Source organism: Nothobranchius furzeri, chromosome 7, assembly GCF_043380555.1.
Source record: "Nothobranchius furzeri strain GRZ-AD chromosome 7, NfurGRZ-RIMD1, whole genome shotgun sequence".
In the NCBI taxonomy this organism is placed as follows: domain Eukaryota; kingdom Metazoa; phylum Chordata; class Actinopteri; order Cyprinodontiformes; family Nothobranchiidae; genus Nothobranchius; species Nothobranchius furzeri.
Window position 1 is genome coordinate 7,856,598 of NC_091747.1, and position 144,179 is coordinate 8,000,776.

Genomic DNA, 144,179 nt, shown 5'->3' on the forward strand with positions numbered 1-144,179 from the left:
ACCTGATCTCTCTAGGACATTCAGAAGCCAAGTTATAAGCCCACAAAGGTGTAACTGGACTACTTCTTTAAAGTGACACCAGGCCCGGTGACCTTTGGGACATGGTTTGACCCCCTATATGAATGTGCGATCATCATGAAACATTCAGATCACTTACAACTCAATAGATTCTACCTTCTTGTAACGTTTCAGCCTGATTGGACCTTGTTTTCACACAAATGGACCCAGAATGATGTGAAATTGTGCTTCGTGCAACATAATTCTGGGTGCCATTTACAAACCATAAGTGCTAATGACTCCATTCCTTTTTGTGGTTGTAGGGGCTGTTGATTGGAGTACACTAAAACAAACCTGATCTCTCTAGGACATTCAGAAGCCAAGTTATAAGCCCACAAATGTGTAACTGGACTACTTCTTTAAAGTGACACCAGATCTGGTGACCTTTGGGACATGGTTTGACCCACTTAGGAATGTGCGATCATCATGAAACGTTCAGATCACTTACAACTCAATAGATTCTACCTTCTTGTAACGTTTCAGCCTGATTGGACCTTGTTTTCACACAAATGGACCCAGAATGATGTGAAATTGTGCTTCGTGCAACTTAATTCTGGGTGCCATTTACAAACCATAAGTGCTAATGACTCCATTCCTTTTTGTGGTTGTAGGGGCTGTTGATTGGAATACACTAAAACAAACCTGATCTCTCTAGGACATTCAGAAGCCAAGTTATAAGCCCACAAAGGTGTAACTGGACTACTTCTTTAAAGTGACACCAGGCCCGGTGACCTTTGGGACATGGTTTGACCCCCTATAGGAATGTGCGATCATCATGAAATGTTCAGATCACTTACAACTCAATAGATTCTACCTTCTTGTAACGTTTCAGCCTGAATGGACCTTGTTTTCAAACAAATGGACCCAGAATGATGTGAAATTGTGCTTCATGCAACATAATTCTGGGTGCCATTTACAAACCATAAGTGCTAATGACTCCATTCCTTTTTGTGGTTGTATGGGCTGTTGATTGGAGTACACTAAAACAAACCTGATCTCTCTAGGACATTCAGAAGCCAAGTTATAAGCCCACAAATGTGTAACTGGACTACTTCTTTAAAGTGACACCAGGCCCGGTGACCTTTGGGACATGGTTTGACTCCCTATAGGAATGTGCGATCATCATGAAACGTTCAGATCACTTACAACTCAATAGATTCTACTTTCTTGTAACGTTTCAGCCTGAATGGACCTTGTTTTCACACAAATGGACCCAGAATGATGTGAAATTGTGCTTCGTGCAACATAATTCTGGGTGCCATTTACAAACCATAAGTGCTAATGACTCCATTCCTTTTTGTGGTTGTAGGGGCTGTTGATTGGAGTACTCTGAAACAAACCTGATCACTCTAGGACATTCAGAAGCCAAGTTATAAGCCCACAAATGTGTAACTGGACTACTTCTTTAAATTGACACCGATCCGGTGACCTTTGGGACATGGTTTGACCCCCTTAGGAAAGTGCTATCATCATGATACGTTCAGATCACTTACAACTCAATAGATTCTACCTTCCTGTAACGTTTCAGCCTGATTGGACCTTGTTTTCACACAAAAGAACCCAGAATGATGTGAAATTGTGCTTCGTGCAACATAATTCTGGGTGCCATTTACAAACCATAAGTGCTAATGACTCCAGTCCTTTTTGTGTTTGTAGGGGCTGTTGATTGGAGTACACTAAAACAAACCTGACCTCTCTAGGACATTCAGAAGCCAAGTTATAAGCCCACAAATGTGTAACTGGACTACTTCTTTAAATTGACACCGATCCGATGACCTTTGGGACATGGTTTGACCCCCTTAGGAAAGTGCTATCATCATGAAACGTTCAGATCACTTACAACTCAATAGATTCTACCTTCTTGTAACGTTTCAGCCTGATTGGACCTTGTTTTTACACAAATGAACCCAGAATGATGTGAAATTGTGCTTCGTGCAACATAATTCTGGGTGCCATTTACAAACCATAAGTGCTAATGACTCCAGTCCTTTTTGTGTTTGTAGGTGCTGTTGATTGGAGTACACTAAAACAAACCTGATCTCTCTAGGACATTCAGAAGCCAAGTTATAAGCCCACAAAGGTGTAACTGGACTACTTCTTTAAAATGACACCAGGCCCGGTGACCTTTGGGACATGGTTTGACCCCCTATAGGAATGTGCGATCATCATGAAACATTCAGATCACTTACAACTCAATAGATTCTACCTTCTTGTAACGTTTCAGCCTGATTGGACCTTGTTTTCACACAAATGGACCCAGAATGATGTATAATTGTGCTTCGTGCAACATAATTCTGGGTGCCATTTACAAACCATAAGTGCTAATGACTCCATTCCTTTTTGTGGTTGTAGGGGCTGTTGATTGGAGTACACTAAAACAAACCTGATCTCTCTAGGACATTCAGAAGCCAAGTTATAAGCCCACAAATGTGTAACTGGACTACTTCTTTAAAGTGACACCAGATCTGGTGACCTTTGGGACATGGTTTGACCCACTTAGGAATGTGCGATCATCATGAAACGTTCAGATCACTTACAACTCAATAGATTCTACCTTCTTGTAACGTTTCAGCCTGATTGGACCTTGTTTTCACACAAATGGACCCAGAATGATGTGAAATTGTGCTTCGTGCAACATAATTCTGGGTGCCATTTACAAACCATAAGTGCTAATGACTCCATTCCTTTTTGTGGTTGTAGGGGCTGTTGATTGGAATACACTAAAACAAACCTGATCTCTCTAGGACATTCAGAAGCCAAGTTATAAGCCCACAAAGGTGTAACTGGACTACTTCTTTAAAGTGACACCAGGCCCGGTGACTTTTGGGACATGGTTTGACCCCCTATAGGAATGTGCGATCATCATGAAATGTTCAGATCACTTACAACTCAATAGATTCTACCTTCTTGTAACGTTTCAGCCTGAATGGACCTTGTTTTCAAACAAATGGACCCAGAATGATGTGAAATTGTGCTTCGTGCAACATAATTCTGGGTGCCATTTACAAACCATAAGTGCTAATGACTCCATTCCTTTTTGTGGTTGTATGGGCTGTTGATTGGAGTACACTAAAACAAACCTAATCTCTCTAGGACATTCAGAAGCCAAGTTATAAGCCCACAAATGTGTAACTGGACTACTTCTTTAAAGTGACACCAGATCCGGTGACCTTTGGGACATGGTTTGACCCACTTAGGAATGTGCGATCATCATGAAACTTTCAGATCACTTACAACTCAATAGATTCTACCTTCTTGTAACGTTTCAGCCTGATTGGACCTTGTTTTCACACAAATGGACCCAGAATGATGTGAAATTGTGCTTCGTTTAACATAATTCTGGGTGCCATTTACAAACCATAAGTGCTAATGACTCCATTCCTTTTTGTAGTTGTAGGGGCTGTTGATTGGAGTACACTAAAACAAACCTGATCTCTCTAGGACATTCAGAAGCCAGGTTATAAAGCCACAAATGTGTAACTGGACTACTTCTTTAAAGTGACACCAGGCCCGGTGACCTTTGGGACATGGTTTGACCACCTATAGGAATGTGCGATCATCATGAAACGTTCATATCACTTACAACTCAATAGATTCTACCTTCTTGTAACGTTTCAGCCTGATTGGACCTTGTTTTCACACAAATGGACCCAGAATGATGTGAAATTGTGCTTCGTGCAACATAATTCTGGGTGCCATTTACAAACCATAAGTGCTAATGACTGAATTCTTTTTTGTGGTTGTAGGGGCTGTTGATTGGAGTGCACTAAAACAAACCTGATCTCTATAGGACATTCAGAAGCCAAGTTATAAGCCCACAAATGTGTAACTGGACTACTTCTTTAAAGTGACACCAGATCCGGTGACTTTTGGGACATGGTTTGACCCACTTAGGAATGTGCGATCATCATGAAACGTTCAGATCACTTACAACTCAATAGATTCTACCTTCTTGTAACGTTTCAGCCTGATTGGACATTGTTTTCACACAAATGGACCCAGAATGATGTGAAATTGTGCTTCGTGCAACATAATTCTGGGTGCCATTTAAAAACCATAAGTGCTAATGACTCCATTCCTTTTTGAGGTAATAGGGGCTGTTAATTGGAGTACTCTAAAACAAACCTGACCTCTTTAGGATATTCAGAAGCCAAGTTATAAGCCCACAAAGGTGTAACTGGACTACTTCTTTAAAGTGACACCAGGCCCGGTGACCTTTGGGACATGGTTTGACCCCCTATAGGAATGTGCGATCATCATGAAACTTTCAGATCACTTACAACTCAACAGATTCTACCTTCATGTAACGTTTCAGCCTGACTGGACCTTGTTTTCACACAAATGGACCCAGAATGATGTGAAATTGTGCTTCGTGCAACATAATTCTGGGTGCCATTTAAAAACCATAAGTGCTAATGACTCCATTCCTTTTTGTGGTTGTAGGGGCTGTTGATTGGAGTACACTAAAACAAACCTGATCTCTCTAGGAAATTCAGAAGCCAAGTTATAAGCCCACAAATGTGTAACTGGACTACTTCTTTAAAGTGACACCAGATCCGGTGACTTTTGGGACATGGTTTGACCCACTTAAGAATGTGCGATCATCATGAAACGTTCAGATCACTTACAACTCAATAGATTCTACCTTCTTGTAACGTTTCAGCCTGATTGGACCTTGTTTTCACACAAATGGACCCAGAATGATGTGAAATTGTGCTTCGTGCAACATAATTCTGGGTGCCATTTAAAAAACATAAGTGCTAATGACTCCATTCCTTTTTGAGGTAATATGGGCTGTTAATTGGAGTACTCTAAAACAAACCTGACCTCTCTAGGATATTCAGAAGCCAAGTTATAAGCCCACAAATGTGTAACTGGACTACTTCTTTAAAGTGACACCAGATCCGGTGACCTTTAGGACATGGTTTGACCCACTTAGGAAAGTGCTATCATCATGAAACGTTCAGATTACTTACAACTCAATAGATTCTACCTTCCTGTAACGTTTCAGCCTGATTGGACCTTGTTTTCACACAAATGAACCCAGAATGATGTGAAATTGTGCTTTGTGCAACATAATTCTGGGTGCCATTTAAAAACCATAAGTGCTAATGACTCCATTCCTTTTTGGGGTAATGGGGGCTGTTAATTGGAGTACTCTAAAACAAACCTGACCTCTGTAGGATATTCAGAAGCCAAGTTATAAGCCCACAAAGGTGTAACTGGACTACTTCTTTAAAGTGACACCAGGCCCGGTGACCTTTGGGACATGGTTTGACCCCCTATAGGAATGTAATATCATCATGAAACTTTCAGATCACTTACAACTCAACAGATTCTACCTTCTTGTAACGTTTCAGCCTGATTGGACCTTGTTTTCACACAAATGGACCCAGAATGATGTGAAATTGTGCTTCGTGCAACATAATTCTGGGTGCCATTTAAAAGCCATAAGTGCTAATGACTCCATTCCTTTTTGTGGTTGTAGGGGCTGTTGATTGGAGTACACTAAAACAAACCTGATCTCTCTAAGACATTCAGAAGCCAAGTTATAAGCCCACAAATGTGTAACTGGACTACTTCTTTAAATTGACAACAGATCCGGTGACCTCTGGGACATGGTTTGACCCCCTTAGGAAAGTGCTATCATCATGAAACGTTCAGATCACTTACAACTCAATAGATTCTACCTTCCTGTAACGTTTCAGCCTGATTGGACCTTGTTTTCACACAAATGAACCCAGAATGATGTGAAATTGTGCTTTGTGCAACATAATTCTGGGTGCCATTTAAAAACCATAAGTGCTAATGACTCCATTCCTTTTTGTGGTTGTAGGGGCTGTTTATTGAAGTACACTAAAACAAGCCTGACCTCTTTAGGATATTCAGAAGCCAGGTTATAAGCCCACAAATGTGTAACTGGACTACTTCTTTAAATTGACAACAGATCCGGTGACCTCTGGGACATGGTTTGACACCCTTAGGAAAGTGCTATCATCATGAAACGTTCAGATCACTTACAACTCAATAGATTCTACCGTCCTGTAACGTTTCAGCCTGACTGGACCTTGTTTTCACACAAATGGACCCAGAATGATGTGAAATTGTGCTTCGTGCAACATAATTCTGGGTGCCATTTAAAAACCATAAGTGCTAATGACTCCATTCCTTTTTGTGGTTGTAGGGGCTGTTGATTGGAGTACACTAAAACAAACCTGATCTCTCTAGGACATTCAGAAGCCAAGTTATAAGCCCACAAATGTGTAACTGGACTACTTCTTTAAATTGACAACAGATCCGGTGACCTCTGGGACATGGTTTGACCCCCTTAGGAAAGTGCTATCATCATGAAACGTTCAGATCACTTACAACTCAAAGATTCTACCTTCCTGTAACGTTTCAGCCTGATTGGACCTTGTTTTCACACAAATGGACCCAGAATGATGTGAAATTGTGCTTCGTGCAACATAATTCTGGGTGCCATTTAAAAACCATAAGTGCTAATGACTCCATTCCTTTTTGTGGCTGTAGGGGCTGTTGATTGGAGTACACTAAAACAAGCCTGACCTCTCTAGGACATTCAGAAGCCAAGTTATAAGCCCACAAATGTGTAACTGGACTACTTCTTTAAAGTGACACCAGGCCCGGTGACCTTTGGGACATGGTTTGACCCCCTATAGGAATGTGCGATCATCATGAAACGTTCAGATCACTTACAACTCAATAGATTCTACTTTCTTGTAACGTTTCAGCCTGAATGGACCTTGTTTTCACACAAATGGACCCAGAATGATGTGAAATTGTGCTTCGTGCAACATAATTCTGGGTGCCATTTACAAACCATAAGTGCTAATGACTCCATTCCTTTTTGTGGTTGTAGGGGCTGTTGATTGGAGTACTCTGAAACAAACCTGATCACTCTAGGACATTCAGAAGCCAAGTTATAAGCCCACAAATGTGTAACTGGACTACTTCTTTAAATTGACACCGATCCGGTGACCTTTTGGACATGGTTTGACCCCCTTAGGAAAGTGCTATCATCATGAAACGTTCAGATCACTTACAACTCAATAGATTCTACCTTCCTGTAACGTTTCAGCCTGATTGGACCTTGTTTTCACACAAATGAACCCAGAATGATGTGAAATTGTGCTTCGTGCAACATAAATCTGGGTGCCATTTACAAACCATAAGTGCTAATGACTCCAGTCCTTTTTGTGTTTGTAGGGGCTGTTGATTGGAGTACACTAAAACAAACCTGATCTCTCTAGGACATTCAGAAGCCAAGTTATAAGCCCACAAAGGTGTAACTGGACTACTTCTTTAAAGTGACACCAGGCCCGGTGACCTTTGGGACATGGTTTGACCCCCTATAGGAATGTGCGATCATCATGAAATGTTCAGATCACTTACAACTCAATACATTCTACCTTCTTGTAACGTTTCAGCCTGAATGGACCTTGTTTTCAAACAAATGGACCCAGAATGATGTGAAATTGTGCTTCGTGCAACATAATTCTGGGTGCCATTTACAAACCATAAGTGCTAATGACTGAATTCTTTTTTGTGGTTGTAGGGGCTGTTGATTGGAGTGCACTAAAACAAACCTGATCTCTATAGGACATTCAGAAGCCAAGTTATAAGCCCACAAATGTGTAACTGGACTACTTCTTTAAAGTGACACCAGATCCGGTGACAATTGGGACATGGTTTGACCCACTTAGGAATGTGCGATCATCATGAAACGTTCAGATCACTTACAACTCAATAGATTCTACCTTCTTGTAACGTTTCAGCCTGATTGGACATTGTTTTCACACAAATGGACCCAGAATGATGTGAAATTGTGCTTCGTGCAACATAATTCTGGGTGCCATTTAAAAACCATAAGTGCTAATGACTCCATTCCTTTTTGAGGTAATAGAGGCTGTTAATTGGAGTACTCTAAAACAAACCTGACCTCTTTAGGATATTCAGAAGCCAAGTTATAAGCCCACAAAGGTGTAACTGGACTACTTCTTTAAAGTGACACCAGGCCCGGTGACCTTTGGGACATGGTTTGACCCCCTATAGGAATGTGCGATCATCATGAAACTTTCAGATCACTTACAACTCAACAGATTCTACCTTCATGTAACGTTTCAGCCTGACTGGACCTTGTTTTCACACAAATGGACCCAGAATGATGTGAAATTGTGCTTCGTTTAACATAATTCTGGGTGCCATTTACAAACCATAAGTGCTAATGACTCCATTCCTTTTTGTAGTTGTAGGGGCTGTTGATTGGAGTACACTAAAACAAACCTGATCTCTCTAGGACATTCAGAAGCCAGGTTATAAAGCCACAAATGTGTAACTGGACTACTTCTTTAAAGTGACACCAGGCCCGGTGACCTTTCGGACATGGTTTGACCACCTATAGGAATGTGCGATCATCATGAAACGTTCATATCACTTACAACTCAATAGATTCTACCTTCTTGTAACGTTTCAGCCTGATTGGACCTTGTTTTCACACAAATGGACCCAGAATGATGTGAAATTGTGCTTCGTGCAACATAATTCTGGGTGCCATTTACAAACCATAAGTGCTAATGACTGAATTCTTTTTTGTGGTTGTAGGGGCTGTTGATTGGAGTGCACTAAAACAAACCTGATCTCTATAGGACATTCAGAAGCCAAGTTATAAGCCCACAAATGTGTAACTGGACTACTTCTTTAAAGTGACACCAGATCCGGTGACTTTTGGGACATGGTTTGACCCACTTAGGAATGTGCGATCATCATGAAACGTTCAGATCACTTACAACTCAATAGATTCTACCTTCTTGTAACGTTTCAGCCTGATTGGACATTGTTTTCACACAAATGGACCCAGAATGATGTGAAATTGTGCTTCGTGCAACATAATTCTGGGTGCCATTTAAAAACCATAAGTGCTAATGACTCCATTCCTTTTTCAGGTAATAGGGGCTGTTAATTGGAGTACTCTAAAACAAACCTGACCTCTTTAGGATATTCAGAAGCCAAGTTATAAGCCCACAAAGGTGTAACTGGACTACTTCTTTAAAGTGACACCAGGCCCGGTGACCTTTGGGACATGGTTTGACCCCCTATAGGAATGTGCGATCATCATGAAACTTTCAGATCACTTACAACTCAACAGATTCTACCTTCATGTAACGTTTCAGCCTGACTGGACCTTGTTTTCACACAAATGGACCCAGAATGATGTGAAATTGTGCTTCGTGCAACATAATTCTGGGTGCCATTTAAAAACCATAAGTGCTAATGACTCCATTCCTTTTTGTGGTTGTAGGGGCTGTTGATTGGAGTACACTAAAACAAACCTGATCTCTCTAGGAAATTCAGAAGCCAAGTTATAAGCCCACAAATGTGTAACTGGACTACTTTAAAGTGACACCAGATCCGGTGACTTTTGGGACATGGTTTGACCCACTTAAGAATGTGCGATCATCATGAAACGTTCAGATCACTTACAACTCAATAGATTCTACCTTCTTGTAACGTTTCAGCCTGATTGGACCTTGTTTTCACACAAATGGACCCAGAATGATGTGAAATTGTGCTTCGTGCAACATAATTCTGGGTGCCATTTAAAAACCATAAGTGCTAATGACTCCATTCCTTTTTGAGGTAATATGGGCTGTTACTTGGAGTACTCTAAAACAAACCTGACCTCTCTAGGATATTCAGAAGCCAAGTTATAAGCCCACAAATGTGTAACTGGACTACTTCTTTAAAGTGACACCAGGCCCGGTGACCTTTGGGACATGGTTTTACCCCCTTAGGAAAGTGCTATCATCATGAAACGTTCAGATCACTTACAACACAATAGATTCTACCTTCCTGTAACGTTTCAGCCTGATTGGACCTTGTTTTCACACAAATGAACCCAGAATGATGTGAAATTGTGCTTTGTGCAACATAATTCTGGGTGCCATTTAAAAACCATAAGTGCTAATGACTCCATTCCTTTTTGGGGTAATGGGGGCTGTTAATTGGAGTACTCTAAAACAAACCTGACCTCTGTAGGATATTCAGAAGCCAAGTTATAAGCCCACAAAGGTGTAACTGGACTACTTCTTTAAAGTGACACCAGGCCCGGTGACCTTTGGGACATGGTTTGACCCCCTATAGGAATGTGATATCATCATGAAACTTTCAGATCACTTACAACTCAACAGATTCTACCTTCTTGTAACGTTTCAGCCTGACTGGACCTTGTTTTCACACAAATGGACCCAGAATGATGTGAAATTGTGCTTCGTGCAACATAATTCTGGGTGCCATTTAAAAGCCATAAGTGCTAATGACTCCATTCCTTTTTGTGGTTGTAGGGGCTGTTGAATGGAGTACACTAAAACAAACCTGATCTCTCTAAGACATTCAGAAGCCAAGTTATAAGCCCACAAATGTGTAACTGGACTACTTCTTTAAAGTGACACCAGGCCCGGTGACCTTTGGGACATGGTTTTACCCCCTTAGGAAAGTGCTATCATCATGAAACGTTCAGATCACTTACAACTCAATAGATTCTACCTTCCTGTAACGTTTCAGCCTGATTGGACCTTGTTTTCACACAAATGAACCCAGAATGATGTGAAATTGTGCTTTGTGCAACATAATTCTGGGTGCCATTTAAAAACCATAAGTGCTAATGACTCCATTCCTTTTTGGGGTAATGGGGGCTGTTAATTGGAGTACTCTAAAACAAACCTGACCTCTGTAGGATATTCAGAAGCCAAGTTATAAGCCCACAAAGGTGTAACTGGACTACTTCTTTAAAGTGACACCAGGCCCGGTGACCTTTGGGACATGGTTTGACCCCCTATAGGAATGTGATATCATCATGAAACTTTCAGATCACTTACAACTCAACAGATTCTACCTTCTTGTAACGTTTCAGCCTGACTGGACCTTGTTTTCACACAAATGGACCCAGAATGATGTGAAATTGTGCTTCGTGCAACATAATTCTGGGTGCCATTTAAAAGCCATAAGTGCTAATGACTCCATTCCTTTTTGTGGTTGTAGGGGCTGTTGATTGGAGTACACTAAAACAAACCTGATCTCTCTAAGACATTCAGAAGCCAAGTTATAAGCCCACAAATGTGTAACTGGACTACTTCTTTAAATTGACAACAGATCCGGTGACCTCTGGGACATGGTTTGACCCCCTTAGGAAAGTGCTATCATCATGAAACGTTCAGATCACTTACAACTCAATAGATTCTACCTTCCTGTAACGTTTCAGCCTGATTGGACCTTGTTTTCACACAAATGAACCCAGAATGATGTGAAATTGTGCTTTGTGCAACATAATTCTGGGTGCCATTTAAAAACCATAAGTGCTAATGACTCCATTCCTTTTTGTGGTTGTAGGGGCTGTTTATTGAAGTACACTAAAACAAGCCTGACCTCTCTAGGACATTCAGAAGCCAAGTTATAAGCCCACAAAGGTGTAACTGGACTACTTCTTTAAAGTGGCACCAGGCCCGGTGACCTTTGGGACACGGTTGGACCCCCTTTGGAATGTGCTATCATCATGAAACGTTCAGATCACTTACAACTCAATAGATTCTACCTTCCTGTAACGTTTCAGCCTGATTGGACCTTGTTTTCACACAAATGAACCCAGAATGATGTGAAATTGTGCTTCGTGCAACATAATTCTGGGTGCCATTTAAAAACCATAAGTGCTAATGACTCCATTCCTTTTTGTGGTTGTAGGGGCTGTTGATTGGAGTACACTAAAACAAACCTGATCTCTCTAGGGCATTCAGAAGCCAAGTTATAAGCCCACAAATGTGTAACTGGACTACTTTTTTAAATTGACACCGATCCGGTGACCTTTGGGACATGGTTTTACCTCCTTAGGAAAGTGCTATCATCATGAAACGTTCAGATCACTTACAACTCAATAGATTCTACCTTCTTGTAACGTTTCAGCCTGATTGGACCTTGTTTTCACACAAATGGACCCAGAATGATGTGAAATTGTGCTTCCTGCAACATAATTCTGGGTGCCATTTACAAACCATAAGTTCTAATGACTCCATTCTTTTTTGTGGTTGTAGGGGCTGTTGATTGGAGTACACTAAAACAAACCTGATCTCTCTAGGACATTCAGAAGCCAAGTTATAAGCCCACAAATGTGTAACTGGACTACTTCTTTAAAGTGACACCAGATCCGGTGACCTTTGGTACATGGTTTGACCCACTTAGGAATGTGCGATCATCATGAAACGTTCAGATCACTTACAACTCAATAGATTCTACCTTCTTGTAACGTTTCAGCCTGATTGGACCTTGTTTTCACCCAAATGGACCCAGAATGATGTGAAATTGTGCTTCGTGCAACATAATTCTGGGTGCCATTTAAAAACCATAAGCACAAATGTGTAACTGGACTACTTCTTTAAAGTGACACCAGATCCGGTGACCTTTAGGACATGGATTGACACCCTTAGGAAACTGCTATCATCATGAAACGTTCAGATCACTTACAACTCAATAGATTCTACCTTCCTGTAACGTTTCAGCCTGATTGGACCTTGTTTTCAAACGAATGGACCCAGAATTATGTGAAATTGTGCTTCGTGCCACATAATTCTGGGTGCCATTTACAAACCATAAGTGCTAATGACTCTATTCCTTTTTGTGGTTGTAGGGGCTGTTGATTGGAGTACACTAAAACAAACCTGATCTCTCTAGGACATTCAGAAGCCAAGTTATAAGCCCACAAATGTGTAACTGGACTACTTCTTTAAATTTACACCGATCCAGTATCCTTTGGGACATGGTTTGACCCCCTATAGGAAAGTGCTATCATCATGAAACGTTCAGATCACTTACAACTCAATAGATTCTACCTTCCTGTAACGTTTCAGCCTGATTGGACCTTGTTTTCACACAAATGAACCCAGAATGATGTGAAATTGTGCTTCGTGCAACATAATTCTGGGTGCCATTTAAAAACCATAAGTTCTAATGACTCCATTCCTTTTTGGGGTAATGGGGGCTGTTAATTGGAGTACTCTAAATTAAACCTGACCTCTCTAGGATATTCAGAAGCCAAGTTATAAGCCCACAAAGGTGTAACTGGACTACTTCTTTAAAGTGACACCAGGCCCGGTGACCTTTGGGACATGGTTTGACCCCCTTAGGAATGTGCGATCATCATGAAACGTTCAGATCAATTACAACTCAATAGATTCTACATTCTTCTAACGTTTCAGCCTGATTGGACCTTGTTTTCACACAAATGGACCCAGAAGATGTGAAATTGTGCTTCATGCAACATAATTCTGGGTGCCATTTACAAACCATAATGACTCCATTCCTTTTTGTGGTTGTAGGGGCTGTTGATTGGAGTACACTAAAACAAACCTGATCTCTCTAGGACATTCAGAAGCCAAGTTATAAGCCCACAAAGGTGTAACTGGACTACTTCTTTAAAGTGATACCAGGCCCGGTGACCTTTGGGACATGGTTTGACCCCCTATAGGAATGTGCGATCATCATGAAACGTTCATATCACTTAAAACTCAATTGATTCTACCTTCTTGTAACGTTTCAGCCTGATTGGACATTGTTTTCACACAAATTAACCCAGAATGATGTGAAATTGTGCTTTGTGCAACATAATTCTGTTTGCCATTTAAAAACCATAAGTGCTAATGACTCCATTCCTTTTTGGGGTAATGGGGGCTGTTAATTGGAGTACTCTAAAACAAACCTGACCTCTGTAGGATATTCAGAAGCCAAGTTATAAGCCCACAAAGGTGTAACTGGACTACTTCTTTAAAGTGACACCAGGCCCGGTGACCTTTGGGACATGGTTTGACCCCCTGTAGGAATGTGCGATCATCATGAAACTTTCAGATCACTTACAACTCAACAGATTCTACCTTCTTGTAACGTTTCAGCCTGACTGGACCTTGTTTTCACACAAATGGACCCAGAATGATGTGAAATTGTGCTTCGTGCAACATAATTCTGGGTGCCATTTAAAAGCCATAAGTGCTAATGACTCCATTCCTTTTTGTGGTTGTAGGGGCTGTTGATTGGAGTACACTAAAACAAACCTGATCTCTCTAGGACATTCAGAAGCCAAGTTATAAGCCCACAAATGTGTAACTGGACTACTTCTTTAAATTGACACCAGATCCGGTGACCTCTGGGACATGGTTTGACCCCCTTAGGAAAGTGCTATCATCATGAAATGTTCAGATCACTTACAACTCAATAGATTCTACCTTCCTGTAACGTTTCAGCCTGATTGGACCTTGTTTTCACACAAATGAACCCAGAATGATGTGAAATTGTGCTTTGTGCAACATAATTCTGGGTGCCATTTAAAAACCATAAGTGCTAATGACTCCATTCCTTTTTGTGGTTGTAGGGGCTGTTTATTGAAGTACACTAAAACAAGCCTGACCTCTCTAGGACATTCAGAAGCCAAGTTATAAGCCCACAAATGTGTAACTGGACTACTTCTTTAAATTGACACCAGATCCGGTGACCTCTGGGACATGGTTTGACCCCCTTAGGAAAGTGCTATCATCATGAAACGTTCAGATCACTTACAACTCAATAGATTCTACCTTCCTGTAACGTTTCAGCCTGATTGGACCTTGTTTTCACACAAATGAACCCAGAATGATGTGAAATTGTGCTTTGTGCAACATAATTCTGGGTGCCATTTAAAAACCATAAGTGCTAATGACTCCATTCCTTTTTGTGGTTGTAGGGGATGTTTATTGAAGTACACTAAAACAAGCCTGACCTCCCTAGGACATTCAGAAGCCAAGTTATAAGCCCACAAAGGTGTAACTGGACTACTTCTTTAAAGTCGCACCAGGCCCGGTGACATTTGGGACATGGTTTGACCCCCTTAGGAATGTCCTATCATCATGAAACGTTCAGATCACTTACAACTCAATAGATTCTACCTTCCTGTAACGTTTCAGCCTGATTGGACCTTGTTTTCACACAAATGAACCCAAAATGATGTGAAATTGTGCTTCGTGCAACATAATTCTGGGTGCCATTTAAAAACCATGAGTGCTAATGACTCCATTCCTTTTTGTGGTTGTAGGGGCTGTTGATTGGAGTACACTAAAACAAACCTGATCTCTCTAGGACATTCAGAAGCCAGAATGATGTGAAATTTTGCTTCGTGCCACTCTCCTGGAGGTGCTCAGTAAGACCCAGTGTTGACATGTGGCAAGACGCTCCTCGGGGCACGTCTTGCTTGGGCCTCTCTCCTGGAGGCGCTCAGTCAGACCCAGTGTTGACATGTGGCAAGACGCTCCTCGGGGCGCGTCTTGCTTGGGCCTCTCTCCTGGAGGTGCTCAGTCAGACGCAGTATTGACATGTGGCAAGACGCTTCTCGGGGCGCGTCTTGCTGGGAATTCTCTCATGGAGGCACTCAGTCAGACCCAGTGTTGACATGTGGCAAGATGCTCCTCGGGGCACGTCTTGCTTGGGCCTCTCTCCTGGAGGCGCTCAGTCAGACCCAGAGGAGACATGTGTCAAGACGCTCCTCGGGGCGCGTCTTGCTTGGGCCTCTCTCCTGGAGGCGCTCAGTCAGACCGAGTGCTGACATGTGGCAAGACGCTCCTCCGGGCGCGTCTTGCTTGGGCCTCTCTCCTGGAGGCGCTCAGTCAGACCCAGTGTTCACATGTGGCAAGACGCTCCTCGGGGCGTGTCTTGCTTGGGCCTCTCTCCTGGAGGCGCTCAGTCAGACCGAGTGCTGACATGTGGCAAGACGCTCCTCGGGGCGCGTCTTGCTTGGGCTTCTCTCCTGGAGGCCCTCAGTCAGACCCATTGTTGACATGTGGCAAGACGCTCCTCGGGGTGCGTCTTATTTGGGCCTCTCTCCTGGAGGCCCTCAGTCAGACCCAGTGTTGACATGTGGCAAGACGCTCCTCGGGGCGCGTCTTGCTTGGGCTTCTCTCCTGGAGGCCCTCAGTCAGACCCATTGTTGACATGTGGCAAGACGCTCCTCGGGGCACATCTTGCTTGGGCCTCTCTCCTGGAGGCGCTCAGTCAGACAGAGTAGTGACATGTGGCAAGACGCTCCTCGGGGCGCGTCTTGCTTGGACCTCTCTCCTGGAGGCGCTAAGTTAAACCGAGTAGTGACATGTGGCAAGACGCTCCTTGGGGCGCGTCTTGCTGGGGCCTCTCTCCTGGAGGAACTCAGTCAGACCCAGTGTTGACATGTGGCAAGACGCTCCTCGGGGCGCGTCTTGTTTGGGCCTCTCTCCTGGAGGTGCTCAGTCAGACTCAGTGTTGACATGTGGCAAGACGCTTCTCGGGGCGCGTCTTGCTGGGGCTTCTCTCATGGAGGCACTCAGTCAGACCCAGTGTTGACATGTGGCAAGATGCTCCTCGGGGCACGTCTTGCTTGGGCCTCTCTCCTGGAGGCGCTCAGTCAGACCCAGAGGAGACATGTGTCAAGACGCTCCTCGGGGCGCGTCTTGCTTGGGCCTCTCTCCTGGAGGCGCTCAGTCAGACCGAATGCTGGCATGTGGCAAGACGCTCCTCTGGGCGCGTCTTGCTTGGGCCTCTCTCCTGGAGGCGCTCAGTCAGACCCAGTGTTGACATGTGTCAAGACGCTCCTCGGGGCGCATCTTGCTTTGGCCTCTCTCCTGGAGGCGCTCAGTCAGACCGAGTGCTGACATGTGGCAAGAAGCTCCTCGGGGCACGTCTTCCTTGGGCTTCTCTCCTGGAGGCACTCAGTCAGACCCAGTGTTGACATGTGGCAAGACGCTCCTCGGGGCGCGTGTTGCTTGGACCTCTCTCCTGGAAGCGCTCAGTCATACCCAGTGTTGACATGTGTCAAGACGCTCCTCGGGCGTTTCTTGCTTGGGCCTCTCTCCTGGAGCCGCTCAGTCAGACCCAGAGGTGACATGTGGCAAGACGCTCCTCGGGCCTCTCTCCTGGAGGCGCTCAGTCAGACCGAGTGCTGACATGTGGCAAGACGCTCCTCCGGGCGCGTCTTGCTTGGGCCTCTCTCCTGGAGGTGCTCAGTCAGACCAAGTGCTGACATAAGGCAAGACGCTCCGCGGGGTGCGTCTTGCTGGGGCCTCTCTCCTGGAGGTGCTCAATCAGACCCAGTGGTGACACGTGGCAAGACGCTCCTCGGGGCGCGTCTTGCTTGGGCCTGTCTCCTGGAGGAGCTCAGTCAGACCCAGTGGTGACACGTGGCAAGACGCTCCTCGGGGCGCATCTTGCTTGGGCCTCTCTCATGGAGGCCCTCAGTCAGACCCATTGTTGACATGTGGCAAGACGCTCCTCGGGGCACGTCTTGCTTGGGCCTCTCTCCTGGAGGCGCTCAGTCAGACCGAGTAGTGACATGTGACAAGACGCTCCTCGGGGCGCGTCTTGCTGGGGCTTCTCTCATGGAGGCACTCAGTCAGACCCAGTGTTGACATGTGGCAAGACGCTCCTCGGGGCGCATGTTGCTTGGACCTCTCTCCTGGAAGCGCTCAGTCAGACCCAGTGTTGACATGTGTCAAGACGCTCCTCGGGCGTTTCTTGCTTGGGCTTCTCTCCTGGAGCCGCTCAGTCAGACCCAGAGGTGACATGTGGCAAGACGCTCCTCGGGCCTCTCTCCTGGAGGCGCTCAGTCAGACCGAGTGCTTACATGTGGCAAGACGCTCCTCCGGGCGCGTCTTGCTTGGGCCTCTCTCCTGGAGGTGCTCAATCAGACCCAGTGGTGACTCATGGCAAGACGCTCCTCGGGGCGCGTCTTGCTTGGGCCTGTCTCCTGGAGGAGCTCAGTCAGACCCAGTGGTGACACGTGGCAAGACGCTCCTCGGGGCGCATCTTGCTTGGGCCTCTCTCCTGGAGGCGCTAAGTCAGACCCAGTGTTGACATGTGGCAAAACGCTCCTCGGAGCGCGTCTTGCTTGGGCCTCTCTCCTGGTGGCGCTCATTCAGACCCAGTGTTGACATGTGGCAAGACACTCCTCGGGGCGCGTCTTGCTTGGGCCTCTCTCATGGAGGCCCTCTGTCAGACCCAGTGTTGACATGTGTCAAGACGCTCCTCGGGGCGCGTCTTGCTTTGGCCTCTCCTGGAGGCGCTCAGTCAGACCGAGTGCTGACATGTGGCAAGAAGCTCCACGGGGCGCGTCTTGCTTGGGCTTCTCTCCTGGAGCCCCTCAGTCAGACCCATTTTTGACATGTGGCAAGACGCTCCTTGGGGCGCATCTTGCTTGGGCCTCTCTCCAGAAGGCCCTCAATCAGACCCAGTGTTGACACGTGGCAAGACGCTCCTCGGGGCGCTTCTTGCTTGGGCCTCTCTCCTGGAGGCGCTCAGTCAGACCCAGTGGTGACATGTGGCAAGACGCTCCTCGGGGCGCGTATTGCTTGGGGCTCTCTCCTGGATGCCCTCTGTCAGACCCAGTGTTGACATGTGGCAAGACTCTCCTCGGGGCGCGTCTTGCTTGGGCTTCTCTCATGGAGGCCCTCAGTCAGACCCAGTGTTGACATGTGTCAAGACGCTCCTCGGGGCGTGTCTTGCTTGGGCCTCTCTCCTGGAGGCGCTCAGTCAGACCCAGTGTTGACATGTGGCAAGACGCTCCTCGGGGCGCTTCTTGCTTGGGCTTCTCTCCTGAAGGCCCTCAGTCAGACCCATTGTTGACATGTGGCAAGACGCTCCTCGGGGCACGTCTTTCTTGGGCCTCTCTCCTGGAGGCACTCAGTCAGACCGAGTAGTGACATGTGACAAGACGCTCCTCGGGGCGCGTCTTGCTTGGGCCTCTCTCCTGGAGGCGCTCAGTCAGACCCAGTGTTGACATGTGGCAAGACGCTCCTCGGGGCGCGTCTTGCTTGGGCCTCTCTCCTGGAGGTTCTCAGTCAGACCCAGTGTTGACATGTGGCAAGATGCTCCTCGGGGCGCGTCTTGCTTGGGCCTCTCTCCTGGAGGCGCTCAGTCAGACCCAGTGTTCACATGTGGCAAGACGCTCCTCGGTGCGCGTCTTGCTTGGACCTCCCTCCTGGAGGCGCTCAGTCAGACCGAGTAGTGACATGTGGCAAGACGCTCCTCGGGGCGCGTCTTGCTTGGACCTCTCTCCTGGAGGCGCTCAGTTTAACCGAGTATTGACATGTGGCAAGATGCTCCTCGGGGCGCGTCTTGCTTGGGCCTCTCTCCTGGAGGCGCTCAGTCAGACCCAGTGTTGACACCTGGCAAGAAACTCCTCGGGCGTGTCTTGCTTTGGCCTCTCCTGGAGGCGCTCAGTCAGACCGAGTGCTGACATGTGGCAAGAAGCTCCTCGGGGCGCGTCTTGCTTGGGCCTGTCTCCTGGAGAAGCTCAGTCAGACCCAGTGTTGACATGTGGCAAGACACTCCTCGGGGCGTGTCTTGCTTTGGCCTCTCCTGGAGGCGCTCAGTCAGACCGAGTGCTGACATGTGGCAAGAAGCTCCTCGGTGCGCGTCTTGCTTGGGCCTGTCTCCTGGAGAAGCTCAGTAAGACCCAGTGGTGACACGTGACAAGATGCTCCTCGGGGCGCATCTTGCTTGGGCCTCTCTCCTGGAGGCGCTAAGTCAGACCCAGTGTTGACACGTGGCAAGACGCTCCTCGGGGCGCGTCTTGCTTGGGCCTCTCTCCTGGAGGCGCTCAGTCAGACCCAGTGTTGACATGTGGCAAGACACTCCTCGGGGCGCGTCTTGCTTGGGCCTCTCTCATGGAGGCCCTCTGTCAGACCCAGTGTTGACATGTGTCAAGACGCTCCTCTGGGCGCGTCTTGCTTTGGCCTCTCCTGGAGGCGCTCAGTCAGACCGAGTGCTGACATGTGGCAAGAAGCTCCTCGGGGCGCGTCTTGCTTGGGCTTCTCTCCTGGAGCCCCTCAGTCAGACCCATTGTTGACATGTGGCAAGACGCTCCTCGGGGCGCGTCCTGCTTGGGCCTCTCTCCAGAAGGCCCTCAATCAGACCCAGTGTTGACATGTGGCATGACTCTCCTCGGGGCGCTTCTTGCTTGGGCCTCTCTCCTGGAGGCGCTCAGTCAGACCCAGTGGTGACATGTGGCAAGACGCTCCTCGGGGCGCGTCTTGCTTGGGCCTCTCTCCTGGAGGCGCTCTGTCAGACCCAGTGTTGACATGTGGCAAGACTCTGCTCGGGGCGCGTCTTGCTTGGGCTTCTCTCATGGAGGCCCTCAGTCAGACCCAGTGTTGACATGTGTCAAGACGCTCCTCGGGGCGTGTCTTGCTTGGGCCTCTCTCCTGGAGGCGCTCAGTCAGACCCAGTGTTGACATGTGGCAAGACGCTCCTCGGGGCACGTCTTGCTTGGGCCTCTCTCCTGGAGGCACTCAGTCAGACCGAGTAGTGACATGTGACAAGACGCTCCTCGGGGCGCGTCTTGCTTGGGCCTCTCTCCTGGAGGCGCTCAGTTAAACCGAGTAGTGACATGTGGCAAGATGCTCCTCGGGGCGCGTCTTGCTTGGACCTTTCTCCTGGAGGCGCTCAGTTAAACCGAGTAGTGACAGTGGCAAGATGCTCCTCGGGGCGCGTCCTGCTGGGGCCTCTCTCCTGGAGGAGCTCAGTCAGACCCAGTGGTGAAACGTGGCAAGACGCTCCTCGGGGCGCATCTTGCTTGGGCCTCTCTCCTGGAGGCGCTAAGTCAGACCCAGTGTTTACACGTGGCAAGACGCTCCTCGGGGCGCGTCTTGCTTGGGCCTCTCTCCTGGAGGCGCTCAGTCAGACCCAGTGTTGACATGTGGCAAGACACTCCTCAGGGCGTGTCTTGCTTTGGCCTCTCCTGGAGGCGCTCCGTCAGACCGAGTGCTGACATGTGGCAAGAAGCTCCTCGGGGCGCGTCTTGCTTGGGCTTCTCTCCTGGAGGCGCTCAGTCAGACCCAGTGTTGACATGTGGCAAGACACTCCTCGGGGCGTGTCTTGCTTTGGCCTCTCCTGGAGGCGCTCAGTCAGACCGAGTGCTGACATGTTGCAAGAATCTCCTCGGGGCGCGTCTTGCTTGGGCTTCTCTCCTGGAGGCCCTCAGTCAGACCCATTGTTGACATGTGGCAAGACGCTCCTCGGGGCGCGTCTTGCTTGGGCCTCTCTCCAGAAGGCCCTCAATCAGACCCAGTGTTGACACGTGGCAAGACGCTCCTCGGGGCGCTTCTTGCTCGGGCCTCTCTCCTGGAGGCGCTCAGTCAGACCCAGTGGTGACATGTGGCAAGACGCTCCTTGGGGCGCATACTGCTTGGGGCTCTCTCCTGGATGCCTTCTGTCAGACCCAGTGTTGACATGTGGCAAGACTCTCCTCGGGGCGCGTCTTGCTTGGGCTTCTCTCATGGAGGCCCTCAGTCAGACCCAGTGTTGACATGTGGCAAGACACTCCTCGGGGCGTGTCTTGCTTTGGCCTCTCCTGGAGGCGCTCAGTCAGACCGAGTGCTGACATGTGGCAAGAAGCTCCTCGGGGTGCGTCTTGCTTGGGCTTCTCTCCTGGAGGCCCTCAGTCAGACCCATTGTTGACATGTGGCAAGACGCTCCTCGGGGGGCTTCTTGCTTGGGCCTCTCTCCTGGAGGCGCTCAGTCAGACCCAGTGGTGACATGTGGCAAGACGCTCCTTGGGGCGCGTACTGCTTGGGGCTCTCTCCTGGATGCCCTCTGTCAGACCCAGTGTTGACATGTGGCAAGACTCTCCTCGGGGCGCGTCTTGCTTGGGCTTCTCTCATGGAGGCCCTCAGTCAGACCCAGTGTTGACATGTGTCAAGACGCTCCTCGGGGCGTGTCTTGCTTGGGCCTCTCTCCTGGAGGCGCTCAGTCAGACCCAGTGTTGACATGTGGCAAGACGCTCCTCGGGGCGCGTCTTGCTTGGGCTTCTCTCATGGAGGCCCTCAGTCAGACCCAGTGTTGACATGTGGCAAGACACTCCTCGGGGCGCGTCTTGCTTGGGCCTCTCTCATGGAGGCCCTCTGTCAGACCCAGTGTAATGTCGTGTGCCCGTCCCATTTACCGGTTCCTTTAAAACCCAGTTCCGTTAGAACTTATGAGACGGTGCATCCATCAGGGTTCGGGGGTGTATCGACGAGTATAATTGTACTAGATCCGGGTTTGGACTACCTAATTAGAATCTTGTCTTTTATTTTAAAGGTGAAATGACTTGCACGAATAGCCAGCCCCAGAGTACTACACTTCTTTTAAACTCGTTACCTTTTGGTTAAGATACTAGAGAGAAGTCTGGAGGCAAGCCAAGCCTCTCAGCAATTGTTTGGATTACCCGGAATTAATTGCGCCTCTAACAGCTTATGTGGGAGGTTGGTAACTATAAAATGATTTATGCTAGTTGATCAGGCTATCATAAGTTTATCAATTTATTTATTAATCCAACCTTCCAGCTGATTAGAGACTTTTTCAACCTGCAATCAGAGCCAAAATAACCTCGAATATTTTGCTTTTATCGCCCTTAAGACAACTCGTTACTCGCAAGGAGGGGGAAGTTAAAACTTCCCTTATCTTAAGGTTTCTTTATATTATTCTGTTATAAACTGTAAAGTAAGTCCTGATAATTCAGAGACCGATCTTCGACATGCTTACCTCTGTGCAATTATGGTCAGGGCCCCAAACGTGAAGCTTTAGAGAAAACCTGAAAGAATCAGGATTATGTTTCTTTTTCAAAAAAGGTTTATTACAAAATCAAAATACAAAAATGGGTAAAGTGAAAAGCAACTACTATCCCCCACGGAGGAATTGGTTCAAAATGATTAAATAAGAGTTAGTTTACACTAGCTCTCGTCTTCTCAGAATCTCCCCAAGAACCCAGCTCGCTCGATCTGAGCTGCATCCTTTTATATCACTTCTGAGACTGCTCTAAACAATGTAAGAGTCACAAGTCATTCTCTCCTGACAGTTTAGGTCAAGGGGTCATTTACCAGATACACTTTTTTAGCTCTACATAAGACATTTGGTATCATTTTCAATACATGCAGTGTTCACATGAGGGCACAAAAGTTACATTCTGCACTCCTGGAATGAGAGCACAGGTCATAAATCTTCATGTTGGTAGCAAATTGTAGATCTTCCTCCAGCATTCCTGAGAGCTTCTGGGTCCAGTTAGACCTTCCTCACTCCATGCCAGTCCTTCTTTTCCCGCCAGAGGTGGAGTTAGGGGCGGGCCCAGGGGTGTGTCCATGGGTGGATCCAGAGAGGACAGGCTGTCTTTTGACCCTTTGCCTAGTTCTGTCCTCACCAGCAAGTCCTGAACTATTGTCCTCTTGACCCTTGTGTGACCCTTGTCTCTGACCACTGTTTCTAAGCCTTGACCGATTGCTCGGACTTGCAACATCCCCCATGAGGACGAACTGAGGCAAAGGACCATAAAAAGATAGAGCAGCAATGCAAGCCTTCATAAATCTAGCATCCATCTCACTCAGGAACGGCTGAACACTCAGACACCTAACTGTGGCCTCCACATCAACCCTCATTCTCATCATAATGCCATCATCAGCTACGGGTAAGCACAAGGTCCCTTTGCGGGTTGTTACATAACCTTTAAACTGCTTTCTCCCATCTGTGGGATCTTCGCCCAGAAAGAATAAAGATAAATCCATCACCGGAGCTTCTCCACGTGGAAGCGATCCCATCATTTGAGGTGGGAAGCTGGCGCTGAAAACCAAAACATGATTTTTCGTATCCAACAAAGGTGCGGTCCCAAAAGAGTCACAGACTTCTGGGCCGAACCATCCAGTCTTTACAGACAAAATATTCATAAACTGAAAGCAATCTATAATCTTGCCTTGACAAACAAAGTAACACCCCTTCTGGGATTTAATTCTCCATCTCATTTCTCTCCCAGGTGCAATTCGGACAGGGGAAGGAATGCCTGCTGGCTCACTACTTAGACAGACCATAGGGATTTCACGTATCACATCAGGACACGGGACGCATGTCAAAGCTGCCGTCATTACTGATACAACCTCTTCAGCCACGTCAGATGAGGGCGCCGTTGTCAGCTCCTCGTCGTGGGCCTGCTCAAGCAGGGCATCTACTCCCGGGGAGGACAACATTAGTATGTCGTCTTCCTGATCAGTCTCCCGCTTGAATCCCTTTTCCATTTGGTCTGGATGTACTGAATAAACCTGCAAGACACGCAGCGTTTATTCATCGTAGCATGTTCACACTGGAGCCCGATTGTCTTAGTCTGAGGCAATCCATCCCTCCCGCGATTCACGGTGCACAAATAGTATGCGCCATTCAGAGAGAAAACAGTTGATGGACCTGCAGAGGGGATTAATCCCTCTATGATATTCTGCCGAATCGAGTCCATCTGGAAGGAACATAAAATTTGTTCCACATGAGATATATAACTCATTCCATGAAGCAATAAGTAACTGCATTACTGCATAAACACTTCTTAATTATAGGAGAAAATAAATCATCAGAAGCTGCAGGAAGAACCACACTACAATTCCTATCTGCAGGCATAGTTTTACAACAATAATCCTCACAACAAGTGTACACCAGTTATGAAATGTCTACAACATCCTAAAGACAAACTGGATAAAATAGTTACAAAATCCTGACATACCTCCAGATTCAGAGCGTCAATCAGCTCAGATTCAGGGTGAGTTTGATGAGCCATTGGTTCACTTCAAGTTACAGACTGACAGTTAAGGAGCAAGTGACACGCGGTGCAGAGAGGCCTGCACTTAAACAGGAGCAACAAGAAGGGGGGCTAATACTCCCTCTACCTTGACACCTCTCTTCCCATCTTATCTGGATCTACCAGGTCCTTTTTCCTTTCTCCTAACAGCTTTCTTCCTGTCAACTGCCACTTGTTGTTTTTACAGGCCAAAATCATACCGATTATTAAAATAATCACCCCACACATCAATCCTAGAGCGCACAGAGGCCAGAACAGAGCATCCCAGACGGGCCTAATGATGTGCTCTCTAACTCCTTTTACCAACATTCCCATTGAATCAGAAGTTCCTTGAATTACATTATTAGAAACCTGCACTACACTGTCACTCATAATTTCATTTACACCACGTACTATCAGACTCACATGACGTAATGTGCCATTTATGCCATATGCAAAATAATCAAACCAGTCAGCTTTTTGCTGATCTAACGATCTTCGAAATGGTGAGCAAAAACCACTTCTCAGATCCCAATTTGGGAAATTTCTGAAGTTAGGAAACTCTTTGGGTGCATCAGGGTCAATTGTGAATCTTTCAGGTTGAGGATTTTTCCCTATTCTCGGATCATTAAAACACACATGATGGTCTATGCCTAACCCGTTAAGGTAATTGAAATTGACCAGACTAAACGCTCCCCATTTCGTCGTTCCTGGCGCTGTAAATCCAGGTGGCACTAAGTCTCCAACTTTATCATTCATAATCATTATACGATCTAAAAGACCATTTCCTGTTTTTGTATCATTTACTTCCCAAGTATTTGTTTTATCAATAGAAAACCAATTTGTTTTAACTCGAAGTTGACCATGTTCCATCACAAGAGTTTTAGTTCCCACTAATTTTCTTTCAAATGTTTCTGCTTCAATCCTTGTGTCCTGGGGGTAATAATCATATTTTTGCTTATTATATCCCTCTCCATACCAGTATGTCATAGGATATGTCTCGTACATTCCTTTTCTATAATATCTATAATCTTCTGGAATATCTCTTTGCATATAACCACGTAAGACTTTATAGCATAATTCTCCAGTTCCTAAAGTAGCTATGTTTAGATAAGGAGGCCTAGGTTTAAAAAACTCTCGATCTCCTAATGTGTCTGGACGCAGACCTCCAACTGTTAATCCATATAGTTGTGAATACCAAAAAATACACATCCTTCTAGTTAACCCTTTAGTATTATTACAGACTTCCACCTGACATCCTTCAAGCATTAAGGTGTAATTTCTAGCCCATGTGGGACTGTGATAAAAATCTTTCTTATGGGTTGGTCTAATCATTTCATTTACTGCTTCGAAGATGGAGTCTGCCTCAATTATACTATCAGGAGTAGCTGTACCTTTTTGATAATATGCTCCTGCGATCCTTATTCTAAGTGGCTCGCCTCCCTGCCATACAGCGCTATTATTCGCTTTCCTGGTTAAACAGAGTCTAGTTTCCTCATTCCATGCATGCAATCCTGTATCTAAGTTAGTGGGATCAGATTGATCCTTTTTCATCCATTGCACTACTTTTGGGTGTTTAAAATTAGGAACCTCATAAACCCATTCTGTATAAAGAGTGTGTCTTATTGGATGCAGTTCCCATCCTTGTGGCTGAAGGCCTACCTCATTATGGAGGCAGAAAAATGTCCAGTTAAAATATGTACTATTAGTGGGAAGTATATAATTCTGATATCCTGTGTAATTTGCATATTCACTATGACCTTTACGTAAGAGTCGAGCTAAGTCTGAAGTAGATCTCTTACCCCGCACACCGGGCTCTAGAAAGAGAGGAACGGTCTCTTCACCTTCCTCTGCCTCAGCCAGGGGATCAGACATTGCAGGGGGTACTTTTGATAACCATTTAATCACATTATCTTTTACTTTCTGCCACATGTGACTCTCTCCTATCATGGACAAGGAATCATATTTTAGTGTTGTGTTAGGAGGGGGGGTCGGGCAAACATCTCTTCGTTCCCTCCCTCTTGATAATCTTTGATACCAATGCGTAATATTTCCTGTTTGCCAGGAACTTAAACTACTGTCTTTGGTCTGAAAACACCCAAATTCGATTCTACGAGGCCACCATCTTTCTATCTTTATCACTTTGAAAGTGGTGAAGTTGTGTCCCCATTCTAAATCATTTCTAAGGCAATATTTGTAAACCCACAACTCTACTTCACCTGAAGTTTGATTTAAGATTTTCTTTTTCCTCAATATTATCTGACAAGATCGATCAAGCTCTGTGGATCCTGTGTGATCCATCAAGACTGCCTTATACTCCGCCCATGGGCCGGTCTCACCACACTCCGTGTCATTCTTCTCCTCCTGCTCTGCTGCAGAAAATGATGTCACGGAGGGTGTAGCCATGATCCGGTCAAATCCATTTTCTCCACAGGGCAAGCGCAGGCAGCCAGTTTTGTTCCCTGTTACACTACAAATCTTGAATCCAATCTGTGTTGCTATCATGCAGGTGGTTATATTCTCATTAAAATCTTCTTTGGGCCATAACAGCTTAATTTTGGATACATTCCAATTCCCTACTAATTGTTGTGGTCCTCCGTGAGTTATGTTATATGTCACTGAGGACACATGATACGTTCGGAGATATACATGTACCCCATATGCAATCGCTATACTTAATCCTATGAGGCTAAATTCGAAAAGGATAAAAAAGGCCCATTTAATCCATTTTATTATCCAATTCTGTCCTTTCGGAATATTTACATTTTTCTTTTTAACTTTGGGGTCAACTCCCGCCGGAGTTGCATACCTGACCACTTTTCGTTTTCTGCTGGTTTCCCTCTTATGCTTCTGAGTAGACAACATCTGTAAAACAGAAGCATAAAAATCAGCAGAAATGAAAGCGCCCTGCTCTAGTTAGGTAGAGTCAGATTGGGGACCAGCCTTCTACGAGACATTCTAGTGTGAGCAGTCCCATAAATCTTAGGCCAATGTGCCTCTCCTCTCCGGGTGGTCACTATGTTAACAGCCGAGCTGCAAACGCGACCCGACAGGTCTATTACCTCTATCAAAGTTAACTGATAAGGCATGAACTTACGCTCCGCCCCTGGTCCCAGACTCTTCAGCTCAACCAGGTATGATGTAACACGCTTACGCATCCCTGGGGGCTCCTGAACAGACAATCCTGTATGCCAGTCCAGAGTCCCTGACAGATAAGTTCCCCATCTGTCGTCTTTATACTCTTGAGTTACCCCAATCTGTGTACCTGTTTCCCATGCATCAGCCAGCGTACCAAATTGCTGTCCTAATATTAAGCTCTTAATGGACTCAAATTTGGACCGAGCCTGAAGCTCTTCCAGTCCTTTTTCTCTGGTCTTGAGCTTGAACACAAATGGATAAGCTTCCACCCATAAATCTCTAACCGGCTTCACCAGGCTAGGATTCCTGAGCAGCTCTCCTACAAAAAACATACTTGGCTGGCTTGTCGGTAAGCAGGTAGTCAAAACACCATTCTTCGTGAAACAGCACCCATCTTTGATTTCACCTCTGTGGGTGCATTCACAGACCTGCCAGGAGATGATGCCTGGATTATTCCTCAAGCAGGTTCCGCAAAAACATATTTTAATGGGAGCAGACAGCTCCACTGCACCTGTATGTAAGTCTGTTCCTCTCTCCAGGTGAGGGGGCTTCTGCTCCCGGAGCCCCGACCATTTAATTAGGGTGCACAGATATCCGCATATCACGCATGTTCCCGGCCTCAAGCCTCCCCATTGCGCGTAACGATACGCATTTGAAGATTCTATGAAGCCCGGAAACATAGCCACTTTACAATCTTTAACACAATCCCCCTTCGTTAGCAAAATTAGGCCCGTAGTACCTGGGATCTTACAAGTCATTTCTTCACTAGATTTTGGCCCAGCCATGACCTTTAATCAAGTAATTAATTAAAAAATTATTTATTTATTTATTTATTTATTTATTTATTTATTTTTTCAATTAATTACTTTTATTTTTCAGAGTTATTTTATAACTTGATGAGGGTGAACGCGCAAACCAGTGTCAGTTAAAACCACGTTCCCAGTTACGTCTTTTATTATAAAGGGACCACTTACGTTATGCTTAATGCAATCTCCTTTTCGAACCGGTCCTCTTTTGACCCAAATTCTTTCACCTTTCTGTAACACAGAGACGTGTTCCGGGTTAGTTTTTTTCTCAGTTCTTTTCAGTTTCGTCATATTAAGGATCACATTTAGTTCTGAAACTCCCTCCGGTGTATCCCATCGGGAGCTCAGGTTAGTCAGGATGTGATTTTTTATCGTCCTAACTGCTCTTTCTGCTATTCCGTTAGTGTGGGACTCGTATGGGATAGAAAAAATGTGTCTTATCCCCCTTGATTCAAGCAGACAAGAAACGTTGTCATTCTTAAATTCAGGTCCTCCATCCGAACGGAGTGACTCACACGTGAGGGGCAGGTGTAGAGATAAGGCCATGCTGACCATATTTCCTGTGACACGTTTCAGCGGTATTATCTTGCTCTGATCACCTGGTCCATTATCTTTGATTACCAAAAAGAACTTATGTCCGTTCACTCCTCTAGAGGCACATTCACCAACATCCGTGCTGAAATGCACCCCCGGCACATCACACATGATGGGCAGATGGTCATAAATCACGGGTTGAGCCCCTCCTTTTACTTTACATGACTCACACGTCGCTTTTACTCGTGCTGTTAGTTCTTTCAGCTTTGGTACAGAAATATTTTCTTTTTTGAAAATCTCACGCAACCGTAATACTCCTACGTGTCCGTAATTTTTATGCGCAAATGTCACCAGCTCTTCATCAGCTGCAGCGCTCCTGTTCTGTAAAAACGCTGTGGGTAGAAACAAAGCGCGAGCTTGTACTAATTCATCCACTTCTGCGTTTCCGATCTCATCTTCGCTTTTTCCATTTGTATGGCTATTTACATGTGTCACCTGAATCTGTAATTTTTTCTTATAACACGATACTAAAGTCCACAAGTCAGCGTGTTCCAATCTTTCTCCATCAGTTTTCTGGAAATCTTTAGCTTCCCAAAATGCTAAATGATCATCCAGCCCGTCTTTAACGTATTTAGAGTCTGTGACCAATCTTACTGATTTGAGCTTCAGCTTACACGCGTCAGCGAGCGCCATGACAACGGCCGTCAATTCTGCAGTTTGAGCGGATCCGACAGTCTGTCCAGCTTGTTGATATTTCCTGTCCTTTAGCAGTCTCACAAACCCCCACTTACAGAAGTCTGCATCTGCTGTTTTCTTAGATCCATCAGTGTAGTAAACTGCCTCTGGTTTTATGGGTTTAACAACCTCTTTCCTGTCAGGCTTAAGTTTTGTTTCTCCTTCTACGTGAATCTGCGGGTTTGCCAATAACATCTCCCACTTTGCCCATCTGGGTAAAACGCACCATTCATAATGTTTCCCTTCAGATGTAAATCCAGTTTTAGCTCGACTTTCTTGCGCTAAAGGTACAGACCAAAAACCGTTAGCCAAATCGATGCATGTTTTATATTTTTTAATAGGCATGGTTCGGAGCTGCATGTATGGGTCAAAAGTTTTACGCACGTCGTGCGGAGTCACTCTATTTAAACCTTTTAAATTGTGTACCAGTCTGTAGGTGCCATCAGGTTTAGGAACAGCTTGAATGGGAAGACAGGTGGATAATGTATCTTTCTCTTCGATTATCCCTTTTTCTTTAAGCTCAGCGAGAGTACATCTGATCTCATCTCTTCCTTCTCTGATCGGATACTGCTTTTCCCTGGCAGGCATCGCTCCTTTAATAATGCATTGTTCTTTTACTCTGCCACAGTCATTTTTGTGTGTAGCCCAATTACCTTTTTGGATTATTTCTCTGAGTTTGTGCGGGTCCAAACTAGTCTTCTCCAGTTGTTCTTTAATGAGACTATCCATATCTAATTCACCTAAAAAACTCACATGCAGTGCTGGGTCTTTTGTTATTTTAACTAAATCCTTTAAACTAATTAAGTTTTCTGCACCTTTTATGTAAAGAATTCCCTGTTCGTCTTTATGAACTGCCATGTTACGTACAGAGCCGTCTGCGAGTATCACATTCTTGTATCCTATTTGTTCCATCGGATTATTTTCACGCTTTACTGATATTAATGCCCCGGTATCTAAAATGTATTTTGTATTTTCGTATTTTACTTTAAGCCACTCCCCATCCCAATGCGTATGAGATGAGAGCGACTCAATTATTTCTACTTTTGTGGTGGCGGTCTTCTCTGATTGTGGTATTTCGCGTCCCAATCTTTGATTGATTGGATCAATTTCTCCTTCTGTTCTCTGGTCATCCGGGCCCACTCCTCCGGATTCGCTCTCCTGGGTCGAGCCACAGGGCAGCCGGGGGGTCCCATGAAAAACGGCCTTGCATTTGGGTCCATTTGGCCCCTGGTTCTCTGGTTCTGATTCGGTTCTGTTCTGGGTGGGAGTTGCCTCGGTTGAGAGCTCACTGATTGGCTCCCTTGCTCCCCTTGGTGTGGAGGGGGCAGAGGGGATGGTATCTGACCTTTCAATCTGTTTCCGGCCTGCCGTCCTAATTCGTTTTTTGACTGCTTAAATTCCCTTGTGCGATCCCACGCCTGCGCTTGTCTGATTTCTTCTGCAGGGGAGAGATTAGGCCACATCGCAGCCATCATTAATCCCCCGGGCAGATCAGCTAAAAGTTTTTCCTGCTGTACTTGGGAAAGCCCTGCGATTGTTCCCAAACACCCAGCTAATGTAACTTTTCCTGTACTGATTTCAGAGCTTAAAGCTTTCCTCCGTCGTTCCCCAGAATCCTCACCAATCCCTCTGGGAGAACTCTCCGCCAGGGACATCAACGAGGCTCCTGGGGTTAAACGCAGATCGTTTTTTAATGCTATAACCTGAGAAATTTATGGACTTGAAAGTTTTTCAATCGTCATACCTCGATCCTGAAGCCGCTGTACATACCCAGCGTCTGTCTCACCCGATGCTCTTTGTGGCAGAATGGTATGATCAAAATGTCCTAAGCTTACTCTTGACTGTTCCTGAGCAGTTTGCCAATATGGGGAATATTCCTGTTCTAGGATTCTCTCTTTAGGCATTGGATTAAGCTGTCCTCCCTGCGGAGTGCTTCGGTTTACATCCAAAGGTTGGGAGGGGCTGCACGGCGAGTAGCAGTGAGTTTTCACTGCCGAATCTCTAGCCATACATCCACCGCGATAAAAATCATATCCTTGGCCTAAATAAGCATGCTTAAAAGGTTGCCCCCATCCTGGTTGCAACATGACTTCTTCCCTACTTTTTGCTGCTTGAATTGCTGAAGCCGTGAAGCCATCTACAGGGTACCAGTCTGGAAAAGGATTTTCTGCTACTTCTCCTGCATAATTCTGGTCTCCCTCTGTATTAATTGCAAACTGGCCTCGTCCTGGTTCTGGAACCGGTCTAACTGGGCCTATGTTAGGAGGTGCCTGAGGGTCATAATATTTCATCTGTACTGGACGGCTTTTCTTATTTAGTCCTCTAATGCCATAAACCATAGGATTTGTCTCATCTCCTTTTTCTGCTCTCTGGGGTTGTTGCTCTACATTTTCTCTGTTCTCACCTTGCTCATGGGCTGTAACTGGGGATAACCAACTCACTTTTTCAGGTGTTTTGCCACCAGGGATCCGAGTGCTGCATTTTTGTTGGGATCCGCATTCTGACCTGAGCGTCCCTTTGGGTGTGCCACGCACCACCAGTTGGGAACCCTGTTCTTCCTCCGATTCAGCCTCACTCTCGCTGCCTCTGTCTCTGGCCTCAAACCAATGTTTGACTTTCTTCTCTACTCGCGGCAAGGCTGACTTATCCACTAAAATTACGACCGGGATGTCTCCTAACCTGCTAGAGGCTTCGGAATAAATCACTAAACCTGCGCCATATGCTTCAGTTATCCGACACACCTGGGGTTTGTTATTAAGCTTAAACACTAGCCGTCGCGCTCCTAAATCCAAGGCTTCTGACACCACCCGCTCCCAAGCTTGGTGAAAAGAGATGTCGGGATTATGAGGGTCTACGTTAATTATGGAAATAGCGCTGACACGACCTTCCAGATTCCCTAATTGCTTGTCTAAGAGAGTAGTAATTTCTCCAGCTTCGTAATTACGATCTACCAGCGGAATCATAGAACTTCTGCTTTCTGCCCCTAAAAGTCTCCTCAGAGAACTTAAGGAGGACGTAGTACTGGCAGAACTTTGTGGATCTTTCAGAAAGATCAACACATCTTCTTCTCGGATCTCCCCATCTATTTTCTCGCCTGACAAAATTATTACCGGTTCTTGACCTATCGTAACATGATTTGGAGGAGCCGCGGGACTATGCGGTTCTAACGGGGGAAAAGGAATTGGGTTTGGAGTCCTTTCAGCCCCTGACCGTCTCTGAGTCTCGTCTTTGTCCCACGCAGCAACATGCTGTTCAGTGGGCGGTCTCTCCGCTCCTCTCATGGGCACCTGAGAAGGGGTTTGTACATGTAGAAACGGGTTCCACTGCGCCGGCCGAACCGCGTCAGGCGGGTTCGGTGGGGGTGGAGGAAATCCGCTCTCGGAACCGGGGCTCACAGGGAATTCCCCGCGGAGCGCTGGATACAAAGGGGGCGCGGTCGGAACCGATTGGACTTCATCCCAGGAGGCCGACATTTCAACTGCAGCTCGTCTCCGGTACATGTCCGCTTGGAGCTCCGTGATCCCCAGTCGGTTACATAACGCCTGTCTCATTTGAATTGCCTCATTTTTGCTTCTAGATAAGAAGTAAATTGTTCTACTATTAGCCCGTTGAACCACGAACTCCGCCATAGCAGAGTACATCGCTCCCTGATCACATCGGTACTGCCCGACTCCAAATGGAGTGAGAACTAAAGGTTCCGGTCCAGTTGGTATTTGCTCAAGCAATCCCAGAAGGATCTCATACTGCTCGCCCGTGGGGAGTTTCGCTGGATTTTCCCAACAACACCACGCTATCTGATTAAAAACAGGATCGTTTTGTTGTTCTGCTAGAATCACCAAATCACCCACTAACGGAAATACATGATTATTCTTTACTTGAGTTTCAGCATTCGGACAGCGCTCCGCTGCGGCTTGAGCTGTGCCTGTCTCGTTCTGAAAGCTCCGGTTACAGGATACTGCTAAAACGCTTTGTGGTTCACCTTGAAATGTCGCTATTTCTCCGGTGACAAATCTCACATTAAGGAGAACATTTTCCGGTTTCACCGTTAAAGATCTATCTGCCATGGCTGGTTGAAAGTTTCTCTTTTTTATTATTTGTTTTATTTTTATTCGTTTTCACGTCTTATTCTTTATTCTTACTCTTTATTCCTTTTTATTTTTTGCCTAGCTTTTATCCTTGGCTTTTCTTACGTCGGAAAGCCGTGATTTCTTTATACCTCTTTGAGTTAATCGTCCGTTCTCCCAAATTTCTTTCCTTTTCGAGAAATTGGTGCGGTTTTCACTCCAAGGTTATAAGCGTATCAGGTCCATAGTGCGTAAGCTTTTATCAGCCTAAAAGACATAGTTCTACGTCGAATAGTCCGGTATCTAATATTTGAACCTTCGCCGATTACTCTACCCTACTCTACTACCCTACCCTACTCTAAAACAAACCTGACCTCTTTAGGATATTCAGAAGCTAAGTTATAAGCCCACAAAGGTGTAACTGGACTACTTCTTTAAAGTGACACCAGGCCCGGTGACCTTTGGGACATGGTTTGACCCCCTATAGGATTGTGCGATCATCATGAAACTTTCAGATCACTTACAACTCAACAGATTCTACCTTCTTGTAACGTTTCAGCCTGACTGGACCTTGTTTTCACACAAATGGACCCAGAATGATGTGAAATTGTGCTTCGTGCAACATAATTCTGGGTGCCATTTAAAAACCATAAGTGCTAATGACTCCATTCCTTTTTGTGGTTGTAGGGGCTGTTGATTGGAGTACACTAAAACAAACCTGATCTCTCTAGGACATTCAGAAGCCAAGTTATAAGCCCACAAATGTGTAACTGGACTACTTCTTTAAATTGACACCAGATCCGGTGACCTCTGGGACATGGTTTGACCCCCTTAGGAAAGTGCTATCATCATGAAACGTTCAGATCACTTACAACTCAACAGATTCTACCTTCCTGTAACGTTTCAGTCTGATTGGACCTTTTTTTCACACAAATGAACCCAGAATGATGTGAAATTGTGCTTCGTGCAACATAATTCTGGGTGCCATTTAAAAACCATAAGTGCTAATGACTCCATTCCTTTTTGTGGTTGTAGGGGCTGTTTATTGAAGTACACTAAAACAAGCCTGACCTCTCTAGGACATTCAGAAGCCAAGTTACAAGCCCACAAATGTGTAACTGGACTACTTCTTTAAAGTGACACCAGATCCGGTGACCTTTGGGACATGGTTTGACCCACTTAGGAATGTGCGATCATCATGAAACTTTCAGATCACTTACAACTCAATAGATTCTACCTTTTTGTAATGTTTCAGCCTGATTGGACCTTGTTTTCACACAAATGGACCCAGAATGATGTGAAATTGTGCTTCGTTTAACATAATTCTGGGTGCCATTTACAAACCATAAGTGCTAATGACTCCATTCCTTGTTGTAGTTGTAGGGGCTGTTGATTGGAGTACACTAAAACAAACCTGATCTCTCTAGACATTCAGAAGCCAAGTTATAAGGCCACAAAGGTGTAACTGGACTACTTCTGTAAAGTGACACCAGGCCCGGTGACCTTTGGGACATGGTTTGACCCCCTATAGGAATGTGCGATCATCATGAAATGTTCATATCACTTACAACTTAATAGATTCTACCTTCTTGTAACGTTTCAGCCTGATTGGACATTGTTTTCACACAAATGGACCCAGAATGATGTGAAATTGTGCTTCGTGCAACATAATTCTGGGTGCCATTTAAAAACCATAAGTGCTAATGACTCCATTCCTTTTTGAGGTAATAGGGGCTGTTAATTGGAGTACTCTAAAACAAACCTGACCTCTTTAGGATATTCAGAAGCCAAGTTATAAGCCCACAAAGGTGTAACTGGACTACTTCTTTAAAGTGACACCAGGCCCGGTGACCTTTGGGACATGGTTTGACCCCCTATAGGATTGTGCGATCATCATGAAACTTTCAGATCACTTACAACTCAACAGATTCTACCTTCTTGTAACGTTTCAGCCTGACTGGACCTTGTTTTCACACAAATGGACCCAGAATGATGTGAAATTGTGCTTCGTGCAACATAATTCTGGGTGCCATTTAAAAACCATAAGTGCTAATGACTCCATTCCTTTTTGTGGTTGTAGGGGCTGTTGATTGGAGTACACTAAAACAAACCTGATCTCTCTAGGACATTCAGAAGCCAAGTTATAAGCCCACAAATGTGTACCTGGACTACTTCTTTAAATTGACACCAGATCCGGTGACCTCTGGGACATGGTTTGACCCCCTTAGGAAAGTGCTATCATCATGAAACGTTCAGATCACTTACAACTCAATAGATTCTACCTTCCTGTAACGTTTCAGTCTGATTGGACCTTGTTTTCACACAAATGAACCCAGAATGATGTGAAATTGTGCTTCGTGCAACATAATTCTGGGTGCCATTTAAAAACCATAAGTGCTAATGACTCCATTCCTTTTTGTGGTTGTAGGGGCTGTTTATTGAAGTACACTAAAACAAGCCTAACCTCTCTAGGACATTCAGAAGCCAAGTTATAAGCCCACAAATGTGTAACTGGACTACTTCTTTAAAGTGACACCAGATCCGGTGACCTTTGGGACATGGTTTGACCCACTTAGGAATGTGCGATCATCATGAAACTTTCAGATCACTTACAACTCAATAGATTCTACCTTTTTGTAACGTTTCAGCCTGATTGGACCTTGTTTTCACACAAATGGACCCAGAATTATGTGAAATTGTGCTTCGTTTAACATAATTCTGGGTGCCATTTACAAACCATAAGTGCTAATGACTCCATTCCTTTTTGTAGTTGTAGGGACTGTTGATTGGAGTACACTAAAACAAACCTGATCTCTCTAGACATTCAGAAGCCAAGTTATAAGGCCACAAAGGTGTAACTGGACTACTTCTTTAAAGTGACACCAGGCCCGGTGACCTTTGGGACATGGTTTGACCCCCTATAGGAATGTGCGATCATCATGAAATGTTCATATCACTTACAACTCAATAGATTCTACCTTCTTGTAACGTTTCAGCCTGATTGGACCTTGTTTTCACACAAATGGACCCAGAATGATGTGAAATTGTGCTTCGTGCAACATAATTCTGGGTGCCATTTACAAACCATAAGTGCTAATGACTGAATTCTTTTTTGTGGTTGTAGGGGCTGTTGATTGGAGTGCACTAAAACAAACCTGATCTCTCTAGGACATTCAGAAGCCAAGTTATAAGCCCACAAATGTGTAACTGGACTACTTCTTTAAAGTGACACCAGATCCGGTGACTTTTGGGACATGGTTTGACCCACTTAGGAATGTGCGATCATCATGAAACGTTCAGATCACTTACAACTCAATAGATTCTACCTTCTTGTAACGTTTCAGCCTGATTGGACATTGTTTTCACACAAATGGACCCAGAATGATGTGAAATTGTGCTTCGTGCAATATAATTCTGGGTGCCATTTAAAAACCATAAGTGCTAATGACTCCATTCCTTTTTGAGGTAATAGGGGCTGTTAATTGGAGTACTCTAAAACAAACCTGACCTCTTTAGGATATTCAGAAGCCAAGTTATATGCCCACAAAGGTGTAACTGGACTACTTCTTTAAAGTGACACCAGGCCCGGTGACCTTTGGGACATGGTTTGACCCCCTATAGGAATGTGCGATCATCATGAAACGTTCAGATCACTTACAACTCAATAGATTCTACCTTCTTGTAACGTTTCAGCCTGACTGGACCTTGTTTTCACACAAATGGACCCAGAATGATGTGAAATTGTGCTTCGTACAACATAATTCTGGGTGCCATTTAAAAACCATAAGTGCTAATGACTCCATTCCTTTTTGGGGTAATGGGGGCTGTTAATTGGAATACTCTAAAACAAACCTGACGTCTGTAGGATATTCAGAAGCCAAGTTATAAGCCCACAAAGGTGTAACTGGACTACTTCTTTAAAGTGACACCAGGCCCGGTGACCTTTGGGACATGGTTTGACCCCCTATAGGAATGAGCGATCATCACGAAACTTTCAGATCACTTACAACTCAACAGATTCTACCTTCTTGTAACGTTTCAGCCTGACTGGACCTTGTTTTCACACAAATGGACCCAGAATGATGTGAAATTGTGCTTTGTGCAACATAATTCTGGGTGCCATTTAAAAACCATAAGTGCTAATGACTCCATTCCTTTTTGTGGTTGTAGGGGCTGTTTATTGAAGTACACTAAAACAAGCCTGACCTCTCTAGGACATTCAGAAGCCAAGTTATAAGCCCACAAAGGTGTAACTGGACTACTTCTTTAAAGTGGCACCAGGCCCGGTGACCTTTGGGACATGGTTTGACCCCCTTTGGAATGTGCTATCATCATGAAACGTTCAGATCACTTACAACTCAATAGATTCTACCTTCCTGTAACGTTTCAGCCTGATTGGACCTTGTTTTCACACAAATGAACCCAGAATGATGTGAAATTGTGCTTCGTGCAACATAATTCTGGGTGCCATTTAAAAACCATAAGTGCTAATGACTCCATTCCTTTTTGTGGTTGTAGGGGCTGTTGATTGGAGTACACTAAAACAAACCTGATCTCTCTAGGACATTCAGAAGCCAAGTTATAAGCCCACAAATGTGTAACTGGACTACTTTTTTAAATTGACACCGATCCGGTGACCTTTGGGACATGGTTTTACCTCCTTAGGAAAGTGCTATCATCATGAAACGTTCAGATCACTTACAACTCAATAGATTCTACCTTCTTGTAACATTTCAGCCTGATTGGACCTTGTTTTCACACAAATGGACCCAGAATGATGTGAAATTGTGCTTCGTGCAACATAATTCTGGGTGCCATTTACAAACCATAAGGTCTAATGACTCCATTCTTTTTTGTGGTTTTAGGGGCTGTTGATTGGAGTACACTAAAACAAACCTGATCTCTCTAGGACATTCAGAAGCCAAGTTATAAGCCCACAAATGTGTAACTGGACTACTTCTTTAAAGTGACACCAGATCCGGTGACCTTTGGTACATGGTTTGACCAACTTAGGAATGTGCGATCATCATGAAACGTTCAGATCACTTACAACTCAATAGATTCTACCTTCTTGTAACGTTTCAGCCTGATTGGACCTTGTTTTCACCCAAATGGACCCAGAATGATGTGAAATTGTGCTTCGTGCAACATAATTCTGGGTGCCAGTTAAAAACCATAAGTGCTAATGACTCCATTCCTTTTTGAGGTAATATGGGCTGTTAATTGGAGTACTATGAAACAAACCTGACCTCTCTAGGATATTCAGAAGCCAAGTTATAAGCCCACAAATGTGTAACTGGACTACTTCTTTAAAGTGACACCAGATCCGGTGACCTTTAGGACATGGATTGACACCCTTAGGAAACTGCTATCATCATGAAACGTTCAGATCACTTACAACTCAATAGATTCTACCTTCCTGTAACGTTTCAGCCTGATTGGACCTTGTTTTCACACAAATGAACCCAGAATGATGTGAAATTGTGCTTTGTGCAACATAATTCTGGGTGCCATTTAAAAACCATAAGTGCTAATGACTCCATTCCTTTTTGGGGTAATGGGGGCTGTTAATTGGAGTACTCTAAAACAAACCTGACCTCTTTAGGATATTCAGAAGCCAAGTTATAAGCCCACAAAGGTGTAACTGGACTACTTCTTTAAAGTGACACCAGGCCCGGTGACCTTTGGGACATGGTTTGACCCCCTGTAGGAATGTGCGATCATCATGAAACGTTCAGATCACTTACAACTCAAAAGATTCTACCTTCTTTTAACGTTTCAGCCTGATTGGACCTTGTTTTCACACGTATGGACCCAGAATGATGTGAAATTGTGCTTCGTGCCACATAATTCTGGGTGCCATTTACAAACCATAAGTGCTAATGACTCTATTCCTTTTTGTGGTTGTAGGGGCTGTTGATTTGAGTACACTAAAACAAACCTGATCTCTCTAGGACATTCAGAAGCCAAGTTATAAGCCCACAAATGTGTAACTGGACTACTTCTTTAAATTTACACCGATCCAGTGACCTTTGGGACATGGTTTGACCCCCTATAGGAAAGTGCTATCATCATGAAACGTTCAGATCACTTACAACTCAATAGATTCTACCTTCCTGTAACGTTTCAGCCTGATTGGACCTTGTTTTCACACAAATGAACCCAGAATGATGTGAAATTGTGCTTCGTGCAACATAATTCTGGGTGCCATTTAAAAACCATAAGTTCTAATGACTCCATTCCTTTTTGGGGTAATGGGGGCTGTTAATTGGAGTACACTAAATTAAACCTGACCTCTCTAGGATATTCAGAAGCCAAGTTATAAGCCCACAAAGGTGTAACTGGACTACTTCTTTAAAGTGACACCAGGCCCGGTGACCTTTGGGACATGGTTTGACCCCCTTAGGAATGTGCGATCATCATGAAACGTTCAGATCACTTACAACTCAATAGATTCTACCTTCTTGTAACGTTTCAGCCTGATTGGACCTTGTTTTCACACAAATGGACCCAGAATGATGTGAAATTGTGCTTCATGCAACATAATTCTGGGTGCCATTTACAAACCATAATGACTCCATTCCTTTTTGTGGTTGTAGGGGCTGTTGATTGGAGTACACTAAAACAAACCTGATCTCTCTAGGACATTCAGAAGCCAAGTTATAAGCCCACAAAGGTGTAACTGGACTACTTCTTTAAAGTGACACCAGGCCCGGTGACCTTTGGGACATGGTTTGACCCCCTATAGGAATGTGCGATCATCATGAAACGTTCATAACACTTAAAACTCAATTGATTCTACCTTCTTGTAACGTTTCAGCCTGATTGGACCTTGTTTTCACACAAATGAACCCAGAATGATGTGAAATTGTGCTTTGTGCAACATAATTCTGGGTGCCATTTAAAAACCATAAGTGCTAATGACTCCATTCCTTTTTGGGGTAATGGGGGCTGTTAATTGGAGTACTCTAAAACAAACCTGACCTCTGTAGGATATTCAGAAGCCAAGTTATAAGCCCACAAAGGTGTAACTGGACTACTTCTTTAAAGTGACACCAGGCCCGGTGACCTTTGGGACATGGTTTGACCCCCTATAGGAATGTGCGATCATCATGAAACTTTCAGATCACTTACAACTCATCAGATTCTACCTTCTTGTAACGTTTCAGCCTGACTGGACCTTGTTTTCACACAAATGGACCCAGAATGATGTGAAATTGTGCTTCGTGCAACATAATTCTGGGTGCCATTTAAAAGCCATAAGTGCTAATGACTCCATTCCTTTTTGTGGTTGTAGGGGCTGTTGATTGGAGTACACTAAAACAAACCTGATCTCTCTAGGACATTCAGAAGCCAAGTTATAAGCCAACAAATGTGTAACTGGACTACTTCTTTAAATTGACACCAGATCCGGTGACCTCTGGGACATGGTTTGACCCCCTTAGGAAAGGGCTATCATCATGATACGTTCAGATCACTTACAACTCAATAGATTCTACCTTCCTGTAATGTTTCAGCCTAATTGGACCTTGTTTTCACACAAATGAACCCAGAATGATGTGAAATTGTGCTTTGTGCAACATAATTCTGGGTGCCGTTTAAAAACCATAAGTGCTAATGACTCCATTCCTTATTGTGGTTGTAGGGGCTGTTTATTCAAGTACAGTAAAACAAGCCTGACCTCTCTAGGACATTCAGAAGCCAAGTTATAAGCCCACAAAGGTGTAACTGGACTACTTCTTTAAAGTGGCACCAGGCCCGGTGACCTTTGGGACATGGTTTTACCCCCTTAGGAATATCCTATCATCATGAAACGTTCAGATCACTTACAACTCATGATTCTACCTTCCTGTAACGTTTCAGCCTGATTGGACCTTGTTTTCACACAAATGAACCCAGAATGATGTGAAATTTTGCTTCGTGCCACATAATTCTGGGTGCCATTTACAACCCATAAGTGCTAATGACTCCATTCCTTTTTGGGGTAATGGGGGCTGTTAATTGGAGTACTCTAAATTAAACCTGACCTCTCTAGGATATTCAGAAGCCAAGTTATAAGCCCACAAAGGTGTAACTGGACTACTTCTTTAAAGTGACACCAGGCCCGGTGACCTTTGGGACATGGTTTGACCCCCTATAGGAATGTGCGATCATCATGAAATGTTCAGATCACTTACAACTCAATAGATTCTACCTTCTTGTAACGTTTCAGCCTGATTGGACCTTGTTTTCACACAAATGGACCCAGAATGATGTGAAATTGTGCTTCGTGCAACATAATTCTGGGTGCCATTTACAAACCATAAGTGCTAATGACTGAATTCTTTTTTGTGGTTGTAGGGGCTGTTGATTGGAGTGCACTAAAACAAACCTGATCTCTCTAGGACATTCAGAAGCCAAGTTATAAGCCCACAAATGTGTAACTGGACTACTTCTTTAAAGTGACACCAGATCCGGTGACTTTTGGGACATGGTTTGACCCACTTAGGAATGTGCGATCATCATGAAACGTTCAGATCACTTACAACTCAATAGATTCTACCTTCTTGTAACGTTTCAGCCTGATTGGACATTGTTTTCACACAAATGGACCCAGAATGATGTGAAATTGTGCTTCGTGCAATATAATTCTGGGTGCCATTTAAAAACCATAAGTGCTAATGACTCCATTCCTTTTTGAGGTAATAGGGGCTGTTAATTGGAGTACTCTAAAACAAACCTGACCTCTTTAGGATATTCAGAAGCCAAGTTATATGCCCACAAAGGTGTAACTGGACTACTTCTTTAAAGTGACACCAGGCCCGGTGACCTTTGGGACATGGTTTGACCCCCTATAGGAATGTGCGATCATCATGAAACGTTCAGATCACTTACAACTCAATAGATTCTACCTTCTTGTAACGTTTCAGCCTGACTGGACCTTGTTTTCACACAAATGGACCCAGAATGATGTGAAATTGTGCTTCGTACAACATAATTCTGGGTGCCATTTAAAAACCATAAGTGCTAATGACTCCATTCCTTTTTGGGGTAATGGGGGCTGTTAATTGGAGTACTCTAAAACAAACCTGACGTCTGTAGGATATTCAGAAGCCAAGTTATAAGCCCACAAAGGTGTAACTGGACTACTTCTTTAAAGTGACACCAGGCCCGGTGACCTTTGGGACATGGTTTGACCCCCTATAGGAATGAGCGATCATCACGAAACTTTCAGATCACTTACAACTCAACAGATTCTACCTTCTTGTAACGTTTCAGCCTGACTGGACCTTGTTTTCACACAAATGGACCCAGAATGATGTGAAATTGTGCTTTGTGCAACATAATTCTGGGTGCCATTTAAAAACCATAAGTGCTAATGACTCCATTCCTTTTTGTGGTTGTAGGGGCTGTTTATTGAAGTACACTAAAACAAGCCTGACCTCTCTAGGACATTCAGAAGCCAAGTTATAAGCCCACAAAGGTGTAACTGGACTACTTCTTTAAAGTGGCACCAGGCCCGGTGACCTTTGGGACATGGTTTGACCCCCTTTGGAATGTGCTATCATCATGAAACGTTCAGATAACTTACAACTCAATAGATTCTACCTTCCTGTAACGTTTCAGCCTGATTGGACCTTGTTTTCACACAAATGAACCCAGAATGATGTGAAATTGTGCTTCGTGCAACATAATTCTGGGTGCCATTTAAAAACCATAAGTGCTAATGACTCCATTCCTTTTTGTGGTTGTAGGGGCTGTTGATTGGAGTACACTAAAACAAACCTGATCTCTCTAGGACATTCAGAAGCCAAGTTATAAGCCCACAAATGTGTAACTGGACTACTTTTTTAAATTGACACCGATCCGGTGACCTTTGGGACATGGTTTTACCTCCTTAGGAAAGTGCTATCATCATGAAACGTTCAGATCACTTACAACTCAATAGATTCTACCTTCTTGTAACATTTCAGCCTGATTGGACCTTGTTTTCACACAAATGGACCCAGAATGATGTGAAATTGTGCTTCGTGCAACATAATTCTGGGTGCCATTTACAAACCATAAGGTCTAATGACTCCATTCTTTTTTGTGGTTTTAGGGGCTGTTGATTGGAGTACACTAAAACAAACCTGATCTCTCTAGGACATTCAGAAGCCAAGTTATAAGCCCACAAATGTGTAACTGGACTACTTCTTTAAAGTGACACCAGATCCGGTGACCTTTGGTACATGGTTTGACCAACTTAGGAATGTGCGATCATCATGAAACGTTCAGATCACTTACAACTCAATAGATTCTACCTTCTTGTAACGTTTCAGCCTGATTGGACCTTGTTTTCACCCAAATGGACCCAGAATGATGTGAAATTGTGCTTCGTGCAACATAATTCTGGGTGCCAGTTAAAAACCATAAGTGCTAATGACTCCATTCCTTTTTGAGGTAATATGGGCTGTTAATTGGAGTACTATGAAACAAACCTGACCTCTCTAGGATATTCAGAAGCCAAGTTATAAGCCCACAAATGTGTAACTGGACTACTTCTTTAAAGTGACACCAGATCCGGTGACCTTTAGGACATGGATTGACACCCTTAGGAAACTGCTATCATCATGAAACGTTCAGATCACTTACAACTCAATAGATTCTACCTTCCTGTAACGTTTCAGCCTGATTGGACCTTGTTTTCACACAAATGAACCCAGAATGATGTGAAATTGTGCTTTGTGCAACATAATTCTGGGTGCCATTTAAAAACCATAAGTGCTAATGACTCCATTCCTTTTTGGGGTAATGGGGGCTGTTAATTGGAGTACTCTAAAACAAACCTGACCTCTTTAGGATATTCAGAAGCCAAGTTATAAGCCCACAAAGGTGTAACTGGACTACTTCTTTAAAGTGACACCAGGCCCGGTGACCTTTGGGACATGGTTTGACCCCCTGTAGGAATGTGCGATCATCATGAAACGTTCAGATCACTTACAACTCAAAAGATTCTACCTTCTTTTAACGTTTCAGCCTGATTGGACCTTGTTTTCACACGTATGGACCCAGAATGATGTGAAATTGTGCTTCGTGCCACATAATTCTGGGTGCCATTTACAAACCATAAGTGCTAATGACTCTATTCCTTTTTGTGGTTGTAGGGGCTGTTGATTTGAGTACACTAAAACAAACCTGATCTCTCTAGGACATTCAGAAGCCAAGTTATAAGCCCACAAATGTGTAACTGGACTACTTCTTTAAATTTACACCGATCCAGTGACCTTTGGGACATGGTTTGACCCCCTATAGGAAAGTGCTATCATCATGAAACGTTCAGATCACTTACAACTCAATAGATTCTACCTTCCTGTAACGTTTCAGCCTGATTGGACCTTGTTTTCACACAAATGAACCCAGAATGATGTGAAATTGTGCTTCGTGCAACATAATTCTGGGTGCCATTTAAAAACCATAAGTTCTAATGACTCCATTCCTTTTTGGGGTAATGGGGGCTGTTAATTGGAGTACACTAAATTAAACCTGACCTCTCTAGGATATTCAGAAGCCAAGTTATAAGCCCACAAAGGTGTAACTGGACTACTTCTTTAAAGTGACACCAGGCCCGGTGACCTTTGGGACATGGTTTGACCCCCTTAGGAATGTGCGATCATCATGAAACGTTCAGATCACTTACAACTCAATAGATTCTACCTTCTTGTAACGTTTCAGCCTGATTGGACCTTGTTTTCACACAAATGGACCCAGAATGATGTGAAATTGTGCTTCATGCAACATAATTCTGGGTGCCATTTACAAACCATAATGACTCCATTCCTTTTTGTGGTTGTAGGGGCTGTTGATTGGAGTACACTAAAACAAACCTGATCTCTCTAGGACATTCAGAAGCCAAGTTATAAGCCCACAAAGGTGTAACTGGACTACTTCTTTAAAGTGACACCAGGCCCGGTGACCTTTGGGACATGGTTTGACCCCCTATAGGAATGTGCGATCATCATGAAACGTTCATAACACTTAAAACTCAATTGATTCTACCTTCTTGTAACGTTTCAGCCTGATTGGACCTTGTTTTCACACAAATGAACCCAGAATGATGTGAAATTGTGCTTTGTGCAACATAATTCTGGGTGCCATTTAAAAACCATAAGTGCTAATGACTCCATTCCTTTTTGGGGTAATGGGGGCTGTTAATTGGAGTACTCTAAAACAAACCTGACCTCTGTAGGATATTCAGAAGCCAAGTTATAAGCCCACAAAGGTGTAACTGGACTACTTCTTTAAAGTGACACCAGGCCCGGTGACCTTTGGGACATGGTTTGACCCCCTATAGGAATGTGCGATCATCATGAAACTTTCAGATCACTTACAACTCAACAGATTCTACCTTCTTGTAACGTTTCAGCCTGACTGGACCTTGTTTTCACACAAATGGACCCAGAATGATGTGAAATTGTGCTTCGTGCAACATAATTCTGGGTGCCATTTAAAAGCCATAAGTGCTAATGACTCCATTCCTTTTTGTGGTTGTAGGGGCTGTTGATTGGAGTACACTAAAACAAACCTGATCTCTCTAGGACATTCAGAAGCCAAGTTATAAGCCAACAAATGTGTAACTGGACTACTTCTTTAAATTGACACCAGATCCGGTGACCTCTGGGACATGGTTTGACCCCCTTAGGAAAGGGCTATCATCATGATACGTTCAGATCACTTACAACTCAATAGATTCTACCTTCCTGTAATGTTTCAGCCTGATTGGACCTTGTTTTCACACAAATGAACCCAGAATGATGTGAAATTGTGCTTTGTGCAACATAATTCTGGGTGCCGTTTAAAAACCATAAGTGCTAATGACTCCATTCCTTATTGTGGTTGTAGGGGCTGTTTATTCAAGTACAGTAAAACAAGCCTGACCTCTCTAGGACATTCAGAAGCCAAGTTATAAGCCCACAAAGGTGTAACTGGACTACTTCTTTAAAGTGGCACCAGGCCCGGTGAACTTTGGGACATGGTTTTACCCCCTTAGGAATATCCTATCATCATGAAACGTTCAGATCACTTACAACTCATGATTCTACCTTCATGTAACGTTTCAGCCTGATTGGACCTTGTTTTCACACAAATGAACCCAGAATGATGTGAAATTTTGCTTCGTGCCACATAATTCTGGGTGCCATTTACAACCCATAAGTGCTAATGACTCCATTCCTTTTTGGGGTAATGGGGGCTGTTAATTGGAGTACTCTAAATTAAACCTGACCTCTCTAGGATATTCAGAAGCCAAGTTATAAGCCCACAAAGGTATAACTGGACTACATCTTTAAAGTGACACCAGGCCCGGTGACCTTTGGGACATGGTTTGACCCCCTTAGGAATGTGCGATCATCATGAAACGTTCAGATCCCTTACAACTCAATATATTCTACCTTCTTGTAACGTTTCAGCCTGATTGGACCTTGTTTTCACACAAATGGACCCAGAATGATGTGAAATTGTGCTTCGTGCAACCTAATTCTGGGCGCCATTTACAAACCATAAGTGCTAATGACTCCATTCCTTTTTGTGGCTGTAGGGGCTGTTTATTGGAGTACACTAAAACAAGCCTGACCTCTCTAGGACATTCAGAAGCCAAGTTATAAGCCCACAAAGGTGTAACTGGACTACTTATTTAAAGTGACACCAGGCCCGGTGACCTTTGGGACATGGTTTTACCTCCTTAGGAAAGTGCTATCATCATGAAACGTTCAGATCACTTACAACTCAATAGATTCTACCTTCTTGTAACGTTTCAGCCTGAATGGACCTTGTTTTCACACAAATGGACCCAGAATGATGTGAAATTGTGCTTCGTGCAACATAATTCTGGGTGCCATTTACAAACCATAAGTTCTAATGACTCCAGTCTTTTTTGTGGTTGTAGGGGCTGTTGAATGGAGTACACTAAAACAAACCTGATCTCTCTAGGACATTCAGAAGCCAAGTTATAAGCCCACAAATGTGTAACTGGACTACTTCTTTAAAGTGACACCAGATCCGGTGACCTTTGGTACATGGTTTGACCCACTTAGGAATGTGCGATCATCATGAAACGTTCAGATCACTTACAACTCAATAGATTCTACCTTCTTGTAACGTTTCAGCCTGATTGGACCTTGTTTTCACCCAAATGGACCCAGAATGATGTGAAATTGTGCTTCGTGCAACATAATTCTGGGTGCCATTTAAAAACCATAAGTGCTAATGACTCCATTCCTTTTTGAGGTAATAGGGGCTGTTAATTGGAGTACTATAAAACAAACCTGACCTCTCTAGGATATTCAGAAGCCAAGTTATAAGCCCAGAAATGTGTAACTGGACTACTTCTTTAAAGTGACACCAGATCCGGTGACCTTTAGGACATGGATTGACACCCTTAGGAAACCGCTATCATCATGAAACGTTCAGATCACTTACAACTCAATAGATTCTACCTTCCTGTAACGTTTCAGCCTGATTGGACCTTGTTTTCACACAAATGAACCCAGAATGATGTGAAATTGTGCTTTGTGCAACATAATTCTGGGTGCCATTTAAAAACCATAAGTGCTAATGACTCCATTCCTTTTTGGGGTAATGGGGGCTGTTAATTGGAGTACTCTAAAACAAACCTGACCTCTTTAGGATATTCAGAAGCCAAAGGTGTAACTGGACTACTTCTTTAAAGTGACACCAGGCCCGGTGACCTTTGGGACATGGTTTGACCCCCTGTAGGAATGTGCGATCATCATGAAACGTTCAGATCACTTACAACTCAATAGATTCTACCTTCTTGTAACGTTTCAGCCTGATTGGACCTTGTTTTCACACGAATGGACCCAGAATGATGTGAAATTGTGCTTCGTGCCACATAATTCTGGGTGCCATTTACAAACCATAAGTGCTAATGACTCTATTCCTTTTTGTGGTTGTAGGGGCTGTTGATTTGAGTACACTAAAACAAACCTGATCTCTCTAGGACATTCAGAAGCCAAGTTATAAGCCCACAAATGTGTAACTGGACTACTTCTTTAAATTTACACCGATCCAGTGACCTTTGGGACATGGTTTGACCCCCTATAGGAAAGAGCTATCATCATGAAACGTTCAGATCACTTACAACTCAATAGATTCTACCTTCCTGTAACGTTTCAGCCTGATTGGACCTTGTTTTCACACAAATGAACCCAGAATGATGTGAAATTGTGCTTCGTGCAACATAATTCTGGGTGCCATTTAAAAACCATAAGTTCTAATGACTCCATTCCTTTTTGGGGTAATGGGGGCTGTTAATTGGAGTACTCTAAATTAAACCTGACCTCTCTAGGATATTCAGAAGCCAAGTTATAAGCCCACAAATGTGTAACTGGACTACTTCTTTAAAGTGACACCAGTCCTGGTGACCTTTAGGACATGGATTGACACCCTTAGGAAAGTGCTATCATCATGAAACGTTCAGATCACTTACAACTCAATAGATTCTACCTTCCTGTAACGTTTCAGCCTGATTGGACCTTGTTTTCACACAAATGGACCCAGAATGATGTGAAATTGTGCTTCGTGCAACATAATTCTGGGTGCCATTTAAAAACCATAATTGCTAATGACTCCATTCCTTTTTGTGGTTGTAGGGGCTGTTGATTGGAGTACACTAAAACAAACCTGATCTCTCTAGGACATTCAGAAGCCAAGTTATAAGCCCACAAATGTGTAACTAGACTACTTCTTTAAATTGACAAAAGATCCGGTGACCTCTGGGACATGGTTTGACCCCCTTAGGAAAGTGCTATCATCATGAAACGTTCAGATCACTTACAACTCAATAGATTCTACCTTCCTGTAACGTTTCAGCCTGATTGGACCTTGTTTTCACACAAATGAACCCAGAATGATGTGAAATTGTGCTTCGTGCAACATAATTCTGGGTGCCATTTACAAACCATAAGTGCTAATGACTCCATTCCTTTTTGTGGTTGTAGGGGATGTTGATTGGAGTACACTAAAACAAACCTGATCTCTCTAGGAAATTCAGAAGCCAAGTTATAAGCCCACAAAGGTGTAACTGGACTACTTCTTTAAAGTGACACCAGGCCCGGTGACCTTTGGGACATGGTTTGACCCCCTATAGGAATGTGCGATCATCATGAAACATTCAGATCACTTACAACTCAATAGATTCTACCTTCTTGTAACGTTTCAGCTTGATTGGACCTTGTTTTCACACAAATGGACCCAGAATGATGTGAAATTGTGCTTCGTGCAACATAATTCTGGGTGCCATTTACAAACCATAAGTGCTAATGACTCCATTCCTTTTTGTGGTTGTAGGGGCTGTTGATTGGAGTACATAAAACAAACCTGATCTCTCTAGGACATTCAGAAGCCAAGTTATAAGCCCACAAATGTGTAACTGGACTACTTCTTTAAAGTGACACCAGATCTGGTGACCTTTGGGACATGGTTTGACCCACTTAGGAATGTGCGATCATCATGAAACGTTCAGATCACTTACAACTCAATAGATTCTACCTTCTTGTAACGTTTCAGCCTGATTGGACCTTGTTTTCACACAAATGGACCCAGAATGATGTGAAATTGTGCTTCGTACAACATAATTCTGGGTGCCATTTACAAACCATAAGTGCTAATGACTCCATTCCTTTTTCTGGTTGTAGGGGCTGTTGATTGGAATACACTAAAACAAACCTGATCTCTCTAGGACATTCAGAAGCCAAGTTATAAGCCCACAAAGGTGTAACTGGACTACTTCTTTAAAGTGACACCAGGCCCGGTGACCTTTGGGACATGGTTTGACCCCCTATAGGAATGTGCGATCATCATGAAATGTTCAGATCACTTACAACTCAATAGATTCTACCTTCTTGTAACGTTTCAGCCTGAATGGACCTTGTTTTCAAACAAATGGACCCAGAATGATGTGAAATTGTGCTTCGTGCAACATAATTCTGGGTGCCATTTACAAACCATAAGTGCTAATGACTCCATTCCTTTTTGTGGTTGTATGGGCTGTTGATTGGAGTACACTAAAACAAACCTGATCTCTCTAGGACATTCAGAAGCCAAGTTATAAGCCCACAAATGTGTAACTGGACTACTTCTTTAAAGTGACACCAGATCCGGTGACCTTTGGGACATGGTTTGACCCACTTAGGAATGTGCGATCATCATGAAACTTTCAGATCACTTACAACTCAATAGATTCTACCTTCTTGTAACGTTTCAGCCTGATTGGACCTTGTTTTCACACAAATGGACCCAGAATGATGTGAAATTGTGCTTCGTTTAACATAATTCTGGGTGCCATTTACAAACCATAAGTGCTAATGACTCCATTCCTTTTTGTAGTTGTAGGGGCTGTTGATTGGAGTACACTAAAACAAACCTGATCTCTCTAGGACATTCAGAAGCCAGGTTATAAAGCCACAAATGTGTAACTGGACTACTTCTTTAAAGTGACACCAGGCCCGGTGACCTTTGGGACATGGTTTGACCCACTTAGGAATGTGCGATCATCATGAAACGTTCATATCACTTACAACTCAATAGATTCTACCTTCTTGTAACGTTTCAGCCTGATTGGACCTTGTTTTCACACAAATGGACCCAGAATGATGTGAAATTGTGCTTCGTGCAACATAATTCTGGGTGCCATTTACAAACCATAAGTGCTAATGACTGAATTCTTTTTTGTGGTTGTAGGGGCTGTTGATTGGAGTGCACTAAAACAAACCTGATCTCTCTAGGACATTCAGAAGCCAAGTTATAAGCCCACAAATGTGTAACTGGACTACTTCTTTAAAGTGACACCAGATCCGGTGACTTTTGGGACATGGTTTGACCCACTTAGGAATGTGCGATCATCATGAAACGTTCAGATCACTTACAACTCAATAGATTCTACCTTCTTGTAACGTTTCAGCCTGATTGGACATTGTTTTCACACAAATGGACCCAGAATGATGTGAAATTGTGCTTCGTGCAACATAATTCTGGGTGCCATTTAAAAACCATAAGTGCTAATGACTCCATTCCTTTTTGAGGTAATAGGGGCTGTTAATTGGAGTACTCTAAAACAAACCTGACCTCTTTAGGATATTTAGAAGCCAAGTTATAAGCCCACAAAGGTGTAACTGGACTACTTCTTTAAAGTGACACCAGGCCCGGTGACCTTTGGGACATGGTTTGACCCCCTATAGGAATGTGCGATCATCATGAAACTTTCAGATCACTTACAACTCAACAGATTCTACCTTCTTGTAACGTTTCAGCCTGACTGGACCTTGTTTTCACACAAATGGACCCAGAATGATGTGAAATTGTGCTTCGTGCAACATAATTCTGGGTGCCATTTAAAAACCATAAGTGCTAATGACTCCATTCCTTTTTGTGGTTGTAGGGGCTGTTGATTGGAGTACACTAAAACAAACCTGATCTCTCTAGGAAATTCACAAGCCAAGTTATAAGCCCACAAATGTGTAAACTGGAATACTTCTTTAAATTGACACCAGTTCCGGTGACCTCTGGGACATGGTTTGACCCCCTTAGGAATGTGCGATCATCATGAAACGTTCAGATCACTTACAACTCAATAGATTCTACCTTCTTGTAACGTTTCAGCCTGATTGGACCTTGTTTTCACACAAATGGACCCAGAATGATGTGAAATTGTGCTTCGTGCAACATAATTCTGGGTGCCATTTAAAAACCATAAGTGCTAATGACTCCATTCCTTTTTGAGGTAATATGGGCTGTTAATTGGAGTACTCTAAAACAAACCTGACCTCTCTAGGATATTCAGAAGCCAAGTTATAAGCCCACAAATGTGTAACTGGACTACTTCTTTAAAGTGACACCAGATCCGGTGACCTTTAGGACATGGTTTGACCCCCTTAGGAAAGTGCTATCATCATGAAACGTTCAGATCACTTACAACTCAATAGATTCTACCTTCCTGTAACGTTTTAGCCTGATTGGACCTTGTTTTCACACAAATGAACCCAGAATGATGTGAAATTGTGCTTTGTGCAACATAATTCTGGGTGCCATTTAAAAACCATAAGTGCTAATGACTCCATTCCTTTTTGGGGTAATGGGGGCTGTTAATTGGAGTACTCTAAAACAAACCTGACCTCTGTAGGATATTCAGAAGCCAAGTTATAAGCCCACAAAGGTGTAACTGGACTACTTCTTTAAAGTGACACCAGGCCCGGTGACCTTTGGGACATGGTTTGACCCCCTATAGGAATGTGATATCATCATGAAACTTTCAGATCACTTACAACTCAACAGATTCTACCTTCTTGTAACGTTTCAGCCTGACTGGACCTTGTTTTCACACAAATGGACCCAGAATGATGTGAAATTGTGCTTCGTGCAACATAATTCTGGGTGCCATTTAAAAGCCATAAGTGCTAATGACTCCATTCCTTTTTGAGGTTGTAGGGGCTGTTGATTGGAGTACACTAAAACAAACCTGATCTCTCTAGGACATTCAGAAGCCAAGTTATAAGCCCACAAATGTGTAACTGGACTGCTTCTTTAAATTGACACCAGATCCGGTGACCTCTGGGACATGGTTTGACCCCCTTAGGAAAGTGCTATCATCATGAAACGTTCAGATCACTTACAACTCAATAGATTCTACCTTCCTGTAACGTTTCAGCCTGATGGGACCTTGTTTTCACACAAATGAACCCAGAATGATGTTAAATTGTGCTTTGTGCAACATAATTCTGGGTGCCATTTAAAAACCATAAGTGCTAATGACTCCATTCCTTTTTGTGGTTGTAGGGGCTGTTTATTGAAGTACACTAAAACAAGCCTGACCTCTCTAGGACATTCAGAAGCCAAGTTATAAGCCCACAAAGGTGTAACTGGACTACTTCTTTAAAGTGGCACCAGGCCCGGTGACCTTTGGGACATGGTTTGACCCCCTTTGGAATGTGCTATCATCATGAAACGTTCAGATCACTTACAACTCAATAGATTCTACCTTCCTGTAACGTTTCAGCCTGATTGGACCTTGTTTTCACACAAATGGACCCAGAATGATGTGAAATTGTGCTTCGTGCAACATAATTCTGGGTGCCATTTACAAACCATAAGTGCTAATGACTGAATTCTTTTTTGTGGTTGTAGGGGCTGTTGATTGGAGTGCACTAAAACAAACCTGATCTCTCTAGGACATTCAGAAGCCAAGTTATAAGCCCACAAATGTGTAACTGGACTACTTCTTTAAAGTGACACCAGATCCGGTGACTTTTGGGACATGGTTTGACCCACTTAGGAATGTGCGATCATCATGAAACGTTCAGATCACTTACAACTCAATAGATTCTACCTTCTTGTAACGTTTCAGCCTGATTGGACATTGTTTTCACACAAATGGACCCAGAATGATGTGAAATTGTGCTTCGTGCAACATAATTCTGGGTGCCATTTAAAAACCATAAGTGCTAATGACTCCATTCCTTTTTGAGGTAATAGGGGCTGTTAATTGGAGTACTCTAAAACAAACCTGACCTCTTTAGGATATTCAGAAGCCAAGTTATAAGCCCACAAAGGTGTAACTGGACTACTTCTTTAAAGTGACACCAGGCCCGGTGACCTTTGGGACATGGTTTGACCCCCTATAGGAATGTGCGATCATCATGAAACTTTCAGATCACTTACAACTCAACAGATTCTACCTTCTTGTAACGTTTCAGCCTGACTGGACCTTGTTTTCACACAAATGGACCCAGAATGATGTGAAATTTTGCTTCGTGCAACATAATTCTGGGTGCCATTTAAAAACCATAAGTGCTAATGACTCCATTCCTTTTTGTGGTTGTAGGGGCTGTTGATTGGAGTACACTAAAACAAACCTGATCTCTCTAGGAAATTCACAAGCCAAGTTATAAGCCCACAAATGTGTAAACTGGAATACTTCTTTAAATTGACACCAGATCCGGTGGCCTCTGGGACATGGTTTGACCCCCTTAGGAATGTGCGATCATCATGAAACGTTCAGATCACTTACAACTCAATAGATTCTACCTTCTTGTAACGTTTCAGCCTGATTGGACCTTGTTTTCACACAAATGGACCCAGAATGATGTGAAATTGTGCTTCGTGCAACATAATTCTGGGTGCCATTTAAAAACCATAAGTGCTAATGACTCCATTCCTTTTTGAGGTAATATGGGCTGTTAATTGGAGTACTCTAAAACAAACCTGACCTCTCTAGGATATTCAGAAGCCAAGTTATAAGCCCACAAATGTGTAACTGGACTACTTCTTTAAAGTGACACCAGATCCGGTGACCTTTAGGACATGGTTTGACCCCCTTAGGAAAGTGCTATCATCATGAAACGTTCAGATCACTTACAACTCAATAGATTCTACCTTCCTGTAACGTTTCAGCCTGATTGGACCTTGTTTTCACACAAATGAACCCAGAATGATGTGAAATTGTGCTTTGTGCAACATAATTCTGGGTGCCATTTAAAAACCATAAGTGCTAATGACTCCATTCCTTTTTGGGGTAATGGGGGCTGTTAATTGGAGTACTCTAAAACAAACCTGACCTCTGTAGGATATTCAGAAGCCAAGTTATAAGCCCACAAAGGTGTAACTGGACTACTTCTTTAAAGTGACACCAGGCCCGGTGACCTTTGGGACATGGTTTGACCCCCTATAGGAATGTGATATCATCATGAAACTTTCAGATCACTTACAACTCAACAGATTCTACCTTCTTGTAACGTTTCAGCCTGACTGGACCTTGTTTTCACACAAATGGACCCAGAATGATGTGAAATTGTGCTTCGTGCAACATAATTCTGGGTGCCATTTAAAAGCCATAAGTGCTAATGACTCCATTCCTTTTTGAGGTTGTAGGGGCTGTTGATTGGAGTACACTAAAACAAACCTGATCTCTCTAGGACATTCAGAAGCCAAGTTATAAGCCCACAAATGTGTAACTGGACTGCTTCTTTAAATTGACACCAGATCCGGTGACCTCTGGGACATGGTTTGACCCCCTTAGGAAAGTGCTATCATCATGAAACGTTCAGATCACTTACAACTCAATAGATTCTACCTTCCTGTAACGTTTCAGCCTGATTGGACCTTGTTTTCACACAAATGAACCCAGAAAGATGTGAAATTGTGCTTTGTGCAACATAATTCTGGGTGCCATTTAAAAACCATAAGTGCTAATGACTCCATTCCTTTTTGTGGTTGTAGGGGCTGTTGATTGGAGTACACTAAAACAAACCTGATCTCTCTCGGACATTCAGAAGCCAAGTTATAAGCCCACAAATGTGTAACTGGACTACTTTTTTAAATTGACACCGATCCGGTGACCTTTGGGACATGGTTTTACCTCCTTAGGAAAGTGCTATCATCATGAAACGTTCACATCACTTACAACTCAATAGATTCTACCTTCTTGTAACGTTTCAGCCTGATTGGACCTTGTTTTCATACAAATGGACCCAGAATGATGTGAAATTGTGCTTCGTGCAACATAATTCTGGGTGCCATTTACAAACCATAAGTTCTAATGACTCCATTCTTTTTTGTGGTTGTAGGGGCTGTTGATTGGAGTACACTAAAACAAACCTGATCTCTCTAGGACATTCAGAAGCTAAGTTATAAGCCCACAAATGTGTAACTGGACTACTTCTTTAAAGTGACACCAGATCCGGTGACCTTTGGTACATGGTTTGACCCACTTAGGAATGTGCGATCATCATGAAACAGTCAGATCACTTACAACTCGATAGATTCTACCTTCTTGTAACGTTTCAGCCTGATTGGACCTTGTTTTCACCCAAATGGACCCAGAAGGATGTGAAATTGTGCTTCGTGCAACATAATTCTGGGTGCCATTTAAAAACCATAAGTGCTAATGACTCCATTCCTTTTTGAGGTAATAGGGGCTGTTAATTGGAGTACTATAAAACAAACCTGACCTCTCTAGGATATTCAGAAGCCAAGTTATAAGCCCACAAATGTGTAACTGGACTACTTCTTTAAAGTGACACCAGGTCCGGTGACCTTTAGGACATGGATTGACACCCTTAGGAAACTGCTATCATCATGAAACGTTCAGATCACTTACAACTCAATAGATTCTACCTTCCTGTAACGTTTCAGCCTGATTGGACCTTGTTTTCACACAAATGAACCCAGAATGATGTGAAATTGTGCTTCGTGCAACATAATTCTGGGTGCCATTTAAAAACCATAAGTGCTAATGACTCCATTCCTTTTTGGGGTAATGGGGGCTGTTAATTGGAGTACTCTAAAACAAACCTGACCTCTTTAGGATATTCAGAAGCCAAGTTATAAGCCCACAAAGGTGTAACTGGACTACTTCTTTAAAGTGACACCAGGCCCGGTGACCTTTGGGACATGGTTTGACCCCCTGTAGGAATGTGCGATCATCATGAAACGTTCAGATCACTTACAACTCAATAGATTCTACCTTCTTGTAACGTTTCAGCCTGATTGGACCTTGTTTTCACACGAATGGACCCAGAATGATGTGAAATTGTGCTTCGTGCCACATAATTCTGGGTGCCATTTACAAACCATAAGTGCTAATGACTCTATTCCTTTTTGTGGTTGTAGGGGCTGTTGATTGGAGTACACTAAAACAAACCTGATCTCTCTAGGACATTCAGAAACCAAGTTATAAGCCCACAAATGTGTAACTGGACTACTTCTTTAAAGTGACACCAGATCCGGTGACCTTTGGTACATGGTTTGACCCACTTAGGAATGTGCGATCATCATGAAACGTTCAGATCACTTACAACTCGATAGATTCTACCTTCTTGTAACGTTTCAGCCTGATTGGACCTTGTTTTCACCCAAATGGACCCAGAATGATGTGAAATTGTGCTTCGTGCAACATAATTCTGGGTGCCATTTAAAAACCATAAGTGCTAATGACTCCATTCCTTTTTGAGGTAATAGGGGCTGTTAATTGGAGTACTATAAAACAAACCTGACCTCTCTAGGATATTCAGAAGCCAAGTTATAAGCCCACAAATGTGTAACTGGACTACTTCTTTAAAGTGACACCAGATCCGGTGACCTTTAGGACATGGATTGACACCCTTAGGAAACTGCTATCATCATGAAACGTTCAGATCACTTACAACTCAATAGATTCTACCTTCCTGTAACGTTTCAGCCTAATTGGACATTGTTTTCACACAAATGAACCCAGAATGATGTGAAATTGTGCTTTGTGCAACATAATTCTGGGTGCCATTTAAAAACCATAAGTGCTAATGACTCCATTCCTTTTTGGGGTAATGGGGGCTGTTAATTGGAGTACTCTAAAACAAACCTGACCTCTTTAGGATATTCAGAAGCCAAGTTATAAGCCCACAAAGGTGTAACTGGACTACTTCTTTAAAGTGACACCAGGCCCGGTGACCTTTGGGACATGGTTTGACCCCCTGTAGGAATGTGCGATCATCATGAAACGTTCAGATCACTTACAACTCAATAGATTCTACCTTCTTGTAACGTTTCAGCCTGATTGGACCTTGTTTTCACACGAATGGACCCAGAATGATGTGAAATTGTACTTCGTGCCACATAATTCTGGGTGCCATTTACAAACCATAAGTGCTAATGACTCTATTCCTTTTTGTGGTTGTAGGGGCTGTTGATTGGAGTACACTAAAACAAACCTGATCTCTCTAGGACATTCAGAAGCCAAGTTATAAGCCCACAAATGTGTAACTGGACTACTTCTTTAAATATACACCGATCCAGTGACCTTTGGGACATGGTTTGACCCCCTATAGGAAAGTGCTATCATCATGAAACGTTCAGATCACTTACAACTCAATAGATTCTACCTTCCTGTAATGTTTCAGCCTGATTGGACCTTGTTTTCACACAAATGAACCCAGAATGATGTGAAATTGTGCTTCGTGCAACATAATTCTGGGTGCCATTTAAAAACCATAAGTTCTAATGACTCCATTCCTTTTTGGGGTAATGGGGGCTGTTAATTGGAGTACTCTAAATTAAACCTGACCTCTCTAGGATATTCAGAAGCCAAGTTATAAGCCCACAAAGGTGTAACTGGACTACTTCTTTAAAGTGACACCAGGCCCGGTGACCTTTGGGACATGGTTTGACCCCCTTAGGAATGTGCGATCATCATGAAACGTTCAGATCACTTACAACTCAATAGATTCTACCTTCTTGTAACGTTTCAGCCTGATTGGACCTTGTTTTCACACAAATGGACCCAGAATGATGTGAAATTGTGCTTCATGCAACATAATTCTGGGTGCCATTTACAAACCATAATGACTCCATTCCTTTTTGTGGTTGTAGGGGCTGTTGATTGGAGTACACTAAAACAAACCTGATCTCTCTAGGACATTCAGAAGCCAAGTTATAAGCCCACAAAGGTGTAACTGGACTACTTCTTTAAAGTGACACCAGGCCCGGTGACCTTTGGGACATGGTTTGACCCCCTATAGGAATGTGCGATCATCATGAAACGTTCATATCACTTAAAACTCAATTGATTCTACCTTCTTGTAACGATTCAGCCTGATTGGACCTTGTTTTCACACAAATGAACCCAGAATGATGTGAAATTGTGCTTTGTGCAACATAATTCTGGGTGCCATTTAAAAACCATAAGTGCTAATGACTCCATTCCTTTTTGGGGTAATGGGGGCTGTTAATTGGAGTACTCTAAAACAAACCTGACCTCTGTAGGATATTCAGAAGCCAAGTTATAAGCCCACAAAGGTGTAACTGGACTACTTCTTTAAAGTGACACCAGGCCCGGTGACCTTTGGGACATGGTTTGACCCCCTATAGGAATGTGCGATCATCATGAAACTTTCAGATCACTTACAACTCAACAGATTCTACCTTCTTGTAACGTTTCAGCCTGACTGGACCTTGTTTTCACACAAATGGACCCAGAATTATGTGAAATTGTGCTTCGTGCAACATAAATCTGGGTGCCATTTAAAAGCCATAAGTGCTAATGACTCCATTCCTTTTTGTGGTTGTAGGGGCTGTTGATTGGAGTACACTAAAACAAACCTGATCTCTCTAGGACATTCAGAAGCCAAGTTATAAGCCCACAAATGTGTAACTGGACTACTTCTTTAAATTGACACCAGATCCGGTGACCTCTGGGACATGGTTTGACCCCCTTAGGAAAGTGCTATCATCATGAAACGTTCAGATCACTTACAACTCAATAGATTCTACCTTCCTGTAACGTTTCAGCCTGATTGGACCTTGTTTTCACACAAATGAACCCAGAATGATGTGAAATTGTGCTTTGTGCAACATAATTCTGGGTGCCATTTAAAAACCATAAGTGCTAATGACTCCATTCCTTTTTGTGGTTGTAGGGGCTGTTTATTGAAGTACACTAAAACAAGCCTGACCTCTCTAGGACATTCAGAAGCCAAGTTATAAGCCCACAAAGGTGTAACTGGACTACTTCTTTAAAGTGGCACCAGGCCCGGTGACCTTTGGGACATGGTTTGACCCCCTTAGGAATGTCCTATCATCATGAAACGTTCAGATCACTTACAACTCAATAGATTCTACCTTCCTGTAACGTTTCACCCTGATTGGACCTTGTTTTCACACAAATGAACCCAGAATGATGTGAAATTTTGCTTCGTGCCACATAATTCTGGGTGCCATTTACAACCCATAAGTGCTAATGACTCCATTCCTTTTTGGGGTAATGGGGGCTGTTAATTGGAGTACTCTAAATTAAACCTGACCTCTCTAGGATATTCAGAAGCCAAGTTATAAGCCCACAAATGTGTAACTGGACTACTTCTTTAAATTTACACCGATCCAGTGACCTTTGGGACATGGTTTGACCCCCTATAGGAAAGTGCTATCATCATGAAATGTTCAGATCACTTACAACTCAATAGATTCTACCTTCCTGTAACGTTTCAGCCTGATTGGACCTTGTTTTCACACAAATGAACCCAGAATGATGTGAAATTGTGCTTCGTGCAACATAATTCTGGGTGCCATTTAAAAACCATAAGTTCTAATGACTCCATTCCTTTTTGGGGTAATGGGGGCTGTTAATTGGAGTACTCTAAATTAAACCTGACCTCTCTGGGATATTCAGAAGCCAAGTTATAAGCCCACAAAGGTGTAACTGGACTACTTCTTTAAAGTGACACCAGGCCCGGTGACCTTTGGGACATGGTTTGACCCCCTTAGGAATGTGCGATCATCATGAAACGTTCAGATCACTTACAACTCAATAGATTCTACCTTCTTGTAACGTTTCAGCCTGATTGGACCTTGTTTTCACACAAATGGACCCAGAATGATGTGAAATTTTGCTTCATGCAACATAATTCTGGGTGCCATTTACAAACCATAATGACTCCATTCCTTTTTGTGGTTGTAGGGGCTGTTGATTGGAGTACACTAAACAAACCTGATCTCTCTAGGACATTCAGAAGCCAAGTTATAAGCCCACAAAGGTGTAACTGGACTACTTCTTTAAAGTGACACCAGGCCCGGTGACCTTTGGGACATGGTTTGACCCCCTATAGGAATGTGCGATCATCATGAAACGTTCATAACACTTAAAACTCAATTGATTCTACCTTCTTGTAACGTTTCAGCCTGATTGGACCTTGTTTTCACACAAATGAACCCAGAATGATGTGAAATTGTGCTTTGTGCAACATAATTCTGGGTGCCATTTAAAAACCATAAGTGCTAATGACTCCATTCCTTTTTGGGGTAATGGGGGCTGTTAATTGGAGTACTCTAAAACAAACCTGACCTCTGTAGGATATTCAGAAGCCAAGTTATAAGCCCACAAAGGTGTAACTGGACTACTTCTTTAAAGTGACACCAGGCCCGGTGACCTTTGGGACATGGTTTGACCCCCTATAGGAATGTGCGATCATCATGAAACTTTCAGATCACTTACAACTCAACAGATTCTACCTTCTTGTAACGTTTCAGCCTGACTGGACCTTGTTTTCACACAAATGGACCCAGAATGATGTGAAATTGTGCTTCGTGCAACATAATTCTGGGTGCCATTTAAAAGCCATAAGTGCTAATGACTCCATTCCTTTTTGTGGTTGTAGGGGCTGTTGATTGGAGTACACTAAAACAAACCTGATCTCTCTAGGACATTCAGAAGCCAAGTTATAAGCCAACAAATGTGTAACTGGACTACTTCTTTAAATTGACACCAGATCCGGTGACCTCTGGGACATGGTTTGACCCCCTTAGGAAAGGGCTATCATCATGAAACGTTCAGATCACTTACAACTCAATAGATTCTACCTTCCTGTAACGTTTCAGCCTGATTGGACCTTGTTTTCACACAAATGAACCCAGAATGATGTGAAATTGTGCTTTGTGCAACATAATTCTGGGTGCCATTTAAAAACCATAAGTGCTAATGACTCCATTCCTTTTTGTGGTTGTAGGGGCTGTTTATTCAAGTACACTAAAACAAGCCTGACCTCTCTAGGACATTCAGAAGCCAAGTTATAAGCCCACAAAGGTGTAACTGGACTACTTCTTTAAAGTGGCACCAGGCCCGGTGACCTTTGGGACATGGTTTGACCCCCTTAGGAATATCCTATCATCATGAAACGTTCAGATCACTTACAACTCAATAGATTCTACCTTCCTGTAACGTTTCAGCCTGATTGGACCTTGTTTTCACACAAATGAACCCAGAATGATGTGAAATTTTGCTTCGTGCCACATAATTCTGGGTGCCATTTACAACCCATAAGTGCTAATGACTCCATTCCTTTTTGGGGTAATGGGGGCTGTTAATTGGAGTACTCTAAATTAAACCTGACCTCTCTAGGATATTCAGAAGCCAAGTTATAAGCCCACAAAGGTGTAACTGGACTACATCTTTAAAGTGACACCAGGCCCGGTGACCTTTGGGACATGGTTTGACCCCCTTAGGAATGTGCGATCATCATGAAACGTTCAGATCCCTTACAACTCAATAGATTCTACCTTCTTGTAACGTTTCAGCCTGATTGGACCTTGTTTTCACACAAATGGACCCAGAATGATGTGAAATTGTGCTTCGTGCAACATAATTCTGGGCGCCATTTACAAACCATAAGTGCTAATGACTCCATTCCTTTTTGTGGCTGTAGGGGCTGTTTATTGGAGTACACTAAAACAAGCCTGACCTCTCTAGGACATTCAGAAGCCAAGTTATAAGCCCACAAAGGTGTAACTGGACTACTTATTTAAAGTGACACCAGGCCCGGTGACCTTTGGGACATGGTTTTACCTCCTTAGGAAAGTGCTATCATCATGAAACGTTCAGATCACTTACAACTCAATAGATTCTACCTTCTTGTAACGTTTCAGCCTGAATGGACCTTGTTTTCACACAAATGGACCCAGAATGATGTGAAATTGTGCTTCGTGCAACATAATTCTGGGTGCCATTTACAAACCATAAGTTCTAATGACTCCAGTCTTTTTTGTGGTTGTAGGGGCTGTTGAATGGAGTACACTAAAACAAACCTGATCTCTCTAGGACATTCAGAAGCCAAGTTATAAGCCCACAAATGTGTAACTGGACTACTTCTTTAAAGTGACACCAGATCCGGTGACCTTTGGTACATGGTTTGACCCACTTAGGAAATTGCGATCATCATGAAACGTTCAGATCACTTACAACTCAATAGATTCTACCTTCTTGCAACGTTTCAGCCTGATTGGACCTTGTTTTCACCCAAATGGACCCAGAATGATGTGAAATTGTGCTTCGTGCAACATAATTCTGGGTGCCATTTAAAAACCATAAGTGCTAATGACTCCATTCCTTTTTGAGGTATTAGGGGCTGTTAATTGGAGTACTATAAAACAAACCTGACCTCTCTAGGATATTCAGAAGCCAAGTTATAAGCCCAGAAATGTGTAACTGGACTACTTCTTTAAAGTGACACCAGATCCGGTGACCTTTAGGACATGGATTGACACCCTTAGGAAACTGCTATCATCATGAAACGTTCAGATCACTTACAACTCAATAGATTCTACCTTCCTGTAACGTTTCAGCCTGATTGGACCTTGTTTTCACACAAATGAACCCAGAATGATGTGAAATTGTGCTTTGTGCAACATAATTCTGGGTGCCATTTAAAAACCATAAGTGCTAATGACTCCATTCCTTTTTGGGGTAATGGGGGCTGTTAATTGGAGTACTCTAAAACAAACCTGACCTCTTTAGGATATTCAGAAGCCAAGTTATAAGCCCACAAAGGTGTAACTGGACTACTTCTTTAAAGTGACACCAGGCCCGGTGACCTTTGGGACATGGTTTGACACCCTGTAGGAATGTGCGATCATCATGAAACGTTCAGATCACTTACAACTCAATAGATTCTACCTTCTTGTAACGTTTCAGCCTGATTGGACCTTGTTTTCACACGAATGGACCCAGAATGATGTGAAATTGTGCTTCGTGCCACATAATTCTGGGTGCCATTTACAAACCATAAGTGCTAATGACTCTATTCCTTTTTGTGGTTGTAGGGGCTGTTGATTTGAGTACACTAAAACAAACCTGATCTCTCTAGGACATTCAGAAGCCAAGTTATAAGCCCACAAATGTGTAACTGGACTACTTCTTTAAATTTACACCGATCCAGTGACCTTTGGGACATGGTTTGACCCCCTATAGGAAAGTGCTATCATCATGAAACGTTCAGTTCACTTACAACTCAATAGATTCTACCTTCCTGTAACGTTTCAGCCTGATTGGACCTTGTTTTCACACAAATGAACCCAGAATGATGTGAAATTGTGCTTCGTGCAACATAATTCTGGGTGCCATTTAAAAACCATAAGTTCTAATGACTCCATTCCTTTTTGGGGTAATGGGGGCTGTTAATTGGAGTACTCTAAATTAAACCTGACCTCTCTAGGATATTCAGAAGCCAAGTTATAAGCCCACAAAGGTGTAACTGGACTACTTCTTTAAAGTGACACCAGGCCCGGTGACCTTTGGGACATGGTTTGACCCCCTTAGGAATGTGCGATCATCATGAAACGTTCAGATCACTTACAACTCAATAGATTCTTCCTTCTTGTAACGTTTCAGCCTGATTGGACCTTGTTTTCACACAAATGGACCCAGAATGATGTGAAATTGTGCTTCATGCAACATAATTCTGGGTGCCATTTACAAACCATAATGACTCCATTCCTTTTTGTGGTTGTAGGGGCTGTTGATTGGAGTACACTAAAACAAACCTGATCCCTCTAGGACATTCAGAAGCCAAGTTATAAGCCCACAAAGGTGTAACTGGACTACTTCTTTAAAGTGACACCAGGCCCGGTGACCTTTGGGACATGGTTTGACCCCCTATAGGAATGTGCGATCATCATGAAACGTTTATAACACTTAAAACTCAATTGATTCTACCTTCTTGTAACGTTTCAGCCTGATTGGACCTTGTTTTCACACAAATGAACCCAGAATGATGTGAAATTGTGCTTTGTGCAACATAATTCTGGGTGCCATTTAAAAACCATAAGTGCTAATGACTCCATTCCTTTTTGGGGTAATGGGGGCTGTTAATAGGAGTACTCTAAAACAAACCTGACCTCTGTAATATATTCAGAAGCCAAGTTATAAGCCCACAAAGGTGTAACTGGACTACTTCTTTAAAGTGACACCAGGCCCGGTGACCTTTGGGACATGGTTTGACCCCCTATAGGAATGTGCGATCATCATGAAACTTTCAGATCACTTACAACTCAACAGATTCTACCTTCTTGTAACGTTTCAGCCTGACTGGACCTTGTTTTCACACAAATGGACCCAGAATGATGTGAAATTGTGCTTCGTGCAACATAATTCTGGGTGCCATTTAAAAGCCATAAGTGCTAATGACTCCATTCCTTTTTGTGGTTGTAGGGGCTGTTGATTGGAGTACACTAAAACAAACCTGATCTCTCTAGGACATTCAGAAGCCAAGTTATAAGCCAACAAAGGTGTAACTGGACTACTTCTTTAAAGTGGCACCAGGCCCGGTGACCTTTGGGACATGGTTTGACCCCCTTAGGAATATCCTATCATCATGAAACGTTCAGATCACTTACAACTCAATAGATTCTACCTTCCTGTAACGTTTCAGCCTGATTGGACCTTGTTTTCACACAAATGAACCCAGAATGATGTGAAATTGTGCTTCGTGCAACATAATTCTGGGTGCCATTTAAAAACCATGAGTGCTAATCACTCCATTCCTTTTTGTGGTTGTAGGGGCTGTTGATTGGAGTACACTAAAACAAACCTGATCTCTCTAGGACATTCAGAAGCCAAGTTATAAGCCCACAAATGTGTAACTGGACTACTTTTTTAAATTGACACCGATCCGGTGACCTTTGGGACATGGTTTTACCTCCTTAGGAAAGTGCTATCATCATGAAACGTTCAGATCACTTACAACTCAATAGATTCTACCTTCCTGTAACGTTTCAGCCTGATTGGACCTTGTTTTCACACAAATGAACCCAGAATGATGTGAAATTTTGCTTCGTGCCACATAATTCTGGGTGCCATTTACAACCCATAAGTGCTAATGACTCCATTCCTTTTTGGGGTAATGGGGGCTGTTAATTGGAGTACTCTAAATTAAACCTGACCTCTCTAGGATATTCAGAAGCCAAGTTATAAGCCCACAAAGGTGTAACTGGACTACTTATTTACATTGACACCAGGCCCGTTGACCTTTGGGACATGATTTGACCCCCTATAGGAATGTGCGATCATCATGAAACGTTCATATCACTTACAACTCAATAGATTCTACCTTCTTGTAACGTTTCAGCCTGATTGGACCTTGTTTTCACATAAATGGACCCAGAATGATGTGAAATTTTGCTTCGTGCAACATAATTCTGGGTGCCATTTACAAACCATAAGTTCTAATGACTCCATTCTTTTTTGTGGTTGTAGGGGCTGTTGATTGGAGTACACTAAAACAATCCTGATCTCTCTAGGACATTCAGAAGCCAAGTTATAAGCCCACAAATGTGTAACTGGACTACTTATTTAAAGTGACACCAGATCCGGTGACCTTTGGGACATGGTTTGACCCACTTAGGAATGTGCGATCATCATGAAACGTTCAGATCACTTACAACTCAATTGATTCTACCTTCTTGTAACGTTTCAGCCTGATTGGACCTTGTTTTCACCCAAATGGACCCAGAATGATGTGAAATTGTGCTTCGTGCAACATCATTCTGGGTGCCATTTAAAAAACATAAGTGCTAATGACTCCATTCCTTTTTGAGGTAATAGGGGCTGTTAATTTGAGTACTCTAAAACAAACCTGACCTCTCTAGGATATTCAGAAGCCAAGTTATAAGCCCACAAATGTGTAACTGGACTACTTCTTTAAAGTGACACCAGATCCGGTGACCTTTAGGACATGGATTGACACCCTTAGGAAAGTGCTATCATCATGAAACGTTCAGATCACTTACAACTCAATAGATTCTACCTTCCTGTAACGTTTCAGCCTGATTGGACCTTGTTTTCACACAAATGAACCCAGAATGATGTGAATTTGTGCTTTGTGCAACATAATTCTGGGTGCCATTTAAAAACCATAAGTGCTAATGACTCCATTCCTTTTTGGGGTAATGGGGGCTGTTAATTGGAGTACTCTAAAACAAACCTGACCTCTTTAGGATATTCAGAAGCCAGGTTATAAGCCCACAAATGTGTAACTGGACTACTTCTTTAAATTGACAACAGATCCGGTGACCTCTGGGACATGGTTTGACCCCCTTAGGAAAGTGCTATCATCATGAAATGTTCAGATCACTTACAACTCAATAGATTCTACCGTCCTGTAACGTTTCAGCCTGACTGGACCTTGTTTTCACACAAATGGACCCAGAATGATGTGAAATTGTGCTTCGTGCAACATAATTCTGGGTGCCATTTAAAAACCATAGTTGCTAATGACTCCTTTCCTTTTTGTGGTTGTAGGGGCTGTTGATTGGAGTACACTAAAACAAACCTGATCTCTCTAGGACATTCAGAAGCCAAGTTATAAGCCCACAAATGTGTAACTGGACTACTTCTTTAAATTGACAACAGATCCGGTGACCTCTGGGACATGGTTTGACCCCCTTAGGAAAGTGCTATCATCATCAAACGTTCAGATCACTTACAACTCAAAGATTCTACCTTCCTGTAACGTTTCAGCCTGATTGGACCTTGTTTTCACACAAATGGACCCAGAATGATGTGAAATTGTGCTTCGTGCAACATCATTCTGGGTGCCATTTAAAAACCATAAGTGCTAATGACTCCATTCCTTTTTGAGGTAATAGGGGCTGTTAATTTGAGTACTCTAAAACAAACCTGACCTCTCTAGGATATTCAGAAGCCAAGTTATAAGCCCACAAATGTGTAACTGGACTACTTCTTTAAAGTGACACCAGATCCGGTGACCTTTAGGACATGGATTGACACCCTTAGGAAAGTGCTATCATCATGAAACGTTCAGATCACTTACAACTCAATAGATTCTACCTTCCTGTAACGTTTCAGCCTGATTGGACCTTGTTTTCACACAAATGAACCCAGAATGATGTGAAATTGTGCTTTGTGCAACATAATTCTGGGTGCCATTTAAAAACCATAAGTGCTAATGACTCCATTCCTTTTTGGGGTAATGGGGGCTGTTAATTGGAGTACTCTAAAACAGACCTGACCTCTTTAGGATATTCAGAAGCCAGGTTATAAGCCCACAAATGTGTAACTGGACTACTTCTTTAAATTGACAACAGATCCGGTGACCTCTGGGACATGGTTTGACCCCCTTAGGAAAGTGCTATCATCATGAAATGTTCAGATCACTTACAACTCAATAGATTCTACCGTCCTGTAACGTTTCAGCCTGACTGGACCTTGTTTTCACACAAATGGACCCAGAATGATGTGAAATTGTGCTTCGTGCAACATAATTCTGGGTGCCATTTAAAAACCATAATTGCTAATGACTCCATTCCTTTTTGTGGTTGTAGGGGCTGTTGATTGGAGTACACTAAAACAAACCTGATCTCTCTAGGACATTCAGAAGCCAAGTTATAAGCCCACAAATGTGTAACTGGACTACTTCTTTAAATTGACAACAGATCCGGTGACCTCTGGGACATGGTTTGACCCCCTTAGGAAAGTGCTATCATCATGAAACGTTCAGATCACTTACAACTCAATAGATTCTACCTTCCTGTAACGTTTCAGCCTGATTGGACCTTGTTTTCACACAAATGAACCCAGAATGATGTGAAATTGTGCTTCGTGCAACATAATTCTGGGTGCCATTTACAAACCATAAGTGCTAATGACTCCATTCCTTTTTGTGGTTGTAGGGGATGTTGATTGGAGTACACTAAAACAAACCTGATCTCTCTAGGAAATTCAGAAGCCAAGTTATAAGCCCACAAAGGTGTAACTGGACTACTTCTTTAAAGTGACACCAGGCCCGGTGACCTTTGGGACATGGTTTGACCCCCTATAGGAATGTGCGATCATCATGAAACATTCAGATCACTTACAACTCAATAGATTCTACCTTCTTGTAACGTTTCAGCTTGATTGGACCTTGTTTTCACACAAATGGACCCAGAATGATGTGAAATTGTGCTTCGTGCAACATAATTCTGGGTGCCATTTACAAACCATAAGTGCTAATGACTCCATTCCTTTTTGTGGTTGTAGGGGCTGTTGATTGGAGTACATAAAACAAACCTGATCTGTCTAGGACATTCAGAAGCCAAGTTATAAGCCCACAAATGTGTAACTGGACTACTTCTTTAAAGTGACACCAGATCTGGTGACCTTTGGGACATGGTTTGACCCACTTAGGAATGTGCGATCATCATGAAACGTTCAGATCACTTACAACTCAATAGATTCTACCTTCTTGTAACTTTTCAGCCTGATTGGACCTTGTTTTCACACAAATGGACCCAGAATGATGTGAAATTGTGCTTCGTACAACATAATTCTGGGTGCCATTTACAAACCATAAGTGCTAATGACTCCATTCCTTTTTCTGGTTGTAGGGGCTGTTGATTGGAATACACTAAAACAAACCTGATCTCTCTAGGACATTCAGAAGCCAAGTTATAAGCCCACAAAGGTGTAACTGGACTACTTCTTTAAAGTGACACCAGGCCCGGTGACCTTTGGGACATGGTTTGACCCCCTATAGGAATGTCCGATCATCATGAAATGTTCAGATCACTTACAACTCAATAGATTCTACCTTCTTGTAACGTTTCAGCCTGAATGGACCTTGTTTTCAAACAAATGGACCCAGAATGATGTGAAATTGTGCTTCGTGCAACATAATTCTGGGTGCCATTTACAAACCATAAGTGCTAATGACTCCATTCCTTTTTGTGGTTGTATGGGCTGTTGATTGGAGTACACTAAAACAAACCTGATCTCTCTAGGACATTCAGAAGCCAAGTTATAAGCCCACAAATGTGTAACTGGACTACTTCTTTAAAGTGACACCAGATCCGGTGACCTTTGGGACATGGTTTGACCCACTTAGGAATGTGCGATCATCATGAAACTTTCAGATCACTTACAACTCAATAGATTCTACCTTCTTGTAACGTTTCAGCCTGATTGGACCTTGTTTTCACACAAATGGACCCAGAATGATGTGAAATTGTGCTTCGTTTAACATAATTCTGGGTGCCATTTACAAACCATAAGTGCTAATGACTCCATTCCTTTTTGTAGTTGTAGGGGCTGTTGATTGGAGTACACTAAAACAAACCTGATCTCTCTAGGACATTCAGAAGCCAGGTTATAAAGCCACAAATGTGTAACTGGACTACTTCTTTAAAGTGACACCAGGCCCGGTGACCTTTGGGACATGGTTTGACCCACTTAGGAATGTGCGATCATCATGAAACGTTCATATCACTTACAACTCAATAGATTCTACCTTCTTGTAACGTTTCAGCCTGATTGGACCTTGTTTTCACACAAATGGACCCAGAATGATGTGAAATTGTGCTTCGTGCAACATAATTCTGGGTGCCATTTACAAACCATAAGTGCTAATGACTGAATTCTTTTTTGTGGTTGTAGGGGCTGTTGATTGGAGTGCACTAAAACAAATATGATCTCTCTAGGACATTCAGAAGCCAAGTTATAAGCCCACAAATGTGTAACTGGACTACTTCTTTAAAGTGACACCAGATCCGGTGACTTTTGGGACATGGTTTGACCCACTTAGGAATGTGCGATCATCATGAAACGTTCAGATCACTTACAACTCAATAGATTCTACCTTCTTGTAACGTTTCAGCCTGATTGGACATTGTTTTCACACAAATGGACCCAGAATTATGTGAAATTGTGCTTCGTGCAACATAATTCTGGGTGCCATTTAAAAACCATAAGTGCTAATGACTCCATTCCTTTTTGAGGTAATAGGGGCTGTTAATTGTAGTACTCTAAAACAAACCTGACCTCTTTAGGATATTCAGAAGCCAAGTTATAAGCCCACAAAGGTGTAACTGGACTACTTCTTTAAAGTGACACCAGGCCCGGTGACCTTTGGGACATGGTTTGACCCCCTATAGGAATGTGCGATCATCATGAAACTTTCAGATCACTTACAACTCAACAGATTCTACCTTCTTGTAACGTTTCAGCCTGACTGGACCTTGTTTTCACACAAATGGACCCAGAATGATGTGAAATTGTGCTTCGTGCAACATAATTCTGGGTGCCATTTAAAAACCATAAGTGCTAATGACTCCATTCCTTTTTGAGGTAATATGGGCTGTTAATTGGAGTACTCTAAAACAAACCTGAACTCTCTAGGATATTCAGAAGCCAAGTTATAAGCCCACAAATGTGTAACTGGACTACTTCTTTAAAGTGACACCAGATCCGGTGACCTTTAGGACATGGTTTGACCCCCTATAGGAATGTGCGATCATCATGAAACTTTCAGATCACTTACAACTCAACAGATTCTACCTTCTTGTAACGTTTCAGCCTGACTGGACCTTGTTTTCACACAAATGGACCCAGAATGATGTGAAATTGTGCTTCGTGCAACATAATTCTGGGTGCCATTTAAAAACCATAAGTGCTAATGACTCCATTCCTTTTTGTGGTTGTAGGGGCTGTTTATTGAAGTACACTAAAACAAGCCTGACCTCTCTAGGACATTCAGAAGCCAAGTTATAAGCCCACAAAGGTGTAACTGGACTACTTCTTTAAAGTGGCACCAGGCCCGGTGACCTTTGGGACATGGTTTGACCCCCTTTGGAATGTGCTATCATCATGAAACGTTCAGATCACTTACAACTCAATAGATTCTACCTTCCTGTAACGTTTCAGCCTGATTGGACCTTGTTTTCACACAAATGAACCCAGAATGATGTGAAATTGTGCTTCGTGCAACATAATTCTGGGTGCCATTTAAAAACCATAAGTGCTAATGACTCCATTCCTTTTTGTGGTTGTAGGGGCTGTTGATTGGAGTACACTAAAACAAACCTGATCTCTCTCGAACATTCAGAAGCCAAGTTATAAGCCCACAAATGTGTAACTGGACTACTTTTTTAAATTGACACCGATCCGGTGACCTTTGGGACATGGTTTTACCTCCTTAGGAAAGTGCTATCATCATGAAACGTTCACATCACTTACAACTCAATAGATTCTACCTTCTTGTAACGTTTCAGCCTGATTGGACCTTGTTTTCACACGAATGGACCCAGAATGATGTGAAATTGTGCTTCGTGCCACATAATTCTGGGTGTCATTTACAAACCATAAGTGCTAATGACTCTATTCCTTTTTGTGGTTGTAGGGGCTGTTGATTGGAGTACACTAAAACAAACCTGATCTCTCTAGGACATTCAGAAGCCAAGTTATAAGCCCACAAATGTGTAACTGGACTACTACTTTAAAGTGACACCAGATCCGGTGACATTTGGTACATGGTTTGACCCACTTAGGAATGTGCGATCATCATGAAACGTTCAGATCACTTACAACTCGATAGATTCTACCTTCTTGTAACGTTTCAGCCTGATTGGACCTTGTTTTCACCCAAATGGACCCAGAATGATGTGAAATTGTGCTTCGTGCAACATAATTCTGGGTGCCATTTAAAAACCATAAGTGCTAATGACTCCATTCCTTTTTGAGGTAATAGGGGCTGTTAATTGGAGTACTATAAAACAAACCTGACCTCTCTAGGATATTCAGAAGCCAAGTTATAAGCCCACAAAGGTGTAACTGGACTACTTCTTTAAAGTGACACCAGGCCCGGTGACCTTTGGGACATGGTTTGACACCCTTAGGAAACTGCTATCATCATGAACATGTGTGGCAGTGCAGCAGCTCACTAGTTAACTAGTGCCTGAAACACAAATTATGCATATTCTAATGAGAAGGCGGGCAGAAGACTCCTGTTGGGTATAAGAATCCCACCCAGTCTAAAACGTATGTGCTGTGGCCTCACAATCTGATGGGTGTCCCTGAGCGCCAAGGCTTGCACTCATTAGTCATGGTTTGACACCTACTGGTTGGTCGTTGCGGCGGGTTCGAATCCCGCAGATGGCATTCCGCAATTGCTGTAACATTATTTATTTTCTCTTTGTGTTGTAATGTTCAAAGTTTTATTGTTTTACTGCTTTTATTCCCCCCTCCCAAATCAAGTAAAGCACCTCGTTTGGTGTCGTGTAAGGGAGATCAGTTGGCGAGTTCAAGTCCCATTGAGGAGAATTGGAATTTAGTGTGCCAGTAATTTTATTGTAGTTCATTTTTGTTTGGTATTGAAAGTTTGGTATTGAAAAAGGCTATATTAAAAATAATTATTGATATATATATATATATATATATATATATATATATATATATATATATATATATATATATATATATATATATATATATATATATATATATATATATATATATATATATATATATATATATATATATATATATATATATATATATATATATCTCCATCCATCCATCCATCCATCTTCCCAAGAAATAGATCAAATGACACTGAGGGAAAAAACTGTGGTTATTTTGGAGAGGGTGCTGGCTGCAAAACCACAAAGGCGGAGCTGCACCCCGCCCATTCACGCAAACTCAGCCTAGCCCACTGACTTCCGTTTTTGTTTTCAACTTTATCGCAAACTGACCTGACCCACATGAATTACGGCTGTTACTAGTTTACAGTCGTTAATGCTATGTTCTATACTCCAATTAAACAAGATAAATATAACTTGCTACATGACAAAGACTGAATATATCTCGAAATGAAAAGGTTTCTTTTAGCGAATATCTGCCTACAGCTGGTCTAATAAGAGTGGTGTACAACAGTACTTCAGTCTATTGAACGGCCTCTGGTAGTCTAGTGGTAAAATCGTCTGAGTTGGTTTTTGCTTTCCCCTCAGCTGATGCTGGTTCGATTCTCGGTGGGGTCATCAGCAGTCTATTTAGCCACATTCAGTTTGTTTATATTTTAGTTGTAATGTTTCTTTTCAGCAAAATATTTATGTCGCTAAAAGTTCTTTGAATTTGGTCGTTCCTAAACAGCATTTTAGTTGAAACTCTGCTCACAAATGGACTCACACTGGCTAAATAAACGAATAAATAAATAAATAAACACATTATATGTTAAACGGTATACCAGTAAATTGTTGTAAACATAGTACTGGCAAGTGTAGCTAGAAATGAAGAAAAGAGGTTGTAAACTACCTAAAACTTACACTACTGGGAGGCGAAACAGCATGTCAACCTGACTCCATAACCACTACACCACCACATCTGTTATAAATCAAGTGGCGTTACATGTAATTGTGCTGCCCAGTGTGTCTCTGAGATGGGATGTATTGTTTATTGGCGGTGTCTCAGTAGAAGTCATTTCAGAAATAATTTGTCAGAAAATTCACAGAATATCCAGATTTGAGAACCAAGACCAGACCCGCTTCGGGGGAGGAGACCAAATTGAAGCTGAGATGGGAGGAAAATGCATGAATGAGGCTAAAAATGGCTTTGGCGTGTTTCTTATGAGGAAATGACAATATAACATGATTAAAAGTTCCAAAAGTTAGATTTTTAATTATATGGAACCTTTACCATAACTGTTCAATTAACTTCTCAACTCCGTCCTCAATCTTGCATTTTTTAGCTATAACACCCTCTTTGGTTCCAGAATGCTATCAAGTCTGACAACTGGAAGGAATTAGACTGACTCTAATGGAATGGGCGGGGCTGATTCTGGAATGGGCGGGGCTGACTCTGGTGCAGCTCCGCCTTTGTGGTTCTGCAGCAAGCACCACTTGTTATTTTGAGCTAGTACCAGAAGACAGTGTAACCTTTTTTAGTTCTCTCCAGTCAAAACAAAACTTTAGACTTTTTTCTTTTTTAAATTTAACAGGGAACAGCAATCAATTGAACAGGGAACTGCAACCAGTAGTCACACAACAAAATAAAATCACACAAACAAAATAAAGTTACTCTCCTTTTTTCTTGGTGTCTGAAAAGGGCAGGGAAAACCATCAGACTCCAGTCACCCATCGAATGGACTCTTCACCCTCCTGCCCTCTGGGAAGCGCTACAGGAGCCTATGGACTAAGATTACCAGGTCCCGAAACAGTTTCTTCCCCACAGCTGTCAGACTCCTAAACTCTGCCTGCTGACATAACACCCCAAACCAGCAGCACCCTACATAAACTCTGTAGAAACAAGAAAGCCCTGGAAATCGATGCAGAGCGTCGCGGGATATGCCTGACTGGTCATATATATTACCTCTCATGACACTGACCTCTGACCCTATGAACTTGTGTATGTGATGAGTTTATTTACCTTTGATAGGGAGTTATGACCTCTGATTTTGTCAAAATCCTTCAATCCGTTCAGGAGATATTGCACACAAAAGCCAAATTTTCATATATACGGCCTCACACAACCTTGACCTTTGACCCTATGAGGTTTTGTACCTCATGAGTTTATTTACCTTAGATAGGGAGTTCTCACCTGCGATTTGGTCAAAGTATTTCAACCTGTTCAGAAGATATTGCACACAAAAACCAATTTTTCATATATACGGCCTCACACGACCTTTACCTTTGACCCTATGAGGTTGTGACCTGATCAGTTTATCTACCTTTGATAGGGAGCTATCACCTCTGATTTGGTCAAAATCATTCAACCCGTTCAGGCAATTTTTGATATATATATGACCTCACACAACCTTGACCTTTGACCCTATGACATTGTGTTCCTAATCAGTTCATGTACCCTTCATAGTAATAAAATACACAGGCGAGGGTCCGACTCTCTGGAGGACGCCATGTTGGATTTTATGTTTATTTAGCTGTATTTATGGTTTTGCTGGTGGTTTTTGACTCCTTTGAAAACTGTGCAACAACACTCTTCTTCTTCCTTTTCTCGTGTGTTATTTGGCGGATGGCACTCAACATAAAAAGATGCATTTCTCAAACAATTAATGTATTGGAGCGTGAACCTGAGTCATTAATTTCATATCCTAATTTGAGAGTTACAGCTAGAGTCCAGAGAGTTTTGTTGGCTTTATGAGCATTAGTTAGTAAGGTCCTCACTTGAACAAAAAATACAGCTTGTTTGCAGTGACTTTGGTGTTTACTACCCCCTATTGCCAGAAATCTACACACTTTCCCTTTAAGCGCGTTGTCTCTTTAAGACTGGTCCTGGGTGACATTGGAGTTTACAGCGAGGCCGTAGAAATTCTCTGTCTGGATATTTATTGTGGAGATTAATGGACTAAAATGGGTTGCTGCACCGTGACTGTCTTCTCCTTTTTTTGGAGAGTAAAAACTATATTTTGGTTTTTAAATGCTGCCGCTGCACCGTATTAAGAAATCATATTACTGGTTGGTTCGAAATGGGTTGAAATGTTCACATTTCTTCTTTGCTTTACATGCTGATCACTAAAGCGTGCTTTAATTAATATTGCGTTTTCGTAAAACGTAAGAGCAAACAAGGGGGATTTTAATTGACAAAAATAATAAAATCAGCACATTTCCAAGCCAACTGCGGTTAACATTGGCACGTCGGCTTGAAAAATATCTCCTTTTTGCCGTAAATAACACACATTTCATAGCTGTTGTGGGTTATGTATGTGTTCATCAGTGCTTGAGAACTGTAACTTTGGGGAGCGGGTCGTAATTGTGGGCTTTTAATGCGGTGCTGTCTGTGGCGAGGTGTTGGTAGGGTCTGATCGGAGCTGCAGCCAGAGCGTTTCTCCCGACCAGCGGCTGCTGGGAGCTGGTCCACGGTGAAGCAGCCCACGCAGCCGAACGAGGGCTTCCCGGCTAAGAGCTGACCGCAGCGGCCCCGACGACCGCGGGCCAGCGACCCGAGAAATAACATGGGGAGTCCTGCTGCTGCCTGCTGTTGTTTGTTTTCCGTAGTAAATACCTGAATATGCAGAGACTCAACAGGTCATTCAGTTGTGTGGTATCATTCAGATGATCAAATGAAATGTTGCAACATTAATATCAGTTTACCTGATCTTGATCAATAATCACATTGATGAATTGGTGCATGAATAACTACAGACCCTGCTTCCTGCAGCAGCTTTTTCTGCTCTAGATTTATGATCTGCTATTTGTATATTTCAACGAAAAAGACGGAAATGGCATTAATTATTTAGATTTATTTGTGGATTTTTTTGTCGATGTTAACCCTGTTGTGTCTCAGTTCATGAAGCTGTTTTCAATGTTTCCCGCGATGCGAGCAGCTGATTGTGCAGCAGATGGCCGCGGACATGATCAATTTCGAAGTGCTAGTTCTGGATCAAGAGAAAGCCTGCTGTGCTGTGCCGATGATTTTATTTTGCGAGGATGGATTGAGGAAGGGGGACACACATGCTTAAATATCGACTGTCGGCAATAATCAGATTCATACTCATAAAATACTTGTTTACATGTTTTGTGTGTGTGTGTGTGTGTGTGTGTAACTCTGCCCACTAATCCGTTACGTATTTTGTTTCTTGTTGACATAAATACAAAAATTATGCAAAAGAAAAGAAGTGAAATAATGTACAAAACTAAAGTTTATGATCCAGTATCGAACCCGCAACCTTCACCATTGCAGGCGAACGCGTTAGTCACTAGACCACCAGCACTAGGTGCTACATTTCTTCTCAAATTCATACCTTTAAAACACTATGAGTGCTGGCAGGCTTTACAGCAACGTATGTAAAATAGAGCCTTTTTTATTATTATAAACTTGTCGCTTCCGTACAAATGTGAAACAATATATCTGACGGAGATTTTTGCGGAGTTTCTGCACTTTCCTGTCAACAGAAACAGACATGCTGTCTGCCGCTGCCTTCCGCCTCCAGGCTTTTTCAGACTAATAACTGAAAACTAAAGACTGCACACGTTAACTGAACAAAGATTACAGCAATACACCACAACTTTCTCGCTACAAATATCGTCAAAACATATTTATGTGCTCAAACGATCTTAGTTTATCAAATTTTCTCTTAGAACAGCCTGAACAGAGTCCGCCATACTTTCTCTGTTTCTCAGTCCTACATGGACCAATCACATTGCTGTTCTGCATTTCTTCATTTGCATGTAAAGGCCGGATTTGCTCACTAGCTAACTAGTGAGCAGTACAGCGGTCGAACTAGTTAACATGTTACACAGAATGCCAGCCAAGTGTGTATTTATTCAAATTCCACAAATTTACTAGTTTGAGGGGCATTTTTCTGCAGCTAGTTAACTAGTGACAGTGTTTTGTGTTCACTACTTAACATGTAAGGCTCAGTTTGCCCTCTATAAGCTAGTGAGAAAAAATTATAATGCAGATATGCTCACTAGTTAACTAGTGAGTGCTTCCTGTCCCATTACAAGTGAACTAGAAAGGCCAAATATGTCAACTAGTTAACTAGTGAAGGTAAATTTGTCACTAGTTAACTAGTAAGAACACATTTTTACATAACAAGTAAACTAGATTGCTCCAAAAACAGCAACTAGTGTGCGTCTTGTGCGCACTAGTTAACTAGTGAGCATATCTGCACCTCACTAGTTAACTAGTGAGCATATCTGCACCTCACTAGTTAACTAGTGAGCAAATCCGCACCTCACTAGTTAACTAGTGAGCAAATCCGCACCTCACTAGTTAACTAGTGAGCAAATCCGCACCTCACTAGTTAACTAGTGAGCAAATCCGCACTTCACTAGTTAACTAGTGAGCAAATCCGCGCCTCACTAGTTAGCTAGTAAGCAAATCCGCACTTCACTAGTTAACTAGTGAGCATATCTGTGCCTCACTAGTTAACTAGTGAGCAAATCCGCACCCTACTAGTTAACTAGTTGGCGTTTTGGGGCCCACTAGTTAACTAGTGAGCATATCTGCACTTTACAAGTTAACTAGTGATGCTTTTTTGCACCTTACTAGTTAACTAGTGGGTGCTTTAGGGCACACTAGTTAACTAGTGAGCAAATCTGCACCTCACTAGTTAACTAGTGAGCAAATCCGCACATCACTAGTTAACTAGTGAGCATATCTGTGCCTCACTAGTTAACTAGTGAGCAAATCCGCACCCTACTAGTTAACTTGTTGACATTTTGGGGCCCACTAGTTAACTAGTGAGCATATCTGCACTTTACAAGTTAACTAGTGATGCTTTTTTGCACCTTACTAGTTAACTAGTGGGCGCTTTAGGGCGCACTAGTTAACTAGTGAGCAAATCTGCACCTCACTAGTTAACTAGTGAGCATATCCGCACCTTACTAGTTAACTTGTGGGCGATTTGGGGCCCACTAGTGAACTAGTGACACTTATTTTGCACCTCACTAGTTAACTAGTGGACATTTGTACCCTCTCTAGTTAACTAGTGAGCAGTTCTGCCTTCACAAGTTTACATGTAAGTGTCACACTGAAGCCACTACTAGTTCACTAGCTGAGGTTCCTCTGGCCAGCATGTTAACTTGTGTGCCGCATGCAAATGTTTGGGGTGGGATTTTACGAAATTCCGCACTGTGATTGGTTGTCATATTTTATTTTGACACAGGGAGCCAATAGAGAGTCTTAATTTGAGAAATTCTCCGCCTCCTAATTAGAATTCTGCGCAACTAGCTAGCTAGTGTGAATGTAGACTTGAACTAGTTTACTAGTATACATTTATGTCCTCACTAGTTAACTAGTTTGGACAATGGATGCATCAACTAGGTAACTAGTGAGCCTGCTGCCATCAACTAGCTAGCTAGTGAGCCATTAATGGTTCACTAGTTAACTAGTGGCACTGACCTACTCCAACTAGTTAACTAGTTAGGAGTTAAGCCTTCACTAGTTAAGTAGTGTGCACATTTTGGCCATCACTAGTTAACTAGTGAGACACAAAAAACCTTCAACTAGCTGACTGGTATGCACTTTGGCCTTTACTAGTTAACTAGTGAGCCATTTATGTGACAACTAGTTAACTAGTGAAGCCAAAATGTGTTCACTAGTTAACTAGTGCACATTTATGTCTACCACAAGTTAACTAGTGTGCACATTTTGGCCATCACTAGTTAACTAGTGAGACACAAAAACCTTCAACTAGCTGACTGGTATGCATTTTGGTCTTTACTAGTTAACTAGTGAGCCATTTATGTGTCAACTAGTTAACTAGTGAAGCCAAAATATGTTCACTAGTTAACTAGTGCGCATTTATGTCTACCACAAGTTAACTAGTGTGCACATTTTGACCCTCACTAGTGAGACAAATACCTTCAAGTAGCTGACTGCTATGCATTTCTGCTTTTACTAGTTAACTAGTGAGCAGTTTTTGTGTCAACTAGTTAACTACTGAAGCCTAAATGTGTTCACTAGTTAACTAGTGCGCATTTCTGCTGTCACTAGTTAACTAGTGGGCACATTTTCACCCTCGATATTTAACTAGTTGACACAAACATGTCTAACTAGTTAACTAGTGGACAGAAATGGCTTACATGTTCATGACAATTCTGGCTGATATCCTGATATCAGAATAAATGCTCATTTGGCTTGCCATACACAAATGTGTAACTGGACTACTTCTTTAAATTGACAACAGATCCGGTGACCTCTGGGACATGGTTTGACCCCCTTAGGAAAGTGCTATCATCATGAAACGTTCAGATCACTTACAACTAAATAGATCCTACCTTCCTGTAACGTTTCAGCCTGATTGGACCTTGTTTTCACACAAATAGACCCAGAATGATGTGAAATTGTGCTTCGTGCAACATAATTCTGGGTGCCATTAAAAAACGATAAGTGCTAATGACTCCATTCCTTTTTGTGGCTGTAGGGGCTGTTGATTGGAGTACACTAAAACAAACCTGATCTCTCTAGGACGTTCAGAAGCCAGGTTATAAGCGCACAAATGTGTAACTGGACTACTTTTTTAAATTGACACCGATCCGGTGACCTTTGGGACATGGTTTTACCTCCTTAGGAAAGTGCTATCATCATGAAACGTTCAGATCACTTACAACTCAATAGATTCTACCTTCCTGTAACGTTTCAGCCTGATTGGACCTTGTTTTCACACAAATGAACCCAGAATGATGTGAAATTGTGCTTCGTGCCACATAATTCTGGGTGCCACTTACAAACCATGAGTGCTAATGACTCCATTCCTTTTTGTGGTTGTAGGGGCTGTTGATTGGAGTACACTAAAACAAACCTGATCTCTCTAGGACATTCAGAAGCCAAGTTATAAGCCCACGAATGTGTAACTGGACTACTTCTTTAAATTGACACCGATCCGGTGATCTTTGGGACATGGTTTGACCCCCTTAGGAAAGTGCTATCACCATGAAACGTTCAGATCACTTACAACTCAATAGATTCTACCTTCCTGTAACGTTTCAGCCTGATTGGACCTTGTTTTCACACAAATGAACCCAGAATGATGTGAAATTGTGCTTCGTGTAACATAATTCTGGGTGCCATTTAAAAACCATAAGTGCTAATGACTCCATTCTTTTTTGTGGTTGTAGGGGCTGTTGATTGGAGTACACTAAAACAAACCTGACCTCTTTAGGATATTCAGAAGCCAAGTTATAAGCCCACAAAGGTGTAACTGGACTACTTCTTTAAAGTGACACCAGGCCCGGTGACCTTTGGGACATGGTTTGACCCCCTTCGGAATGTGCGATCATCATGAAACGTTCAGATCACTTACAACTCAATAGATTCTACCTTCTTGTAACGTTTCAACCTGATTGGACCTTGTTTTCACACAAATGGACCCAGAATGATGTGAAATTGTGCTTCGTGCAACATAATTCTGGGTGCCATTTACAAACCATAAGTGCTTTTGACTCCATTCCTTTTTGTGGCTGTAGGGGCTGTTGATTGGAGTACACTAAAACAAGCCTGACCTCTCTAGGACATTCAGAAGCCAAGTTATAAGCCCACAAAGGTGTAACTGGACTACTTCTTTAAAGTGACACCAGGCCCGGTGACCTTTGGGACATGGTTTGACCCCCTATAGGAATGTGCGATCATCATGAAACGTTCAGATCACTTACAACTCAATAGATTCTACCTTCTTGTAACGTTTCAGCCTGAATGGACCTTGTTTTCACACAAATGGACCCAGAATGATGTGAAATTGTGCTTCGTGCAACATAATTCTGGGTGCCATTTAAAAACCATAAGTGTTAATGACTAAATTCCTTTTTGGGGTAATGGGGGCTGTTAATTGGAGTACTCTAAATTAAACCTGACCTCTCTAGGATATTCAGAAGCCAAGTTATAAGCCCACAAATGTGTAACTGGACTACTTCTTTAAAGTGACACCAGGCCCGGTGACCTTTGGGACATGGTTTGACCCCCTTAGGAAAGTGCTATCATCATGAAACGTTCAGATCACTTGCAACTCAATAGATTGTACCTTCCTGTAACGTTTCAGCCCGATTGGACCTTGTTTTCACACAAATGGACCCAGAATGACGTGAAATTGTGCTTCGTGCAACATAATTCTGGGTGCCATTTACAAACCATAAGTGCCAATGACTCAATTTCTTTTTGTGGCTGTAGGGGCTGTTGATTGGAGTACACCAAAACAAGCCTGACCTCTCTAGGACATTCAGAAGCCAAGTTATAAGCCCACAAAGGTGTAACTGGACTACTTCTTTAAAGTGACACCAGGCCCGGATACCTTTGGGACATGGTTTGACCCCCTATAGGAATGTGCGATCATCATGAAACGTTCAGATCACTTACAACTCAATAGATTCTACCTTCTTGTAACGTTTCAGCCTTAATGGACCTTGTTTTCACACAAATGGACCCAGAATGATGTGAAATTGTGCTTCGTGCAACATAATTCTGGGTGCCATTTACAAACCATAAGTGCTAATGACTCCATTCCTTTTTGTGGTTGTAGGGGCTGTTGATTGGAGTACACCAAAACAAACCTGATCTCTCTAGGACATTCAGAAGCCAAGTTATAAGCCCACAATGGTGTAACTGGACTACTTCTTTAAAGTGACACCAGATCCGGTGACCTTTGGGACATAATTTGACCCCCTTAGGAATGTGCGATCATCATGAAACTTTCAGATCACTTACAACTCAATAGATTCTACCTTCTTGAAACGTTTCAGCCTGATTGGACCTTGTTTTCACACAAATGGACCCAGAATGATGTGAAATTGTGCTTTGTGCAACATAATTCTGGGTGCCATTTAAAAACCGTGAGTGCTAATGACTCCACTTCTTTTTGAGGTAATAGGGGCTGTTAATTGGAGTACTTTAAAACAAACCTGACCTCTCTAGGATATTCAGAAGCCAAGTTATAAGCCCACAAATATGTAACTGGACTACTTCTTTAAAGTGACACCAGATCCGGTGACCTTTAGGACATGGTTTGAACCCCTTAGGAAAGTGCGATCATCATGAAACGTTCAGATCACTTACAACTCAATAGATTCTACCATCCTGTAACGTTTCAGCCTGATTGGACCTTGTTTTCACACAAATGAACCCAGAATGATGTGAAATTGTGCTTTGTGCAACATAATTCTGGGTGCCATTTAAAAACCATAAGTGCTAATGACTCCATTCCTTTTTGGGGTGATGGGGGCTGTTGATTGGAGTACTCTAAAACAAACCTGACCTCTTTAGGATATTCAGAAGCCAAGTTATAAGCCCACAAAGGTTTAACTGGACTACTTCTTTAAAGTGACACCAGGCCCGGTGACCTTTGGGACATGGTTTGACCCCCTATAGGAATGTGCGATCATCATGAAACGTTCAGATCACTTACAACTCAACAGATTCTACCTTCTTGTAATGTTTCAGCCTGACTGGACCTTGTTTTCACACAAATGGACCCAGAATGATGTGAAATTGTGCTTCGTGCAACATAGATCTGGGTGCCATTTAAAAACCATAAGTGCTAATGACTCCATTCCTTTTTGTGGTTGTAGGGGCTGTTGATTGGAGTACACTAAAACAAACCTGATCTCTCTAGGACATTGAGAAGCCAAGTTATAAGCCCACAAATGTGTAACTGGACTACTTCTTTAAATTGACAACAGATCCGGTGACCTCTGGGACATGGTTTGACCCCCTTAGGAAAGTGCTATCATCATGAAACGTTCAGATCACTTACAACTAAATAGATCCTACCTTCCTGTAACGTTTCAGCCCTATTGGACCTTGTTTTCACACAAATGGACCCAGAATGATGTGAAATTGTGCTTCGTGCAACATAATTCTGGGTGCCATTTAAAAACCATAAGTGTTAATGACTAAATTCCTTTTTGGGGTAATGGGGGCTGTTAATTGGAGTACTCTAAATTAAACCTGACCTCTCTAGGATATTCAGAAGCCAAGTTATAAGCCCACAAATGTGTAACTGGACTACTTCTTTAAAGTGACACCAGGCCCGGTGACCTTTGGGACATGGTTTGACCCCCTTAGGAAAGTGCTATCATCATGAAACGTTCAGATCACTTGCAACTCAATAGATTGTACCTTCCTGTAACGTTTCAGCCCGATTGGACCTTGTTTTCACACAAATGGACCCAGAATGATGTGAAATTGTGCTTCGTGCAACATAATTCTGGGTGCCATTTACAAACCATAAGTGCCAATGACTCAATTTCTTTTTGTGGCTGTAGGGGCTGTTGATTGGAGTACACCAAAACAAGCCTGACCTCTCTAGGACATTCAGAAGCCAAGTTATAAGCCCACAAAGGTGTAACTGGACTACTTCTTTAAAGTGACACCAGGCCCGGATACCTTTGGGACATGGTTTGACCCCCTATAGGAATGTGCGATCATCATGAAACGTTCAGATCACTTACAACTCAATAGATTCTACCTTCTTGTAACGTTTCAGCCTTAATGGACCTTGTTTTCACACAAATGGACCCAGAATGATGTGAAATTGTGCTTCGTGCAACATAATTCTGGGTGCCATTTACAAACCATAAGTGCTAATGACTCCATTCCTTTTTGTGGTTGTAGGGGCTGTTGATTGGAGTACACCAAAACAAACCTGATCTCTCTAGGACATTCAGAAGCCAAGTTATAAGCCCACAATGGTGTAACTGGACTACTTCTTTAAAGTGACACCAGATCCGGTGACCTTTGGGACATAATTTGACCCCCTTAGGAATGTGCGATCATCATGAAACTTTCAGATCACTTACAACTCAATAGATTCTACCTTCTTGAAACGTTTCAGCCTGATTGGACCTTGTTTTCACACAAATGGACCCAGAATGATGTGAAATTGTGCTTTGTGCAACATAATTCTGGGTGCCATTTAAAAACCGTGAGTGCTAATGACTCCACTTCTTTTTGAGGTAATAGGGGCTGTTAATTGGAGTACTTTAAAACAAACCTGACCTCTCTAGGATATTCAGAAGCCAAGTTATAAGCCCACAAATATGTAACTGGACTACTTCTTTAAAGTGACACCAGATCCGGTGACCTTTAGGACATGGTTTGAACCCCTTAGGAAAGTGCGATCATCATGAAACGTTCAGATCACTTACAACTCAATAGATTCTACCATCCTGTAACGTTTCAGCCTGATTGGACCTTGTTTTCACACAAATGAACCCAGAATGATGTGAAATTGTGCTTTGTGCAACATAATTCTGGGTGCCATTTAAAAACCATAAGTGCTAATGACTCCATTCCTTTTTGGGGTGATGGGGGCTGTTGATTGGAGTACTCTAAAACAAACCTGACCTCTTTAGGATATTCAGAAGCCAAGTTATAAGCCCACAAAGGTTTAACTGGACTACTTCTTTAAAGTGACACCAGGCCCGGTGACCTTTGGGACATGGTTTGACCCCCTATAGGAATGTGCGATCATCATGAAACGTTCAGATCACTTACAACTCAACAGATTCTACCTTCTTGTAATGTTTCAGCCTGACTGGACCTTGTTTTCACACAAATGGACCCAGAATGATGTGAAATTGTGCTTCGTGCAACATAGATCTGGGTGCCATTTAAAAACCATAAGTGCTAATGACTCCATTCCTTTTTGTGGTTGTAGGGGCTGTTGATTGGAGTACACTAAAACAAACCTGATCTCTCTAGGACATTGAGAAGCCAAGTTATAAGCCCACAAATGTGTAACTGGACTACTTCTTTAAATTGACAACAGATCCGGTGACCTCTGGGACATGGTTTGACCCCCTTAGGAAAGTGCTATCATCATGAAACGTTCAGATCACTTACAACTAAATAGATCCTACCTTCCTGTAACGTTTCAGCCCTATTGGACCTTGTTTTCACACAAATGGACCCAGAATGATGTGAAATTGTGCTTCGTGCAACATAATTCTGGGTGCCATTTAAAAACCATAAGTGTTAATGACTAAATTCCTTTTTGGGGTAATGGGGGCTGTTAATTGGAGTACTCTAAATTAAACCTGACCTCTCTAGGATATTCAGAAGCCAAGTTATAAGCCCACAAATGTGTAACTGGACTACTTCTATAAAGTGACACCAGGCCCGGTGACCTTTGGGACATGGTTTGACCCCCTTAGGAAAGTGCTATCATCATGAAACGTTCAGATCACTTGCAACTCAATAGATTGTACCTTCCTGTAACGTTTCAGCCCGATTGGACCTTGTTTTCACACAAATGGACCCAGAATGATGTGAAATTGTGCTTCGTGCAACATAATTCTGGGTGCCATTTACAAACCATAAGTGCCAATGACTCAATTTCTTTTTGTGGCTGTAGGGGCTGTTGATTGGAGTACACCAAAACAAGCCTGACCTCTCTAGGACATTCAGAAGCCAAGTTATAAGCCCACAAAGGTGTAACTGGACTACTTCTTTAAAGTGACACCAGGCCCGGATACCTTTGGGACATGGTTTGACCCCCTATAGGAATGTGCGATCATCATGAAACGTTCAGATCACTTACAACTCAATAGATTCTACCTTCTTGTAACGTTTCAGCCTTAATGGACCTTGTTTTCACACAAATGGACCCAGAATGATGTGAAATTGTGCTTCGTGCAACATAATTCTGGGTGCCATTTACAAACCATAAGTGCTAATGACTCCATTCCTTTTTGTGGTTGTAGGGGCTGTTGATTGGAGTACACCAAAACAAACCTGATCTCTCTAGGACATTCAGAAGCCAAGTTATAAGCCCACAATGGTGTAACTGGACTACTTCTTTAAAGTGACACCAGATCCGGTGACCTTTGGGACATAATTTGACCCCCTTAGGAATGTGCGATCATCATGAAACTTTCAGATCACTTACAACTCAATAGATTCTACCTTCTTGAAACGTTTCAGCCTGATTGGACCTTGTTTTCACACAAATGGACCCAGAATGATGTGAAATTGTGCTTTGTGCAACATAATTCTGGGTGCCATTTAAAAACCGTGAGTGCTAATGACTCCACTTCTTTTTGAGGTAATAGGGGCTGTTAATTGGAGTACTTTAAAACAAACCTGACCTCTCTAGGATATTCAGAAGCCAAGTTATAAGCCCACAAATATGTAACTGGACTACTTCTTTAAAGTGACACCAGATCCGGTGACCTTTAGGACATGGTTTGAACCCCTTAGGAAAGTGCGATCATCATGAAACGTTCAGATCACTTACAACTCAATAGATTCTACCATCCTGTAACGTTTCAGCCTGATTGGACCTTGTTTTCACACAAATGAACCCAGAATGATGTGAAATTGTGCTTTGTGCAACATAATTCTGGGTGCCATTTAAAAACCATAAGTGCTAATGACTCCATTCCTTTTTGGGGTGATGGGGGCTGTTGATTGGAGTACTCTAAAACAAACCTGACCTCTTTAGGATATTCAGAAGCCAAGTTATAAGCCCACAAAGGTTTAACTGGACTACTTCTTTAAAGTGACACCAGGCCCGGTGACCTTTGGGACATGGTTTGACCCCCTATAGGAATGTGCGATCATCATGAAACGTTCAGATCACTTACAACTCAACAGATTCTACCTTCTTGTAATGTTTCAGCCTGACTGGACCTTGTTTTCACACAAATGGACCCAGAATGATGTGAAATTGTGCTTCGTGCAACATAGATCTGGGTGCCATTTAAAAACCATAAGTGCTAATGACTCCATTCCTTTTTGTGGTTGTAGGGGCTGTTGATTGGAGTACACTAAAACAAACCTGATCTCTCTAGGACATTGAGAAGCCAAGTTATAAGCCCACAAATGTGTAACTGGACTACTTCTTTAAATTGACAACAGATCCGGTGACCTCTGGGACATGGTTTGACCCCCTTAGGAAAGTGCTATCATCATGAAACGTTCAGATCACTTACAACTAAATAGATCCTACCTTCCTGTAACGTTTCAGCCCTATTGGACCTTGTTTTCACACAAATGGACCCAGAATGATGTGAAATTGTGCTTCGTGCAACATAATTCTGGGTGCCATTTAAAAACCATAAGTGTTAATGACTAAATTCCTTTTTGGGGTAATGGGGGCTGTTAATTGGAGTACTCTAAATTAAACCTGACCTCTCTGTGATATTCAGAAGCCAAGTTATAAGCCCACAAATGTGTAACTGGACTACTTCTTTAAAGTGACACCAGGCCCGGTGACCTTTGGGACATGGTTTGACCCCCTTAGGAAAGTGCTATCATCATGAAACGTTCAGATCACTTGCAACTCAATAGATTGTACCTTCCTGTAACGTTTCAGCCTGATTGGACCTTGTTTTCACACAAATGGACCCAGAATGATGTGAAATTGTGCTTCGTGCAACATAATTCTGGGTGCCATTTACAAACCATAAGTGCCAATGACTCCATTCCTTTTTGTGGCTGTAGGGGCTGTTGATTGGAGTACACCAAAACAAGCCTGACCTCTCTAGGACATTCAGAAGCCAAGTTATAAGCCCACAAAGGTGTAACTGGACTACTTCTTTAAAGTGACACCAGGCCCGGATACCTTTGGGACATGGTTTGACCCCCTATAGGAATGTGCGATCATCATGAAACGTTCAGATCACTTACAACTCAATAGATTCTACCTTCTTGTAACGTTTCAGCCTTACTGGACCTTGTTTTCACACAAATGGACCCAGAATGATGTGAAATTGTGCTTCGTGCAACATAATTCTGGGTGCCATTTACAAACCATAAGTGCTAATGACTCCATTCCTTTTTGTGGTTGTAGGGGCTGTTGATTGGAGTACACCAAAACAAACCTGATCTCTCTAGGACATTCAGAAGCCAAGTTATAAGCCCACAAAGGTGTAACTGGACTACTTCTTTAAAGTGACACCAGATCCGGTGACCTTTGGGACATAATTTGACCCCCTTAGGAATGTGCGATCATCATGAAACTTTCAGATCACTTACAACTCAATAGATTCTACCTTCTTGAAACGTTTCAGCCTGATTGGACCTTGTTTTCACACAAATGGACCCAGAATGATGTGAAATTGTGCTTTGTGCAACATAATTCTGGGTGCCATTTAAAAACCATGAGTGCTAATGACTCCATTTCTTTTTGAGGTAATAGGGGCTGTTAATTGGAGTACTCTAAAACAAACCTGACCTCTCTAGGATATTCAGAAGCCAAGTTATAAGCCCACAAATATGTAACTGGACTACTTCTTTAAAGTGACACCAGATCCGGTGACCTTTAGGACATGGTTTGAACCCCTTAGGAAAGTGTGATCATCATGAAACGTTCAGATCACTTACAACTCAATAGATTCTACCATCCTGTAACGTTTCAGCCTGATTGGACCTTGTTTTCACACAAATGAACCCAGAATGATGTGAAATTGTGCTTTGTGCAACATAATTCTGGGTGCCATTTAAAAACCATAAGTGCTCATGACTCCATTCCTTTTTGGGGTGATGGGGGCTGTTGATTGGAGTACTCTAAAACAAACCTGACCTCTTTAGGATTTTCAGAAGCCAAGTTATAGGCCCACAAAGGTTTAACTGGACTACTTCTTTAAAGTGACACCAGGCCCGGTGACCTTTGGGACATGGTTTGACCCCCTATAGGAATGTGCGATCATCATGAAACGTTCAGATCACTTACAACTCAATAGATTCTACCTTCTTGTAACGTTTCAGCCTTAATGGACCTTGTTTTCACACAAATGGACCCAGAATGATGTGAAATTGTGCTTCGTGCAACATAATTCTGGGTGCCATTTACAAACCATAAGTGCTAATGACTCCATTCCTTTTTGTGGTTGTAGGGGCTGTTGATTGGAGTACACCAAAACAAACCTGATCTCTCTAGGACATTCAGAAGCCAAGTTATAAGCCCACAAAGGTGTAACTGGACTACTTCTTTAAAGTGACACCAGATCCGGTGACCTTTGGGACATAATTTGACCCCCTTAGGAATGTGCGATCATCATGAAACTTTCAGATCACTTACAACTCAGTAGATTCTACCTTCTTGAAACGTTTCAGCCTGATTGGACGTTGTTTTCACACAAATGGACCCAGAATGATGTGAAATTGTGCTTTGTGCAACATAATTCTGGGTGCCATTTAAAAACCATGAGTGCTAATGGCTCCATTTCTTTTTGAGGTAATAGGGGCTGTTAATTGGAGTACTCTAAAACAAACCTGACCTCTCTAGGATATTCAGAAGCCAAGTTATAAGCCCACAAATATGTAACTGGACTACTTCTTTAAAGTGACACCAGATCCGGTGACCTTTAGGACATGGTTTGAACCCCTTAGGAAAGTGCGATCATCATGAAACGTTCAGATCACTTACAACTCAATAGGTTCTACCATCCTGTAACGTTTCAGCCTGATTGGACCTTGTTTTCACACAAATGAACCCAGAATGATGTGAAATTGTGCTTTGTGCAACATAATTCTGGGTGCATTTAAAAACCATAAGTGCTAATGACTCCATTCCTTTTTGGGGTGATGGGGGCTGTTGATTGGAGTACTCTAAAACAAACCTGACCTCTTTAGGATATTCAGAAGCCAAGTTATAAGCCCACAAAGGTTTAACTGGACTACTTCTTTAAAGTGACACCAGGCCCGGTGACCTTTGGGACATGGTTTGACCCCCTATAGGAATGTGCGATCATCATGAAACGTTCAGATCACTTACAACTCAACAGATTCTACCTTCTTGTAACGTTTCAGCCTGACTGGACCTTGTTTTCACACAAATGGACCCAGAATGATGTGAAATTGTGCTTCGTGCAACATAGATCTGGGTGCCATTTAAAAACCATAAGTGCTACTGACTCCATTCCTTTTTGTGGTTGTAGGGGCTGTTGATTGGAGTACACTAAAACAAACCTGATCTCTCTAGGACATTGAGAAGCCAAGTTATAAGCCCACAAATGTGTAACTGGACTACTTCTTTAAATTGACAACAGATCCGGTGACCTCTGGGACATGGTTTGACCCCCTTAGGAAAGTGCTATCATCATGAAACGTTCAGATCACTTACAACTAAATAGATCCTACCTTCCTGTAACGTTTCAGCCCTATTGGACCTTGTTTTCACACAAATGGACCCAGAATGATGTGAAATTGTGCTTCGTGCAACATAATTCTGGGTGCCATTTAAAAACCATAAGTGCTAATGATTCCATTCCTTTTTGGGGTAATGGGGGCTGTTAATTGGAGTACTCTAAATTAAAACTGACCTCTCTAGGATATTCAGAAGCCAAGTTATAAGCCCACAAAGGTGTAACTGGACTACTTCTTTAAAGTGACACCAGGCCCGGTGACCTTTGGGACATGGTTTGACCCCCTTAGGAATGTGCGATCATCATGAAACGTTCAGATCACTTACAACTCAATAGATTCTACCTTCTTCTAACGTTTCAGCCTGATTGGACCTTGTTTTCACACAAATGGACCCAGAATGATGTGAAATTGTTCTTCGTGCAACATAATTCTGGGTGCCATTTACAAACCATAAGTGCTTTTGACTCCATTCCTTTTTGTGGTTGTAGGGGCTGTTGATTGGAGTACACTAAAACAAACCTGATCTCTCTAGGACATTCAGAAGCCAAGTTATAAGCCCACAAATGTGTAACTGGACTACTTTTTTAAATTGACACCGATCCGGTGACCTTTGGGACATGGTTTTACCTCCTTAGGAAAGTGCTATCATCATGAAACGTTCAGATCACTTACAACTCAATAGATTCTACCTTCCTGTAACGTTTCAGCCTGATTGGACCTTGTTTTCACACAAATGAACCCAGAATGATGTGAAATTGTGCTTCGTGCCACATAATTCTGGGTGCCATTTAAAAACCATAAGTGCTAATGACTCCATTCCTTTTTGGGGTAATGGGGGCTGTTGATTGGAGTACTCTAAAACAAACCTGACCTCTTTAGGATATTCAGAAGCCAAGTTATAAGCCCACAAAGGTTTAACTGGACTACTTCTTTAAAGTGACACCAGGCCCGGTGACCTTTGGGACATGGTTTGACCCCCTATAGGAATGTGCGATCATCATGAAACGTTCAGATCACTTACAACTCAACAGATTCTACCTTCCAGTAACGTTTCAGCCTGACTGGACCTTTTTTTCACACAAATGGACCCAGAATGATGTGAAATTGTGCTTCGTGCAACATAGATCTGGGTGCCATTTAAAAACCATAAGTGCTAATGACTCCATTCCTTTTTGTGGTTGTAGGGGCTGTTGATTGGAGTACACTAAAACAAACCTGATCTCTCTAGGACATTGAGAAGCCACGTTATAAGCCCACAAATGTGTAACTGGACTACTTCTTTAAATTGACAACAGATCCGGTGACCTCTGGGACATGGTTTGACCCCCTTAGGAAAGTGCTATCATCATGAAACGTTCAGATCACTTACAACTAAATAGATCCTACCTTCCTGTAATGTTTCAGCCCTATTGGACCTTGTTTTCACACAAATGGACCCAGAATGATGTGAAATTGTGCTTCGTGCAACATAATTCTGGGTGCCATTTAAAAACCATAAGTGCTAATGACTCCATTCCTTTTTGTGGTTGTAGGGGCTGTTGATTGGAGTACACTAAAACAAACCTGATCTCTCTAGGACATTCAGAAGCCAAGTTATAAGCCCACAAATGTGTAACTGGACTACTTTTTTAAATTGACACCGATCCGGTGACCTTTGGGACATGGTTTTACCTCCTTAGGAAAGTGCTATCATCATGAAACGTTCAGATCAATTACAACTCAATAGATTCTACCTTCCTGTAACGTTTCAGCCTGATTGGACCTTGTTTTCACACAAATGAACCCAGAATGATGTGAAATTGTGCTTCGTGCCACATAATTCTGGGTGCCATTTACAAACCATGAGTGCTAATGACTCCATTCCTTCTTGTGGTTGTAGGGGCTGTTGATTGGAGTACACTAAAACAAACCTGATCTCTCTAGGACATTCAGAAGCCAAGTTATAAGCCCACGAATGTGTAACTGGACTACTTCTTTAAATTGACACAGATCCGGTGACCTTTGTGACATGGTTTTACCCCCTTAGGAAAGTGCTATCATCATGAAACGTTCAGATCACTTACAACTCAATAGATTCTACCTTCCTGTAACGTTTCAGCCTGATTGGACCTTGTTTTCACACAAATGAACCCAGAATGATGTGAAATTGTGCTTCGTGCAACATAATTCTGGGTGCCATTTAAAAACCATAAGTGCTAATGACTCCATTCCTTTTTGGGGTAATGGGGGCTGTTACTTGGAGTACTCTAAATTAAAACTGACCTCTCTAGGATATTCAGAAGCCAAGTTATAAGCCCACAAAGGTGTAACTGGACTACTTCTTTAAAGTGACACCAGGCCCGGTGACCTTTGGGACATGGTTTGACCCCCTATAGGAATGTGCGATCATCATGAAACGTTCAGATCACTTACAACTCAATAGATTCTACCTTCTTGTAACGTTTCAGCCTGAATGGACCTTGTTTTCACACAAATGGACCCAGAATGATGTGAAATTGTGCTTCGTGCAACATAATTCTGGGTGCCATTTACAAACCATAAGTGCTAATGACTCCATTCCTTTTTGTGGTTGTAGGGGCTGTTGATTGGAGTACTCTGAAACAAACCTGATCACTCTAGGACATTCAGAAGCCAAGTTATAAGCCCACAAATGTGTAACTGGACTACTTCTTTAAATTGACACCGATCCGGTGACCTTTGGGACATGGTTTGACCCCCTTAGGAAAGTGCTATCATCATGAAACGTTCAGATCACTTACAACTCAATAGATTCTACCTTCTTGTAACGTTTCAGCCTGATTGGACCTTGTTTTCACACAAATGGACCCAGAATGATGTGAAATTGTGCTTCGTGCAACATAATTCTGGGTGCCATTTAAAAACCATAAGTGTTAATGACTTAATTCCTTTTTGGGGTAATGGGGGCTGTTAATTGGAGTACTCTAAATTAAACCTGACCTCTCTAGGATATTCAGAAGCCAAGTTATAAGCCCACAAATGTGTAACTGGACTACTTCTTTAAAGTGACACCAGGCCCGGTGACCTTTGGGACATGGTATGACCCCCTTAGGAAAGTGCTATCATCATGAAACGTTCAGATCACTTACAACTCAATAGATTCTACCTTCCTGTAACGTTTCAGCCTGATTGGACCTTGTTTTCACACAAATGGACCCAGAATGATGTGAAATTGTGCTTCGTGCAACATAATTCTGGGTGCCATTTACAAACCATAAGTGCCAATGACTCCATTCCTTTATGTGGCTGTAGGGGCTGTTGATTGGAGTACACTAAAACAAGCCTGACCTCTCTAGGACATTCAGAAGCCAAGTTATAAGCCCACAAAGGTGTAACTGGACTACTTCTTTAAAGTGACACCAGGCCCGGATACCTTTGGGACATGGTTTGACCCCCTATAGGAATGTGCGATCATCATGAAACGTTCAGATCACTTACAACTCAATAGATTCTACCTTCTTGTAACGTTTCAGCCTTAATGGACCTTGTTTTCACACAAATGGACCCAGAATGATGTGAAATTGTGCTTCGTGCAACATAATTCTGGGTGCCATTTACAAACCATAAGTGCTAATGACTCCATTCCTTTTTGTGGTTGTAGGGGCTGTTGATTGGAGTACACCAAAACAAACCTGATCTCTCTAGGACATTCAGAAGCCAAGTTATAAGCCCACAAAGGTGTAACTGGACTACTTCTTTAAAGTGACACCAGATCCGGTGACCTTTGGGACATAATTTGACCCCCTTAGGAATGTGCGATCATCATGAAACTTTCAGATCACTTACAACTCAATAGATTCTACCTTCTTGTAACGTTTCAGCCTGATTGGACCTTGTTTTCACACAAATGGACCCAGAATGATGTGAAATTGTGCTTCGTGCAACATAATTCTGGGTGCCATTTACAAACCATAAGTGCTAATGACTCCATTCCTTTTTGTGGTTGTAGAGGCTGTTGATTGGAGTACACTAAAACAAACCTGATCTCTCTAGGACATTCAGAAGCCAAGTTATAAGCCCACAAAGGTGTAACTGGACTACTTCTTTAAAGTGACACCAGGCTCAGTGACCTTTGGGACATGGTTTGACCCCCTATAGGAATGTGCGATCATCATGAAACGTTCATATCACTTACAACTCAATAGATTCTACCTTCTTGTAACGTTTCAGCCTGATTGGACCTTGTTTTCACACAAATCGACCCAGAATGATGTGAAATTGTGCTTCGTGCAACATAATTCTGGGTGCCATTTACAAACCATAAGTGCTAATGACTCCATTCTTTTTTGTGGTTGTAGGGACTGTTGATTGGAGTACACTAAAACAAACCTGATCTCTCTAGGACATTCAGAAGCCAAGTTATAAGCCCACAAATGTGTAACTGGACTACTTCTTTAAAGTGACACCAGATCCGGTGACTTTTGGGACATGGTTTGACCCACTTAGGAATGTGAGATCATCATGAAACGTTCAGATCACTTACAACTCAATAGATTCTACCTTCTTGAAACGTTTCAGCCTGATTGGACCTTGTTTTCACACAAATGGACCCAGAATGATGTGAAATTCTGCTTTGTGCAACATAATTCTGGGTGCCATTTAAAAACCATAAGTGCTAATGACTCCATTTCTTTTTGAGGTTGTAGGGGCTGTTAATTGGAGTACTCTAAAACAAACCTGACCTCTCTAGGATATTCAGAAGCCAAGTTATAAGCCCACAAATATGTAACTGGACTACTTCTTTAAAGTGAAACCAGATCCGGTGACCTTTAGGACATGGTTTGAACCCCTTAGAAAAGTGCGATCATCATGAAACGTTCAGATCACTTACAACTCAATAGATTCTACCATCCTGTAACGTTTCAGCCTGATTGGACCTTGTTTTCACACAAATGAACCCAGAATGATGTGAAATTGTGCTTTGTGCAACATAATTCTGGGTGCCATTTAAAAACCATAAGTGCTAATGACTCCATTCCATTTTGGGGTAATGGGGGCTGTTGATTGGAGTACTCTAAAACAAACCTGACCTCTCTAGGATATTCAGAAGCCAAGTTATAAGCCCACAAAGGTTTAACTGGACTACTTCTTTAAAGTGACACCAGGCCCGGTGACCTTTGGGACATGGTTTGACCCCCTATAGGAATGTGCGATCATCATGAAACGTTCAGATCACTTACAACTCAACAGATTCTACCTTCTTGTAACGTTTCAGCCTGACTGGACCTTGTTTTCACACAAATGGACCCAGAATGATGTGAAATTGTGCTTCGTGCAACATAGATCTGGGTGCCATTTAAAAACCATAAGTGCTAATGACTCCATTCCTTTTTGTGGTTGTAGGGGCTGTTGATTGGAGTACACTAAATCAAACCTGATCTCTCTAGGACATTCAGAAGCCAAGTTATAAGCCCACAAATGTGTAACTGGACTACTTTTTTAAATTGACACCGATCCGGTGACCTTTGGGACATGGTTTTACCTCCTTAGGAAAGTGCTATCATCATGAAACGTTCAGATCACTTACAACTCAATAGATTCTACCTTCCTGTAACGTTTCAGCCTGATTGGACCTTGTTTTCACACAAATGAACCCAGAATGATGTGAAATTGTGCTTCGTGCCACATAATTCTGGGTGCCATTTAAAAACCATAAGTGCTAATGACTCCATTCCTTTTTGGGGTAATGGGGGCTGTTGATTGGAGTACTCTAAAACAAACCTGACCTCTTTAGGATATTCAGAAGCCAAGTTATAAGCCCACAAAGGTTTAACTGGACTACTTCTTTAAAGTGACACCAGGCCCGGTGACCTTTGGGACATGGTTTGACCCCCTATAGGAATGTGCGATCATCATGAAACGTTCAGATCACTTACAACTCAACAGATTCTACCTTCTTGTAACGTTTCAGCCTGACTGGACCTTTTTTTCACACAAATGGACCCAGAATGATGTGAAATTGTGCTTCGTGCAACATAGATCTGGGTGCCATTTAAAAACCATAAGTGCTAATGACTCCATTCCTTTTTGTGGTTGTAGGGGCTGTTGATTGGAGTACACTAAAACAAACCTGATCTCTCTAGGACATTGAGAAGCCACGTTATAAGCCCACAAATGTGTAACTGGACTACTTCTTTAAATTGACAACAGATCCGGTGACCTCTGGGACATGGTTTGACCCCCTTAGGAAAGTGCTATCATCATGAAACGTTCAGATCACTTACAACTAAATAGATCCTACCTTCCTGTAACGTTTCAGCCCTATTGGACCTTGTTTTCACACAAATGGACCCAGAATGATGTGAAATTGTGCTTCGTGCAACATAATTCTGGGTGCCATTTAAAAACCATAAGTGCTAATGACTCCATTCCTTTTTGTGGTTGTAGGGGCTGTTGATTGGAGTACACTAAAACAAACCTGATCTCTCTAGGACATTCAGAAGCCAAGTTATAAGCCCACAAATGTGTAACTGGACTACTTTTTTAAATTGACACCGATCCGGTGACCTTTGGGACATGGTTTTACCTCCTTAGGAAAGTGCTATCATCATGAAACGTTCAGATCAATTACAACTCAATAGATTCTACCTTCCTGTAACGTTTCAGCCTGATTGGACCTTGTTTTCACACAAATGAACCCAGAATGATGTGAAATTGTGCTTCGTGCCACATAATTCTGGGTGCCATTTACAAACCATGAGTGCTAATGACTCCATTCCTTTTTGTGGTTGTAGGGGCTGTTGATTGGAGTACACTAAAACAAACCTGATCTATCTAGGACATTCAGAAGCCAAGTTATAAGCCCACGAATGTGTAACTGGACTACTTCTTTAAATTGACACCGATCCGGTGACCTTTGGGACATGGTTTTACCCCCTTAGGAAAGTGCTATCATCATGAAACGTTCAGATCACTTACAACTCAATAGATTCTACCTTCCTGTAACGTTTCAGCCTGATTGGACCTTGTTTTCACACAAATGAACCCAGAATGATGTGAAATTGTGCTTCGTGCAACATAATTCTGGGTGCCATTTAAAAACCATAAGTGCTAATGACTCCATTCCTTTTTGGGGTAATGGGGGCTGTTATTTGGAGTACTCTAAATTAAAACTGACCTCTCTAGGATATTCAGAAGCCAAGTTATAAGCCCACAAAGGTGTAACTGGACTACTTCTTTAAAGTGACACCAGGCCCGGTGACCTTTGGGACATGGTTTGACCCCCTTAGGAATGTGCGATCATCATGAAACGTTCAGATCACTTACAACTCAATAGATTCTACCTTCTTGTAACGTTTCAACCTGATTGGACCTTGTTTTCACACAAATGGACCCAGAATGATGTGAAATTGTGCTTCGTGCAACATAATTCTGGGTGCCATTTACAAACCATAAGTGCTTTTGACTCCATTCCTTTTTGTGGCTCTAGGGGCTGTTGATTGGAGTACACTAAAACAAGCCTGACCTCTCTAGGACATTCAGAAGCCAAGTTATAAGCCCACAAAGGTGTAACTGGACTACTTCTTTAAAGTGACACCAGGCCCGGTGACCTTTGGGACATGGTTTGACCCCCTATAGGAATGTGCGATCATCATGAAACGTTCAGATAACTTACAACTCAATAGATTCTACCTTCTTGTAACGTTTCAGCCTGAATGGACCTTGTTTTCACACAAATGGACCCAGAATGATGTGAAATTGTGCTTCGTGCAACATAATTCTGGGTGCCATTTACAAACCATAAGTGCTAATGACTCCATTCCTTTTTGTGGTTGTAGGGACTGTTGATTGGAGTACTCTGAAACAAACCTGATCACTCTAGGACATTCAGAAGCCAAGTTATAAGCCCACAAATGTGTAACTGGACTACTTCTTTAAATTGACACCGATCCGGTGACCTTTGGGACATGGTTTGACCCCCTTAGGAAAGTGCTATCATCATGAAACGTTCAGATCACTTACAACTCAATAAATTCTACCTTCTTGTAATGTTTCAGCCTGATTGGACCTTGTTTTCACACAAATGGACCCAGAATGATGTGAAATTGTGCTTCGTGCAACATAATTCTGGGTGCCATTTAAAAACCATAAGTGTTAATGACTAAATTCCTTTTTGGGGTAATGGGGGCTGTTAATTGGAGTACTCTAAATTAAACCTGACCTCTCTAGGATATTCAGAAGCCAAGTTATAAGCCCACAAATGTGTAACTGGACTACTTCTTTAAAGTGACACCAGGCCCGGTGACCTTTGGGACATGGTATGACCCCCTTAGGAAAGTGCTATCATCATGAAACGTTCAGATCACTTACAACTCAATAGATTCTACCTTCCTGTAACGTTTCAGCCTGATTGGACCTTGTTTTCACACAAATGGACCCAGAATGATGTGAAATTGTGCTTCGTGCAACATAATTCTGGGTGCCATTTACAAACCATAAGTGCCAATGACTCCATTCCTTTTTGTGGCTGTAGGGGCTGTTGATTGGAGTACACTAAAACAAGCCTGACCTCTCTAGGACATTCAGAAGCCAAGTTATAAGCCCACAAAGGTGTAACTGGACTACTTCTTTAAAGTGACACCAGGCCCGGATACCTTTGGGACATGGTTTGACCCCCTATAGGAATGTGCGATCATCATGAAACGTTCAGATCACTTACAACTCAATAGATTCTACCTTCTTGTAACGTTTCAGCCTTAATGGACCTTGTTTTCACACAAATGGACCCAGAATGATGTGAAATTGTGCTTCGTGCAACATAATTCTGGGTGCCATTTACAAACCATAAGTGCTAATGACTCCATTCCTTTTTGTGGTTGTAGGGGCTGTTGATTGGAGTACACCAAAACAAACCTGATCTCTCTAGGACATTCAGAAGCCAAGTTATAAGCCCACAAAGGTGTAACTGGACTACTTCTTTAAAGTGACACCAGATCCGGTGACCTTTGGGACATAACTTGACCCCCTTAGGAATGTGCGATCATCATCAAACTTTCAGATCACTTACAACTCAATTGATTCTACCTTCTTGTAACGTTTCAGCCTTAATGGACCTTGTTTTCACACAAATGGACCCAGAATGATGTGAAATTGTGCTTCGTGCAACATAATTCTGGGTGCCATTTACAAACCATAAGTGCTAATGACTCCATTCCTTTTTGTGGTTGTAGGGGCTGTTGATTGGAGTACACTAAAAAAAACCTGATCTCTCTAGGACATTCAGAAGCCAAGTTATAAGCCCACAAAGGTGTAACTGGACTACTTCTTTAAAGTGACACCAGGCCCGGTGACCTTTGGGACATGGTTTGACCCCCTATAGGAATGTGCGATCATCATGAAACGTTCAGATCACTTACAACTCAATAGATTCTACCTTCTTGTAACGTTTCAGCCTGATTGGACCTTGTTTTCACACAAATCGACCCAGAATGATGTGAAATTGTGCTTCGTGCAACATAATTCTGGGTGCCATTTACAAACCATAAGTGCTAATGACTCCATTCTTTTTTGTGGTTGTAGGGGCTGTTGATTGGAGTACACTAAAACAAACCTGATCTCTCTAGGACATTCAGAAGCCAAGTTATAAGCCCACAAATGTGTAACTGGACTACTTCTTTGAAGTGACACCAGGCCCGGTGACCTTTGGGACATGGTTTGACCCCCTTAGGAAAGTGCTATCATCATGAAACGTTCAGATCACTTACAACTCAATAGATTCTACCTTCCTGTAACGTTTCAGCCTGACTGGACCTTGTTTTCACACAAATGGACCCAGAATGATGTGAAATTGTGCTTCGTTTAACATAATTCTGGGTGCCATTTACAAACCATAAGTGCCAATGACTCCATTCTTTTTTGTGGCTGTAGGGGCTGTTGATTGGAGTACACTAAAACAAGCCTGATCTCTCTAGGACATTCAGAAGCCAAGTTATAAGCCCACAAAGGTGTAACTGGACTACTTCTTTAAAGTGACACCAGGCCCGGATACCTTTGGGACATGGTTTGACCCCCTTAGGAAAGTGCTATCATCATGAAACGTTCAGATCACTTACAACTCAATAGATTCTACCTTCCTGTAACGTTTCAGCCTGATTGGACCTTGTTTTCACACAAATGGACCCAGAATGATGTGAAATTGTGCTTTGTGCAACATAATTCTGGGTGCCATTTAAAAACCATAAGTGTTAATGACTAAATTCTTTTTTGGGGTAATGGGGGCTGTTAATTGGAGTACTCTAAATTAAACCTGACCTCTCTAGGATATTCAGAAGCCAAGTTATAAGCCCACAAATGTGTAACTGGACTACTTCTTTAAAGTGACACCAGGCCCGGTGACCTTTGGGACATGGTTTGACCCCCTTAGCAAAGTGCTATCATCATGAAACGTTCAGATCACTTACAACTCAATAGATTCTACCTTCCTGTAACGTTTCAGCCTGATTGGACCTTGTTTTCACACAAATGGACCCAGAATGATGTGAAATTGTGCTTCGTGCAACATAATTCTGGGTGCCATTTACAAACCATAAGTGCCAATGACTCCATTCCTTTTTGTGGCTGTAGGGGCTGTTGATTGGAGTACACTAAAACAAGCCTGACCTCTCTAGGACATTCAGAAGCCAAGTTATAAGCCCACAAAGGTGTAACTGGACTACTTCTTTAAAGTGACACCAGGCCCGGATACCTTTGGGACATGGTTTGACCCCCTATAGGAATGTGCGATCATCATGAAACGTTCAGATCACTTACAACTCAATAGATTCTACCTTCTTGTAACGTTTCAGCCTTAATGGACCTTGTTTTCACACAAATGGACCCAGAATGATGTGAAATTGTGCTTCGTGCAACATAATTCTGGGTGCCATTTACAAACCATAAGTGCTAATGACTCCATTCCTTTTTGTGGTTGTAGGGGCTGTTGATTGGAGTACACCAAAACAAACCTGATCTCTCTAGGACATTCAGAAGCCAAGTTATAAGCCCACAAAGGTGTAACTGGACTACTTCTTTAAAGTGACACCAGATCCGGTGACCTTTGGGACATAACTTGACCCCCTTAGGAATGTGCGATCATCATGAAACTTTCAGATCACTTACAACTCAATAGATTCTACCTTCTTGTAACGTTTCAGCCTGATTAGACCTTGTTTTCACACAAATGGACCCAGAATGATGTGAAATTGTTCTTCGTGCAACATAATTCTGGGTGCCATTTACAAACCATAAGTGCTAATGACTCCATTCCTTTTTGTGGTTGTAGGGGCTGTTGATTGGAGTACACTAAAACAAACCTGATCTCTCTAGGACATTCAGAAGCCAATTTATAAGCCCACAAAGGTGTAACTGGACTACTTCTTTAAAGTGACACCAGGCCCGGTGACCTTTGGGACATGGTTTGACCCCCTATAGGAATGTGCGATCATCATGAAACGTTCATATCACTTACAACTCAATAGATTCTACCTTCTTGTAACGTTTCAGCCTGATTGGACCTTGTTTTCACACAAATCGACCCAGAATGATGTGAAATTGTGCTTCGTGCAACATAATTCTGGGTGCCATTTACAAACCATAAGTGCTAATGACTCCATTCTTTTTTGTGGTTGTAGGGGCTGTTGATTGGAGTACACTAAAAGAAACCTGATCTCTCTAGGACATTCAGAAGCCAAGTTATAAGCCCACAAATGTGTAACTGGACTACTTCTTTAAAGTGACACCAGATCCGGTGACTTTTGGGACATGGTTTGACCCACTTAGGAATGTGAGATCATCATGAAACGTTCAGATCACTTACAACTCAATAGATTATACCTTCTTGTAACGTTTCAGCCTTAATGGACCTTGTTTTCACACAAATGGACCCAGAATGATGTGAAATTGTGCTTCGTGCAACATAATTCTGGGTGCCATTTAAAAACCATAAGTGCTAATGACTCCATTCCTTTTTGTGGTTGTAGGGGCTGTTGATTGGAGTACACCAAAACAAACCTGATCTCTCTAGGACATTCAGAAGCCAAGTTATAAGCCCACAAAGGTGTAACTGGACTACTTCTTTAAAGTGACACCAGATCCGGTGACCTTTGGGACATAACTTGACCCCCTTAGGAATGTGCGATCATCATCAAACTTTCAGATCACTTACAACTCAATAGATTCTACCTTCTTGTAACGTTTCAGCCTTAATGGACCTTGTTTTCACACAAATGGACCCAGAATGATGTGAAATTGTGCTTCGTGCAACATAACTCTGGGTGCCATTTACAAACCATAAGTGCTAATGACTCCATTCCTTTTTGTGGTTGTAGGGGCTGTTGATTGGAGTACACTAAAACAAACCTGATCTCTCTAGGACATTCAGAAGCCAAGTTATAAGCCCACAAAGGTGTAACTGGACTACTTCTTTAAAGTGACACCAGGCCCGGTGACCTTTGGGACATGGTTTGACCCCCTATAGGAATGTGCGATCATCATGAAACGTTCATATCACTTACAACTCAATAGATTCTACCTTCTTGTAACGTTTCAGCCTGATTGGACCTTGTTTTCACACAAATGGACCCAGAATGATGTGAAATTGTGCTTCGTGCAACATAATTCTGGGTGCCATTTACAAACCATAAGTGCCAATGACTCCATTCCTTTTTGTGGCTGTAGGGGCTGTTGATTGGAGTACACTAAAACAAGCCTGACCTCTCTAGGACATTCAGAAGCCAAGTTATAAGCCCACAAAGGTGTAACTGGACTACTTCTTTAAAGTGACACCAGGCCCGAATACCTTTGGGACATGGTTTGACCCCCTTAGGAAAGTGCTATCATCATGAAACGTTCAGATCACTTACAACTCAATAGATTCTACCTTCCTGTAACGTTTCAGCCTGATTGGACCTTGTTTTCACACAAATGGACCCAGAATGATGTGAAATTGTGCTTCGTGCAACATAATTCTGGGTGCCATTTAAAAACCATAAGTGTTAATGACTAAATTCTTTTTTGGGGTAATGGGGGCTGTTAATTGGAGTACTCTAAATTAAACCTGACCTCTCTAGGATATTCAGAAGCCAAGTTATAAGCCCACAAATGTGTAACTGGACTACTTCTTTAAAGTGACACCAGGCCCGGTGACCTTTGGGACATGGTTTGACCCCCTTAGGAAAGTGCTATCATCATGAAACGTTCAGATCACTTACAACTCAATAGATTCTACCTTCCTGTAACGTTTCAGCCTGATTGGACCTTGTTTTCACACAAATGGACCCAGAATGATGTGAAATTGTGCTTCGTGCAACATAATTCTGGGTGCCATTTACAAACCATAAGTGCCAATGACTCCATTCCTTTTTGTGGCTGTAGGGGCTGTTGATTGGAGTACACTAAAACAAGCCTGACCTCTCGAGTACATTCAGAAGCCAAGTTATAAGCCCACAAAGGTGTAACTGGACTACTTCTTTAAAGTGACACCAGGCCCGGATACCTTTGGGACATGGTTTGACCCCCTATAGGAATGTGCGATCATCATGAAACGTTCAGATCACTTACAACTCAATAGATTCTACCTTCTTGTAACGTTTCAGCCTGATTGGACCTTGTTTTCACACAAATGGACCCAGAATGATGTGAAATTGTGCTTCGTGCAACATAATTCTGGGTGCCATTTACAAACCATAAGTGCTAATGACTCCATTCTTTTTTGTGGTTGTAGGGGCTGTTGATTGGAGTACACTAAAACAAACCTGATCTCTCTAGGACATTCAGAAGCCAAGTTATAAGCCCACAAATGTGTAACTGGACTACTTCTTTAAAGTGACACCAGATCCGGTGACTTTTGGGACATGGTTTGACCCACTTAGGAATGTGAGATCATCATGAAACGTTCAGATCACTTACAACTCAATAGATTATACCTTCTTGTAACGTTTCAGCCTTAATGGACCTTGTTTTCACACAAATGGACCCAGAATGATGTGAAATTGTGCTTCGTGCAACATAATTCTGGGTGCCATTTAAAAACCATAAGTGCTAATGACTCCATTCCTTTTTGTGGTTGTAGGGGCTGTTGATTGGAGTACACCAAAACAAACCTGATCTCTCTAGGACATTCAGAAGCCAAGTTATAAGCCCACAAAGGTGTAACTGGACTACTTCTTTAAAGTGACACCAGATCCGGTGACCTTTGGGACATAACTTGACCCCCTTAGGAATGTGCGATCATCATCAAACTTTCAGATCACTTACAACTCAATAGATTCTACCTTCTTGTAACGTTTCAGCCTTAATGGACCTTGTTTTCACACAAATGGACCCAGAATGATGTGAAATTGTGCTTCGTGCAACATAATTCTGGGTGCCATTTACAAACCATAAGTGCTAATGACTCCATTCCTTTCTGTGGTTGTAGGGGCTGTTGATTGGAGTACACTAAAACAAACCTGATCTCTCTAGGACATTCAGAAGCCAAGTTATAAGCCCACAAAGGTGTAACTGGACTACTTCTTTAAAGTGACACCAGGCCCGGTGACCTTTGGGACATGGTTTGACCCCCTATAGGAATGTGCGATCATCATGAAACGTTCATATCACTTACAACTCAATAGATTCTACCTTCTTGTAACGTTTCAGCCTGATTGGACCTTGTTTTCACACAAATCGACCCAGAATGATGTGAAATTGTGCTTCGTGCAACATAATTCTGGGTGCCATTTACAAACCATAAGTGCTAATGACTCCATTCTTTTTTGTGGTTGTAGGGGCTGTTGATTGGAGTACACTAAAACAAACCTGATCTCTCTAGGACATTCAGAAGCCAAGTTATAAGCCCACAAATGTGTAACTGGACTACTTCTTTAAAGTGACACCAGGCCCGGTGACCTTTGGGACATGGTTTGACCCCCTTAGGAAAGTGCTATCATCATGAAACGTTCAGATCACTTACAACTCAATAGATTCTACCTTCCTGTAACGTTTCAGCCTGATTGGACCTTGTTTTCACACAAATGGACCCAGAATGATGTGAAATTGTGCTTCGTGCAACATAATTCTGGGTGCCATTTACAAACCATAAGTGCCAATGACTCCATTCCTTTTTGTGGCTGTAGGGGCTGTTGATTGGAGTACACTAAAACAAGCCTGACCTCTCTAGGACATTCAGAAGCCAAGTTATAAGCCCACAAAGGTGTAACTGGACTACTTCTTTAAAGTGACACCAGGCCCGGATACCTTTGGGACATGGTTTGACCCCCTTAGGAAAGTGCTATCATCATGAAACGTTCAGATCACTTACAACTCAATAGATTCTACCTTCCTGTAACGTTTCAGCCTGATGGGACCTTGTTTTCACACAAATGGACCCAGAATGATGTGAAATTGTGCTTCGTGCAACATAATTCTGGGTGCCATTTAAAAACCATAAGTGTTAATGACTAAATTCTTTTTTGGGGTAATGGGGGCTGTTAATTGGAGTACTCTAAATTAAACCTGACCTCTCTAGGATATTCAGAAGCCAAGTTATAAGCCCACAAATGTGTAACTGGACTACTTCTTTAAAGTGGCACCAGGCCCGGTGACCTTTGGGACATGGTTTGACCCCCTTAGGAAAGTGCTATCATCATGAAACGTTCAGATCACTTACAACTCAATAGATTCTACCTTCCTGTAACGTTTCAGCCTGATTGGACCTTGTTTTCACACAAATGGACCCAGAATGATGTGAAATTGTGCTTCGTGCAACATAATTCTGGGTGCCATTTACAAACCATAAGTGCCAATGACTCCATTCCTTTTTGTGGCTGTAGGGGCTGTTGATTGGAGTACACTAAAACAAGCCTGACCTCTCTAGGACATTCAGAAGCCAAGTTATAAGCCCACAAAGGTGTAACTGGACTACTTTTTTAAAGTGACACCAGGCCCGGATACCTTTGGGACATGGTTTGACCCCCTATAGGAATGTGCGATCATCATGAAACGTTCAGATCACTTACAACTCAATAGATTCTACCTTCTTGTAACGTTTCAGCCTTAATGGACCTTGTTTTCACACAAATGGACCCAGAATGATGTGAAATTGTGCTTCGTGCAACAAAATTCTGGGTGCCATTTACAAACCATAAGTGCTAATGACTCCATTCCTTTTTGTGGTTGTAGGGGCTGTTGATTGGAGTACACCAAAACAAACCTGATCTCTCTAGGACATTCAGAAGCCAAGTTATAAGCCCACAAAGGTGTAACTGGACTACTTCTTTAAAGTGACACCAGATCCGGTGACCTTTGGGACATAAGTTGACCCCCTTAGGAATGTGCGATCATCAAGAAACTTTCAGATCACTTACAACTCAATAGATTCTACCTTCTTGTAACGTTTCAGCCTGATTAGACCTTGTTTTCACACAAATGGACCCAGAATGATGTGAAATTGTGCTTCGTGCAACATAATTCTGGGTGCCATTTACAAACCATAAGTGCTAATGACTCCATTCCTTTTTGTGGTTGTAGGGGCTGTTGATTGGAGTACACTAAAACAAACCTGATCTCTCTAGGACATTCAGAAGCCAAGTTATAAGCCCACAAATGTGTAACTGGACTACTTCTTTAAAGTGACACCAGATCCGGTGACTTTTGGGACATGGTTTGACCCACTTAGGAATGTGAGATCATCATGAAACGTTCAGATCACTTACAACTCAATAGATTCTACCTTCTTGTAACGTTTCAGCCTGATTGGACCTTGTTTTTACACAAATCGACCCAGAATGATGTGAAATTGTGCTTCGTGCAACATAATTCTGGGTGCCATTTACAAACCATAAGTGCTAATGACTCCATTCTTTTTTGTGGTTGTAGGGGCTGTTGATTGGAGTACACTAAAACAAACCTGATCTCTCTAGGACATTCAGAAGCCAAGTTATAAGCCCACAAATGTGTAACTGGACTACTTCTTTAAAGTGACACCAGATCCGGTGACTTTTGGGACATGGTTTGACCCACTTAGGAATGTGAGATCATCATGAAACGTTCAGATCACTTACAACTCAATAGATTCTACCTTCTTGAAACGTTTCAGCCTGATTGGACCTTGTTTTCACACAAATGGACCCAGAATGATGTGAAATTGTGCTTTGTGCAACATAATTCTGGGTGTCATTTAAAAACCATAAGTGCTAATGACTCCATTTCTTTTTGAGGTAATAGGGGCTGTTAATTGGAGTACTCTAAAACAAACCTGACCTCTCTAGGATATTCAGAAGCCAAGTTATAAGCCCACAAATATGTAACTGGACTACTTCTTTAAAGTGACACCAGATCCGGTGACCTTTAGGACATGGTTTGAACCCCTTAGGAAAGTGCGATCATCATGAAACGTTCAGATCACTTACAACTCAATAGATTCTACCTTCTTGTAACGTTTCAGCCTGACTGGACCTTGTTTTCACACAAATGGACCCAGAATGATGTGAAATTGTGCTTCGTGCAACATAATTCTGGGTGCCATTTAAAAACCATAAGTGCTAATGACTCCATTCCTTTTTGTGGTTGTAGGGGCTGTTGATTGGAGTACACTAAAACAAACCTGATCTCTCTAGGACATTCAGAAGCCAAGTTATAAGCCCACAAATGTGTAACTGGACTACTTCTTTAAATTGACAACAGATCCGGTGACCTCTGGGACATGGTTTGACCCCCTTAGGAAAGTGCTATCATCATGAAATGTTCAGATCACTTACAACTCAATAGATTCTACCTTCCTGTAACGTTTCAGCCTGACTGGACCTTGTTTTCGCACAAATGGACCCAGAATGATGTGAAATTGTGCTTCGTGCAACATAATTCTGGGTGCCATTTAAAAACCATAAGTGCTAATGACTCCATTCCTTTTTGTGTTTGTAGGGGCTGTTGATTGGAGTACACTAAAACAAACCTGATCTCTCTAGGACATTCAGAAGCCAAGTTATAAGCCCACAAAGGTGTAACTGGACTACTTTAAATTGACAACAGATCCGGTGACCTCTGGGACATGGTTTGACCCCCTTAGGAAAGTGCTATCATCATGAAACGTTCAGATCACTTACAACTCAATAGATTCTACCTTCCTGTAACGTTTCAGCCTGATTGGACCTTGTTGTCACACAAATGGACCCAGAATGATGTGAAATTGTGCTTCGTGCAACATAATTCTGGGTGCCATTTAAAAACCATAAGTGCTAATGACTCCATTCCTTTTTGTGGTTGTAGGGGCTGTTGATTGGAGTACACTAAAACAAGCCTGATCTCTCTAGGACATTCAGAAGCCAAGTTATAAGCCCACAAAGGTGTAACTGGACTACTTCTTTAAAGTGACACCAGGCCCGGTGACCTTTGGGACATGGTTTGACCCCCTATAGGAATGTGCGATCATCATGAAACGTTCAGATCACTTACAACTCAATAGATTCTACCTTCTTGTAACGTTTCAGCCTGATTGGACCTTGTTTTCACACAAATGGACCCAGAATGATGTGAAATTGTGCTTCGTGCAACATAATTCTGGGTGCCATTTACAAACCATAAGTGCTAATGACTCCATTCCTTTTTGTGGTTGTAGGGGCTGTTGATTGGAATACACTAAAACAAACCTGATCTCTCTAGGACATTCAGAAGCCAAGTTATAAGCCCACAAAGGTGTAACTGGACTACTTCTTTAAAGTGACACCAGGCCCGGTGACCTTTGGGACATGGTTTGACCCCCTATAGGAATGTGCGATCATCATGAAACGTTCAGATCACTTACAACTCAATAGATTCTACCTTCTTGTAACGTTTCAGCCTGAATGGACCTTGTTTTCAAACAAATGGACCCAGAATGATGTGAAATTGTGCTTCGTGCAACATAATTCTGGGTGCCATTTACAAACCATAAGTGCTAATGACTCCATTCCTTTTTGTGGTTGTATGGGCTGTTGATTGGAGTACACTAAAACAAACCTGATCTCTCTAGGACATTCAGAAGCCAAGTTATAAGCCCACAAATGTGTAACTGGACTACTTCTTTAAAGTGACACCAGATCCGGTGAGCTTTGGGACATGGTTTGACCCACTTAGGAATGTGCGATCATCATGAAACTTTCAGATCACTTACAACTCAATAGATTCTAACTTCTTGTAACGTTTCAGCCTGATTGGACCTTGTTTTCACACAAATGGACCCAGAATGATGTGAAATTGTGCTTCGTTTAACATAATTCTGGGTGCTATTTACAAACCATAAGTGCTAATGACTCCATTCCTTTTTGTAGTTGTAGGGGCTGTTGATTGGAGTACACTAAAACAAACCTGATCACTCTAGGACATTCAGAAGCCAAGTTATAAGGCCACAAAGGTGTAACTGGACTACTTCTTTAAAGTGACACCAGGCCCGGTGACCTTTGGGACATGGTTTGACCCCCTATAGGAATGTGCGATCATCATGAAACGTTCATATCACTTACAACTCAATAGATTCTACCTTCTTGTAACGTTTCAGCCTGATTGGACCTTGTTTTCACACAAATGGACCCAGAATGATGTGAAATTGTGCTTCGTGCAACATAATTCTGGGTGCCATTTACAAACCATAAGTGCTAATGACTGAATTCTTTTTTGTGGTTGTAGGGGCTGTTGATTGGAGTGCACTAAAACAAACCTGATCTCTCTAGGACATTCAGAAGCCAAGTTATAAGCCCACAAATGTGTAACTGGACTACTTCTTTAAAGTGACACCAGATCCGGTGACTTTTGGGACATGGTTTGACCCACTTAGGAATGTGCGATCATCATGAAACGTTCAGATCACTTACAACTCAATAGATTCTACCTTCTTGTAACGTTTCAGCCTGATTGGACATTGTTTTCACACAAATGGACCCAGAATGATGTGAAATTGTGCTTCGTGCAACATAATTCTGGGTGCCATTTAAAAACCATAAGTGCTAATGACTCCATTCCTTTTTGAGGTAATAGGGGCTGTTAATTGGAGTACTCTAAAACAAACCTGACCTCTTTAGGATATTCAGAAGCCAAGTTATAAGCCCACAAAGGTGTAACTGGACTACTTCTTTAAAGTGACACCAGGCCCGGTGACCTTTGGGACATGGTTTGACCCCCTATAGGATTGTGCGATCATCATGAAACTTTCAGATCACTTACAACTCAACAGATTCTACCTTCTTGTAACGTTTCAGCCTGACTGGACCTTGTTTTCACACAAATGGACCCAGAATGATGTGAAATTGTGCTTCGTGCAACATAATTCTGGGTGCCATTTAAAAACCATAAGTGCTAATGACTCCATTCCTTTTTGTGGTTGTAGGGGCTGTTGATTGGAGTACACTAAAACAAACCTGATCTCTCTAGGACATTCAGAAGCCAAGTTATAAGCCCACAAATATGTAACTGGACTACTTCTTTAAAGTGACACCAGATCCGGTGACCTTTAGGACATGGTTTGAACCCCTTAGGAAAGTGCGATCATCATGAAACGTTCAGATCACTTACAACTCAATAGATTCTACCTTCTTGTAACGTTTCAGCCTGACTGGACCTTGTTTTCACACAAATGGACCCAGAATGATGTGAAATTGTGCTTCGTGCAACATAATTCTGGGTGCCATTTAAAAACCATAAGTGCTAATGACTCCATTCCTTTTTGTGGTTGTAGGGGCTGTTGATTGGAGTACACTAAAACAAACCTGATCTCTCTAGGACATTCAGAAGCCAAGTTATAAGCCCACAAATGTGTAACTGGACTACTTCTTTAAATTGACAACAGATCCGGTGACCTCTGGGACATGGTTTGACCCCCTTAGGAAAGTGCTATCATCATGAAACGTTCAGATCACTTACAACTCAATAGATTCTACCTTCCTGTAACGTTTCAGCCTGACTGGACCTTGTTTTCGCACAAATGGACCCAGAATGATGTGAAATTGTGCTTCGTGCAACATAATTCTGGGTGCCATTTAAAAACCATAAGTGCTAATGACTCCATTCCTTTTTGTGTTTGTAGGGGCTGTTGATTGGAGTACACTAAAACAAACCTGATCTCTCTAGGACATTCAGAAGCCAAGTTATAAGCCCACAAAGGTGTAACTGGACTACTTCTTTAAATTGACAACAGATCCGGTGACCTCTGGGACATGGTTTGACCCCCTTAGGAAAGTGCTATCATCATGAAACGTTCAGATCACTTACAACTCAATAGATTCTACCTTCCTGTAACGTTTCAGCCTGATTGGACCTTGTTTTCACACAAATGGACCCAGAATGATGTGAAATTGTGCTTCGTGCAACATAATTCTGGGTGCCATTTAAAAACCATAAGTGCTAATGACTCCATTCCTTTTTGTGGTTGTAGGGGCTGTTGATTGGAGTACACTAAAACAAGCCTGATCTCTCTAGGACATTCAGAAGCCAAGTTATAAGCCCACAAAGGTGTAACTGGACTACTTCTTTAAAGTGACACCAGGCCCGGTGACCTTTGGGACATGGTTTGACCCCCTATAGGAATGTGCGATCATCATGAAACGTTCAGATCACTTACAACTCAATAGATTCTACCTTCTTGTAACGTTTCAGCCTGATTGGACCTTGTTTTCACACAAATGGACCCAGAATGATGTGAAATTGTGCTTCGTGCAACATAATTCTGGGTGCCATTTACAAACCATAAGTGCTAATGACTCCATTCCTTTTTGTGGTTGTAGGGGCTGTTGATTGGAATACACTAAAACAAACCTGATCTCTCTAGGACATTCAGAAGCCAAGTTATAAGCCCACAAAGGTGTAACTGGACTACTTCTTTAAAGTGACACCAGGCCCGGTGACCTTTGGGACATGGTTTGACCCCGTATAGGAATGTGCGATCATCATGAAACGTTCAGATCACTTACAACTCAATAGATTCTACCTTCTTGTAACGTTTCAGCCTGAATGGACCTTGTTTTCAAACAAATGGACCCAGAATGATGTGAAATTGTGCTTCGTGCAACATAATTCTGGGTGCCATTTACAAACCATAAGTGCTAATGACTCCATTCCTTTTTGTGGTTGTATGGGCTGTTGATTGGAGTACACTAAAACAAACCTGATCTCTCTAGGACATTCAGAAGCCAAGTTATAAGCCCACAAATGTGTAACTGGACTACTTCTTTAAAGTGACACCAGATCCGGTGACCTTTGGGACATGGTTTGACCCACTTAGGAATGTGCGATCATCATGAAACTTTCAGATCACTTACAACTCAATAGATTCTACCTTCTTGTAACGTTTCAGCCTGATTGGACCTTGTTTTCACACAAATGGACCCAGAATGATGTGAAATTGTGCTTCGTTTAACATAATTCTGGGTGCTATTTACAAACCATAAGTGCTAATGACTCCATTCCTTTTTGTAGTTGTAGGGGCTGTTGATTGGAGTACACTAAAACAAACCTGATCACTCTAGGACATTCAGAAGCCAAGTTATAAGCCCACAAAGGTGTAACTGGACTACTTCTTTAAAGTGACACCAGGCCCGGTGACCTTTGGGACATGGTTTGACCCCCTATAGGAATGTGCGATCATCATGAAACGTTCAGATCACTTACAACTCAATAGATTCTACCTTCTTGTAACGTTTCAGCCTGATTGGACCTTGTTTTCACACAAATGGACCCAGAATGATGTGAAATTGTGCTTCGTGCAACATAATTCTGGGTGCCATTTACAAACCATAAGTGCTAATCACTCCATTCCTTTTTGTGGTTGTAGGGGCTGTTGATTGGAATACACTAAAACAAACCTGATCTCTCTAGGACATTCAGAAGCCAAGTTATAAGCCCACAAAGGTGTAACTGGACTACTTCTTTAAAGTGACACCAGGCCCGGTGACCTTTGGGACATGGTTTGACCCCCTATAGGAATGTGCGATCATCATGAAACGTTCAGATCACTTACAACTCAATAGATTCTACCTTCTTGTAACGTTTCAGCCTGAATGGACCTTGTTTTCAAACAAATGGACCCAGAATGATGTGAAATTGTGCTTCGTGCAACATAATTCTGGGTGCCATTTACAAACCATAAGTGCTAATGACTCCATTCATTTTTGTGGTTGTATGGGCTGTTGATTGGAGTACACTAAAACAAACCTGATCTCTCTAGGACATTCAGAAGCCAAGTTATAAGCCCACAAATGTGTAACTGGACTACTTCTTTAAAGTGACACCAGATCCGGTGACCTTTGGGACATGGTTTGACCCACTTAGGAATGTGCGATCATCATGAAACTTTCAGATCACTTACAACTCAATAGATTCTACCTTCTTGTAACGTTTCAGCCTGATTGGACCTTGTTTTCACACAAATGGACCCAGAATGATGTGAAATTGTGCTTCGTTTAACATAATTCTGGGTGCTATTTACAAACCATAAGTGCTAATGACTCCATTCCTTTTTGTAGTTGTAGGGGCTGTTGATTGGAGTACACTAAAACAAACCTGATCACTCTAGGACATTCAGAAGCCAAGTTATAAGGCCACAAAGGTGTAACTGGACTACTTCTTTAAAGTGACACCAGGCCCGGTGACCTTTGGGACATGGTTTGACCCCCTATAGGAATGTGCGATCATCATGAAACGTTCATATCACTTACAACTCAATAGATTCTACCTTCTTGTAACGTTTCAGCCTGATTGGACCTTGTTTTCACACAAATGGACCCAGAATGATGTGAAATTGTGCTTCGTGCAACATAATTCTGGTTGCCATTTACAAACCATAAGTGCTAATGACTGAATTCTTTTTTGTGGTTGTAGGGGCTGTTGATTGGAGTGCACTAAAACAAACCTGATCTCTCTAGGACATTCAGAAGCCAAGTTATAAGCCCACAAATGTGTAACTGGACTACTTCTTTAAATTGACACCAGATCCGGTGACCTCTGGGACATGGTTTGACCCCCTTAGGAAAGTGCTATCATCATGAAACGTTCAGCTCACTTACAACTCAATAGATTCTACCTTCCTGTAACGTTTCAGCCTGACTGGACCTTGTTTTCGCACAAATGGACCCAGAATGATGTGAAATTGTGCTTCGTGCAACATAATTCTGGGTGCCATTTAAAAACCATAAGTGCTAATGACTCCATTCCTTTTTGTGTTTGTAGGGGCTGTTGATTGGAGTACACTAAAACAAACCTGATCTCTCTAGGACATTCAGAAGCCAAGTTATAAGCCCACAAAGGTGTAACTGGACTACTTCTTTAAATTGACAACAGATCCGGTGACCTCTGGGACATGGTTTGACCCCCTTAGGAAAGTGCTATCACCATGAAACGTTCAGATCACTTACAACTCAATAGATTCTACCTTCCTGTAACGTTTCAGCCTGATTGGACCTTGTTTTCACACAAATGGACCCAGAATGATGTGAAATTGTGCTTCGTGCAACATAATTCTGGGTGCCATTTAAAAACCATAAGTGCTAATGACTCCATTCCTTTTTGTGGTTGTAGGGGCTGTTGATTGGAGTACACTAAAACAAGCCTGATCTCTCTAGGACATTCAGAAGCCAAGTTATAAGCCCACAAAGGTGTAACTGGACTACTTCTTTAAAGTGACACCAGGCCCGGTGACCTTTGGGACATGGTTTGACCCCCTATAGGAATGTGCGATCATCATGAAACGTTCAGATCACTTACAACTCAATAGATTCTACCTTCTTGTAACGTTTCAGCCTGATTGGACCTTGTTTTCACACAAATGGACCCAGAATGATGTGAAATTGTGCTTCGTGCAACATAATTCTGGGTGCCATTTACAAACCATAAGTGCTAATGACTCCATTCCTTTTTGTGGTTGTAGGGGCTGTTGATTGGAATACACTAAAACAAACCTGATCTCTCTAGGACATTCAGAAGCCAAGTTATAAGCCCACAAAGGTGTTACTGGACTACTTCTTTAAAGTGACATCAGGCCCGGTGACCTTTGGGACATGGTTTGACCCCCTATAGGAATGTGCGATCATCATGAAACGTTCAGATCACTTACAACTCAATAGATTCTACCTTCTTGTAACGTTTCAGCCTGAATGGACCTTGTTTTCAAACAAATGGACCCAGAATGATGTGAAATTGTGCTTCGTGCAACATAATTCTGGGTGCCATTTACAAACCATAAGTGCTAATGACTCCATTCCTTTTTGTGGTTGTATGGGCTGTTGATTGGAGTACACTAAAACAAACCTGATCTCTCTAGGACATTCAGAAGCCAAGTTATAAGCCCACAAATGTGTAACTGGACTACTTCTTTAAAGTGACACCAGATCCGGTGACATTTGGGACATGGTTTGACCCACTTAGGAATGTGCGATCATCATGAAACTTTCAGATCACTTACAACTCAATAAATTCTACCTTCTTGTAACGTTTCAGCCTGATTGGACCTTGTTTTCACACAAATGGACCCAGAATGATGTGAAATTGTGCTTCGTGCAACATAATTCTGGGTGCCATTTACAAACCATAAGTGCTAATGACTGAATTCTTTTTTGTGGTTGTAGGGGCTGTTGATTGGAGTGCACTAAAACAAACCTGATCTCTCTAGGACATTCAGAAGCCAAGTTATAAGCCCACAAATGTGTAACTGGACTACTTCTTTAAAGTGACACCAGATCCGGTGACTTTTGGGACATGGTTTGACCCACTTAGGAATGTGCGATCATCATGAAACGTTCAGATCACTTACAACTCAACAGATTCTACCTTCTTGTAACGTTTCAGCCTGACTGGACCTTGTTTTCACACAAATGGACCCAGAATGATGTGAAATTGTGCTTCGTGCAACATAATTCTGGGTGCCATTTAAAAACCATAAGTGCTAATGACTCCATTCCTTTTTGTGGTTGTAGGGGCTGTTGATTGGAGTACACTAAAACAAACCTGATCTCTCTAGGACATTCAGAAGCCAAGTTATAAGCCCACAAATGTGTAACTGGACTACTTCTTTAAATTGACACCAGATCCGGTGACCTCTGGGACATGGTTTGACCCCCTTAGGAAAGTGCTATCATCATGAAACGTTCAGATCACTTACAACTCAATAGATTCTACCTTCCTGTAACGTTTCAGTCTGATTTGACCTTGTTTTCACACAAATGAACCCAGAATGATGTGAAATTGTGCTTCGTGCAACATAATTCTGGGTGCCATTTAAAAACCATAAGTGCTAATGACTCCATTCCTTTTTGTGGTTGTAGGGGCTGTTTATTGAAGTACACTAAAACAAGCCTGACCTCTCTAGGACATTCAGAAGCCAAGTTATAAGCCCACAAATGTGTAACTGGACTACTTCTTTAAAGTGACACCAGATCCGGTGACCTTTGGGACATGGTTTGACCCACTTAGGAATGTGCGATAATCATGAAACTTTCAGATCACTTACAACTCAATAGATTCTACCTTTTTGTAACGTTTCAGCCTGATTGGACCTTGTTTTCACACAAATGGACCCAGAATGATGTGAAATTGTGCTTCGTTTAACATAATTCTGGGTGCCATTTACAAACCATAAGTGCTAATGACTCCATTCCTTTTTGTAGTTGTAGGGGCTGTTGATTGGAGTACACTAAAACAAACCTGATCTCTCTAGACATTCAGAAGCCAAGTTATAAGGCCACAAAGGTGTAACTGGACTACTTCTTTAAAGTGACACCAGGCCCGGTGACCTTTGGGACATGGTTTGACCCCCTATAGGAATGTGCGATCATCATGAAACGTTCATATCACTTACAACTCAATAGATTCTACCTTCTTGTAACGTTTCAGCCTGATTGGACCTTGTTTTCACACAAATGGACCCAGAATGATGTGAAATTGTGCTTCGTGCAACATAATTCTGGGTGCCATTTACAAACCATAAGTGCTAATGACTGAATTCTTTTTTGTGGTTGTAGGGGCTGTTGATTGGAGTGCACTAAAACAAACCTGATCTCTCTAGGACATTCAGAAGCCAAGTTATAAGCCCACAAATGTGTAACTGGACTACTTCTTTAAAGTGACACCAGATCCGGTGACTTTTGGGACATGGTTTGACCCACTTAGGAATGTGTGATCATCATGAAACGTTCAGATCACTTACAACTCAATAGATTCTACCTTCTTGTAACGTTTGAGCCTGATTGGACATTGTTTTCACACAAATGGACCCAGAATGATGTGAAATTGTGCTTCGTGCAACATAATTCTGGGTGCCATTTAAAAACCATAAGTGCTAATGACTCCATTCCTTTTTGAGGTAATAGGGGCTGTTAATTGGAGTACTCTAAAACAAACCTGACCTCTTTAGGATATTCAGAAGCCAAGTTATAAGCCCACAAAGGTGTAACTGGACTACTTCTTTAAAGTGACACCAGGCCCGGTGACCTTTGGGACATGGTTTGACCCCCTATACGAATGTGCTGTTGGGGTTATTAGGAGCGAACAATTCGTAAGCTTTAACTTACTTTTGGATTCTTCAATAAATTCTGTAAATATGGAACTATTTACTGATTTATTAATTAATTAAGATATTCTTAGATATCTTCGGGGCACCACCCTTTAATTAGAAAGGGAAATGAATCCAAAACTCTTATCAGTCTTTCTTGAAGTTCGTAGAATCCTCGGAGCAGAGACTTCTCTTCGACACAACAAAGCTACTGGACACAAAAATCTGAATTTTATAACATTTAATTAACAATTTGTCAAATGAATAAACAGTGGAATAGATGAATAATAACCGTGTGATATGATTGAAGATGGATGTGTTTGCATGTGATGGAGGATGTATGAATGGGGTCCTTTGTTCTCACAAAGGAGTAGTGTGTGTGTGTGTGTGTGTGTGTGTGTGTGTGTGTGTGTGTGTGTGTGTGTGTGTGTGTGTGTGTGTGCGTGTGTATGGATTCAAAATGGAGTCTTGAATACAAGATGGCTGACCCCTTTGTCTGGCTAAAGTGTCGGTGGCAACTTGCACTTTAACTTCCAAAGCACTTAGAATCAGTAGTAACTTAACCTTAAATCACTCAAAACATTTCAAAAGATCATGAAACAACACAAAAGATTAATCACAAATTAATATCTTTTAGTTTCAGCCTGGCCATGACAGAAACCATTTTAAGATACCAAACAATGATCAATAAGCAGTTTATTCTTTCAAAATGACCCGACGGACGTGTTTGGGACGAAAGAGGAAAACACGAAGCTACTTTTTAAGCAATAGCGCGGTTTTATTGCTTATTCTGGACTATAGAGTTAACGGAAGAAGAAGGAGAGAGAGAAAGAGATGAGTTGCTGATCACCAGAAGAGCGAGGCGTCCCTCCCTCTTTGATTTGACGGTTCTCCGTGTTTCTCCGCAGCTTTCGGCGTCGTCCGTCGGTTTGATGCTTTCTCCGTTGTTTGGCGTTCACGAGTGTTTCTCCACGGGCTGGACAGAGACAGCAAAGTTTCTTTCTGTGCTGAGTTATAACTTACAGCGTGCTTGATGGAGTTGTTGCTTTCCTCCGCAGTTCTGTGTCCTCAAACATCAGCTGGAGGGGAGCAGAAACGAGCAGATCTGATGGGCTTGCAGTTTAGTTTCCAGCAGTTCCGTGGGCTCAACTTGGGCACTTAGAGCTTCCGCGTGCTCAAGGGAGTCGGAGCGTTGACAAGCGTGTCCTTACCGCCAGGTATCCTGGGCAAAAGAACGAGGATTCTTTGTCTCTGCTGAAGATTTATGGTCTTAGTTCGCGGGAAAAGCTCCACGGCTTCCCGCACATGCGCAGAACGTGTTTCTGGTACTAGGCGGTGACATCATCCCAATGCTTCCGTGTGCAAAGCATCATGGGAAATGAAGTTTCTTGGCGCTGATGTGATTATTTGCTTTTCAGAGCAATTTAAGCACAGTCATTTTGGAGAAAATCACTGCATAGTAATTTCCTCATGAGGTCAGACCCTCAACATTCCCCCTTTTGGTTTCGGGGATCGCGCCCAAAGCTCGATCGTCGGAAGCACATATGGGTTTGTTCCTCATGAACGTAGGTCGACTTGATTGTCGGAAGCACAGGTGGGTTTGTCCCTTAGGACGTTGGTCTCCTTGAACGCCTTTGTCTTTGGTCTTTGTCTTGGATCCTGGCGCCTTTGGTCTTTGATCCTGGTCAGGCACAAAGAGGATAGGAAACGGGATAGTCCCCAACGCGCATAACGAGAAGAAGCCACTCACGCAGGTGGTACGCAATGATGATGTCGTCCATGCGAGAGGTAGTAGTGTAGAAGGAGGAAGGTCGGTGGGCGGTTAACTCCACGAGGGGACACAAAGGCATCTCACCGCCGGCCATACAGTTCAGTTTATGGATCACGCGGTGATGTACGAGGTCCATAGTTCGCAAACGCGCATTGACCTATGTGGTCCCAAGATTCCCCCCTTTTTTGGTCCAAAGGGTGGATCAGGACAGTCTTTGGGCTAAAACAAGGACCATAAAACTAAGAGGTACTACAATGTGCTGGTGCGTCAGACAGAGTCATTGACAGACTGAGCTGGGCCGGCACATAACCACTAGTCAATATGTGACCAAGTAAGAAACAAAAATACAGAAAACCCAAAAAAAAAACATATAACATCCAAGAAAATTCATAGCAACCTTGAGGTCTCATAAAATACATTCTTAGGTCATACATTCAGTGTGTAGCTTATAAAGAATGTGACATAATGCAACACTCAGATAAAAATGTGAGGTAGACTAAAGTGAGAACTACTCTTAGGGTTACAGAATAACAAAGAAAATGTTGCTCACCCCCTTTAGACAGGTGTGGTACATTCACGCTTGGAGTCTCCCCGAACGCGGTCACGAGGCACACCGTAGGTGAGCAAGTGCATCTTATCTTGGAGTTTATTAACACGCCTGTAGGCAGAATAAGCTATCACGGCCGTGATGAGCCATTCCATCCCCAGGGCGACCAATGTGCAGATTAAATCGTATAATCTGTGTCAATGTAGCGTCTTGGGCGTCAAAGTAAGTTCACGCGGGTTTTGTGTGAACTTAACAAATTTGGTTCCTTCAATCAGTAATTGTTGGTCAATTTCTAAATCGAAGGCAAAGTTATAACCCTGGAAAGCGTCCATGATCTCAATCTCTGAGTCATGCTGTTCGAGGTTGAGGTGATGGAGTGTCAGGTTTCTAGTTCAAAGTGGAAATGCCTACCGTCCTTTCAAATACCAATGCTCAGCATCGACCTAAACCTATAGATGTGAGGTGTCACAATTATGGGAACGTTTAACAGGAAACCGAGTTCTAATTTTTTTCAACGTGAATGGGATTTGCACTGCCTAGGCTGTACGCTAGGTGGATTTGTGAAAGGTGCACAGTAGAGGGGTAGCAGCTGTCAAGCTAACTTTGAGCAGGTCCAGTGGTACCAAGTACGGGGAAATACGACTTTCAACCAAGCTGTCCAGAGTGGAACTTACTTCTCTGAGCAGGTCCTGCATCAAATCTCTCACCACTCATGTGTACACAATATCCTGATGTATGGTGTCAGACAAAGTCTTGATTGCACGTAGAGATTCATTAATCAGAGCAGAATGTAGGTTGACTGTTACAAGAGTACCCTGTAAGGTTTTAGTAAGAATTCCTGTTTGCGGTCTAGGAGGAGGAGGTTCCCCTGGATCTCTGGCATCTCATCCTGGAGTTCGGCAATGTGTCGTTGGACAGTCTTAAGACTAATTGTGTTAGCCGCCGAAAGTCCAACTGAAAAGAGGGAACCCACCGCGGACACCGCAGCAATGAGTCCACCTAGAAACCTTTTTGGGCGGTTATTTTCTCCGAGGTCATCTTCAGTGACTATAAATTTTTGAAGTTGTGCCAACATGTAAGCGGTGGTGCGCTTGGCATGTTGAACAGTACCAATAATGGACTTGTGAGGAGGAGGGGCCGGTATCACGTGTTTGTGATAGACGTCCCACGGGTCCAAAGGGACAACGATACGTTGCGTATGAATGCGGCAGTGTGTGATCAACAATCCGGGGTTGTCTTGGAGGACCATCCCGGTTGGTGGTCCCGGTTTAATGATGGCTGATGGAGTGGCTGCCGTTGATCCAAAGAGGATGCAGAAGATCCAGAGGAACTCCATCCTGTAATGGAGAGACTCGTGGTTAGTGAAAAGAACGGCGGGGGGGGGGGGGGGGGGGGCGGGGGGGTCTTGTTCTTTGTCGGTTAGTACATGTTAGTGGGTTAAACGTGCACTTCCCCCCCCCCCCCCCCCCTTTCCATTTCCATGCATAGAACTATGTCGAGACTACGTCTACCTCCTGCGGGGAGTCTGGTCTCTGTACCCGCGGGGATGGTTTGACGTAGGGTTTGATTTGGTTTGCATGCACCCATTTGTAGACAGGCTCCTGTCTCGCTTTGGTGATGCGTAACCTGTATGCAACTGGAGAGAGTTTTGCCACGATCTCAAATGGTCCTGACCAGCAGGGCAGGAACTTCTTAGCTTTGCGTGCCGGTTGGGCGAACCGAAAGTAGAATACTTTGTCACCCACCTCGTATTCGCGGCTGGTTGTCTTTTGGTCGTAGTAGGCTTTAGCGCCTTCTACGTTGGTCTCCAGTTTCTTCTGAGCGTGCGCGAACGTAGCTCTGAGGTGTGTTTTCAAGTCTGCCACATACTGATGGGCGGTATAGGCAGTGGCAACACTGACATCCTCTGGGTGATACAGGAGGTGCAGTGGTAGAGTCATCAGTCTGCCGGTCATCATCTCAAAGGGCGTAACCCCAGTGGATCGCTGTGGAGTGGACCGTATGGCCATCAGGACCAGAGGGAGCTTGACGTCCCAGTCCTTCCCAGTGGAGCAGACGTACTTTTTGAGCATAGAGACGACCGTGCGGTTCATCCGTTCGACCTGTCCGGATGACTGTGGGTGATAGGGAAGGTGGAATCTCACTTCCACTCCCAGAAGTTCAAACAGGGACGTCATTATACTGGATGTGAAATGAGTTCCTCGGTCAGAGTCAATGCAGAGTGGAAGTCCCCATCGACTGAAAACGTGGTTAATCAGCAGTACAGCGGTTGTGACGGCTGTATCGTTTGGCGCTGGAAGGCATTCCACCCACTTTGTGAAACTGCAAGTTACAGTTAGCATATATTTGTTTCCTCTTGCCGATTTGGGAACCGGTCCAACCCAGTCGATCTGCAGGTGGGACCAAGGGAAGGTTATAACCCCTGCGTTGCAGTGGTGCTCTAGCAAGCGGCTGGGAGGGTTGAAACTGGGCACAGACGAGGCAGCCTTGGACATAGCTGTGTACGTCCTTGGACATCGACGGCCAATATGCTACTTCTGTCAGTGACGCGAGGGTAGCTTTTGCTCCACGGTGACCTCCAACCGGAGTGTCGTGGGCGTAGGCAAGCATCACTCCTCTGTGGTCGAGTGGAACAACCCAGCGCGGCGGGCTGTGATCGTCACGCATGTTAACTAACAAATCGTTTTGTAGTTTCAGGTGCGCGAGTTGACGATGCAGGTTTACCAAATCTTGGCTTGCACCAATAGGTGGTGATGGTTGTTTAGACATCGGGCCCTTTTGGAGAAGCTCGCGGATGAGCTTCAGGTCAGGATCTTGTTCCTGCATGGTGACTAGGTCCACGTCCTGTGGTTTTCTGCCTAGAAACACGGGTACCTCAACGTTCTGAGGTTCATCTGCCTGTTTAGCATGGCGACGAGTAATCGCGCAGACCTCGTGAACGGCCTTGGGTGGAAGCCACTCGTCTTTGAATTCCCAACAGGTTCCCTGGTCAGCACCGAGCTTAGCAAGGCGGTCAGCTTCGTCATTACCATCTTTCTCCGGACCTATGGTCCTGGAGTGACCTTTGACCTTTTTCCAGTAGACCATTATGCCTTTCTCAGTGGTGAGCAGATCACACGCTAGGAATAACTCCGAGTGTTTCACATCTCTGTTCCTGGCGTTTTTCATGTGGTTCTCCTTCCACATGGGGAAGTGAGAAATGAAGCTGTGTCTAGCGTAGTTTGAATCAGAGCAAAGGACGATTTGAGTGATGTCCAAGGCTGCTGCCTGCTGGAGGGTTATCAACACTGCAGCGATTTCGGCGTACTGACTAGACTTTTGGCCCAACCGGTAGTGATTTGGTTGCTTGGTGTCACAGTCCACCCAAACGACTCCAACCCCAGCACGGAGCTGGCCTTCGTGAAGGTAGGAGCATCCATCAGTGTAAACTTTCGGAAGCCCTTGGCAAACATTCTCATCAAAGTAGCGATGATTGGATGCGGTTGGGTAGACTGCGGCAGGTGTGTCCAGGGGGCCCATGACGGAGTCAGAGTCACAGTGCTGGCAGCCTGCTAGCCCTTGTCCTAGCGCTAGCTTGGTGTTCTGACCATACTTGACCTCAATGTTGTATCCTTGGAGCACCATCATCCACGTCGCAATGCGGCTGTTTGACACTCTTCCTTCGCGCAGACGCTGGCTGTTTAGGAAGGTGACAGGCTGATGACACGTTTCAATGATCACTTTCTGTCCACCGATGTAACTACAAAAGTGTTTGACAGCCCAGACTGTAGAGAGGAGAGCTCTCTCGCAGTCTGAGAACTGGAGTTCCACCTTGCTCAGAGGCTTGCTGGCGTATGCCACAACTCTCATGTCCTGATCGTGTTTCTGCTTCAAAGCAGCGCTCAGGCAGTGAGAGGAGAAAGTAGCCTCTATGTAGAACTCTTTATCCTTGTCTGGGTAAGCCAGACAGGGTGCGGACGCCAACTTCTGTTTTAGGAACTGGAAGGAGTGTTCTTGGGGTCTGTCCCACACGAAAGGTGTGTCGTTCCGAAGTAGCTCGGTGAGGGGCCTCGCTATTTCAGCGTACTCCTCAATGAACTGCCTGGAGTAGTTGCAGACTCCGAGGAAGCTCCTGAGTTCAGTCAGATTAGCTGGGGCTTTGATGTCCTGAATGGCTCTAATGCGTCCCGCTTGGGGCTCGACTCCATTAGGGCCAACCAGCAGTCCAACATACTCCAATTTGGTTCGACACCACTGTCCCTTGAGAATCGCCAATTTAGCTCCGGCATCAGCGAGCTGTTGCAGCACGTGACGGAGTTCGGCCAGGTGCTCCTCGAAGGTTCGACTCCTCATCAAGATGTCATCGACATATATGAGGTTCCCTCTGGAAGCAGCATCTGACATGGCTTTGTGGAGGAAGATGTTGAACTCTGCAGGTGAGTTAGAGTAGCCAAAGGGGCAGCGGTTCCAAGTATATTGGCGATTTCCAAAGGAGAAAGCTAGTTTATACTGGTCCGCCGGCTCAACCTTCATGGTCCAGAAGCCGTTGGCTACGTCAACCGTAGAGAAGAAACGAGCATCTCTGACTCTGGCTAGCTCTTGATCTAAATGGATCATAGGCCATCTGGAGAGAGGTACTTGTTTGTTCAGTGCACGATAGTCTATGGTGAGACGCCATTTCCCAGTCGGTTTCAGAACCGGCCAGATGGGAGAGTTGTAAGTGGAGTTACACTCTCTGATGATGTTTTTCTCCTTCAGCTGATCGAGGATCTCCTGGATCGACTCATAAGCAGCGAGGGGAATCTTGTACTGACGTACAAAAGTAGGAGGGGCATTCGGGTTCGTTGGAATGCGAACCGTGTGCAGGTTTGTGAGTCCACAGTCCAGGGAGTCCCTGGATAAGACGGACTGAAACTCATAGAACAGGCTTCTAAGCTCTGCTCTCTGCTCCTCTGACTCCAGCGCATCCGCTTTGTCAAGCTGCTGGCTGACTTCGGCCTCGAAGCCGTCATAAGGTTCAGAGGAGGAGGGTCTCTGGTGTTCCGGGCTTTCAGCCGGTGACTCAGAGGGTTGAGTATTTATTGCAAAAACCGTTAGACACTGACCACCGTCAGTATCTAAGGTTGCACTGCAAATGGGTTCCTCAGGAAGGGCTTCATGCCGCTTGATGGTAATCATTTGTGAAGGGAAAGTACTGAATGTGTCTACACCAACCTGTCTGTCGTTCAAGAACAACGGAAGTTGTCCGATCACGGGGACTGACAGTTCGAAGTCATGGAATGAGCTATCTATCAGCATGCCCAAGGGCTTTCCTGCCGGCATGTGGATAGGACTCCGGGTCGGATTTTCGACCAACAAGTAGGCAGAACGATTGTTCAGCTCCAAGAGTGGCGTGCCACAGACGGCTAAGTTGAGCTCCAAGAAGTGCGGTGATGGCTGGAAGAAGGCCTGTGTGCCTGGCAGCTTCTGATGCTTCATCAGAGTCAGACGAACAGGCACTCCCTTGACCAGTGGGGGCAGAACCGTGCTGGCCTCAACCACTGCACGGCAGGCCTGTGGAATGGTCTGACCGGACAGCAAGTGTTCACGGCCTTCTGAGCGAGGCTCAGAGGAAGGTGTGGCTCGGGCCCAAATGACTTGATTGCAAGTGTCCAGCTGGGCACCGAGTCGAACCAGCAGATCTGCTCCAATGAGTGCAGGTGGATCAAGCTGTGGTATGATGCTGAATGTATGTGTGACCTGTCTTGCTCCAAGTTGGATAGTCAGAGAGCAGACCTCTGGCGCTTTCAGGAGCCTCTGCGGCCAAGTAGGTGACAAGAGCCGATGGCTACGTGTCACGCTGACCAGAAGGGGGTCCTTCTGACGCAGGTGTTCAAACGTCTGCTGGCTGATGGCTGACTTTTCAGACCAAAGAGCAAGGCGAGCATCTGAGATGTGGGTGCAGTTGATGGTAAGACCACCAACTATGTGTGGTGCATATGGCTGCAGGCTGACGTTCTTCAGCGAGCAGAGAAAAGATGAATGTGCGCGGAGCGGAGTTCCAGGAGCGGTTTCGTGCCTTTGCAGGCGGTCATCGTCTGTGGGAGCCGTAGGGAGGGGCATGACCTTGGAACAAGGGTTTTGCTGCTCACTTATGCTGACTTCAAGAATGGAGGATGGTCGGCTGCTATCCGGGTTCCAGGGCTTAGGTGTGTCCACCTGGGCCCACAGTTGACCCTTCTGGCAGTCGATGAGGGGAGCTAGACGTTCAAGCAGGTCCTGACCAATGAGAAGTGGTTCAGTGTCTAGCTGGCAGACATAAAACGGGTGAACCAGAGTCATGTCTTGGAAGGTGATGTCCAGCCACGCCCGGTGAGTGATACACTCCCGGGTCTGGGTGTAGCTGGTGATTTTCAGGTCACAGGGTTCTACCTGGACTGGTTTCCCGAGCGACCGCATGGTGTCAGACAAGCGATGGAACAGTGTGGAGCATATCAGGGTGATTTCTGAGCCAGTATCCAGCAGAGCATCAACCTGTATGCATCCACCTACGTTGGTGCTACAGTACAAACGGCGAGCATGATCATGGTTTGTTAAGTCACCAAGGAACTTCAGAAATTTAGTATCAGGTTTCTCTGGGGGGTAGATTTCAGGAGACTCCTGTGATCTACCAGTAGTGTTCCCCCAGCTGATCAGGTAGGTCCTGGCCACGCTGGGAGGTTGAGCCACGCCTAGTCATGCGGACGTTGGCTCTGGGTCTGGCTTCTTAGAAGAAGACTTTGGTGCAGGGGTCTCTCCTGCAGATCTCAGCTGTTCCTTCTGTTTAGCTAGGAACTGCTGAAACATCTCCTGGAGGTCGGCTTTGGTCAAGTACTCACCTGCGGACTTGTGTTCGGGACCTACCTGTGGGCGGCGCTCCTTAAACCTTCCACTGTTCCGACCTGCTTGCCATTGGTTTTGGTTGGGCCACTTCCTGTCTGATTGTCCAGACCTAGGCAGCCAATCAGCACCCCCCTTCCCCTGTTGAGGAGATTGGGACTGCTCTCGCGGTTTAACAGGTCTAGGTTTAGCAGATTTTGGCTTAGTGGGTGGAGCTTCTGTGCCTTCGAGCTCCAAACGCGGCTCGGCGTCGGGAGCTAGGTGCATAACGCAGTGATGTGCTTCAGGCTTTTGGGGCTTTCCGCCGGCTTCCCAAGCCTGTTGAGCATATCTCCTAATCTCCTGAGTTGTCAGTTTTTTCATCCGACAATACATTGAGACTTCGGATCGAACACACTCGTGCAGGTTGTGAATGAACAGGGATCTGAAGGCAGGGTCTTCCTCGAGCCCAGGGCCGTTTCGACCTTGGAAATAAGCACTTTTGAGTCGGCGATAATACTCTCTGGGGGGTTCGTTCCTCCCGTGTTTGATGGAGAAGGCCCCCAGAGTCTGCATACGTGGCGTATTCATCTCTCAACGCTCGGCAGAGCGAGGAGTACCGATCACGAATGTCAGGTGGTAGAGTTTCCATGAAACCGTGCACCGTTCTAGATGTGGTTTTCCAAATTAGCTTGAGCTTTTCCCTTGAAGAGGGTGCTGGAAGATCAAGCAGACAACGTTCTATCTCCCTGAGATAATCGTCGACATTGGATTCATTGGTGTTAGGATCAAAGCGTTCTATGTCTTTAGCTAGCGATTCAATTTGACGTACACGGAGCCCTGACTCACGGTACGGCGCGTCATCCTCTGACTCTGACCCACGGTCTGTCTCAGAGGGCGCTGGATATCGCTGGTGTGCTCTGGGCTCCCAATGTTGACTCCTGGGGCCCAAATCGGGGTCCGGCATGTGGTGGTGGGCTGCTGGCACGTCACGTGGGTGTCTTGGGAGGTCCTCCTCCCGGGGCACGTCTGCGTAGTGCAGCCTGCATCTTTCAACTGGGGCTTCTGCGTAATACACTTTGTCCGGATACGGACTGGCGTATGATGCTTTGTCCTGCAGCTGGTTACCGGCATGCCGAATACCGGAGTAGCTAGGATGGGTGGATGGTTGAGGTGCAGCTTGGGGTGCATAACCCCAGCCGGCACCTTGCACCCTTCGTGGACTGGGGGAGCGGTCTAAATAGAGGTGCCGCTCAGCTGGTCGACTTCTCACAGATTGAGAAGGCCGTGAAGATGAGGGTGGTGGTCCAACCTGGGGTTCGAGGGCGAATTGCCCTCGGCCCCTAGGTGGTCCTGAATGCCCTATAGTGTGTGTAGGGAACGGGGCCGAAGGTTGGAACAGATGAGCTTCATCTCTCCCCTGCGGCGTGCGTCCGTCCAGAGAGTCCTGGTGTTTCCCCCCTTCCCACTGTCTGTTGTCATCAGCAGAAGGGGGCGGGGTCTTCTCCCCATCTTCCCCAGAATCGGTGCTGGTGTCGTCTTCCTCCTCGTCATCCTTCTGCCTTCCATTTTGCTGCCTTTCAGCTAGCATGCTCTGGAGGTTCATGATCTTCTGACCACGTTGGAGTCCTCTCTGATAGAGGATCAGGGCTAACTTAGCTAAGTGAACCTGGATTGGTTTTGTACCATCCGGGTTTTCTATTTGATCAATTACAGCTTCTAGCTCGACGCTACGCTGTTCTTCAGTGAAATCCCTAGAAGGGTAGTCGGGTTCTCGAGCAACCGCGACCAGTTTGGACAATATTTGTCCAGAAAGTAGGCCAGGTTCATAGTCGTGGGCCGCAGCGCCACCTGGTTGCTGGGAGTTGGTCAGTTCACTACTCTGTCCCTCCATTTTTAACAACCGAACCAAAAATAGCCTAGTAGAGCTTCTGCAGATAGCTCAAGCTGCACCTTTTGGGCAGCAACTGCTAGCTTTGTAGCAGAAAAACACTAAATTAACCTTTGTGCGCACAGGTTTTAGCGTTTTAAGATTGCACGGAATGCCGTGACTAACACCTAAAATACTATTCCTTTCAGTATTTTAGCAAAAGCTGGTGCGTTGCCGTAGCAACGTCTTACAACACTTGCAGTGTTAAATATGCTAGTTATTCCTTCAGAATATTAGCAAACAAGGTGTTATCAGTCTTTGAGTGAAGGTTTCAGTTAGTTACAATAGCCACTGTGAGTTAAAGTCGCTAAATTAGCAGTTAATTTTAGCCTAAAAGGGTTAGTCAGAATTACTTACACGCTGCACCTTTAATGAGGAACTGAATTTTAACCTAAAAGGTTAGCCAGAATTAATTACATGTTGCACCTTTAAGGAAAAGCTGAATTTTAACCTAAAAGGTTAGCCAGAATTAATTACACGTTGCACCTTTAAGGAAAAACTGAATTTTTAACCTAAAAGGTCAACCAGAATTAATTTACACGTTGCACCTTTAAAGAAGCACTGAGTTACTGGTGAGAGTTCGATGCAGCTTCCTGCTCAGCGAAATCAGCACCACTCTGTTGCTGGTTCAAGGCTGAACAACGGATTATTTTTAATTCAAGCTCTTTGGATTTATTTGTTTGTTTGTGCCGGATAGAAATCTCTGTGTATCCAAGCCTCACACGGCCGCACCAATAAAATGTTGGTGTTATTAGGAGCGAACAATTCGTAAGCTTTAACTTACTTTTGGATTCTTCAATAAATTCTGTAAATATGGAACTATTTACTGATTTATGAATTAATTAAGATATTCTTAGATATCTTCGGGGCACCACCCTTTAATTAGAAAGGGAAATGAATCCAAAACTCTTATCAGTCTTTCTTGAAGTTCGTAGAATCCTCGGAGCAGAGACTTCTCTTCGACACAACAAAGCTACTGGACACAAAAATCTGAATTTTATAACATTTAATTAACAATTTGTCAAATGAATAAACAGTGGAATAGATGAATAATAACCGTGTGATATGATTGAAGATGGATGTGTTTGCATGTGATGGAGGATGTATGAATGGGGTCCTTTGTTCTCACAAAGGAGTAGTGTGTGTGTGTGTGTGTGTGTGTGTGTGTGTGTGTGTGTGTGTGCGTGTGTATGGATTCAAAATGGAGTCTTGAATACAAGATGGCTGACCCCTTTGTCTGGCTAAAGTGTGGGTGGCAACTTGCACTTTAACTTCCAAAGCACTTAGAATCAGTAGTAACTTAACCTTAAATCACTCAAAACATTTCAAAAGATCATGAAACAACACAAAAGATTAATCACAAATTAATATCTTTTAGTTTCAGCCTGGCCATGACAGAAACCATTTTAAGATACCAAACAATGATCAATAAGCAGTTTATTCTTTCAAAATGACCCGACGGACGTGTTTGGGACGAAAGAGGAAAACACGAAGCTACTTTTTAAGCAATAGCGCGGTTTTATTGCTTATTCTGGACTATAGAGTTAACGGAAGAAGAAGGAGAGAGAGAAAGAGATGAGTTGCTGATCACCAGAAGAGCGAGGCGTCCCTCCCTCTTTGATTTGACGGTTCTCCGTGTTTCTCCGCAGCTTTCGGCGTCGTCCGTCGGTTTGATGCTTTCTCCGTTGTTTGGCGTTCACGAGTGTTTCTCCACGGGCTGGACAGAGACAGCAAAGTTTCTTTCTGTGCTGAGTTATAACTTACAGCGTGCTTGATGGAGTTGTTGCTTTCCTCCGCAGTTCTGTGTCCTCAAACATCAGCTGGAGGGGAGCAGAAACGAGCAGATCTGATGGGCTTGCAGTTTAGTTTCCAGCAGTTCCGTGGGCTCAACTTGGGCACTTAGAGCTTCCGCGTGCTCAAGGGAGTCGGAGCGTTGACAAGCGTGTCCTTACCGCCAGGTATCCTGGGCAAAAGAACGAGGATTCTTTGTCTCTGCTGAAGATTTATGGTTTTAGTTCGCGGGAAAAGCTCCACGGCTTCCCGCACATGCGCAGAACGTGTTTCTGGTACTAGGCGGTGACATCATCCCAATGCTTCCATGTGCAAAGCATCATGGGAAATGAAGTTTCTTGGCGCTGATGTGATTATTTGCTTTTCAGAGCAATTTAAGCACAGTCATTTTGGAGAAAATCACTGCATAGTAATTTCCTCATGAGGTCAGACCCTCAACAGTGCGATCATCATGAAACGTTCAGATCACTTACAAATCAATAGATTCTACCTTCTTGTAACGTTTCAGCCTGACTGGACCTTGTTTTCACACAAATGGACCCAGAATGATGTGAAATTGTGCTTCGTACAACATAATTCTGGGTGCCATTTAAAAACCATAAGTGCTAATGACTCCATTCCTTTTTGGGGTAATGGGGGCTGTTAATTGGAGTACTCTAAAACAAACCTGACCTCTGTAGGATATTCAGAAGCCAAATTATAAGCCCACAAAGGTGTAACTGGACTACTTCTTTAAAGTGACACCAGGCCCGGTGACCTTTGGGACATGGTTTGACCCCCTATAGCAGACCTGGGCATTTTACGGCCCGCGGGCCACATACGGCCCTTTGGTTGACTTTGACCGGCCCGCGTAAGGTTAATTGGAAATTACAAAATAAATGTATTTTCTCATTTTACCTCATGCATGGGCTAAGGCTGCATTGCTTTTATTTTGAAGTTGTTTTTTACGTGCACAATGACGCAATACGTATAGCAACAGGTGCCTGCGGTTGACATGGTGATTGTAGCCCGAGAAATGTCCGCTCATGCAAAAAAAAAAAAAAAAAAAAGAAAAGAAAGAAAGATGCCGAATGCAGGATTTTCAACAAAAATTGGACTGCTAAGTATTTTTTTTACTGAAGCCGGAGGTAAAGCCGTGTGTTTGGTTTGCGGGGGGGGAGATTGCCGTGTTTAAGGACTACAATTTGAGTCGGCATTACGACAAGAAACACTCGGAAAAATACAAGAACTTGTCTGATGCTGAGAGGGCACGGACATCCGAAGCTTTGCTAGCAAAGTTGCAAAAGCAGCAAGGCTGTTTTACTAAGCTTCACACATCCAGGGATGCAGCAACCAGGACCAGCTTTGTGATATCCCACAAAATAGCTAAAAACAACAAGCCGTTTTCAGAGGGAGAGTTTGTCAAAGAGTGCATGGTGGACTCTGCCGCACTAATATGCCCTGAAAAAAAGGAGCATTTGAGCAAATCCCGCTGTCCAGGCGAACCGTGACCGGGAGGATCGAGGACATTGCGGGGAACCTGGAGCTTCAGCTGCAACGTGAAGTGGCAAGTTTAGACTTTTTCTCATCAGACGAGAGCTGTGATGTCCGGGACACAGCCCAGCTGCTCGTATTTGTCCGGGGGATAACGGAGCTCACAGAGGAGCGGGCAGCAATGCAGCCGATGAAAGGGACAACGACAGGGAGTGATCTTTTTACAGAGGTAAATGCGTGCACGGACACTCTGGGATTGAAATGGGAGAGACTGTCAGGTGTCACAACAGACGGTTGTCCAAATCTTACAGGGAAAAATGTCGAACTTTAGAAATGCATGCAAGATAAAGTGACAGAAATCGATGCAGATTAAAAATAGGTGTTTTTGCCTTGAATTATACACCAACATGTGTTGTGAAAGTCAGTGCTAAAAATCAACCATGTTACTGATGTTGTTACTAAAATAATAAACTTCATCAGGGCGCGGGCAATAAATCACAGACAGTTTGTAGCTCTTTTGGAGGACTCCACACAGCTGTCAGATGGCTCAGCCTGGGGAAAGTGCTGAAGAGGGTTTGGGACTTGAAAGCAGAGATTCAGGATCTCTGCTGGATTTCTACTCTTCTCTTAAGGAGGACTTTCCAAACCTGAAGAGACATGCTCAGAAGATGTTGGTTTTCTTCGGCTCTACCTACATTTGTGAACAAACATTTTCAATGATGAAGTTTACAAAATCCAGGTAAAGATCCTCTCTCACTGATGATCATTTGTCAGCTGTGCTTCGCATCTCCACCTCAGACATTCAACCTGACTGATGCACTCGTTAAAGCCCAGCAGAGACTAGATTTCTCTCACTGAATAAGAAAAAAATCGCTTAAAAACACAAAATAAGGTGTTTGGACCACAAATGTAGGCAACTAGCAGTGAACTGGGACACTTTTTTTTAAACCTCTTTCTCAAGATCACAGTTCAGTGATTTTATTTTACAGACAATACTGTGTGTCTGTAGAATGCTAAGAACCTCTTTCCAACAATATTTGAAACTCAAAATGTGTTTTGGAGTGAATGTGACTAAAACTGTTAACTAATATAAGTCACAAATGTTTAACAAAAACCAAATGCGCACTTTGTTTACCATTGCCTTGGGAAATTTGAATAAATCACATTTTTGTAAGCCAACCTCACTTTTTCCTTTTTGCTCATTTATAACATATAGCCTACTCTTACCAACTTGAAAAAACAATGGTATTTACTGCTTTTTATAAAGAAATACCATTAATATTATGCATAATTGACTTCAGCCTTTTGGCCTGGCCCTCCACAATATTTTCTATTTCTCATGTGGCCCCATGGAAAAAATAATTGCCCACCCCTGCCCTATAGGAATGAGCGATCATCATGAAACTTTCAGATCACTTACAACTCAACAGATTCTACCTTCTTGTAACGTTTCAGCCTGACTGGACCTTGTTTTCACACAAATGGACCCAGAATGATGTGAAATTGTGCTTTGTGCAACATAATTCTGGGTGCCATTTAAAAACCATAAGTGCTAATGACTCCATTCCTTTTTGTGGTTGTAGGGGCTGTTTATTGAAGTACACTAAAACAAGCCTGACCTCTCTAGGACATTCAGAAGCCAAGTTATAAGCCCACAAAGGTGTAACTGGACTACTTCTTTAAAGTGGCACCAGGCCCGGTGACCTTTGGGACATGGTTTGACCCCCTTTGGAATGTGCTATCATCATGAAACGTTCAGATCACTTACAACTCAATAGATTCTACCTTTCTGTAACGTTTCAGCCTGATTGGACCTTGTTTTCACACAAATGAACCCAGAATGATGTGAAATTGTGCTTCGTGCAACATAATTCTGGGTGCCATTTAAAAACCATAAGTGCTAATGACTCCATTCCTTTTTGTGGTTGTAGGAGCTGTTGATTGGAGTACACTAAAACAAACCTGATCTCTCTAGGACATTCAGAAGCCAAGTTATAAGCCCGCAAATGTGTAACTGGACTACTTTTTTAAATTGACACCGATCCGGTGACCTTTGGGACATGGTTTTACCTCCTTAGGAAAGTGCTATCATCATGAAACATTCAGATCACTTACAACTCAATAGATTCTACCTTCTTGTAACATTTCAGCCTGATTGGACCTTGTTTTCACACAAATGGACCCAGAATGATGTGAAATTGTGCTTCGTGCAACATAATTCTGGGTGCCATTTACAAACCATAAGTTCTAATGACTCCATTCTTTTTTGTGGTTGTAGGGGCTGTTGATTGGAGTACACTAAAACAAACCTGATCTCTCTAGGACATTCAGAAGCCAAGTTATAAGCCCTCAAATGTGTAACTGGACTACTTCTTTAAAGTGACACCAGATCCGGTGACCTTTGGTACATGGTTTGACCAACTTAGGAATGTGCGATCATCATGAAACGTTCAGATCACTTACAACTCAATAGATTCTACCTTCTTGTAACATTTCAGCCTGATTGGACCTTGTTTTCACCCAAATGGACCCAGAATGATGTGAAATTGTGCTTCGTGCAACATAATTCTGGGTGCCATTTAAAAACCATAAGTGCTAATGACTCCATTCCTTTTTGAGGTAATAGGGGCTGTTAATTGGAGTACTATAAAACAAACCTGACCTCTCTAGGATATTCAGAAGCCAAGTTATAAGCCCACAAATGTGTAACTGGACTACTTCTTTAAAGTGACACCAGATCCGGTGACCTTTAGGACATGGATTGACACCCTTAGGAAACTGCTATCATCATGAAATGTTCAGATCACTTACAACTCAATAGATTCTACCTTCCTGTAACGTTTCAGCCTGATTGGACCTTGTTTTCACACAAATGAACCCAGAATGATGTGAAATTGTGCTTCGTGCAACATAATTCTGGGTGCCATTTAAAAACCATAAGTGCTAATGACTCCATTCCTTTTTGGGGTAATGGGGGCTGTTAATTGGAGTACTCTAAATTAAACCTGACCTCTCTAGGATATTCAGAAGCCAAGTTATAAGCCCACAAAGGTGTAACTCGACTACTTCTTTAAAGTGACACCAGGCCCGGTGACCTTTGGGACATGGTTTGACCCCCTTAGGAATGTGCGATCATCATGAAACGTTCAGATCACTTACAACTCAATAGATTCTACCTTCTTGTAACGTTTCAGCCTGATTGGACCTTGTTTTCACACAAATGGACCCAGAATGATGTGAAATTGTGCTTCATGCAACATAATTCTGGGTGCCATTTACAAACCATAATGACTCCATTCCTTTTTGTGGTTGTAGGGGCTGTTGATTGGAGTACACTAAAACAAACCTGATCTCTCTAGGACATTCAGAAGCCAAGTTATAAGCCCACAAAGGTGTAACAGGACTACTTCTTTAAAGTGACACCAGGCCCGGTGACCTTTGGGACATGGTTTGACCCCCTATAGGAATGTGCGATCATCATGAAACGTTCATAACACTTAAAACTCAATTGATTCTACCTTCTTGTAACGTTTCAGCCTGATTGGACCTTGTTTTCACACAAATGAACCCAGAATGATGTGAAATTGTGCTTTGTGCAACATAATTCTGGGTGCCATTTAAAAACCATAAGTGCTAATGACTCCATTCCTTTTTGGGGTAATGGGGGCTGTTAACTGGAGTACTCTAAAACAAACCTGACCTCTGTAGGATATTCAGAAGCCAAGTTATAAGCCCACAAAGGTGTAACTGGACTACTTCTATAAAGTGACACCAGGCCCGGTGACCTTTGGGACATGGTTTGACCCCCTATAGGAATGTGCGATCATCATGAAACTTTCAGATCACTTACAACTCAACAGATTCTACCTTCTTGTAACGTTTCAGCCTGACTGGACCTTGTTTTCACACAAATGGACCCAGAATGATGTGAAATTGTGCTTCGTGCAACATAATTCTGGGTGCCATTTAAAAGCCATAAGTGCTAATGACTCCATTCCTTTTTGCGGTTGTAGGGGCTGTTGATTGGAGTACACTAAAACAAACCTGATCTCTCTAGGACATTCAGAAGCCAAGTTATAAGCCCACAAATGTGTCTCTGGACTACTTTTTTAAATTGACACCGATCCGGTGACCTTTGTGTCATGGTTTTACCTCCTTAGGAAAGTGCTATCATCATGAAACGTTCAGATCACTTACAACTCAATAGATTCTACCTTCTTGTAACGTTTCAGCCTGATTGGACCTTGTTTTCACACAAATGGACCCAGAATGATGTGAAATTGTGCTTCGTGCAACATAATTCTGGGTGCTATTTAAAAACCATAAGTGCTTTTGACTCCATTCCTTTTTGTGGCTGTAGGGGCTGTTGATTGGAGTACACTAAAACAAGCCTGACCTCTCTAGGACATTCAGAAGCCAAGTTATAAGCCCACAAAGGTGTAACTGGACTACTTCTTTAAAGTGACACCAGGCCCGGTGACCTTTGGGACATGGTTTGACCCCCTATAGGAATGTGCGATCATCATGAAACGTTCAGATCACTTACAACTCAATAGATTCTACCTTCTTGTAACGTTTAAGCCTGAATGGACCTTGTTTTCACACAAATGGACCCAGAATGATGTGAAATTGTGCTTCGTGCAACATAATTCTGGGTGCCATTTACAAACCATAAGTGCTAATGACTCCATTCCTTTTTGTGGTTGTAGGGGCTGTTGATTGGAGTACTCTGAAACAAACCTGATCACTCTAGGACATTCAGAAGCCAAGTTATAAGCCCACAAATGTGTAACTGGACTACTTCTTTAAATTGACACCGATCCGGTGACCTTTGGGACATGGTTTGACCCCCTTAGGAAAGTGCTATCATCATGAAACGTTCAGATCACTTACAACTCAATAGATTCTACCTTCCTGTAACGTTTCAGCCTGATTGGACCTTGTTTTCACACAAATGAACCCAGAATGATGTGAAATTGTGCTTCGTGCAACATAATTCTGGGTGCCATTTACAAACCATGAGTGCTAATGACTCCATTCCTTTTTGGGGTTGTAGGGGCTGTTGATTGGAGTACACTAAAACAAACCTGATCTCTCTAGGACATTCAGAAGCCAAGTTATAAGCCCACAAAGGTGTAACTGGACTACTTCTTTAAAGTGACACCATATCTGGTGACCTTTGGGACATGGTTTGACCCACTTAGGAATGTGCGATCATCCTGAAACGTTCAGATCACTTACAACTCAATAGATTCTACCTTCTTGTAACGTTTCAGCCTGATTGGACCTTGTTTTCACACAAATGGACCCAGAATGATGTGAAATTGTGCTTCGTGCAACATAATTCTGGGTGCCATTTACAAACCATAAGTGCTAATGACTCCATTCCTTTTTGTGGTTGTAGGGGCTGTTGATTGGAATACACTAAAACAAACCTGATCTCTCTAGGACATTCAGAAGCCAAGTTATAAGCCCACAAAGGTGTAACTGGAATAATTCTGGGTGCCATTTAAAAACCATAAGTGCTAATGACTCCATTCCTTTTTGGGGTAATGGGGGCTGTTAATTGGAGTACTCTAAGACAAACCTGACCTCTGTAGGATATTCAGAAGCCAAGTTATAAGCCCACAAAGGTGTAACTGGACTACTTCTTTAAAGTGACACCAGGCCCGGTGACCTTTGGGACATGGTTTGACCCCCTATAGGAATGTGAGATCATCATGAAACTTTCAGATCACTTACAACTCAACAGATTCTACCTTCTTGTAACGTTTCAGCCTGACTGGACCTTGTTTTCACACAAATGGACCCAGAATGATGTGAAATTGTGCTTCGTGCAACATAATTCTGGGTGCCATTTAAAAGCCATAAGTGCTAATGACTCCATTCCTTTTTGTGGTTGTAGGGGCTGTTGATTGGAGTACACTAAAACAAACCTGACCTCTCTAGGACATTCAGAAGCCAAGTTATAAGCCGACAAAGGTGTAACTGGACTACTTCTTTAAAGTGGCACCAGGCCCGGTGACCTTTGGGACATGGTTTGACCCCCTTTGGAATGTGCTATCATCATGAAACGTTCAGATCACTTACAACTCAATAGATTCTACCTTCCTGTAACGTTTCAGCCTGATTGGACCTTGTTTTCACACAAATGAACCCAGAATGATGTGAAATTGTGCTTCGTGCAACATAATTCTGGGTGCCATTTAAAAACCATAAGTGCTAATGACTCCATTCCTTTTTGTGGTTGTAGGGGCTGTTGATTGGAGTAAACTAAAACAAACCTGATCTCTCTAGGACATTCAGAAGCCAAGTTATAAGCCCACAAATGTGTAACTGGACTACTTTTTTAAATTGACACCGATCCGGTGACCTTTGGGACATGGTTTTACCTCCTTAGGAAAGTGCTATCATCATGAAACGTTCAGATCACTTACAACTCAATAGATTCTACCTTCCTGTAACGTTTCAGCCTGATTGGACCTTGTTTTCACACAAATGAACCCAGAATGATGTGAAATTGTGCTTTGTGCAACATAATTCTGGGTGCCATTTAAAAACCATAAGTGCTAATGACTCCATTCCTTTTTGGGGTAATGGGGGCTGTTAATTGGAGTACTCTAAAACAAACCTGACCTCTGTAGGATATTCAGAAGCCAAGTTATAAGCCCACAAAGGTGTAACTGGACTACTTCTTTAAAGTGACACCAGGCCCGGTGACCTTTGGGACATGGTTTGACCCCCTATAGGAATTTGCGATCATCATGAAACTTTCAGATCACTTACAACTCAACAGATTCTACCTTCTTGTAACGTTTCAGCCTGACTGGACCTTGTTTTCACACAAATGGACCCAGAATGATGTGAAATTGTGCTTCGTGCAACATAATTCTGGGTGCCATTTAAAAGCCATAAGTGCTAATGACTCCATTCCTTTTTGTGGTTGTAGGGGCTGTTGATTGGAGTACACTAAAACAAACCTGATCTCTCTAGGACATTCAGAAGCCAAGTTATAAGCCCACAAATGTGTAACTGGACTACTTCTTTAAATTGACACCAGATCCGGTGACCTCTGGGACATGGTTTGACCCCCTTAGGAAAGTGCTATCATCATGAAACGTTCAGATCACTTACAACTCAATAGATTCTACCTTCCTGTAACGTTTCAGCCTGATTGGACCCTGTTTTCACACAAATGAACCCAGAATGATGTGAAATTGTGCTTTGTGCAACATAATTCTGGGTGCCATTTAAAAACCATAAGTGCTAATGACTCCATTCCTTTTTGTGGTTGTAGGGGCTGTTTATTGAAGTACACTAAAACAAGCCTGACCTCTCTAGGACATTCAGAAGCCAAGTTATAAGCCCACAAAGGTGTAACTGGACTACTTCTTTAAAGTGGCACCAGGCCCGGTGACCTTTGGGACATGGTTTGACCCCCTTTGGAATGTGCTATCATCATGAAACGTTCAGATCACTTACAACTCAATAGATTCTACCTTCCTGTAACGTTTCAGCCTGATTGGACCTTGTTTTCACACAAATGAACCCAGAATGATGTGAAATTGTGCTTCGTGCAACATAATTCTGGGTGCCATTTAAAAACCATAAGTGCTAATGACTCCATTCCTTTTTGGGGTAATGGGGGCTGTTAATTGGAGTACTCTAAAACAAACCTGACCTCTTTAGGATATTCAGAAGCCAAGTTATAAGCCCACAAAGGTGTAACTGGACTACTTCTTTAAAGTGACACCAGGCCCGGTGACCTTTGGGACATGGTTTGACCCCCTGTAGGAATGTGCGATCATCATGAAACGTTCAGATCACTTACAACTCAATAGATTCTACCTTCTTGTAACGTTTCAGCCTGATTGGACCTTGTTTTCACACGAATGGACCCAGAATGATGTGAAATTGTGCTTCGTGCCACATAATTCTGGGTGCCATTTACAAACCATAAGTGCTAATGACTCTATTCCTTTTTGTGGTTGTAGGGGCTGTTGATTGGAGTACACTAAAACAAACCTGATCTCTCTAGGACATTCAGAAGCCAAGTTATAAGCCCACAAATGTGTAACTGGACTACTTCTTTAAATTTACACCAATCCAGTTACCTTTGGGACATGGTTTGACCCCATATAGGAAAGTGCTATCATCATGAAACGTTCAGGTCACTTACAACTCAATAGATTCTACCTTCCTGTAACGTTTCAGCCTGATTGGACCTTGTTTTCACACAAATGGACCCAGAATGATGTGAAATTGTGCTTCATGCACCATAATTCTGGGTGCCATTTACAAACCATAATGACTCCATTCCTATTTGTGGTTGTAGGGGCTGTTGATTGGAGTACACTAAAACAAACCTGATCTCTCTAGGACATTCAGAAGCCAAAATATAAGCCCACAAAGGTGTAACTGGACTACTTCTTTAAAGTGACACCAGGCCCGGTGACCTTTGGGACATGGTTTGACCCCCTATAGGAATGTGCGATCATCATGAAACGTTCATATCACTTAAAACTCAATTGATTCTACCTTCTTGTAACGTTTCAGCCTGATTGGACCTTGTTTTCACACAAATGAACCCAGAATGATGTGAAATTGTGCTTTGTGCAACATAATTCTGGGTGCCATTTAAAAACCATAAGTGCTAATGACTCCATTCCTTTTTGGGGTAATGTGGGCTGTTAATTGGAGTACTCTAAAACAAACCTGACCTCTGTAGGATATTCAGAAGCCAAGTTATAAGCCCACAAAGGTGTAACTGGACTACTTCTTTAAAGTGACACCAGGCCCGGTGACCTTTGGGACATGGTTTGACCCCCTATAGGAATGTGCGATGATCATGAAACTTTCAGATCACTTACAACTCAACAGATTCTACCTTCTTGTAACGTTTCAGCCTGACTGGACCTTGTTTTCACACAAATGGACCCAGAATGATGTGAAATTGTGCTTCGTGCAACATAATTCTGGGTGGCATTTAAAAGCCATAAGTGCTAATGACTCCATTCCTTTTTGTGGTTGTAGGGGCTGTTGATTGGAGTACACTAAAACAAACCTGACCTCTCTAGGACATTCAGAAGCCAAGTTATAAGCCGACAAAGGTGTAACTGGACTACTTCTTTAAAGTGGCACCAGGCCCGGTGACCTTTGGGACATGGTTTGACCCCCTTTGGAATGTGCTATCATCATGAAACGTTCAGATCACTTACAACTCAATAGATTCTACCTTCCTGTAACGTTTCAGCCTGATTGGACCTTGTTTTCACACAAATGAACCCAGAATGATGTGAAATTGTGCTTCGTGCAACATAATTCTGGGTGCCATTTAAAAACCATAAGTGCTAATGACTCCATTCCTTTTTGTGGTTGTAGGGGCTGTTGATTGGAGTACACTAAAACAAACCTGATCTCTCTAGGACATTCAGAAGCCAAGTTATAAGCCCACAAATGTGTAACTGGACTACTTTTTTAAATTGACACCGATCCGGTGACCTTTGGGACATGGTTTTACCTCCTTAGGAAAGTGCTATCATCATGAAACGTTCAGATCACTTACAACTCAATAGATTCTACCTTCCTGTAACGTTTCAGCCTGATTGGACCTTGTTTTCACACAAATGAACCCAGAATGATGTGAAATTGTGCTTTGTGCAACATAATTCTGGGTGCCATTTAAAAACCATAAGTGCTAATGACTCCATTCCTTTTTGGAGTAATGGGGGCTGTTAATTGGAGTACTCTAAAACTAACCTGACCTCTGTAGGATATTCAGAAGCCAAGTTATAAGCCCCCAAGGTGTAACTGGACTACTTCTTTAAAGTGACACCAGGCCCGGTGACCTTTGGGACATGGTTTGACCCCCTATAGGAATGTGCGATCATCATGAAACTTTCAGATCACTTACAACTCAACAGATTCTACCTTCTTGTAACGTTTCAGCCTGACTGGACCTTGTTTTCACACAAATGGACCCAGAATGATGTGAAATTGTGCTTCGTGCAACATAATTCTGGGTGCCATTTAAAAGCCATAAGTGCTAATGACTCCATTCCTTTTTGTGGTTGTAGGGGCTGTTGATTGGAGTACACTAAAACAAACCTGATCTCTCTAGGACATTCAGAAGCCAAGTTATAAGCCCACAAATGTGTAACTGGACTACTTCTTTAAATTGACACCAGATCCGGTGACCTCTGGGACATGGTTTGACCCCCTTAGGAAAGTGCTATCATCATGAAATGTTCAGATCACTTACAACTCAATAGATTCTACCTTCCTGTAACGTTTCAGCCTGATTGGACCCTGTTTTCACACAAATGAACCCAGAATGATGTGA